General features: G+C 33.8%; 17 protein-coding genes, 1 non-coding gene and 1 pseudogene across 25 annotated transcripts; 12 read left to right on the top strand and 7 right to left on the bottom strand.

Annotated features, from left to right (window-relative positions):
- Nucleotides 1–1,158: 1,158 nt before the first annotated feature.
- Nucleotides 1,159–5,658, bottom strand: LOC7483999 (protein cornichon homolog 1). Of its 3 annotated transcripts, none has more exons than XM_024587577.2 (4): nt 5,482–5,658; nt 4,857–5,038; nt 3,322–3,444; nt 1,159–1,534 (listed from the first exon to the last, which is right to left on the bottom strand). In XM_024587577.2, the coding sequence occupies exons 1-4, from the start codon at nt 5,551–5,553 to the stop codon at nt 1,474–1,476; spliced, it is 438 nt and encodes a 145-aa protein (XP_024443345.1). In that variant the 5' UTR covers nt 5,554–5,658; the 3' UTR covers nt 1,159–1,473. The 3 variants fall into 3 exon arrangements, with proteins under 3 accessions (XP_024443345.1, XP_024443346.1, XP_002322689.2); XM_024587578.2 differs by lacking the exon at nt 1,159–1,534 and adding an exon at nt 1,541–2,022; XM_002322653.4 differs by lacking the exon at nt 1,159–1,534 and adding an exon at nt 2,829–3,219.
- A 2,675-nt stretch (nt 5,659–8,333) lies between these two features.
- On the top strand, nt 8,334–12,230 carry LOC7483998 (OVARIAN TUMOR DOMAIN-containing deubiquitinating enzyme 4). 2 transcript variants are annotated; one of them, XM_002323266.4, is made up of 6 exons: nt 8,334–8,627; nt 9,877–10,482; nt 10,638–10,759; nt 11,106–11,146; nt 11,586–11,684; nt 11,935–12,230. In XM_002323266.4, the coding sequence occupies exons 2-6, from the start codon at nt 9,888–9,890 to the stop codon at nt 12,104–12,106; spliced, it is 1,029 nt and encodes a 342-aa protein (XP_002323302.2). In that variant the 5' UTR covers nt 8,334–8,627; nt 9,877–9,887; the 3' UTR covers nt 12,107–12,230. The 2 variants fall into 2 exon arrangements, with proteins under 2 accessions (XP_002323302.2, XP_024443067.1); XM_024587299.2 differs by lacking the exon at nt 8,334–8,627 and adding an exon at nt 8,642–8,908.
- A 2,955-nt stretch (nt 12,231–15,185) lies between these two features.
- Nucleotides 15,186–19,278, top strand: LOC7483997 (receptor protein kinase-like protein ZAR1). Its single transcript, XM_002323265.3, has 2 exons — nt 15,186–16,721; nt 18,363–19,278. The coding sequence occupies exons 1-2, from the start codon at nt 15,401–15,403 to the stop codon at nt 18,998–19,000; spliced, it is 1,959 nt and encodes a 652-aa protein (XP_002323301.1). The 5' UTR covers nt 15,186–15,400; the 3' UTR covers nt 19,001–19,278.
- Nucleotides 19,279–24,857: 5,579 nt separating this feature from the next.
- LOC7483995 (transcription factor bHLH130) lies at nt 24,858–27,787 on the top strand. Its single transcript, XM_002323263.4, has 6 exons — nt 24,858–25,907; nt 26,483–26,760; nt 26,843–27,013; nt 27,167–27,232; nt 27,305–27,373; nt 27,458–27,787. The coding sequence occupies exons 1-6, from the start codon at nt 25,502–25,504 to the stop codon at nt 27,527–27,529; spliced, it is 1,062 nt and encodes a 353-aa protein (XP_002323299.2). The 5' UTR covers nt 24,858–25,501; the 3' UTR covers nt 27,530–27,787.
- Nucleotides 27,788–32,681: 4,894 nt separating this feature from the next.
- On the top strand, nt 32,682–38,415 carry LOC7483994 (ras-related protein RABA4d). Its single transcript, XM_002323262.3, has 2 exons — nt 32,682–33,229; nt 37,694–38,415. Exons 1-2 carry the CDS (start codon nt 33,006–33,008, stop codon nt 38,124–38,126), a joined length of 657 nt encoding a protein of 218 aa, XP_002323298.1. The 5' UTR covers nt 32,682–33,005; the 3' UTR covers nt 38,127–38,415.
- Nucleotides 38,416–41,084: 2,669 nt separating this feature from the next.
- LOC7483993 (protein POLYCHOME) lies at nt 41,085–44,113 on the top strand. Its single transcript, XM_002323261.4, has 3 exons — nt 41,085–41,355; nt 41,850–42,215; nt 43,292–44,113. Exons 2-3 carry the CDS (start codon nt 41,856–41,858, stop codon nt 43,673–43,675), a joined length of 744 nt encoding a protein of 247 aa, XP_002323297.1. The 5' UTR covers nt 41,085–41,355; nt 41,850–41,855; the 3' UTR covers nt 43,676–44,113.
- A 1,905-nt stretch (nt 44,114–46,018) lies between these two features.
- LOC7483992 (cytochrome P450 93A3) lies at nt 46,019–48,509 on the top strand. The gene is made up of 2 exons (XM_002323260.3): nt 46,019–47,034; nt 47,713–48,509. The coding sequence occupies exons 1-2, from the start codon at nt 46,099–46,101 to the stop codon at nt 48,358–48,360; spliced, it is 1,584 nt and encodes a 527-aa protein (XP_002323296.1). The 5' UTR covers nt 46,019–46,098; the 3' UTR covers nt 48,361–48,509.
- Nucleotides 48,510–52,539: 4,030 nt separating this feature from the next.
- Nucleotides 52,540–54,348, top strand: LOC18106152 (3,9-dihydroxypterocarpan 6A-monooxygenase-like; annotated as a pseudogene).
- A 1,404-nt stretch (nt 54,349–55,752) lies between these two features.
- Nucleotides 55,753–57,959, top strand: LOC7483990 (cytochrome P450 93A3). The gene is made up of 2 exons (XM_002323258.3): nt 55,753–56,834; nt 57,188–57,959. The coding sequence occupies exons 1-2, from the start codon at nt 55,926–55,928 to the stop codon at nt 57,812–57,814; spliced, it is 1,536 nt and encodes a 511-aa protein (XP_002323294.1). The 5' UTR covers nt 55,753–55,925; the 3' UTR covers nt 57,815–57,959.
- A 1,186-nt stretch (nt 57,960–59,145) lies between these two features.
- On the top strand, nt 59,146–62,141 carry LOC7468951 (uncharacterized). The gene is made up of 5 exons (XM_002323257.4): nt 59,146–60,111; nt 60,463–60,547; nt 60,653–60,822; nt 61,007–61,281; nt 61,698–62,141. The coding sequence occupies exons 1-5, from the start codon at nt 59,736–59,738 to the stop codon at nt 61,872–61,874; spliced, it is 1,083 nt and encodes a 360-aa protein (XP_002323293.2). The 5' UTR covers nt 59,146–59,735; the 3' UTR covers nt 61,875–62,141.
- A 364-nt stretch (nt 62,142–62,505) lies between these two features.
- LOC7468950 (polygalacturonase inhibitor) lies at nt 62,506–64,184 on the bottom strand. The gene has a single exon (XM_002322650.4). The coding sequence runs from the start codon at nt 63,875–63,877 to the stop codon at nt 62,897–62,899; it is 981 nt and encodes a 326-aa protein (XP_002322686.1). The 5' UTR covers nt 63,878–64,184; the 3' UTR covers nt 62,506–62,896.
- A 4,597-nt stretch (nt 64,185–68,781) lies between these two features.
- On the bottom strand, nt 68,782–70,792 carry LOC7468949 (serine/threonine-protein kinase BLUS1). Its single transcript, XM_024587115.2, has one exon. The coding sequence runs from the start codon at nt 70,567–70,569 to the stop codon at nt 68,944–68,946; it is 1,626 nt and encodes a 541-aa protein (XP_024442883.1). The 5' UTR covers nt 70,570–70,792; the 3' UTR covers nt 68,782–68,943.
- A 4,209-nt stretch (nt 70,793–75,001) lies between these two features.
- LOC7483989 (polygalacturonase inhibitor) lies at nt 75,002–76,211 on the bottom strand. The gene has a single exon (XM_002322648.4). The coding sequence runs from the start codon at nt 76,107–76,109 to the stop codon at nt 75,126–75,128; it is 984 nt and encodes a 327-aa protein (XP_002322684.1). The 5' UTR covers nt 76,110–76,211; the 3' UTR covers nt 75,002–75,125.
- Nucleotides 76,212–80,791: 4,580 nt separating this feature from the next.
- LOC7468948 (FT-interacting protein 1) lies at nt 80,792–83,850 on the top strand. Its single transcript, XM_002323256.4, has one exon. The coding sequence runs from the start codon at nt 81,273–81,275 to the stop codon at nt 83,661–83,663; it is 2,391 nt and encodes a 796-aa protein (XP_002323292.2). The 5' UTR covers nt 80,792–81,272; the 3' UTR covers nt 83,664–83,850.
- A 1,005-nt stretch (nt 83,851–84,855) lies between these two features.
- TRNAC-GCA (transfer RNA cysteine (anticodon GCA)) lies at nt 84,856–84,927 on the top strand. The gene has a single exon. It is a non-coding gene; the product is annotated as a tRNA-Cys (tRNA).
- A 3,523-nt stretch (nt 84,928–88,450) lies between these two features.
- Nucleotides 88,451–94,286, bottom strand: LOC7468947 (bZIP transcription factor TGA10). 2 transcript variants are annotated; one of them, XM_052447785.1, is made up of 11 exons: nt 93,631–94,286; nt 93,359–93,456; nt 92,629–92,708; nt 92,352–92,489; nt 92,140–92,211; nt 91,951–92,010; nt 91,752–91,829; nt 91,587–91,662; nt 91,133–91,404; nt 90,211–90,450; nt 88,451–88,826 (listed from the first exon to the last, which is right to left on the bottom strand). In XM_052447785.1, the coding sequence occupies exons 1-11, from the start codon at nt 93,852–93,854 to the stop codon at nt 88,677–88,679; spliced, it is 1,488 nt and encodes a 495-aa protein (XP_052303745.1). In that variant the 5' UTR covers nt 93,855–94,286; the 3' UTR covers nt 88,451–88,676. The 2 variants fall into 2 exon arrangements, with proteins under 2 accessions (XP_052303745.1, XP_052303744.1); XM_052447784.1 differs by having other exon boundaries at nt 93,359–93,459; nt 93,631–94,285.
- A 22,463-nt stretch (nt 94,287–116,749) lies between these two features.
- Nucleotides 116,750–120,555, bottom strand: LOC7483988 (FT-interacting protein 3). Of its 3 annotated transcripts, none has more exons than XM_024587768.2 (3): nt 120,333–120,555; nt 119,825–119,856; nt 116,750–119,550 (listed from the first exon to the last, which is right to left on the bottom strand). In XM_024587768.2, exon 3 carries the CDS (start codon nt 119,434–119,436, stop codon nt 117,112–117,114), a length of 2,325 nt encoding a protein of 774 aa, XP_024443536.1. In that variant the 5' UTR covers nt 119,437–119,550; nt 119,825–119,856; nt 120,333–120,555; the 3' UTR covers nt 116,750–117,111. The 3 variants fall into 3 exon arrangements, with proteins under 3 accessions (XP_024443536.1, XP_024443537.1, XP_006373766.1); XM_024587769.2 differs by lacking the exon at nt 120,333–120,555 and adding an exon at nt 119,978–120,311; XM_006373704.3 differs by lacking the exon at nt 119,825–119,856.
- An 8,310-nt stretch (nt 120,556–128,865) lies between these two features.
- On the top strand, nt 128,866–135,275 carry LOC7468946 (uncharacterized). 2 transcript variants are annotated; one of them, XM_024587262.2, is made up of 10 exons: nt 128,866–129,444; nt 130,186–130,326; nt 130,599–130,982; nt 131,534–131,638; nt 132,235–132,375; nt 132,832–133,035; nt 133,343–133,435; nt 133,654–133,765; nt 134,316–134,401; nt 134,957–135,105. In XM_024587262.2, exons 1-9 carry the CDS (start codon nt 128,953–128,955, stop codon nt 134,375–134,377), a joined length of 1,734 nt encoding a protein of 577 aa, XP_024443030.1. In that variant the 5' UTR covers nt 128,866–128,952; the 3' UTR covers nt 134,378–134,401; nt 134,957–135,105. The 2 variants fall into 2 exon arrangements, with proteins under 2 accessions (XP_024443030.1, XP_002323291.1); XM_002323255.4 differs by lacking the exon at nt 134,316–134,401 and having other exon boundaries at nt 128,869–129,444; nt 134,957–135,275.
- Nucleotides 135,276–138,618: 3,343 nt separating this feature from the next.
- On the bottom strand, nt 138,619–140,713 carry LOC7468945 (11-beta-hydroxysteroid dehydrogenase-like 4A). The gene is made up of 6 exons (XM_024587265.2): nt 140,400–140,713; nt 139,997–140,189; nt 139,807–139,889; nt 139,343–139,474; nt 139,125–139,253; nt 138,619–139,046 (listed from the first exon to the last, which is right to left on the bottom strand). Exons 1-6 carry the CDS (start codon nt 140,586–140,588, stop codon nt 138,843–138,845), a joined length of 930 nt encoding a protein of 309 aa, XP_024443033.1. The 5' UTR covers nt 140,589–140,713; the 3' UTR covers nt 138,619–138,842.
- Between the last annotated feature and the right edge of the window lie 131 nt (nt 140,714–140,844).

Genomic DNA, 140,844 nt, shown 5'->3' with positions numbered 1-140,844 from the left:
TCTCCAAATTCTTCGAATTTAATCTAGAGGTTAGAAAGGAGCTTCAGTTACAAAATCTAGACTCTACTAGTCCTCGAGGCGAGCTCCATACAACCTGAGCAAAATTCACATTGAATCCACATAAACCTTGAAGCTCCACTTCCACTTTGGTTCCACTTATTCGATAGTTCGAGCTTTTAAGTTCAAATTAGAGTTATAATTGTAGGCTCGTCACATGGCTATTGAACCCAGTTCAGCAAAGTTTGTACTGGCCGAAAGATGACTGTTTCTAAGAACTGAGGTCTATTTCTAGTCGGACTCCAGGGAGGAATACAGCCCTGTTTTTCACGTTACTTGATAGGCATTGTGATCTCAAATCAATGAATGTCCCGCTTAAACCAGTGTTGTTCAAGCCAGCCAAGTAAATAAACCCAGTACCGAGCCTGAGCTGGGTTTTAAAAAACCCAATGAGAATTGACCCAATCAAACCCAAACAACCCAACAAATCAATTTATGATCTAATCAACCCAATTTGACTTTTTTAAAAATACAGATCAACATTGTTTAAACATTCTTTAAAAAATATTGAAATAGTATCATTTTAATTAACCCGGTTAACTTGTTATATTTATAACCTGAGTATAACATGTCAAATCCATAATCTAAATCTAAAACCAGACCAAGTTTAATAACTTAAATAAACCAAAAATAAAATCAAACATAAACAATGTCTTCCTGAATTCTAACCTAGCTGATGCACTAGGTGAATTTAATCTCTTAAATACACTTAGATCACACAAAAAAAGTATTGGTTGACAGGTAAGAGAATTAAAATTCTAATTACCGTTTGAGTAAAAAAAACACGATGACTTGAGACGAGAGTAAAAGTTAAAGAAGGTTGTATATCAAAATCACGATTTTCTTTAGACCAAGGCTTAGCCCCAACAACATATTTCAACATACCATATTACAGGCAGGTTGACAAGATAGAGGCAAATATAATTCCAAACTTCCGCCCCCGTCCTAATTCATACACATTTAACTCCTACAAAGGCAGCAAAGAGACTGCCCGCTACCTGTATGACTGTGCAGGTAGCTGTAAGAACACACGACATTTGAAGAAGCCATTCGATCAAGAAAAACAGAGGACTAAAATGCAGGTCATTATATACTTGAAAGTTTGAAACAGATTAATGTATCCATCAACGTTAGCTGATGCATGTGCCATGTAGCATTCCAAATTTTTCAGTGATATGTTAACATCCTCGTGGGAACCACCTAACTGTGAGACCCAGCTTACAAGCAACTCTATGAATCAGAAAGCATATTACGTGTTAAAACTAACGACATTGAAAATAATTAGATGGCGCTCCTTTAAACATGAACGTTAGAAGATATAATTTGCTAGGCTAGAATTCATTTCCTTGTCCTTTTGTTTGGATCAGAGATGTAAAACCCACTTACAATGTGCAGCTAAAACCATTCGAATAGTGATCAATGTAAATCAATGTCGTCGTCGTCATTTAGTATAAGGTTGACAGCAAACACCACAACCCTGCAAGAAGAATTTCTTATAAGCATTGAGGAGAGAGAGAGTTCAAGGTCCTTTAGAAAGTTAGAGAACTGGTGTCTTATGGGTAATGGACACAAAATGGTACTCCCGCTCCTTCACAAAGAAAAGCCCTCCCACAGAATCCATGTGAAATTCACAAATAATCAACAAATATCTTGGAACCTAAAAGCAATGTAAAGAGAACTTGGAAACATATTCGTTAAAAAAAAATTGGAAACTGTGGTGAAGAGAGAACACTCATTCAAACATAAAGCAGCGGCCTAGATACATAACACACAGCAGCCTAGATACATAATACAACCCAAGATGGGCCCTGGATGCCATATCCTAATTGACCCTGTTGCACTCATCTTTAAATCCTTCACCTCACAAATACTCCGTCCCTCCTTAGTCTCACCATCGTAACATGAGGCTTGTGCTCTTTCTCCACAAGATAAGCCAATATCATACACACATGCTAGTTTGAGTTCCTGCATGTTGAATATCTGAATCTGAATGTTTTCATTATTCTACGAATTCTAAACAGTTTGGTAATTGGCAAACCTTCAATGCATAAAACCTTTGAACCTGGTCAGATCTGCAACACTCATTGCATTTCACAATGATTATCAGATTAACTCACAATAGATACTCTTGTCAAACAAAGACTTGTACTTGAATTCAATCTTCAGTACAGTTCGGTGTCAGCTTCATTCTTGGATAAAAATGGAAACCCATGGCATGGTCAGTGAATGCCACTTGTAATGGTTTATTAAATACTCTGATGTGAGGTTAAAATACTCCTTTTCAATAATGAAATTTATTAATATACAATCACGGTTGTCTAGTGAGAAAGCAAAGTCAAAAACAGATTAACATCACATGCATATTGCATACCCTTACATGATGTTTGTCAATGTACTAAGATAGTATTTGTGATTGTGGTAGCCGTTGCTTTTCAAAGAGCTTTTCATTTGGAAATGCATTAAAATAATATTTTTTTATTTTTTAAAATTCATTTTTGACATAAGCATATCAAAATGATCCAAAATCATAAAAAAAAAAATTTGAAGCCAAAAAAAATAAAATTTAAAAGCGCTTTGTAACGCAAAAACAAACACAGCTTTATGAACCCGTGGATTTACATTCTTGGCCTTTTACCAAAGTGCAGTAAGCAATGAGAACTTAAGGGAAAAAAGTCAAAATAGCAGCATCAGGTTCCTGAACTATCATGTCAATGGTTTAACAATGATAGTAAGTGATTTGGCCAAAGTAGGAACTTAAGATTCTCTACACATGTAAGTGCCAGATTCATTATATACAATTAGTTACATAAATATATGTAAATGTTCAACTGTACAAGAGAAAAGCAATGAAATTCAATGCCATGACTGGAGTTTTATTTTCAATTTTATGCACAGTTTTATGTAGAGTGTAGATAAAGAATTGGTGCAATAATAGAAAAATAGGTCAAATACTTTATGCCAGCATTACTTTTTTCTGAAAAATGCAAAACTACAAAACCATTAACCCGGTAGCCCCTCATATGATCAAATGCTTTCCTATTTAAAAGCACTAAAAAGTATCAAGCTTCCAGGCTAATAATGGTAAGTTTCTAGAACTCAAAAAAAGATGAGTGGATATCTAATTCTTCAGAGTTGAATAGTGATAAGATGCCTGCACCAATTCTATAGCCAAACGGAATGGAAAACATATATCAGACCAAGAGATAGTTGGAACATGTACTTAATGAGAAACCAGGATAATTATATACAGAGTTCAGAACAAACCTAAATACGCAAATTGTGAAGAAGATCATGTAGACACCAAGCTTGATCATCCTACACTTCTTGTCAGTGTTGAGGTTTCTGAAAACTTCAGTGACATCAATAAGATGTTGCCGTCTAATAAACCTGTAATATTGTGGGATGACATATACATTTTAAACACAGCACAGAAAGCTTAAACCAAACACATTCATGATTAATATGGATCAGGAACCTCACTGAGGACCTTTCAATTTCCATTTCTTTTTGCCAATAATTGTCATTTTCACAACACAAATCATCATATTATAACTTTTGATGTGACTTGACAATATAATTGGCCCCACCAAGGATTATTTATCAATTTTTTTCAAATGCTTGAGAAGTAACACGTATCTTTTTTTATATGAATACTATTCCCATTGGTTTCCTTTTGAGCAGTACCATATATCTTGTTGTGAAATATCTCATGTGGGATCAGAACACAAGATAATTAAAGTTTTTCAAAGCTGCTAATTACTCTCAGGAAGTAGAATGAAAAGAAAACAACTCTTCTTCTTTTTCGCACTTAATTGGATAAAAATAGGTTATTACAATTTTGAGGGAATCACTATGATGAAATTGGTAGACACACTACTCTTAGAAAGCAGTGCTATGGCATTTCAGTGGGAGGCATTAGAAAAAAAAGTTGCCAGTTCTTCTGAGAGGTTGATGTTTCTCTGATGGCAAATGGAGCTTTGCTGTTTTCTCTTAATATTTAATTGTGTTAAATATAAACAGGCACTGTGATGATATGCAAACAGAAAAGGATTAACAGTAAACCAAAAACTCTGATCCATAGCACTAGATTTGAGATAAGGACATTTATGAGGCAGAATTAGAAATGGTGAGGGGTGCAGGGTGGGTACAGGCTGCGGGAGGATCATCGTTTAATCATCATTGCCAAGTAGACAACGAACCCCATGTGAAACAGTAAGAGAAATATCATTGAGCTAATGGTTGTTATATAATGCATCCGGCGATCCAACACCATGATTCTCTCCAACTCGAACAGAACAAAGCGATCATGAAAATCTGATAGTTACAAAACACATATTAAAACTTACAGAAACAGGGATGGCCTAGCCTTCATTTCACAAGGTTTACTAATTACTACTAGGAGTCAAGAAAAGAAGTTCAAATGTGTTATTAAGGGCAAGATTCTAAGCCATAGTTCAAATACATTTTCAATTTATATCCTGGATATAAAAAAAAAGTATAAACTGTTCGCTTTTTCGGTAATATTTTTTGTTAAATGCAAGAGTATATGCCTATTCCACTTTTAAAACTCACCTGCATCTCACAAGGAAGCTGCTTCTATAACCTATCTCCCAAGTAAAGCATGCGCACATACCAAATTCTTAGTTAAAACCACAACGATGCCGTTTGTTGCAGTTAAACAATGCAGACAACTTGGCAATATAAAAGCGATAGCAAGGAATGTAGATTGCAACATGGAACCCTGAAGAACAATAATATCAGTTTGTTAGAGAAAATGAACGTGTATTCAGTACACTTACAGCATTGCATGATAACAGGTAAGAGGAACTGCCACCAAAAACAAGATCCAGTGACCTGTGAAGAGTAAAAGAATGCTGAGTGCAGCTTGCAAAGCAAACTCAAGCAGAATCCACCTGTTGATGTTAGCCGTCGCCACAAACGGATCCATCTGGTCTACCTCCAAGTCCGTTAAGCATAGAAGCTACAAATAAATAAATAAATAAAAAGCAAGCAAGTACAACAATAAGAAAATACCAATCCTAACATCCACAATAACTGTCATCGAATCTATATTTTTTTTCTCAGTGATCCAAATCTAGCCAAACACACTAGTATAACAGTATCGCTAACATCTTAAACGAAATAATAAATAAAGTTATAGTATACAAGAGTGGATAATAATAGTAATAGTTCAAAATTCAAATTGCGCGCAAACTCTAGTATCAATAATTAAGTTTAGCATGAATATTTAGCTAAATTAATTTTAGAAACCAAATAAACTGAAAGAATTAGCAAAAAAAGAAAAAAGAAAGCATCGGAGATTAAGAAACTTGGAAACTCTATAATGCTGAGTATTCGGCAAACAGGGAATGAAAGTAGAGTTACGGTTTATTTGGAAGGAGAGGAGAGGAAGATAATAAATACAGCGTAAAAGACGATAGCGAGGAGGCCAAAGTTGATGAGTAAACAGATGATCCAGAAAATCAAATTCCACATCGTTTCTGCTTGCTTCTTCTTCGGGGCAGAGAATCCGTGAGGGACTGAGTACAGAGGGAGTGGGGTTTTCTTTTCTGTTTGATTTTTTTTTTTTGTGCAAAAAAAAAAAAACAGAGAGTAATGGAGGGAAGGGGGAGTAGAAAGAGAGGGAACTGGGGAGTGTTTTGGTTTTGTTTTCGGGTACAATGTGGGTCCCACTAATGATTGCGTTGTGGGCCCAGTTGAATTATTTTCCCCGCGGTTCCTGTTAATAAATATGTTTTTTTTATTTTATTTTTATGTTGAGAGCCGGAACTTTTTTTTTTTCAAAACAAATAAAGATATTTAGGGAATAATAAAATTAATATAGGTTAATTTAATAACCATGTGATTCAGATAATAACTATAAAAATATTTTAAAAAATCACAAATTTAAGATCCAATAATGTAATATTAAAAAATAAAAATAAAAAATTAATTGAAAAAAAACTCAAGCCAAACCCGGGTTAATTTTACAAACTAACAAGCACAATATAAGATTGTGATTAAAAACTTAAATTAAAAAATACTAGAGAAAAAAACTGAAGTTAAATCAATAAAAAAAAACTAAGCCAATACAAGTTATCTTGACTAGCTTACTTCCAAAATAACCTCGCATAGAGGAAATTAGAAAAAATCACAAAGTTTAAGAACCAATAATTTAATACAAGTAATAAAATTAAAAAAAAACAATTATAAAAAAAATTTCGAGTCAACCTGAATTAACTTCACTAACTTGGGACACGAGATACAAGGTAGATATAACCCTACAAGAAGAAAAGCATAACAAATCACAAGCTCAAGCCCAATGATTCAGCCTTAAATAATGAAATTAATAAAAAAAAATCTTTAAAGGAACTTGAAAAAAAAACAAAGCAAAACCAGGCTAATCTTCAAAATCATTGTCCCCTCTTATAAGATTGAGATTACTCCATGGAAGACATGCATGAAAAAAATAGACCTTATTTTCACGGGCACCACAATGGCTAGAATTTAGGGAAAACCAGATGATACATGATTTTTTACCTTTTATTTTCTATCAAGTTATCCTGATTTCATGATCCGAGTTACAAGTTTGGTAGGTTAATACGGGTTGAATCACCTATTATTCTCTAGATTACAGATTTGTCATGCTAATCTAAATTGTTTCAAGATAATTTTTTTTGTTATTTTTTTGACCCAATTTTGTTATTTTGTATTAATATGTTGAGAATTGAGCTACATCGTTTGTTTTTTAAAAAATTAGTTTATTTATTGTTATTTTTTTTATCCAATTTTATTATTTTGTATTAATATATTGAGAATTGTGCTATATCGTTTGTTTTTTTAAAAATTAGTCAATTTATTGTTATTTTTTTATTACTTGATTAGAATAAAACTAGCTTACATAACCTAATTTAGTCTTTAATTTGAGTCATAATTTATTTATTTTTAATATATCCGCACCACTTAAATATTATTTTTAACACCATAAAAAATAATGTCTCGCAAGATATTGGATAACACGAGACTCTATTATAAAAATAGTACACTAGATAACAGAAAATTATTTTTAAAGTTCATTATCTTATTATTCACAATACAGCCAAATATAAAGTAATTTAATTTTAAAAAATTATTTAAAAAAAAAATTTTTTCTGACAGATAAACGAGGCCATATGAAATTAATTCTTGCCGTGCAAACATAAAATTGAACTTGAAAAAGAAAAAAAAGAAAAGGAAAAAAGTGTTGCCTACATCTTCTCAGAGTTTTTAAACCCGGTTCGGTCTAAAATTTGAGTTTTAAGTTTTGACCAGATCATCGGGTCAATTTTAATTTTTTTAAAAAATCAAAACGATGTTATTTTAGTAAAAAAAACAAAAGTCAACAAGTTACAACCGGGTTTTTAACCGGATTTTACCAGGTCAGCCTGAGTTTTGATTTTTTCTATTTTTTTTAACCCGGCCCGGTTCCAGCCCCGGGTCAACCCATCGGGCCGGGTTTCAAAACTATCTTGGGGCCCGTTTGTTTGCTGGAAAGGAGCTTCATTTTGGAAAATGAATTCCGAGAAAACGAATTATTTTTCGATATTTAGTAGTGTAATGAAAAATAAGTTGGAAAACACTTTCTAGTGTTTGGTTATGTTATGGAAAATAAGCTGGAAAATAACTTATTAATGTTTTATTTTTTTAAGTTTATTAAAATAACGAGGAATAAATCTTACAAATTAAAAAGTTGAATGAGAATGAAATTGAAAAAAAAATAATTTTATAAATTATCTCAAATAAAATAAATAATAATCAAAATAATAGAAGTCAAATCTAAAAAATAAAAGAAATAAAAGATGAAGAAATTAAAATAATAATAATTAAAAGTTTATAAATTATTTAAAATAAAATAAGTAACAATAAAAAGAATGAGGACCAAATTTAATAGATAAAAAATTTCAATTAAAAAATAATAAGAAAAAAACAAATATAAATTATAAAAATGAGGACTAGAGTTGATATAAAAATTAAATTCAAAGGGATGAAATTAAAAAACAAATATTCAAAACAAAATATATATAGCAATTAAAAGTTTGAGGATCAAATTTAATATAATTAATAAATAATATAACATTTCTAATTTTTTCACAATTTTTAAAAATTGTTTTTCATTGATCGAAAAATATTTTTTTTGATCAATTTTTTTAATAACAAATAAAAATAAAAAAATTTAAAAAATAAATTTCTAGAAATCATTTTTTAAAAATAAACGAGAATCCTTCACCAACCGGCGAAAGGAGAGAGTCAGCCAACCTCGAACGACTACACGACACGTCGTATCTAAAACCACTATACAGCAAGAAAACGGTAACAAATATTCCAAGTCTGAAAACTGAAAGAAACGACTTGTCGTTTCCTATCCGAACCAGAACGAAAGCAAAGCTGTGGCCTGTGGGACAGACGAGACAAGCTTCTAGTTCACCGAACCGAAGAAGCATTAACAAAAAATGGGCAGCTTATTCAACAAAACAAACATTCATCGCTAAGCTTCTCCTTTTTATAGCTTGTTGTTTTCCTGGTTAAAGCAGGTATGATGTATAATTCTTTGCTTCAAAAACCCATCTTCGCTTGCATGTTCCCTTATTTCTTCTACAATATACCCTGAAAATCGTTGATTTTCTTTCTGGCTTTTGTTTATTGTTAGACACTGAGTGATTTTGAAACCCAAATACATTCACAGTTGTTGCTCACTTCTAGAGGTTTCATTTCTTGCTTTTGTCTTCTACATTTCTGTATAAGTGTTTCTGGATCCTCATATGTGACAAAAGGAGCTGCTTATTGTCTTGCAACCTATTTTTGAGATTGCATGGTGAGATTTCTTAGAATTACATACTGCAAAAGAAATGATTTATTTTTTAATTTGTTGATCAGGTATACTTAGAATGGTGATCCTTTGAGGTTTGTTGACTAGACCTCAGAGTAGTTTATCATATTGATAGAAAAGAAGGATTATTGGGAAGATAGATTTTGGGTTTGATTCAGAAGAGAGTTGAGGAAATTGAGGATTTGTTAATATTTGAGCCTGTTTAGTTAGATAGACTTCGAGGGAATTTTGGAAAATGATCTTGCTTTTGGCCTCGATTAGCTAGTTGTTTTATGATGTTAAGTTGTTTGTTGAGATTGAAAATGATCTTACTTTTGGCCTCGATTAGCTAGTTGTTTTATGATGTTAAATTGTTTGTCGAGATTGAAGTGACCCTAAGAAAGTGAGAGTGAGGCCAAATGTTGTGCTAGTCAGACATTTGAATGGGTTTTTTGTGCTATGAACTTGGTATTTCTGCTTCTATATCCTCTACTGCAGTGTTATTGTTGATTTGTTTAACTGAAGTGATTAGTTATATTGCAATGGAATAGAACAAGGAAGAAAACCAGGGCTGTATAAAATGTTACATAATAATTCAAATTGTCTTGTGATTTCTTACTTTCATCAGTGAAGTAAGGATTTAGTTTTTAGGGGAATGTCAAATCTTAAGCAAATGAGATTGTCGTAGAAAAAATCAAGAACTCTACAATGGGTTTAGGACATCAAGTTGAGAATTTGTTGAATCCAAAGTGCTGGTCCAATTCATGATTTCTGATAATTGACAACTTTTGAGTATGCAGAAATATATAGGATAGTATTGTGTTATGTATATTATATGTATTTTGTGTGGGAAGGGAAGGACTTTATGCATGAAAGCTGTGAATTATGGCTGATAGCCCTCTACATAGGCCTCATCTAGGAAATGCCTGTTATTAGTTGGCCACTTAATTGTTGTCCTTTGTGCGCGTGTCCAGGCTATGCCAGCATGATTGTTTGCTCTCCCATTAGTACATGTGTGAAGAATGTTGTCCACCTGAGTAGCCGTGTTCAACAAATGGGCAGCACTATCTTGAATGTGGTATCTGGAGGACAAACCACTTCTTGCTGTTTTTCTTCGTACCCTGGTCTTTCCAGGTCAAGTTATTCTCGTTTGTCTGTCTCAAAGACATTCTCTTGTCCATCAATTAGCTATCAAACGATACAGAGCAACTGTTTTGGATCTGTTTTGACCAAGCAAAGGGCTGATTTGCAATCATTTTCTGTAAAAGGTGTAGTTAGATCTAGAGGTCCTCTGAAGAGACAATTCAATATTTCATTGCCATGCCAAATCATGAATCTGAGGTTTTCAGTTTCAAAACAAGGAGTTCTATCCAAAATCAATGATAATACAGGATCTATTTCTTGGTCACAAGGATATCCCACCACTGGCATAATTTTTGGACTTCTGGTTTGTTATTCAAGTTCTGAGCCAACACACGCTGAAGCAGCTACACACAAGAATGAAGAGGAGGACAATTGCAATTTATCAGATATTAAATTCTCACACGGGAAGGAAGTTTACAGAGACTACTCCATTATTGGTGAGCACCAATTCTTTGTCCATCCATACACAATTTGTTAGTGGTATATGCACATATCATTTTCATCACCAAGATGTACATTTTAAAATTGATGGTGCAACAGACCTTTATACTTGTTATTCCTATCTTGAAGTGTCAATGTCCACTCTGTGCAGGAATACCAGGAGATGGTAGATGTTTGTTCCGCTCTGTGGCTCACGGGGCTTGTATACGGTCTGGGAAACCAGCTCCAAGTGAAAACCTTCAGAGAGAATTAGCAGATGACTTGCGTTCTAAAGTATCTTTTTTACACCCTTTCATTTTAATAATGAGAAGTCTGAAATTTTGTTTCTGCAAAAAGCATGAATGCCTATTGCCTGATTACCATCTTTCATTTTGCGAATTTGTCTTCTTTTTCTTATTGATTTTTGGGTTGTCGTTACATTTATTGAGCTTTTAAGAGAAAAAATAATATTATCTCTTAAAACAAGATTAAATGATAACAATTTGGTCGACAAAAGCCAAACTCAGCGATATAAGTTATTACCTCATCATATTCTCAAGCTTTCCATCCAAGGGCATCTTGTTTGCAATATTCATATCCATAGGACTCCTGATTTGTGATGTTTTGTTAAATTGGCCAGGTTGCTGACGAGTTTATCAAGAGAAGGGAGGAGACAGAATGGTGAGAGTTTTGGGTTTACACCTTTTCCATTTTATTCACTATATTACCAGTGTATTTTGTACACCTTTTCCATTTTATTCACTACATTACCTGTGTATGTTTAGCAATAAAGAATGCTATATAAATGGGACCGGCAATACCCTTTTTTTGTAGAAACTGAAAATGGAAAGAACCTTGATTTATGTTGGTAAATCATTAATTCTGGTTTCAGAAGTACTGATGCACCTTGCAGTCAATGTTTTCAATAGATTCAATCATGCCCATCGATTTTGCTCACGGTTTCTTCAAGCAGTATATGCCTTTGTAAAGAAATCAAGTTTACATGAAATCTGAACTCCTTGTACTAGTTGGCAGGCATATGATATCACATTGAAGAAATAAACCACCACTGGTGAAGTTTTATGTATAAATTTGTTTGACATCTTGATAATCCCTCCAGGTTTATAGAAGGCAATTTTGACACCTATGTGTCAAGAATCAGGAAGCCACATGTGTGGGGCGGTGAGCCTGAGTTGTTGATGGCTTCTCATGTTCTCAAGTAAGCATCTCTCCCGTTGTTTTCGTTGCTTACCAGGAAAAAAAGAATATGTGCCTAGGGAAGAAAAGCATGCTCGTACAGTCCTTCAAGATATGTTACCTGTTATATTTGTTACAATTGTATGCTAAAAAGAGTAGGTGCACTCCAGTTTAGCATATGGATTTTAATTTATTTGTCTTCAGTCTTTTTGGGGAAAAAAGGAAGATTCATTGAGGGATTAATATTGATGGAAGCCATAAAATAACTGCAGGATGCCAATCACTGTGTACATGGATGACAAAAATTCTGGGGGCTTGATATCCATTGCAGAGTATGGTCAGGAGTACGGGAAGGAAGATCCAATTAGGATTATATATCATGGTTTTGGCCATTATGATGCCTTACAGTTTCCAAGAACCAGAGGTGGTAAATCAAAACTTTAATATTCCTATAACACCGAAACTGAAAAGAAAATCATGATATAGGCATGTAATTGTGTCCTTTTCTCTTATGTTGCATACTATGATGATTTTCACATAACCGATAGCCTTCCTACATTTCATACAAGTCCATTATGTTCTGATGCTAAGATAATTACAGTGATAAATAACAGGACCATAAGAAAAGTAGGATTCCAAATTTTCAGGTAGTGATTCATTTTATACACTTTTGTTTGTCCAACCAGGCTTGGCTTGTTGGGATCTCTAAAAGCAGGCTAGTTGACACCCAAAGAGTGTACCAAGTCCAAAAGGATGGACTTTCTAGGGTCTCTGTACATTTCTTCTTTATTAAAGTCTGGACTTTTGTTCTAGTTCTCCCTTTTCTAGCAGAATTCATCTTAGCTTTTTGGCCTTTTCCCTTCTCCTTTCATCTCCTTACCATCAAAGGGTTGGAGGCAGCTGACATCGTTTTAAATTTCGGTTCAGTGGTCAACCCAGGATTTGGATCAGTCTAAGTTAAAAAAAATAGAAAAAAAAACCTTGCTGACCTGGTTATTAACTTTTTTTTTAAATGGTTAAAACGATTTTTTTTTTAAAAAAAATTAAATTCTTCTAGGTTGATTTTCGCACCCAGTAACCCAAACTAATCATAACCATATCTCGTTTGTTTATCTTCATAAATTCAAATTCAAGTGCCATGAAAAGAAAAAGGCGAAAAGATTTTATTCAATACTCGTGAAGATGTCTCTCTCAAGCGTGTGAGTTAATGAAGAATTACAAATGGGTGTTACATGTAATTAGGGATATTTGGTCTTAAAGGTAATAGAGATTAGCTAGGCAACTATCGTTTCATAACTTAATTGCTTTCTCCAGGTTCACTGCTTTTTCATAATTTTTTTTTTAAATCAGTCTTCGATTTAATCAAAGAGGGTTTTAATCCCGATTTTTTTTTATAAAAAAAAAACAGTAAAATCACACAAAATGTTGGTTAATAACTTTGCATCTCGTTCCTGGCATGATGTGATCATAAATTTTATAGACAATATTTGTTTTTGCAATCAAAAAAATATTTTTTAAATTGATTTTTTTATGTTTTCTAATTTTTTTAATATATTAATATCAAAAATATTTTTTTAATATATTTCCTAATAAAAATCATTTTAAAAAAAATCTTTCCCTTATTATCGAACACTGCCTCGAACAATGCCTTGTGTTAATTGTCATCGAGCTAACGACAGGGAGAGATCGGAAGATTATGGCTTCTTTTGTAATTGTCGTATCTTATGGGTTCTTTTCGACCTTACAACTACTACCAAATTTACGAGACTGGTCCCGATTGCTAGTGGAAACTGCAAAAAGCAGCTCCCGAGCATGTCTGCAACTACAGTGTTTGACATTGTATTTTAAAATTATTTTTTAAAAAAATTTAAAAAATTTTATTTTTTATTTTTATTTTAAATTAATATATTTTTGATGTTTTAAAATTATTTTAATATACTGATATTAAAAATAATTTTTTTTAAATAAAAAAATATTATTTTAATATATTTTAAAATAAAAAACAATAATCTCAAATATCCATTATTTTCTGACCCAATAGCATGTAAACGACACAATTACAATCCCGTCCCTACTTTCAACTTCCAATCTATGCCCAACTTTTCCGGGTTTTTTATTTGCCTCTACAAAGAAATCACCGAACTGTACAGAGGAAAAGGAAAAAAAATTGGACGACCGTATAATTATTTTGTTTGCAGAAAGGAGTTCGAATACAGATAATAAGCCCCAGACACCCCCCCATCAGCGGGTCAAACTTTTTTCAATGCCAAAAAAAAATTATTGATGATTAAAAAGTTATTGAATATGAAATAATCATCTCTTTGTGGAGTTAAGAAATCATGATTGCTTGGAATTTGTCAAATTAATCGCCACGGCCTTTCTTTAATTTCAGTCACAGTTTTTCCCATGTGTTTACAAAGAACAATCAATTTCCATTCACCAAACACATGCCACACCACTCATCACGACTTGGATGCCTAGCCAAAATTGGACACTCAAACTTTGGTCCCCTCGTCGTGATCCCTTCAACCTTTTATCCAGCTCGAGAAAACAACAAAACAATGTTATTCATCCTAATTGACTTGTTTTATAGTTTTAAAATCCAGTCTTGATGCATCCAGGTTCATGGTCTAGCGGTCCTAACATAGAATTTCCTGTCTCTACACCTTAGATTCGAGCCTTTGTGTGCATGTCTATCACCTCCACGGTGTCTTACTTGTCTACTGGGCTTGCAGGGTGTTTAGTGGGTTCGGGGATTAGTCGTAATGCGCGTAAGCTGGTCCGGATACCTCGAGGTATAAAAAAAAAATCCAATCTTGATTGTTTCATAGTAAACTCAGGCCACATATGGATCGATCAAAGAAAAAAAGTATAACTATATTATTTTGATGAAAAAAATTAAAAATAAAGTTAACAAGTTAAGATCTGGGTTTAGACTAAATCAAGCTTAGGCTAACCATGTCAAACTTAAATCGATCAAATTAGCAAGTCAACTCGAGCTTTTTACTAGGTTAACTGAGTTTTTTCTCCTACAACTCAAACTAATATATATTTTAGGTTAGCTAAGTTCAGGATCAACCTGCCATTCTACATTTTACAGCTAACACTTTCAAAACATTTCTTGATATTTCAAATTAAAGTGGCGATGAACAAAAGGTTTTGTTCCCCATTGTCAATACATAAGCTAGAGCTTTATTATATGCAAAGTTATTTTTTAAATTATGCTACGGTTTTCTAAACTTTAGCCTCTAACATAAATGCTATTGAAAATTTACAATAGTTTCACGTACAATTAGAGGCTCGGGTACTCTTATTAACAGAACCTATATGGTGCAGAAATTTTTTTAATATAAACTCATTTTCAACCTTGTGTATTAATCATGGTAACGCTATAATTACAATTAATCCCTAAAACCAAACACAAGTCAAAAAGAGCATTTTAAGCTTTTAAATAATAAATACATTAATGTGGGTAATTAATTAAATAAAATAGCTACACGAGTAATAAGAATTCAAATTAGCCCACGTTCCCATGTGGCTCTGTGCTCTATCGCCAACCTCGATTTTCCCAACTCCAAACAAGTTCAAAACTTTGAAATCCCAAGACCTCCACTTCTCCGCACTTCTTCTTCTTCCTCGCACTGAACCACTCGCTCTCTTCGGCAACTCTTCGTTGCAAAATCTCCTCTTCAATCTCTCTCTCAAAAGATTAGAATTCAAAACTAAAACAGAACAAACATGGCCGTAATCCCTTTCAAAGTCACAGCCTGTCTCATTCTATTTACCTTCACTAACCTTCCACTCCTGTCCTCTCTAAACACTGATGGCCTAGCTCTCCTAGCCCTCAAAGCCGCAATCACTGCTGACCCGACGGACACTTTAGCGTCTTGGTCGGAAACTGACCCAACCCCATGTCACTGGCATGGTATCACTTGCATTAACGACAGAGTCACTTCTCTTTCACTCCCTGACAAAAACTTCACTGGTTACATACCCTTTGAACTCGGCCTTCTTGGCTCGCTAACTCGACTCACTCTCTCTCGCAACAACTTCTCTAAATCCATACCTTCACATCTCTTCAACGCAACAACTCTCCGCTTTCTTGATTTGTCTCATAATTCTCTCTCAGGTCCAATTCCTGCCAATGTTGTATCTTTAGAAGCCTTAACCCACTTGGATTTATCTTCTAATTGTCTAAATGGGTCTCTCCCTGCATCTTTGAATAAGCTAAAAAGCTTAACAGGAGCTTTAAATTTGTCATACAATTCATTTTCTGGTGAGATTCCAGGGTCTTATGGGTTCTTTCCAGTAATGGTGAGTTTAGATTTAAGACACAATAATCTTAGTGGCAAAGTGCCTTTATTTGGGTCGTTAGTGAACCAAGGGCCTACTGCATTTGCAGGAAACCCAAGTCTTTGTGGGTTTCCTTTACAAACTGCATGTCCTGAAGCTGTTAATATCACAGTTAGTGATAATCCCGAGAACCCGAAAGACCCAAATCCTGTTCTTTTTCCTGGGAGTGTTGGGAAAGTGAAAGTCAAAACAGGGTCAGTTGCAGTTCCCTTAATTTCGGGCTTCTCGGTGGTGATCGGTGTTGTTACAGTATCCGTGTGGCTGTATCGGAAAAAACGGAGGGCAGATGAGGGTAAAATGGGAAAAGAGGAAAAGATCGAGAAGGGTGACAATAATGAGGTGACTTTTAACGAGGAGGAGCAAAAGGGTAAATTTGTGGTGATGGATGAAGGGTTTAATATGGAATTAGAGGATTTGTTGAGGGCATCTGCGTATGTGGTGGGGAAGAGTAGGAGTGGCATAGTGTACAAGGTGGTCGTGGGTGGGGGTGGGTCTGGTACGGCGATGCCTACGGTTGTTGCTGTGAGGAGGCTTAGTGAAGGTGATGCCACATGGAAGTTGAAGGAGTTTGAGTCTGAGGTTGAAGCAATTGAGAGGGTCCATCATCCTAATATTGCAAGGCTGAGAGCTTATTACTTTGCTCATGATGAGAAGTTGCTGGTCTCTGATTTTATCCGCAATGGAAGCCTGTACTCTGCTCTGCATGGTAACATTTCCCTAATTCTCTTAGTTATAATTATGTTATATTGGACACTGACACTTAATTTTAACAATGGTCCCCTTCACATGTTGCAAGTCAACACATTGATGTTTTTGGTCACACAATATTCTATGAGCATTTATTTGTTTTGCTACCTGTTTAAACTTCGCAGCAAGTAAGTTTGTACTCGTATGTTCCATGATAACTTATGTCTTGACAATTCATTTTAAAAGAATGTCTTGCTTGTCTTACAGTGAAGTTGTGGTGTAAAAAGATGAGACATTTCTATCCAAAACAAAGAATGCGAGTCTTGAATTTCATGTGATGTTAATGATCGGCCTTGTTGTCCAATGCTTATCTCCCAAATGAACCCATAAGTCTGTTATGATTGCTTTGGCATATTGATGTTAGTGTTCCCTTTGAAGTGAATTCAGGTCATGTATGATTAGTGCTTTGTTGATTAATCATAGACAATCAAGAACTTTCAAATGCTGTAGTTTCTAAATTTCAATTACATTTCAGAAATGTTTTTGACTTTTTTCTTTTGTAACTTCTCGTGATATTGTTATAGTATTCCATTTTAAATCTACTATTCGGATATCATTACTTTGTGTGAACTCTTTAGAGTCGTAGATCGACATGAACAAAATTTGTCAAATGTTGTTGTTGTCGGTTTTAAGAGAAGATCGATTTTTATTTTATTTTCTTTTTTGAGAATTGGTTAATGATTGTTCATTGTTCATGAGTGCTTTAAGTAAAGCACAGGTTCAAATTTGGACACTTTTGTTAGCAACAGAGAAGGACCTACAGCAATGCTTGACCCTAAACATTTGAAATTCAATTACGTTGTTTTTCTTTTCTGGGAAATTTGATGTTAAATTCCATTTGCGGACTGTGTTGATGTCACATTCCAAGTTCTGCAGATGTTTCAGCCACAAGAATATACTCAGGTATACATGTTGGAATTATATTAGCAGTTAGCACTGGGAAGTTTGGAATGTTTCAAGTTTGAAATGCCTTACTCTTCTTTGAGACAGTGATAACTCCTGCCCTGATGCACCTGGGGCATCTTTGTCTTTGTCTTTGTCTTCTTCCCTACAAATATTAAAGTATCTGTCTCACATGATTTCTGGAACAAAAATGGTTATAAGCTCCAGGACTTATATTCAATGCTGTGGTCCTCTCGATCTATCACTGTTTGCTTATACCCAATAATGTTTGGTCCTACCATGCTTGTTTATGTAAATACACGATACAAAATTTTTTAAATAGCCTTTGCGGGTGAATGGTGAGTTCATTATCTTTCACTCTGTTGATATTTCCCAGTGAGATGCATCCAAAACATGGACCACTGGGCAGACTTCTTGTTTGTACTACTACGCATCGTTGGTGTTATTTGGAACTCCAAAACGTGGAAATTTGTTACTTTATATTTAAGTGTTTGGAGTATATGGTATCAGATATTTCTCAGTCCACCAAGTAATCTTCTCATGTTAAGTGATAATTTTAACACATGCCTGGTATTATCATGCATGCAACAATTGTTTGTTTCTATTATTCCCCTCGGAACCTTTATGATAGCCTCTGAAGTAGCAGTTTCAATTAGCAATGTTAATGAATCTCCATATGGTGTTGAAATTGTTGCAGGAGGACCCTCTAACACTTTGCCAGTGCTATCATGGACGGCAAGGTTGAAAATTGCTCAAGGAACTGCTAGGGGTTTAATGTACATACATGAGCATAGCCCTCGAAAGTACGTTCATGGCAACTTAAAATCAACAAAAATTCTGCTTGACGATGAACTCCAGCCTTACATCTCTAGTTTTGGGCTCACTCGTCTTGTTTGGAATAGCTCAAAATTCGCAACTTCAGCATCGAAAAAGCAGTATCTAAACCAAACCATTTCCTCTGCAATGGGCTTGAAAATCTCAGCGCCGTCCAACATTTACTTGGCACCAGAAGCTCGAGTCTCTGGCAGCAAGTTCTCTCAGAAATGCGATGTGTACTCATTTGGAATTGTACTGATGGAACTTTTAACTGGTCGGCTACCTGGTGCAGGATCAGAAAATGATGGTGAAGGACTAGAGAGTCTGGTGAGGAAGGTCTTTCAAGAGGAACGACCCTTGTCTGAGATTATAGACCCGGCACTCTTAAGTGAGGTTCATGCAAAGAAACAGGTCATCGCAGTGTTTCATATTTCACTCAATTGCACTGAACTAGACCCCGAGTTGCGTCCTAGGATGAGAACTGTGTCTGAGAGTCTTGACCGCATCAAATTGCATTGAAGAAGGAGACGTAAGACCCTTGTAAAGATTTTTTTCCAGCTGTGACTGATGCTGACGCTGGTTTGATTTGATGGTCCCCTCCATGCTCTAGAGGGGACTGGATGTCTTATTAGACAGATTATTCGAAGCTAATGTTCTCATGTGATGACTTCTGTCCATCTGGACCTGTTTCTGGTTTCTGGTTTCTGCATGACTGTTATCAGGTATCTTATCTGTGGTAAAATATCTTAGCAAATCTTGATGAAGTACAAGGAGTTACGAACTTCCAAAACGAAAAAGCATCTCTGCATTCAAGTTTTTATTTATATATTGCAAGAACCTGCGGTGGAACCTCCGTTTCTAGAGAAACCGAGGTTGCACCTGTTTTCTCGTAAACAAACAGGATCTTTAATATCTGAAGACAAGTTGAAAGCACCCATTTGCGCAAAGTTTTATGGTGAAGCTGGCATTATTGTTATTGAATCGGTTAAGGTTAAGCAAAGGAAGATGACATGAAAAACATAATAATTATTGTGTGTGTGTGTGTGTGTGTGTGTATCACCATAAATTTAATTTTTATAAAAATAGTTAATATTTTAATATATTATTTTATTTTGGTAAAAAATCCGTCTTTATTTTCAACAAATAAACATTTTCAATTTGAAAAATAAAAACTATAAATTAAAAAAAGTTTTCTTTAGTAACGAGCCTTAACATTCTTATGTGATAATAACTTATTATAAGAAATTCCAGGATGACTGGCCCAGTTGAACTCGAGACAGGCTCTCCCTCCATTCTTTAGCCCCGCTGGCCTCAATTGTGTGAGCTTCATGTTACGATCCCATCAACAAGTGGACTTCTGTTTCTTCCATGAGAATATTCGAGTTCATTACATAAACTTAAGGAAAATGCTTCTCCTTCAGTAATTCGGATTCGATAAAAGAACAGGAAAATTAAATAAATCAGGAAAAGGATCAGTATCCTTGAGTGATCTGGACTAGATCACCACTATATATACCTGAAGCGTTTTTCCTCACAGAGTCTTTCAAGCAAACCTAGCTAGCAATTGCATTCTCTTCCAGTGATCTCTCATTCCGTATTCATCGTCTTCAAATCATGGCTTTGCAGAAAACTATAGCGATTTCTTTCTTGATGATGTCCCTTTGCGGAGTCTCCATGGCTCCCGTCTACCAAGCCGGTGACTCCGCTGGTTGGACAAGAATGGGTCAGGTAGATTCCAAAGATTGGGCTGCCAACAAGAGCTTTCACGTTGGTGATACTGTCGTTTTCAATTACAACAGTCAATTCCACAACGTGAAGCAAGTTACACAACAAGGTTTCGAGCCGTGCAATGCTACTTTTCTAATAGCTACTTACACCAGCGGCTCCGATGGAGTCACATTTTCAATAAAATTCGTCCATGTCACTCTCTCATTAATTGATCTAAATGGAGAAGCATCCCTATTCCCTTGTTCTCAAGTTGTAATCAGAAGTAATACGTGAAGTCCCTTAAGAGAAAGCCACATCCGGCAGCCAGAAGGGAACTTCAAGATAACATTCAGCGGACAATATTGACATTATCAAGAGTCAAGACGAAGAGATAACCGTAAATAATGATTGGGGTTTGGTCTTTAAGATTCAATGCATGGATTGAGAACTCATTGGAATTTTCTTTCTAATAACCTTAAATTATTTTCTTATGAATTATTTTCTCATTGAAATTCTTATGAATGCTTATTGTAATTATCTTTAGTTTTTATTCAATAAATTATGTTACAAATAAAAAAGACATGTTTTGCCTAAAAAAATTACTGGAGTAAAGAAAAAAAGAATTTCGACTAAAAAAAATATATTCGATCTAAGAGAATTATTTTGCTGTATCCAGACTAATATCAATCCAACCCATTTCATGAATAAAATATAACCAATAAAACTACTTGTTACAAATACCATCTTGTTGTTGCATCGAAACATATAAATGTCGACTAATCTGACTAACATTGAACTTGATAAAATAAAATGGTTGAATAATTGAAAAATAAGATTATTCAGGAATACACATTGAATGCTAAGATTACGCATTGAATTTCTGGTAGTAGATCCATAATCAAAAAAGTGTTTGTGATTGTTCCAGAAAAAATGAAACAAAAGATACGGTAGAGTTAAGATAGTTATACGAGGTCTACCCAATGCTAGATGCAGAGGCGCTTAATAAATCGATATGATCACGAATCTAAACAAAAAGTCAACTTTCATATGGTTGACATTGACATTATTAGTTATTAATTTGATTTATTTGAGAGGGAATAATGGGAAGGTGATCGCTTTCTTCACGAAACTTAACTTATTAAGTTGCACAATCAACCAAGCGTGTTTGAATATTCCTTTGACAAAAAAGAAAGAAAGATGATTGATGAACAACAAAATATAACTAACTTTGCTAATATAAAATCAATTGGTATTAGAAAAAAAAACAAAAAAAAAAAAACAAAGAAAAGAGTATGATACTTTTTTTCTCTTGGATAATTCCATGGTCAAGTCTTCATCATCTGCTTTTTACCTTATCTTTTTTTTATAAAAAAAGTATAGTACTTTAGTTTTAATATACAAAAACTAATATAATAACAGTCCACCATTCATAGAAGTAGAAAACAATTGTTTTTATGATTAAAAAATATTTTTTTATAATATTAAATGTGTTAATATCAAAAATAAAATTTGAAAAATAATAAAAAATATTTTAAAAAACAAACATTATCACCAAATAAATCTCTATTCAACATTTATCTATTTTTTTTTATGCTGCAGTGATGATTGACCTGGACCTACCATATAAGAGGCCCATCCTCATTCAAAAGGGGCAACTAAAATCCCAGACGCCGGCTAAGAAATGTCCTGGCCCAACCAAGTTTGTCAAAACCATGCACTTCACTTGGACACGATCCCATAGCAAGAATGACAGCCAGCAAAATTAGTCCAGGTTTAATTGGTTATTAACTTTAGAATTTATGAGAATTAATCGAGATATGTGAAAGTTAGTCTGAACATCCTATATAAATAAAAAGAAAAGAGAAAGATAGCCAGGAAATTCTAAGGGGTGTAACCTAATTGATCAAGTTTTAGATTTGCTCTTTTAAAATTATTAGTTCGAGTCTTACAAATTTTAGAATCATTGAAAGCTTACATGGTTGATAATTTTATGACCTATAAAATTAGTCGAAGTACACTCAAATTAACCCAAACATTCATTTGAATAAAAAAACAAAGACAACAAAGGGAAACTTCGACCGAGTCCCTGCTGTATTATCCCAATTTCAATTGAATTCTAAATGTTTAGCAGATCTTTCCTTCAAGCAAAGATTGTAGCAGTGAATTTGTAGATGCGTTTAAAAACGTGATAACATTTTTATTTTAAAATGTTTTTTCTTTAAAATATAGTAAGATAATATTTTTTTTATTTTTAAAATTTACAATAATAGAAGATCAAAACAATTTAAAAAGTATAAAAAAAATTAATTTTAAATAAAAAATTAAAAATTAAAAAAAAAACACCCTTTTAAACGGTTCCCGACAGCCCTAAAAATGCTCTCTCACGTGTCCTTGTCACCCGCCGCACAAACACCACCTTACTTTAATATGGTGGCAGCTTTGAACGTGAAGCCACTGTCTTGCATCCCCCCCCCCCCCCCCCCCCTATTATTTTATTTTGACTTTATTTCATTACCTGTTTTTTTTGTCCTTTATTATTATTATTATTATTATTTTATCACAGGCGCCATGAAAGGGAGAGGACCACAGGGTACATGTGAGACTATGTGAAGATCATTGAATTAATTAAGGTTTTCAAGGCATAGATTAGATTCAATCATGATTAAAAAAACATTAATGAGAAAACAACAGCAGTGCTTAAAGGGGGATCTTCTCTTGTCTCTGGCAATTAACAATAAACTAATAGCAATGGCTGTAATAAGTTAAGGCTATGCATTCACCCAAGCCAGATTCTCTTGTACTTCGTTTTTCCTCCTTTTATTTTAAAAACAACTGTACGAAGGTGTAACCTCATGCTTACATCGGTCCATGGCGAGAAGGGACTAGACATTGATTTCATGATATTAAATTTCTAAACAGTCCAATTAGTTAAACTTATACCTTGCTAGACATATTATTTCAATAATTATCCATGCAAGTTACTCTTAGGACGCCCTTTTATCTTCGTAAGATCATATATATGTTATATAAAAAATCTACTTTATCTCCGTTAACCTAAGAGAAGCATACTTGTTCTTCAATCAATCAAAGATAATAGATTGTCGTCTCAATTTTAATATTATTAAAATAATCTAGATTAATTTTAAAATAATATTATTTAAATAAAAAATAAAAAAATCTTGAAACTATCCTAGATCTCATTCTTTTAAAACAAACCTAACACAACCATTTAGTAGGTGGTCTAATGGTAAGAACTTGAAATCAATGAGTTTACTCTCATGTAGTCTCAAGTTCAAGTCCTGTGGTTGCTAATATAATGATCACTGAAGGCTTACATGGTCGTTAACTTCAGGTCCTGTGGAATTAGTCGAGGTACACGCAAGCTGATCCAGACACTCACATTAATAATAATAAAAAAATCTAACCTAGTTGAATTTCTAAATCCATTTATTGTCATACAACAAAATGATTTCTAACTTGGAAGTAGCATAATGTTTTTTTTTTTAAAAAAAATAACTCGTCATTGATGGTAATAGGAAATAATAAACACAGTCGAATCTATGTAGAGTAAAGCACCGCCAAAGTTTGTTCAAGGTCTTATACATATATATAATAAAAATATGAAAATAAATTGATTCCTCCTTTTTCTCTTTTTAAGACGTGGATTTTATTCATTTTGAAGAACCAAGAATTATTCCTATTAATTTCACCCCCACATAAAAATTCCCTAATTTTGATACCAACGCAAAAAAGAAAAAAAAAGAAAAGGTGAAAGCATGCGGGCTACTATGTGCTTTGGAATGGCCAATTCTGTAAATATGAGAAGAAGCAGTGGTACTTGTGAAGTGGAAATGCGGCGCCTGCGATAGATATGATCATAGGAAGGCACGGAGGGAAAGTGAAAAGACTGCAAGGGACGAATCAGATGCGGCATGAATCTTGTTCTCAAAGGATCTAACGGTGACGTCAACCTTTAACTGGTCAACAGTTTTTTTAGTTTCCCCTTCCTGTATTTATAAATGTATATGCCTTATCCACGGTATCGGTTCCACTATTCTCGAGGATTAACGGCGTCATCGTCACTTGATCCACCCTCTCTCCCCTGAATGATTGTTCTTTCCACTACCAATCTCAAATTGAGTAGTTTTAGTTTTTCCTTTTTAACCAACTCTACAAAATGAAATTGAAAATATGTAGGAGAAATTGAGCATAGTAATTTAGATAAAAAAATGTTTTTTTTTTAATTTTGTGATATATTTTTCACTCAATAACCTCAAAAAAATAATTATTATTAATGATATTTATAAAAATTTCATCAATGTATTTTAGCCACCGAATCAATATTTTTATTATCAATATTTTGAATTAATTGAAGAATATAACCAAACCATTTCTTTTTTTTTTACTTTGTTTTTTTAATTAAATATTATTTTAGATTGTTGTGTATTGAAATTAATTTTTTTATTTGAATTTAAATAAAGAGTAAGTTTTTATAAAATAATTAAAGAAATTACCAATTATATGAATTAATAACAATTCAAAATTAATAATTATTTAAATAATATTAGAAAATAATTTGTGCAGGGGCATTTTGGTAAGCAGGAAAAGACACAAAGTTGAGGTGGAAGATGAGATTGATTGCTTTCTGTACTTTAAACCATTGGCTTCATAACCTTTTCTCACAAACAAAGAGGAAAGATAAACATTTGCCTCTCCCCTTCTATTTTTGTCTCCCTCTCTCTAAAACTCCCATCACCACCACCTCCACGGTCCACCTCCTCCTCCTCGTCCTCCTCTTCCTTCTCTCACTCTCTCTCTCTATCTCCCTTTAAGCTCAAGATCTTCCTCGCTTTCGGTGCTTTGAAGAGAAAATCTGATGCTCCTATTTGACCTCTTCTCTTCTTTCTCAAAAACTCACCTTCCATTCTCTCGCTCTCTCTCTCTCTCTCTCTCTCTCTCACTTTCAATCTTTTCGTTTGACAATACATATATACTATACCATCAATAAAACCCTTTTCTTGAGGTTTTTCGTTCTACTCATTAAGCTTTGTATGCTTCTCTTAAAAGGGTTTAAACTTTTTCTTTTCTTGGTTGCTTCCTCTTCAAGATCTTATCTCTACTCTGCTTAAAAAATAAGCTGACAATTTTTTTCTTTCAAGAAAGTGATACTAAAATATTCCCAGAATTTTCTTTGAGCTATAATAAATTGGTTCCTCTTGGGGTATGTGTAAATGGTTCTTCAGCATCAAATCTGTTAACTTGAGCCCACAATAGTTTAGAAGAAACAGAGAGAAAGAGAGTAAAACAGAGCATATGCCAATGGATTCAAGTAGTAATAACAACTATCATCAACAAAATCAACCCAGTTCAGGGTTATTGAGATTTCGCTCAGCTCCAAGTTCCCTTCTTGCAAGTTTTAATGACAGCGGAGTTGACAATGATTCTGTTTTGAATTACCAAGAGTTTGAGGATAAATCTGCAGCAAGAGTGAGAGAGGAAGCTGTTAACTATTCAAACTTTCCGCGGAGTTATTCAGGTTTGCCTCCTCATTATCCAAGACAGGGCTCGGCCACAAATTCTTCAGCTATGGATAGTTCATATGGTTTGATTGGTTCAATCTCAATGGGTCATCATGAGCAACTTAAAAGGGTTGATCCAAGTCTAGCTAGGCAGAATAGCTCTCCTGCTGGACTTTTTGGGAACGTTTCTGTTCAAAATGGTATTTTTCTTATTCTCATTTCCAAATGGCGTGCTTTTCAGTGATTTGTTAATCATATGATTGTTTAGATTTGTATTGTTGGGAGTTTCTTTTACTTTGGAGGTTCATTTTTTGAAAATAATATACATGTTAGCTTCAGATACTTATGTTAGACGTATTGTTTTTAGAAGCTCATTTGCTTTGAAGATAGAGGAGACAAGTCATTGTACTTGATGCATGTATTAGGGCAAGTCATACAAGGTGTGCGTACAAATTCCATTGAGTTTTGAATACTGAAGAAAAATCTCAACTTTTAAGATGTTTGATCGGATTAGTAGAAAGAATGAACTATAGAAAACATTTTATTGATGCAATTAAAAGGGGTGTTTTTTTTTTCTCTGTTGAACGAGTTGTTTAGACACTAAGAATTGACATGACTAGAAAATAATCGAAGAATCGTCAGGAATGCAAATTTCCTCTGATACCATGATCATCAAGAATCAGAAGAGCATTACAAAGAAGAAACTTTTAAGTGTTCATATATTGTTGTGGTAGAGGGTAGAAGGAATAATTGAAAATATCTCAGTAAATTGCAGGCTATCCTGGGTGGAATGGTACTAATGGAGAAGCAAATTCAAGATTGAAGAGTCAACTTAGCCTCTCATCAAGAGCACCTTCTTCCTTAGGCTTTCGGTCACAGATTTCTGAAATTGGGAGCGAAAGCATTGAGGCAGGCAGCCCTAGTGCTGACAGTCGATTTCATAGCAGTCACGGGTTTCCATATGGTTCTTGGAACAATTCGCATTTGTCAGAGAATTTTAGCAGCATGAAAAGAGATCAAGAAAATGGAAACCTGTTTTCTAATAATGCTCAGGTATACATTTGTGTACTAGGTGTTTAGTTATCCATTACTGCTCATTGCTCAAGTTCTAATCCAACTGGTTGTGTAAATTTAGAACGGAGAGCTTGGAAATCGCACTCATGTATTCGCCCATCACTTGAGTTTACCAAAGACTTCAGTTGAAATGGTTGCCATGGAAAAGTTCCTTCATTTGCAAGATTCTGTTCCTTGCAAAATTAGAGCAAAGCGTGGTTGTGCCACTCACCCTCGAAGTATTGCAGAAAGAGTATGATTAATTATCCCCATGCCATTCACATTTCATTTTTTAGTATTCATGTATCAGATATCGAACCTCCCTCCATTCTTATAGTTTTGGTCATCTGCTCAATCAGTTGTCGTAGTTATTACAATTAGATTATATGGAATAAACTATTTTCAGGTAAGAAGAACTCGGATCAGCGAAAGAATGAGGAAACTACAAGAGCTTGTCCCAAACATGGACAAGGTAGGATATCGCCATATACAATTCAGCTTCAAAGTTATCTCGGGAAACTGACAGTGTTTTTCTTCTTTGCAGCAAACAAACACAGCAGACATGCTAGATTTGGCTGTAGATTACATCAAAGACCTTCAGAAGCAGTACAAGGTATGAAGGAGAAAGACGAAAAACGTAGGAGTTTTTTCCAAATATACCATCTTCTTTCATTCACAAATCCGTTTTCTTTTGCAGACACTCAGCGACAACAGAGCCAACTGCAAGTGTTTAAGCAAGCAGAAACCAGTGCAAAACAAAATTGTTTGAGGTGCTTCTGTACAGAAATCCAAGGGGCTTTAGGACCTGTTCTTATTGATCTTCAGTATCAAAAGCAAAATATTTTTGTTTCAGTGGGCAAGATGTAGTAAGTTCGGTAGAAATCTCCACCCATTCTGATCCTGAAGCAAACAAAGCTTCCAATCACACGACCTGATATAAAGAGAGAAATGTATAGAACATGTTGTAATGCATCAATTCCTTGTCATGAAAATATAAATGCATGAATTTCCTTGTGCTGTCTTGTTATATCTTTCTAGATACATATTTAATTAAAGAAGTGTCAATCATTGTAATCTTGATCCTTGGCACATCACAGAGTGAGAGAAGGAGTGGAATATATACAGTTGACTGTACAAATTCATCCAATTTTTCAATCCTTGACAAGAAGAGTGGATTAACAAGGCAAGTTGAGTCTTTCTACTTTGATGTATAGCCTGAACTGGACTGATTCAATGACCTTAATTAGTTGTTGTGTTCCTTTTCCAATCCAAATCAACCGGCGCTGGTGAGTGGTAAATGACTGTATCTGTATGTATTCTAAAGTGGTTTGATGCATGCATTTCGAGAGCCTTGCACGCCGTTATCGAAAAGTAAGATCACGAGCATGTTTGGAATTTTGGAATATTTTAAAATGCAAAAAATTATTATGTTAATTGTATAGGAAAATCTCAAATACCCCCAAGTACATAGGGTTCTTGATCGAGTCCCTGCATTTTTTTTTTAATAGTTTGGGCAAAAACCTTAGAAAATTCGAAATACATGAAGGACACAATTGAGAAAAAAAAATTCATTGAAACCTCAATTGAGATGGAGGTTATAATTTGCAACCTCATTCAAGGTTATCCCTATCTGTCAATTGATCATGCAAAATTCGGCCAATAAAAACTTGTAAAAAAAATATGCATTATTCGTGTCATTGACTTATAAATATTGCATTTTTTAGGATTCTCCCTTTTTTATTTGTTAATTTTCTGGTCAATTTATTGATTACAGCCTCTCTCTCTCTCTCTCTCTCTCTCTCTCTCTCTCTCTCTCTCTCTCTCTCTCTCTTTTACCTTGCCTTGGTAATTTCATAGTGATGTTGCTGAACATGATTCTTCAGACATGAAAAAAAAGGCTACGAGGTACCCATTTTTCTTGTTTATAAAAAAGAAGTGCTCTCACACTCAAATTAATCATGTAATAAATTATTTCAGTGAGAATTAATCCCATAAGAAATTGATTTCATCATTCTTAAGAGGTAAAAAACAACGTGAGTTCATCCTAAAAACTTTCTCAGCTGTTTATGTTTGAGAGTGTGGTTACGGTTGTTTTTCAAAGTGCTTTTCATATCGAAATGTATTAAAATGATGTTTTTTTATTTTTTAAAAAATATTTTTGAGATCAGCGCATCAAAAAGATCCAAAACACACAAAAAAAATTAATTTTTAACAAAAAATATTTTTAAAATTTTTAGGGAACGTGATTTGCACCCAGTTTCTAAACGCTCTCGTATTATTATTTCATACACCCAAACCGATTGTCTAACACCCAAACCGATTGTCTAAAGAGATAGTATTTAGCTTCCTAAATATTAGAATGATGCAAAAACAATATTTCATTTTAAGAATTTCTAACAATAATATTTGTTCATCTTGACATGAAATTAAAAACTTCAAATTTAAATTTAATTATCCAAGGACTTTGATTTTATAGTTATAGTATTTTTGGACTGATTTGCGAGTCCACTACGTTTAGTTTCCTCTCTAAAAAAATCTTAATGATGCACCCACGAACACATAACCAGTACTTGAGATTAGAGGGGAGGGATAATAGCATAGTAAATGTATGTACTTCTCAAATTTTTACGTTCGAGTAATCAGTAAAAATATTAAAAATACATAATTAACCAATTTGGAGAGAGAATTTTTTCCCAAATTCGTTAATTTATTATTTTTTATAATATTAAAAAGGCATTAAAACCTAACTTAGGAATCAGTAAGTTTATAAAATGAATTGTTAATTAGGATTTTAACGTTCTTTTTATATTTATAAAAAAATAAGAAATTAATAATTAATAAGTTAATAAAATGAATTTTAAGCCGGATTTCAATACCCTTTTTATATTCATGTGAAGATTTAAAAATAATGAAATAGAGGGAAATTTCTTGTCATAACGGAGTTTTACATGTCATCACTGCCACATCGTGTTAGCTCCACGTTCATATATCCAAAATTTTACTTGATTGCAACAATTTTTAAAGTCAACATATCAATTTGAAAAAGAATTGTAAGAATTTACAAATTAAATACAACATTTCAATTTTAGAGGGCCATGAACTCAAAGTTTTTGTAAAGTTGCAGCAAACCCTTATATATTTATTTAATACAGGAAAAACCACCGTATATATGTCATGAATCACTATAGTTTGGACAGAGGATTCCTTGTTTTACCCTTAAAAAAAACCACAAAGATTTGGCTTTTGGAGGTAAAATGATGTTTTCACGAGATTTATTGTTATTTTAGAATTGTTTAGGGGTATTTTGATTTTTTTTATATAATTTTTTTGCATAGTTAAATTACTTGATTGTCCTTAAAAAATTACTATAATTTAGGGATCTTTTTGATATTTATTTTTTCAATCACAGTGTAATGATTCTATTGCCATTAAAATTAAAATTCTCAAAACTTGACTATAGGGGCTTCTTCATGATTTCACAATGGTTTTTTTCGTAATAATTATTTGATCATAGAGACAATGTGGTGTTTTGATAAATAATAAAAATAAAAAAGTTAGTGACACGTGTCAGCGTGTCCGTCACCCTCTAGCGGCTCACGCGACCAACTCCAGTGGTAGAAACCATTGTTCCGTAGTGTAATTCGATTTGTCTCAGCGTCCTCTTCCTTCACAGGCGACGCTTCAAATTCACATATTAGCCCTTCAAGTTTTGTTTTCTTTGGATTCGGTCCCTCCTTTTTTTATTCTTATTTGTTTTATTTTTATTAATTTCTAAAACAAGATTTTTTATATTTCATCATCCTTTAATTTTTTTTAGTCTATCAAATTTGTTTCTTATTTTTTTAATTGTTACTTTTTTATTTAAGATAATTTTTGAATTTGTTTTTTTTTTTTAGTATCACTCTCCTTCATTTTTCTTTTTTTGAGACTTGATAATCATTCTTTTTATTGCTATCTTTTTTTTTTATTTTGATAAATTTTTTAAATTGATATTTTTTATCAATTTCATCCTTCAATATTAAATTGTTTGAGAATTGAGTTTTTTTTATTGAACCAGGTCTATGATTTCACAAGTTGAAAATTTGAAAAATTAACTAAAGTTCAGAAGATTCACCTCAATTAATTACTATGGATTGAAATAGTAAATTTATCATTTTAAAAAGATTTCACACTCACCCTCTTCAATTACCGTGGATTAGATATTTTTGAATTGATCGAGGTTACTATTGTCGTTTTATAATTTTTTTGCATAGTTAAATTACTAAAATAAAATTAAAAGCAAAACAACACTTAAGTTTGATCTAGGTCTTGTATTTTTTTTTGAAACTTCACTTTTCAAAGCACAATGTAAATACTCTATTACTCTTAAAATCAAAACCTTAAAGCTTGATTTTAGGGGTTTATTCATAATCTTATATTGTTTTTTTTTTGGGTACAATCCTTTGGTCTTAGGGGTAGTTTGGAATTTTGATTATTATCAATAATAATTTTAAAAAATTATTGGAGCGTGTAAACCATCTCACCGTCATCAGGCGGCGCATGTGATAGCTTACAATGATAAAAAAATAGTTTTCCTTAGTATTTTTTGATTCATCCAGGCAGGGCCAACCTCCCTAAACGATGTGTGCACGGTAATTCCATCCGGTTTGGCTCTGGTTTGTTTTTTTTTCTTTTTATTTTCTCTCTCCTCCATATTAATTTGCATGTTATCCCAAAGAAATTCACAACAACCGTTCAAAATTTAAATTACAAAAAATTACCTAAAAATCATGCATTAAAAAAATTAATATTTTTTTCTTAAAAAAATTGATACTAAAATTCGAACCCAAATGAAATGATAAAACTTGTTCATCGGACCAAACCCACCTCTCGGATTTATTATCCAAGGACTAAGAGTGATGAGGCTAGACTAAGGAGCAAGTGGATCGACGTTAATGGAGGTGACACAGAGATGAAGGATAAAAAGTGTCAGCGAACCAAGTCCTGAAGGCTGATATGTCTCGAGCTCGCATTTGTGCATGAAACGTGGGATGTACGTCCCATGGAGTAGAAGGATAAAAAACTTGAATTCGTGAAGTCAGTTTATCAAGCACTTAAAGTAGAGGTGATAATTTTTGATTCGGTTCGGTTTTTATAAAAAAAAGTAATCAAACCGAATTTTTTTTTTTAAAAAAACCGAAACCGAACTGAAATCGGGTCAAACTGACCGGTTTCGGTTCTGTTCGGTTTTTAGGATAAAAACCAGTTCAAACCGGTTTGGCTCGGTTTTCTCGGTTTTGGCTCGGTTTTTTCCTGTTTTGGCTCGGTTTTTTTGGTTTTTTTCGGTTTGGGTTCGGTTCGGTTTTTTGCTTATAAAACCAAAATCAAACCGAACCGGCCAATTTTTTTAAATTTTAATCGGTTTAATCGGTTTTTTTACAGTTCGGTTTTTTTAGTTTTTTTTTTAGTTTTTTCGATTTAATTAATTTTTCAATTTTTTTTCTCATTCCTATCTTCGAGAACGTGAAGATGATGGGCTCGTATCATAAATATCGAGTGATTAATCATGATGGATTTTTTAATCCATCTCTTAATCATATCCCTCTTAATTATATCCTTGATCGATTTTATATACTATTTAATTTTAAAAAAATTACGACATCATTTAATCAACAAGAATCAAGGCATGAAAAAAAATAGAAAACCTCTAAAAGTCTGTCTTAATTAGCCGATAATTATTTTTGGGTACTGGTGGTTAATTGATAAAATACCCTAAAAAGGAAAGTGGCATGATTCTATCAACTTCATCACAGTCAACGACCCAGATCTACCCATTTGATTTACTTGTGTATCCTGCAAAGCACCAAAACCTTTACCGTAAAAACCGTTAATGGGTCCCGCAATTGCCGTTGGTCTTTCCCTCCATCTCTCCTTCTTCCTTCCTCACACCCTTGTCTTTCTCTGCAACCCGTTTCACAGACAAAACCAATCATTTCTATTTTTTTTTTCATTCCCTTTCAAACCCTAACCCTAACCCTCATTTCTAATTCCCATTTTATCCTCCATCATCCCCATTTTACCCTTTTTCTCGCCTTGACCAGTAATTAATTCTTTTCGATCCTTTTTCTTAAGCTTTTTATTGATTTTAATGCTGGAACGAATAATGATGTTTTGACACCAGATCACTACAATCTCTCTCTTTTTTTGCATGGTTTTATATGTTTTTGAGGAGAGAATCTTGTGGGATTTAATTTGTGGATGCGAAAATGTCGAATTATGTTGATTACAATCAAAAGATTGATTATGTTTTCAAGATTGTGCTAATTGGAGATTCAGCAGTTGGAAAATCACAGCTTCTTGCGAGGTTTGCAAGGAATGAATTCACTGTGGATTCTAAAGCCACCATTGGGGTTGAATTCCAGACAAAAACGCTTGCTATGCATAACAAGACGGTAAAAGCACAGATTTGGGACACTGCTGGCCAAGAAAGGTGTGTGTTTTAGACACTTTCTCTTGATATTTTGTCATTGTATTTAGATTAGATCACTTACAATGAGCTTGAGTATATATTAGATTTTTGAAGATTAAAAACCAGATTGGAAAATTTGTGCTTGAGAATGTGCAAGTCTAAAATAGATAATAGTGGCCTTGAGTTAATGGGCTTATAATTGAAGAAATGGAATGACAGTTTGTGACAAGGTGTAACATTTACTTGTGGTATGGCTTCATAGAATCCTAGTTAACATGAATAATTTAGAGGAGTCTCAGATAGATTAATGCACTGGTGAAAAATTATTTCGTCAGGAAAAATCTGCTTTCAATTATCTCATGATTTGGTGGTGGATGCAACATATATGCATCTACATATATATAGATTCAACAGGCTTCCTTGTTAGAGGATCAGGCTCAGTGCCTAGATCATGCCATTTGTTCCTAAGGTAAATATTATAGTTGCTGCTCAATTTTAATAACTTACGAGGACTATTCTGTAGGTTGCATCTTTGCTACTTAATCCTCTAGTTGGACAGATCTTGTCTTGTTTCCACTCAGGGAAACAAGCGTAGGACAAGGGATCATAAGGAAGAAAACATTAGGGGATTTCATGAATTCCCGTTCTGGTAGAATGAAAATGAAGAGCATGGATTTCAGGAATTCCCAGTTCGGTTGGAGACCTAGAGCTGAGAGTTATAGACAGAGATACCAAGATTCAAATGACAGCTTTAGAAGCTGAGAATCTCAATTTCTTGTCCTATCATATGATCTAGTAGAGAAATTTCTATCCGGTATAAGAATTCCATCTCCACATCCTTTTCGCATTCTCAAATTTTAATGTTCGTTCTTTTGGGATTGGTTCCTACTATTGTTTTCACTATAAGTCTATACCACTCGAGCAAATTCCCTTTCTTTCTCGCACAGATTCCTTATGATTTCATACGTAAATAGAAGCTTATGTGCGGATGCTGCTAATTGTGGGAAGTTTATCAAAGGATGACCATTGCACCGGTCCTTTTTCTTAGGCCCTGTTGCTGTTTTATATGCCATCTTTCTCGTTGCCGTGTCGTGTATGACTGTGTCTAGTTAGTTTGCCCCTGCTTAAAGGTTGGTTTGGCATCAATTGCAATGCCATGCTTCTGTTTTTCTTTTCTTATTGTAATCCAAACTCAGTAGCCATTGGTCTACAACATCAAAATGTAGAGAAATTAAGTGCTATAGAGGAGCATGCGGCTAGTGCCGTCCATTCTTGACCATTAACGGTGTCGACCTCAAAGCTTTGTCAATGCACCGTGCCATCCATTCTTGGCTGCTGCACATATGGGCTGCCATTTCACATGAATGGAAACAACCCGACAATCACCCCTTTTCCGTTCATGTGGCATAATCATCTTCTTTGATAGTTGTCAAACCTTTCAATCATCAGTCTGATCAAAACACATCTTTTTCTCAAATCAAAGCATCATTACAACTAAATGACCTAACATGCCACATCTAAAAAGTGTTGACACTTGTCCCTAGGACATACCACATTCCCCCATCAAGCTTTGCAACCATTTTCGGTTCAAAATGATTAACTAAGTCTTTTACCGAGGCTTACAACACTTCCTTAAAAAAATATTTATTTTCGAATGCGACATTCACTAACTAAATATTATAGTGCGATTACGAGCTCATCATTTTCTTAAAAGTCTACTCATTCAGGAGTCATATTTGTCTTCTGTTTCACCTTAGAAATTACGTTTTATTTCTCCATTAGTCATTTGCTCTTCATACAAGAGTCCAACTAGCTCTCCTCTTTCACGACAGGGGAAGTTTATGAAAAGTTGATCTACACTTATCTTTATACTCGTCTTAGACACTCCATTCTATTGACTATCCACACACCTACCGTATCCACTAATATCCAGTTGTAACATCAGCTCAAGGGTGATCTAAAATTGAGTTCACACCATGACCCTCACACCTTCTCACGAAGGTGCCTTTATTGTTTTTCATAAGATGATTGCATCCTTCTTCCTCTAAGATGCCTTCAAGTGGCTCTAACATTCTCTATCACCATATGTACTATAAAAGAGATCACTGCCACTGATTGCATGGAGTTTCTGTGCATTCCATTGAAGCGCTTACACCATTTCACTCAAGATTCCGACTCTATCCACACCTTCAAACCAAGATGTCTTTGTCTTTCTTCATAGGTGATCACACCCATTCAATTAGATGAAATAACTTATCTTTCCATTCTTTGTATGCATCGAAAAGGTCTAATTCGCTATTGTCTTCCATGATCTTAATATCATTAACTTAATAGAGGCGAAGACAAGGGGTTTGGCAGGGCCCCGACCCTTGCCTGAATATTTTTTCCAGCCTTTGCCTTGGACAATTCATAGTTTTGGCTCTAAAACTAGTAAAATTTAAATTTTCCTCACTTAACTAAATTTCATAGCTCTACCCCTAAGTGCGTCTTCTTTTTCATCATCATCATCTCCCCACAAAAAATGACAATCACACACTCTTTCCACGAGCAATCTATATCATAACATCAGAATCACCATTTTCATTTTGAATCTCAACAATCATACTATACAGTTGCATCTGAAATGATTAATTAGCTAAAAACTAGGATGAAATAATTCAAATTGCATTTTAGATGGCTTAGATATGAAATCATTGAAACAAGTATGACCTCATGAATGACTTAAATTCAACAAACCGATTGCACGATCAACTATACTAAATCAATTCGTTTAGTCTGCGGCTCGGCTTGACTCCCTTTAGCTTGGCTCAACTCGTGGCACTACTTTGCTGACATGGCTGCTGAATGGGCTTTGATGATATGGTACTGGTTTCAGGTCAGCCAATATGGTCTGGGTCAACTGGTCTCGGGTTGGGTTAGGCCATTTAGGGGAAGAAGGCTCGTGCAGCGCGTCGGCAACTCCATCGTCGGCGTGTGTGGGCACATGCAGCCATGCTGGAAGTTAGTTTTTCGCTCATTTTTCACCAGCGTGTTCTTCTCGACCTCGTCGTCATGATGGCATGTTAAAAACACATTTGTGACCACTTTCATTTCTAGGCAAAAATCAAAACACCTAGTGTTTATCTTCAACCATGCTCTGAAGCCACTGGTGGTGGGAGTGGGATTAATGAGGATGCTGGTGGTGCTTCTTAGGGAGTAATATCACACACACAAAGATGGCAGCCATTGTTGAACCCTTGATTTCAGCTTCCATGCTCGAACTCTTAGCTAGGTCGGTGGAGAAGAAAGGGCTATTGATTAGACGGTGGAGAAGAGAGATTATTTCACAACACTTTCATCTTAGATTTCTTGAACACTTAGGACTATTATGGCCAATGAGACTCCCCCTGGCATGACTTCTGTGATGTGTTAGTTTAACTGATGGAATTTTTCTACATCTCTATCATTATTTTTCAGGACCTATTTTTGTTAATCCTTCTGCTTCGTGCCTTGTTTAAGAGAATTTAACTTATACACACACATAGCATTGTATGAGGTTTTTCCAAATACCTTGACCAACACAACCTTGATAATCATCTTATATCTTTTTTTTTCTGTCCTTTTTACTTGAAGATCTTCAAGAAACTATTGCTGCTTTAGAAGCTACTAATCCTGAAACAAAGGCTTCAGACCCAAATAGAAGTATTATCTGCAAACTTGACACCGGCTCTGAAAATCCTTTCTGATATTATTATGAAAGCAATATTTCTTAAGGCATAGACCTTGTTTCTCACATATTGAGGAGCCTTCTCTCATTTAATTTGAAGCAATCCTGAATCCCACTATCAGTATTATCAGTAATGTCACCCACTGAAAGGCCTGCCAACAATGACATCATGTTCCCTCTCCTTAAAACACAACAGAAGATGGAGAACTGATTCTCGAAATGCATGTCCCATTTTCATTCAGCTTAGGCAATCATTGGTTTTTCTCATTGAAATGAGGACAAATATGATCTTCACAGGGAAATATTTAGTTATATTTTTAGTATTTGTTACAATTCTCATTTAAACATTATTAAGGAATCTCAGTTTAACTTTCATTTCCTTTGAAGTCATACTGGCCTATAGTTCATTAGCAACCTAAATACATCTATAGCTAAACAATGTGCTTGCTTGCTTGCAGAAGGTTTTAGGTACATCCAAATTTGACATCATATATGGTGCTAATTTAGTGTGAAAAATTTCTGGCTGCAATATTTCAGATGAACAACTATACCTATGTGAAAAGCTAACTCCCTCCTTTTCCTGCCTGTTTGCTTTTGATTGGTACCTTAGTCTCTATCGGCCTGACCTTAATCCTGATTTGGTCCTAAACACAGGCAATCTGATATTTGCAAGCTCTTCCATTATGTTTGTTGAAAATGAACATGTACACTTAAATCTGAATCTTTTTTAGTACATTTTGTGTTTGTTCTTTCTTGGGGTGTTTCTTCTCTTCTCTCAGATACAGGGCAGTGACGAGTGCATACTACCGGGGAGCAGTTGGTGCTATGTTAGTTTATGACATGACCAAGCGCCAGTCATTCGATCACATGGCTAGATGGCTTGAGGAATTGAGGGGGCATGCTGATAAGAGCATTATTATCATGCTCATTGGCAACAAGTGTGACCTGGGGAGTCTCCGAGCAGTTCCGGCAGAAGATGCTAAGGAGTTTGCTCAAAGAGAGAATCTCTTCTTTATGGAGACATCAGCACTTGAGGCTACCAATGTTGAGACTGCTTTTTTAACAATGCTGACAGAAATATATAGGATAATCAGCAAGAGAACTCTTGCTGGCAATGATGAATCGAATGAAAATTCAGGTGCCTTCAAGGGAACTAGAATTTTAGTTCCTTCACAGGAGCAGAATTCTGAAAAGAAAGGTTGCTGCATGTAATTCTAGCCTCCAATTTTAACATTTGTTTGAGTTTTTGGGAATCCTGTTTAATTAGGCTCCTTTTTCTGAACAATGTCACATATACTCCTTATTGTTGACTAACAGAGCCTTGAAAGGTGGGTATCCTTATTGTTGACTAACAGAGTGAGGCATTTATCAGTTGAACTGGTATCTTTCTATCCATTATGATGATGATGATGATGCTGCTTGAGTATAATTCCGTGGAGGGTGATGATATCCCAAGATTGTCAATGTAATAATCCCATTTTTTGGGTGAATTTTGCTTTAACTCCACTCTTTGCAGCGAAGAGAAGAACCATAATATCTTATAATTTTTTCCATCCTGACAAACAATCTAAGAATCATTACATGTTATTTTTTAAAGTATTTTTTATTTAAAAATATATTAAAATAATATTTTTTTATTTTTAAAAAATTATTTTTGATATTAGGGCATCAAAATAATTTAAAAATATTAATTTTTAGTAAAGAAAAATAAATAAAATTTAATTTTTTTAAAAACACTTTTAAAATGCAAAAACCAATAGAGACGGAAAGTTTTTGGGAGTGTAGTAACAATTGTTTTTCAAAGTGCTTTTCATTTCAAAACACATTAAAATAATTTTTTAAAAAATATTTTTGACATCCGTATATCAAAATAATATGAAAACATCAAAAACATATTAATTTTAAAAAAAATTAAAATTTTTTCAAAAAATACTACCTAAGGAAAGTTTGGCATTGCATTTACTTATGTTCCATTGTTTTTTCAAAAAATGTTTTTTGGCTTAAAAACATGTTAAATTAATATTTTTTCATGAATTGCTTGAGATCTGTAATAATTAAGAAAGGGAATATGCATATCAGATGAATTGCTTGATTTTTTATCAGGATTTGTTCAATCAGTAAATAATCATTATATTATAAGTCATTCTGTGGTCTTGGATTAGATGTATAAAATCAAAACACCTAAAAAACCAAAAAACAAAAAATTGATTATTTGATCATTAGTTTTTAGTGTATTTGAAATTATAGTAGTTTTTGCAATTGTGATTTTTAAAAAATAAATTTGATTAAAACTCTTATGAGATATATTTTTACATATAACTAGTTGAGTTTCATAGTTTTATTTAATTCATTTTCACTAATAAATTATTTTTTACTATTTATTGGCACTGATAATTATTTAATTAAATAAAAAATTATTCTAAGAAACAAATTATTAAACATAATATAGTGTATGATCTATATTGCAAGATCAAATATTTTTATCTTAATTATCTCTTGATTAAATATCAATTTATTTAATTATATACATGTATAAAAATTTTGATTTATGATTGAAAATTTCTTCTATATCCAAAAACTTATATATTTATATTTTTATCTGATCTGTAATGAAACGCGGGTCAAATAGCTAGAAAAAATAAAATAAAAGATAGTGTACATTGAAATACATTGTTGATTGTAAAGGGACACCTTCTCGTATATCGGTTCACTAAGATTCAATGCTACTGTTTATAATGATATTCTTATAGTTTTGTCAAATTTTAAGAGTCATTATAAGTTCGGTATTGACCAACTTTGCATTTAGGTCCCTTTACTTTGTAACAGTGGTGTATTTGATCACGTTTCAGTCTTTCTATGTAGAAAGAAGGGAGAAGTGATAGAAAAGAAGGGGAAGAGAGAATACTTTGTCTGACCTTATTTACATCATCGACATTGATATCAATCTATTCGTCATGGAGAGAGTAGTGTATTGACGGTAGTTAGTGGTTCTGAAATGGTAGGTAAAGGGAGATTGGATTCTAAAAATATAAAAGGTCTTTTGAGTTTAATTTAGTTTTTTTAAGTAATTTTAGTTTATTAAAATGAGTTTTGAGGTTGAAAATCAGTGTTCAGATGATCGTGGAACAATTTTATGGTGAAAAATGGTATAAAAAAAGGGTTTTTGAGGAGCAAACACCTACAAACCCTTGATTTTCTATCAACCATTTAGTTATTGAAGTTATTGTAATGGGTAACATCCATTTGAAAGTTGGTGTTTGAAAGTAATTGTAATGGGTTCGAAAACCATGTGCGTTGAAAAATGGGCTTGAAACCCACATATTTGGGCCTTTTCTTTCAAAGCCTATGTAGCCCGTGCACATCAGCTTTATTTTTATTTTTATTTTTATTTTTTCAAATCTTTTTTATATTTGGGTTAAATATAATTTTTTAAAAAATTATTGAATTTGGATGAGTTCATGACCCGGATCACTTGTTTAATAGGTTAAGCCATAACGTTTAGACTATTATTTTTTTTTAATGCATTTTCTGTCCCTCTTTTTTTTTTTTTTTTAAAAATAAATTTACCATTTGTTATTTATGATTAATTTTTTTATTTAACTTCATTATTTGTTTTCAATGATTTACTTTTGCTATCTTAGTCACACATTACTGTCTTGTTTTTTTTTAAAGAAATATTTCTTACAAGAAAAATCTAATTTGTTTTATTGTTGTATAATTAAATGAAAAATAATCTCTAGAATGAAAAAATTATTGAATATAATAATGTGTATGACTTGCGTCGTGAGTTTGACTTGTTAACTCAAGTTCAGTTATGTGTTTTTTTAATTGAGTATTGTTTTTTATTGATTTTATCCTTGAATATTATCAAGTTAATTAACAATTGAGCTTTTTCTAATTTATTTTTTTAATCTTTGTGAATTTTGTAAATTAACTTCTATTAATCCTGATAAACCTAATATGTTTCTGTTTATAGTCAAATATACAAATGATATTGAATTCACGCTTAAAAAAAAAAAACATGTTAGAGATGCCCAATTGTGTGGGCAAAAGCGTAACGTCAAGTATCCCGCCTCTGAACGCATGTTTTTTTTTTTTCGGCGTTTCAAAAATTTTCTAACTTTATAGCGCGGGCCAATGCACTGCTAGATTCTATTTCCTAAAAGATGATCGAATTTGATGCCTCTGCTCAGAAGGAAAAAAAGAAAGCTACGTGCAGCCCAATTGTGAGGGCAAAAGCGTAACGTCAAGTATCCCGCCTCTGAACGCATTTCAAAATTTGAGCACCCTGCTTCCCTAATCAATGAAGCAAAACACTAAGCCCTAATCTTTCTTAGCCTTTCCAAGGCAACAAACACCAAACCCTTTCTCATTTCTCTCTCCAGAATCTGTCATCTGGGTTTTATTGAAGTGTCATTTTTTCAGAAGGAAGCTCATCTGGGTCTAACTTTGTTCTTTTATTTGTTAATTGCTTATTATTGTTGTTTCTTTATAATCCTGTTGTTTCTTTAAAATCAGTGATTGGGGTAATAAGAAAATGTTATTTTCTCCATTGGGTAGAGGATATTTTATGTTTCGTAAAAGAAATTGAATCTGGGTCTGGATGATGAGAAAATGAGGAGTTTTCCCTGAAAATGTGATGAGATCTCTGTTTTTGTTTTTAATTTTAGCTTCATTTGGGGTGCGAGAAACCCTAGTTTTCCTGGAAGTTTTGTTTTTTTGAAATGATTAAAGTTACAATATCTTGTTTCATTATTCTCTAGTTGTATTCTGACAAAACCCTCATTTCGCGGAAAATTTTACTTTTTTTTTTCCCGGGGTTCTCTTTATATAATTCGAGATCTCTGTTTTCTTCAGTTTCTCTATTGTGAATTAGACTTGTTTAATCTTCTAATTATTAAATTAATGTAACAGAATCTTGGTTAATTCTCTCAGATAAAAATGACGGAATCAAGAGATAGACTGTCAAGGGCAGTAGACATAGCAGCAATCTTTGCTGCGAGAAGACAATCAATGAATCTTGGTATCTATCAAGACCGGCCAGAGCTTGACATGGCGCTGTTTGGTTCTCCTAGAACAAACACAGCAATAAGAAATCAAACAGTGGGCGTGGGTACCATTACTGGGCGCGGAAGAGGTAGATTGGGCACTCCAAGGGGTCGAGGAGGCTGGACTCCATTGGACAGAGAAAATATGCCTCCCCCTGGGAGTGCCCGGAGAAGAAGGGGTCGTGGATCAAATAGCTTGTTACCTTCCTGGTACCCCAGAACCCCTCTTCGTGATATCACCGCTGTTGTGAGGGTAATGATTGTTTTCTTCTTTTTACATTTTGTTGTAGAACATTTATTGTTTGATATATTAGGATTAACGTCATTTGATAATCCTTGGCGCTTTGATTAGTGTTCTGCTTTGTTGATTATAAATTGATTGCTTGGTTATGTGTAATTATAAGATTCTTCCTGACTGTGTTTTTTTTTGGGGATTATTATAGGGTTCTAATGATGGGTTAATCGGGTTCTCAGTAGATAATTGGATTTTACTTGTTTAATGTATGGGGTTATTGTATTTTGTGATAAAGTAACTTGAGAATAATTTTCTGGCTACCTGCCTAGTGTTTGATTCTATGTAATATTATTATATGGCTTTCATGAAGTTGAAATTTGATGAAACCATGTTCTATGCAAGAAATGCTAATTAACTTGAGATAATTGGAAGATATTTTTTGTTGGTTTTCCATGAAAATAGCTAATGGTACGATGTTTCATCTATTAAATCTAAAGTCATTGCCTATCTCTAAGACTCAAGCATATTTTTTTTTTGTTATAGTAGTCTAATTTCCCTTTCATCTGCATTCTGCGACCAACATATTCAGTAAAAATTGATTTATTTATTGCGTGTTGAGTGGAACAGACTGCTTTGATGAACTTCTGCAATTTCTATATTTTTTCATTTCAATCCTTGCATAGTGGAGTGTGAAAGGTTTGATGATGAGTTTGTGGGTGTGGTTGTGCTTCATTCTCTAAATTGCCCCATCAATGAGGGGGTGTGAGCTGATTTCAAGTCCGTGTCCTAAGTTTATAGATCAATCCCCATGAGTGTCCTGTCAAATTGGTCAGAGCGGAATTTTATTGGTATTGGCTAGACATCCCTGGTGTCCAACTCGATCACCCACGTCATATGGGTTGTCAAATAACCTTTGCTACACTGCCTTGTTGGCAAAAGCCAACACATTATCCATTCTCTCAGCTTTCAACCTTGTGAAAACCTTCATTGCCCCATAATTGTTCTAGTAAGGTGGAAATGTTACTTAAATGGACATGGTTTTCAGTTTTGCGTACTTTCCCGTTCAACTTATTTTGGAGAAATTCTTTGTTTAGGCAATTGAAAGAAGGGGACGCTTGGGAGGAAGTGATGGTCGAGAAATCGGGAGCCCAATGCCACAAGGCCGAATGGATCCTGAATTTTCTGAGGCAACACCAGTTGCTCATCCGGAGCCCAGTAACAGGATTATGTCCCCCAAACCAACTCCTGCATTCAAGGGCTGTCCTTCCACCATTGGTAAAGTGCCAAAAATTTTACAGCATATCACAAACCAAGCCTCTGGAGATCCAGAATGTCTAACACCTCAGAAGAAACTCCTGAACTCAATTGACACGGTTGAGAAGGTAGTGATGGAGGAGTTGCAAAAACTGAAGAGGACTCCAAGTGCTAAGAAGGCCGAGAGAGAGAAAAGAGTGCGAACTCTTATGTCAATGCGGTAATTGATCATCTTCTGGTGATAGTTCCACAATATTCTACGGTAAACCAACAGCAGGAAGACAGTCACTCTCTTTAGTGACATCCTGTGCAGTAAGATTGATCATCCTCTGGTGATATCCCTGTGCTTTGAGATTGATCATCTTCTGGTGATATCTTTTCAGAGTCTTGGAACTTTTAGTGGCAGGGGGCTCTTAGATTTCAATTTGCCAGTGAAACATTGCTGCTGGGCAATCTTGTACCCTTGTTCCCTTCATTCTCATGAAGATTTTATTGATCCTTCATTCTTTTGAAGGTGTGTAGGATAGACAAGTGCTACGTATTGTTTTGACTGATGTACATAGGATACAAAATCAGGTACAGTACTTCTGTCTTTTGCGTATGATCTATTACTTCCTAGTGTGATAATGAAATAATAGATCTGAACCAGTTGAATTTGATCTGATTATGGTAATATGTAGATGGATAAAGTACACTTCCTTTGATCTGCCTCGTGCTAGTTTCATGTTGTGTGATGCTCATCAATGTGCTACTTCTTGGGCCATTCTTAATTAACCCTAATGGGAATCATATTTGTTGAATCCATCTGATTTGAAAAACCCGAAATTCAAAACTTCGGTAGAGTTTCAGCTGAACCAATCAAGATATTTACTTGATAAAATTAGATTGATTTGTCCCAGTAAGTAAATAGAGATTTAGTTGATCTGATTTAAACTTCGCTAGATAAATTTTTTTTTCCACTTTTATTCTTTTTAAATTATTATTGAAAAGAAAATTAGGTATTGTTATCAGAGTTTTAATGTACTTATAGAATTTTTTTTCATTTTTTTTTTCATTTATCTTTTTTTATTAATTCTTGTATCTAGTAATTTTGCAATTTAAAAGAGTTTTAAATGATACTTGTAACCTCCAAATTTTAAATGTTATTTATGACTTTTTAAATTATATTAATTTTTTAAATATTTTTTTACCGTGTTATTTTATCATTTTTACTATGTTAGAGTCCTAAAAAACTCGAATAACTTGAATCCACATCCTCTTTTTAATCGAGATTATTTTTCAATTTATCTTTATGATTTGATTTGATTTTTTTTGAGTAAAATTTAGTTCTATTTCTTTTCAAATCTATATTTATCTTTTTTTTTATTCATTTTTTTTCAAGTTCATCCCTAATTATTTTGGTTGGTTATGAATTTTACATTTATTATTTTTTTTGAATTTGTTTTTTATGTTATGATTCAACGTACCTCATGATTAGTTCAATTATTTTTTATTTTTTAGTTTCATTCATTATCTTCAGGTTCATTGAAACTTGATATTTTTTGTTTTTTACTTTTTTTTCTTTTAATAAAGTTATTTTAATATTATATTTAAAGTCAGGAATTCAATATATTTATCAGGTTTAACTTGATTTTTTTTTCATTGCTTTTTATTTTTTTTTATCTCGAGTGAATAACTAAAATCTTAGGTTTTTATTTTAAAAATATTTATATCTTTTCTACCATTAAAAAAAAAAATAGTTTGCGCATCCTGGCTATATAGGATATACTTATATAAGGAATGCTCATTTGGGCCTTATAAAGCTTTCAGCATGACTATTGTTCCGGGGGCTCCTCTATTTCATCAACTGCTTGCACAATCATCCTAGAAGGTTCACAAATGACCCAAGTTAGGTTTTTTTTTACTTTCGAATATATATATATATATATATATATATATATATATAATGGATTGATTTCCGTGTTTTAATTTGAGCATGTGGCAATGTCTCAGGCCATTATTAGTTTCTTTTGAAGAGTGCAAAATTAAGGGTTAATAAAACAAGGTCAGAGGGACAGGAACATATATAGAAGGTCTCAAATAATTGAAAATATAATAGATGGATTGAATCTGCTTCTCTTCATCAATAAATAATTGAAAAGTACATATAAGACAAAAAAAAAAAAAAGAGACTACATAATTGATAATTTCTGAAGAATCACGTTAACCTGATCTCATTGGTATAAATATTATATTAAGAACCAAGCAATATTATTGGTACTTTATCTGCTGTTTAATTAACCGATATTCCAATATGGCCTTGGCATATTAATCTGGTTGAGGAAATCCATGATGCTAGTACTGAGTTCACTAAACACTGTTAGTCAATGGCTTTGATGAAGTGTGTTTAATGCACGTGAACATGTGCTAGCTGCTCCTGCATCTAAGCATTCTTACAATTAATTTAAGTTTATCTTTTTAATAATAAAAGTTTAACAGTTTGAATTGGGGTTCGTGTGGAATTACTTGCTAATTTTATCAATCTAAATGAAAGATTAGCTAGTTACCTAGCAGTCGCACAGAACTCTGCAAGATATATATATTTTCCCTCGCCTGCACTCTTAAGCACTACTCTTCCTTTTGTGTTGTGCTGTAAAACTTGCTGATCATGGCCCCTAGTGATCATAGTTTTGCATATTATTGCTGCCTCTGCATCACTTGGAGCACCATTATTATCATTGTGGTGCACCTCTTCATCAAAACATGCACCAGCTTTTGCAACAAGACTCGCCACCCACCAAGTCCTCTAGGCTTACCCATTATTGGTCACCTTCACCTGTTAAGTTCGGATTTACCAAACTCCCTCAAAACACTTGCTAGCAGATATGGCCCTCTCATGAAAATACGTTTTGGATCAACACCAATTTATGTTGTATCCGATGCCAAAACAGCCAAGGAGATCTTGAAAATCCATGATGTTGATTTCGCCTCTAAGTATACACTCGGTTTCGGTCTCTCAAAATTTGACATTTATGATGGATATACTTTCTTCAATGCCCCGTACGGCACATATTGGCGATTTATGAAGAAGCTATGCATGACCAAACTATTCCGTGGCCCTCAGCTTGATCGATTCGTTCACATCCGGGAGCAAGAGACATTGAAGCTTTTGAAATCACTGGTGGATAAATCAAGAGAAGGGAAGCCATGTGATTTAGGTGAGGAGCTATCGGTCTTCTCGAGTAATATAATTTGTAGGATGGTAATTGGCAATATATGCGTGGAAGACCCTAATTTACCTATAGAAATAAGGAAGCTGGTAGGAGATATAATGGAAAATGCAGCAAAGTTTAGTTTCAATGAGGTTTTTGGTCCCTTGAACAGATTTGACCTTTTAGGTAAAGGGAAAAGGCTTGTATCAGCGACTAGGAAGTATGACAAGCTACTGGAGCAACTGATGAAGAAATATGAAGACAATTTTGATAAGTTGATCAACAGTGGTGACGAAGAACAGAAAGATGTGATGATCATCTTAATGGAGGCATATAAGGACACAAATGCTGAGTTGAAGTTAACACGGACGCATATAAAAAAGTTCTTCCTAGTGAGTTCTTAATTTACTTTTAGTATACACACACATATATAATGGTTTTATTGCACTCTGCTAAATGCCTAAATCTATTTTTTTTCCTGAAATTTTAAATTTTTTTAAGATTTTTTTTTATGATAATTGTGATTTTATTAAAGATGATAGTGCCATTGAAATAATGACAAAACTAGCATATAATAAAAATAAGATTTATAAGAACAAAATTCCATATAAGATCTATGCGGCTAGAAATTTTTTCAAATGTTAATTAGAAATAATCTCTCGTGCAACGAAAAGTATTTCAGATATGAACTAAATTCATGATTTTTCTGAGAAAATATGATTTTATAATACTGATCATTAAATTTTAATTAAATAACAATTAATATTAAAGTGTAGATTTAAATATGTACGTAATAGTTTAATTTGATTCCAAAAATGCGTCTCTCACTCAATAATTTAAATAAATAATAAAATTCTTTATCAAGATTTTGGATTACAATCAATAAATTTTTTCTCTAAAGTTTAGATCGAAATTCTAAAATAATTAGAGATAAATACTTAACCAATCAAAGATGTATTCCACTTCATGACTAATTAATCAAAGCTGCTTGTGTGTATGTGTGTGCCTATGTATTGCAATAAGTTACCATTATATTGCTGTCATGAACATAATTATTTCTAGCTGTACAGGAAATATTTTTTGCGGGCGTGGAAACTACTGCAACGGCCATGCAATCTGCCATTACAGAGTTAATAAACAATCCCAAAGCATTCATGAAGCTGAGGGAGGAGATTCACTCGGTTTTTGGCTCTAACTATAGGCTACTCAAAGAATCAGACGTCCCAAAGCTTCCTTTCTTACAGGCAGTTGTGAAGGAAACCCTCAGGTTAAACCCTATAGCAACCTTGCGGGCAAGGCAATGCGACGTCGATACTAGGATCAATGGCTATGACATTAAAGCTGGCACTAGAATCCTCATCAACGCCTATGCCATAATGCGAGACTCAGATTCTTGGGAGAAGCCAGATGACTTCTTTCCAGAGAGGTTCTTGGCCGATTCGATGGACACCAATTTTGATCATCATCCAACAATGGACTTTAAGGGAGATCATGATTTTCATTTCCTTCCATTCGGCAGTGGAAGGAGAGCATGCATTGCTGCTTCTCATGGCTTGATTGTCACGCACGCAACGATAGGAGCCCTAGTACAATGCTTTGATTGGGAAGTGAAAGATGATGCTAAGATTGATAACGAAATGGCGACAGGTTATTCAGGATCAAGGGTGTTGCCTCTTGCGTGCTATCCCATCACACGTTTTGATCCCACGAATGCTTAATGCTAGGTATTGAAACTTTGTGATTTTGCTTATTTGTCTTTCGCATGTTCGTTTGATTTATGGAAAATCCTTAAAATTATTCCTCTATTTATATCAATTCGGTATGTAAACTTTCTAAGAAAATGTGGTCAACATTTGCTGGTTTGCTTTATGTGTGCAAAATTTAGACAATGTAATCAAATGGGACTAAATTGCATTAAATTGTAAGAAGACTATTAATTAAAAATACTTAAGAAATAAAAAACAAGATTTTTCGAACAGAATGACAAAAAGAAGAATTCCTGAATTGTTTTTCTTGAGAAGTATTTAGAATTTTAATGGCAAAGGATTCTAGAAATATTTTAAATTTTTTAAAAAAGATTTATTATTTTCTATTTCATAATTTTTTTTTCGCGAGTTATTATTTTTGAAATATTTTTATTATTTTCATTTTTTTTTTTTGCGTCCTGTATTAGCCAGTTACATCACATTGAACTGGTCCAAATTATTACAAACAAGCACCTCTTTAATCTCCATCTTAATTACACTAGTCCACAATCTATTAATCCAACATTGATCAACTATGGCTGATATGCAACATTTTGCAATACCATTCGTTATCTTCCAAGCATCCATCTTTCTGGTGCAAACCATCTCGGCCAAAATCGGCGGCAAGGCTGGCCTCCCGCCAAGCCCTAGAGCCCTCCCAATCATTGGACATATGTACCTCCTTGGTCCAATCCCCCACCAAGCTTTCCACAAGCTCTCAACCCGCTATGGACCTTTAGTTTACTTCTTCATTGGCTCAAAACCTTGTCTTCTTGCTTCTACCCGAGAAGTTGCAAAAGAATTTCTCAAAATCAATGAAGCTAATTTCTTGAACCGTCCTAAAGTATCTGTTGTGTGTGGTCCCGCACCATGTGATGGGGAGACCACCACATTAATCAAGAAGAGAGGCAGCTGGCTGCCTCTTTAATTTAAATGTGTCTGCCACTGTAGAAGGCAGACGAGAGAGAGGGAGAATAGAATTAAAAGAGAGCAAAAACAGAGGAGAAAACGTGAGAAAGAAAGAATAGGAGGCAGCAGAGGAGTCTGTCTTCTTTCTTTGATTTCCAGCTCGTTCACCGTTGGATCGGGACGGTTGGATCAAAGATTGGTGGTGTGGAAGCTGGTCGTTTTGATAGAAAACGGGGCTGTCAGTGTTGTGAGTTTTTCTCTAACATTTCTCTCTTTAATCTTATTATATTCCGAGAATAGGTAGTTCTTGATGATATATATGTTGTAGCCCTTAGTTGAATCTGAGGAAGAACTATTGTGAACCTCTTATTTGTGATAGTGGAAGTTTTTAGGTGGACTACGGTTCCGTGGTTTTTCCCGTATTGGGTTTTCCACGTAAAAATCTTGGCGTTGATTTGTGTGATTGTTGCATTATATTTGTTCATTGTTTGATTCTGTTTTTACTGCACAAAGAGGGAAAAGGATTGGGACTTGTGAATTGTGAATTGTATTCCGCTGAATTGATCCGGTTAGTTGTCCCTAGTTTTCCCAACAAAGTGGTATCAGAGCATTTGGTTGTGTAGATTGAATTCTTGTGCAGTTAAAATGAAAAAGGAAGATTCAGGCATGATAAAGCTCACTTCCTCAAATTATTTTCTATGGAAAACAATGATAGAGGATGATTTATATTGCAATGATTTGGCTTTGCCGATTGAATGTAAAGGAATAAAGCCTGATGATATGGATGATGCAAAATGGAATGGACTTAATAGAAAGGCTACCGCTAATGTTAGAAAATGGGTATCTTCTAAGTCCATTAATCATATTTCTCAAGAACATGACTGCTATACAGTTTGGAAGATGTTGGAAGAAACATTTGCCAATGAGAGTGCACAAAACAAGGTTTTTGTAACTAGAGACCTTATGAATTTGAAGTATAAAGATGGTGAAGATGCTTCAGTGTATATAAATGTATTCCAAGGGTTCTTGAATCAGCTGTCATTGATGAACCTTGAGTTAGCCGATGAAATGCAAGCATTAATCCTATTGAGTTCATTGTCGGATAGTTGGGAGACTTTGGTGGTGTCACTTTGCAATTATACTCCGAATGGAAAGATCACTTTGAAAACAGTGAAGGATTGTATCCTCAATGAAGAGAATAGGAGGAAAGGGACAAGCATTTCCGAGTCTCATGCACTTGTTACAGAACGTCGAGGGAGAAGTCAAAGTAGGTTCTCTCACAATAAACAAGATACAGAATCCGGCAATAAAAAAGGAAAATGGAAGCCAAGAGGAAGATCTCAGTCAAGGAAGGGTTTTAAATGTTATTATTATGACAAGCCTGGGCATATGCAAAAGGATTGCAAAAAGTATAAAAGAGATAAAAAGGGTAGAGATGAAGACAAGAATGAAGATAATGGTACAGCTGCAGTTGTTTTTTATGGTGATGTTGCCATTGTTTGTGATGATGGTTGTGTTAATCTTGCATGTCAAGATACCACCTGGGTTGCAGATTCAACAGCTTCTTATCATGTTACACCCCGACATGATAAGAAGCTTCTTATCATGATAAGTCCATTAATCACGTCGGGGTGTAACATGATAAGAAGCTGCTGAATCTGCAACCCAGGTGGTATCTTGACATGCAAGATTAACACAACCATCATCACAAACAATGGCAACATCACCATCAAAAACAACTGCAGCTGTACCATTATCTTCATTCTTGTCTTCATCTCTACCCTTTTTATCTCTTTTATACTTTTTGCAATCCTTTTGCATATGCCCAGGCTTGTCACAATAATAACATTTAAAACCCTTCCTTGACTGAGATCTTCCTCTTGGCTTCCATTTTCCTTTTTTATTGCCGGATTCTATATCTTGTTTATTGTGAGAGAACCTACTTTGACTTCTCCCTCGACTTTCTGTAACAAGTGCATGAGACTCGGAAATGCTTGTCCCTTTCCTCCTATTCTCTTCATTGAGGATACAATCCTTCACTGTTTTCAAAGTGATCTTTCCATTCGGAGTAGAATTGCAAAGTGACACCACCAAAGTCTCCCAACTATCCGGCAATGAACTCAATAGGATTAATGCTTGCATTTCATCGGCTAACTCAAGGTTCATCAATGACAGCTGATTCAAGAACCCTTGGAATACATTTATATACACTGAAGCATCTTCACCATCTTTATACTTCAAATTCATAAGGTCTCTAGTTACAAAAACCTTGTTTTGTGCACTCTCATTGGCAAATGTTTCTTCCAACATCTTCCAAACTGTATAGCAGTCATGTTCTTGAGAAATATGATTAATGGACTTAGAAGATACCCATTTTCTAACATTAGCGGTAGCCTTTCTATTAAGTCCATTCCATTTTGCATCATCCATATCATCAGGCTTTATTCCTTTACATTCAATCGGCAAAGCCAAATCATTGCAATATAAATCATCCTCTATCATTGTTTTTCATAGAAAATAATTTGAGGAAGTGAGCTTTATCATGCCTGAATCTTCCTTTTTCATTTTAACTGCACAAGAATTCAATCTACACAACCAAATGCTCTGATACCACTTTGTTGGGAAAACTAGGGACAACTAACCGGATCAATTCAGCAGAATACAATTCACAATTCACAAGTCCCAATCCTTTTCCCTCTTTGTGCAGTAAAAACAGAATCAAACAATGAACAAATATAATGCAACAATCACACAAATCAACGCCAAGATTTTTACGTGGAAAACCCAATACGGGAAAAACCACGGAACCGTAGTCCACCTAAAAACTTCCACTATCACAAATAAGAGGTTCACAATAGTTCTTCCTCAGATTCAACTAAGGGCTACAACATATATATCATCAAGAACTACTTATTCTCGGAATACAATAAGATTAAAGAGAGAAATGTTAGAGAAAAGCTCACAACACTGACAGCCCTGGTTTCTGTCAAAACAACCAGCTTCCACACTACCAATCTTCGATCCAACCGTTCAGAATGAAGAGTAACGTGTCTGAAAGCTGCTGTCCAAATCTCAGCCCGATCCAACAGTGAACGAGCTGGAAATCGAAGAAAGAAGACAGACTGCTCTGCTGCCTCTTCTTCTTTCTTTCTCACGGTTTTCTTCTCCTCTCTTCTGTTTCTCTCTACTGCCTCTACAGTGGCAGCTTAATTTAAATCAAAGAGGCTGCCAGCTGCCTCTTCTTAATTAATGTGGTGGTCCCCCCATCACATGGTGCGGGACCACACACAACAGTATGGAAGTTAGTGAAAGAGTTAAATACGCTAGGTGCCAAGTTTAATCTTTCAGATTCAATTTGGTTCTGGCTTAAGGATGCTCGGGACCGGTACGATGCCATGATGGAAAGGATCATGAAGGAGCATGAAGAAGCAAGGAAAAAGATGAAGGAGACACGTGATGAAGATGTTACTGTGAAGGATTTGCTTGATATTTTTACTGGACATATATGAAGATAAGAATGCAGAGAAGAGATTAACCAGAGAAAAAATTAAGGCGTTCATCATGGTAAGTGGCCTGATCGATGCAAACCTCTGCAAACACAATATTAAATCAAAATAATTTATTTGATCCTAAAAATGAATAGAAGAAATCGTTTCACTAATATTTCTTAAACTTTCCTGATTACTGTTTAGAAATCAAACATTAAAACGAATACGAAGGAGTATATATAGTCTCATACACCAGGTAGAGGAGATTCCTTTCAAAAGATTCAATTCTGTTTAAAATTAATAAACTTGAACTCATTCTGTCCTTTACATGAAATCATTGATTTTCCTTCAGATTGTTTATGCTTAAATCTTAAGAGAAACCGCGTATCTTTCAGAATTTTGTTGGGGACTTATCTGGAAAACAAACAGGGTTAGAGTTCAAAGTGTGTAAAATTTCTTTGTGACAGAAAAAAATGATTGTGATGCGATTAACATACTGATGAACGGTGAACTACATTGTGGCATGAAGTTTTGTATTGTTCAGAACATATTTGGTGCTGGGACAGACACATCTTCCATTACAGTAGAATGGGGACTAGCAGAGCTCATTAACCACCCATTATGATGGAGAAAGCTAGACAGAAAATTGACTCTGTTGTGGGAAGGAGCAGGCTAGTACAAGAATCAGATATAGCAAATCCTCCATACCTGCAGGCTATAGTAAAAGAAACACTAAGGCTCCACCCTACTGGTCCATTGATAGTCAGAGAATCATTAGAAGACTGTACCATTGCTGGATACAAAATTCCAGCGAACACCAGACTGTTTGTTAATATTTGGTCACTTGGAAGGGATCCAAATCACTGGGAAAACCCACTTGATTTTAGGCCACAGAGATTTACTGGTGAAGACTGGAGTGGAAATAGTAACATGATGGATGTGAGAGGGCAGCATTTTCATCTATTACCATTTGGGACTGGAAGAAGAAGCTGTCCTGGAGCTTCATTTGCACTACAGTTTGTTCCAACAACTCTTGCTGCTTTGATCCAGTGCTTTGAGTGGAAGGTGGGCGATGGGGAGTGTGGTACTGTTGACATGGATGAGGGACCTGGACTAACCCTTCCTAGGGCTCATTCCCTGGTTTGCATCCCAGTGTCCAGGCCCTGTCCATTTTTAGCAGCGTGATTATAGATGTTGAAACAACTATGATCTTTGTTCATGAATTGTAAAGTCCTTCAGGCCACCAGGAAATGATGATGCACGCCATATACAAGGACTGATTGTTTTCATGCGTGAAGGTAAGTGTTCTTTCGGTAGTACTCGTCTCACTTAGAGTTGCATCAATATTTATGAATCTAGTCCAAGCTGCAGGAAATTTGTGGAGGCCAAATTGAGGGCTCGTTTACAGCTAATCTGGTTGTCTTTTATGCTAAATTGATTCCTGTTGAAGTCATCAAGGTGGCAGACAAAAGTGGTTGTCTAGTCACAAACAACTGAAGATTGCCAAGCTGCTGATTTATCGTGATAATGAATTTAAAGAAGAAAAGATCCATTAATTTTCAAACCACCTTCTTGTCAGTTATCATCACTAGCTTCGAAAGGTTAAGAAACGTTAATCCAACATTATTTCACTGGGCAGATAATTTCCCTTTAAAAATGAAAGCTTTTCCAGATCCATGTTTGAAGAATTATGACAAGCAAGAACCAATTGGGGGAAGTATTCAAATTCATATAATATGCGGATATTTTAGTTGTAACTGTAAAATTCCCCTAAGTTGTTGCTCGAATTAAAAAATTTTTGAACGAAAATAAAGAGAGTCCCCAACATACCTAAGAAATTAATTAATATTGTTATAAAACTTGATTTAGTGGATCAACGTAACTTGAAACTTCTTGACTTAACCCGAGTTTAAAATTAATCTATATAATTGTTGTTTTGATATAATCTAATTAATTTGATAGGTTTCAAGATAGCCTGAAGGATCGATAAAAAATATGATTTAACTTAAAAAAATCAAAATAATTTTTTTTAATATTAAAAGGACTATATATTGGATTCACTAGAGTTTCGCGGTGTAATCTGCTAAATCTGTGATTCGAGTTGTGAACTCTATCGAGTTTAAGAATTTTTAAATATTTTTATTTAATTATACAATAACAAAAATAGATGCTTGTAAAATCAAGTACAAATTAAATATTGAGATGTTTATTTGACACTGTAATGATTTTTTAAAAAGCAAACCTAAACAATTTATGAACACAAATTTAAAATCAAATAAATTTTAAAAGATGAAATTAAGAAAAGAATGATGAAAATGAAAAAAAAAATAAAAGAGAAAAAAAAGAGGGAAATGAAAAAGAAGAAGAAGCCACCTTCTTTGCTATTCATAAATGAATAAATGAGAGAAGTATTGTATGTTCACATGGCAACCATAGAAGGATGATAGTTGCTCACAAGGGGAGTGGAGTAAAAAAGTCCCACTTTGAAAATGTAATGCTTGTTTGATGTATTGTATACTTCACGCTCAAGACAGTGATGTAATGCTTATTCGCTTTCAAATTTATTGAACTTGGCCTGCAATGGAAACCTGGGTGTGGGTCATATTTGAACATGTCTCAAATATGTTTGGATCTTACGTTAAGGTAACGGGTCAGGTTCAGTTTTGACCTGGCCAACCGCTAGCTTGCAGGAAAGACCAAAAGTACAAAACTTTGAAAAAACATCTTACAACTGAAATAAATCATAAACATTAATAGTAGACGAACAGGTTGGAACAAAGGCTAAAATTAAAATATTATGCGGCAGTCATTATCTTATTCTCCAGGCTTGTCGTTCTGCGCGCCTGTCTCATTCTGGAATACAACTTTTGAAAATTAAGAATAATCGATGAGCTTGTTCTAGAGTAGCAATGTTGGCCTAAACTGGTTAATATTAATATTAATTGGTGTTTGCTGTGTTAATTATAGGAAAAAAAATCTGGTTTTCTTGATGTTGTGCCGTCCTGGCAGTCCCCATCTCCCTTCTCCTGGAACCAAATGAAATTTGTTGTTCAAAACACAGAAAAAGAAAAGACAAAGTTTTCCTTGCATAAATAACTCTCTGAAACTTGTTAATCTCAGTTACTGTCCTAGGTTTCAAGCATGGCTGATATCCAAGGCTATATCATACTTTTCCTATTATGGCTACTCTCCACCATTTTGGTCAGAGCAATACTAAACAAGACTCGAGCCAAACCTCGCCTTCCACCGAGCCCATTGGCCTTACCAATCATTGGACACCTCCATCTCCTTGCCCCAATACCCCACCAAGCTCTTCATAAGCTCTCAACCCGGTATGGACCATTGATTCATTTATTCCTTGGTTCTGTCCCTTGTGTTGTTGCTTCTACACCTGAGACTGCAAAGGAGTTCCTCAAAACTCATGAAAATTCTTTCTGCGATCGTCCTAAGTCAACCGCAGTCGATTTTCTAACATATGGATCAGCTGATTTCTCATTTGCCCCTTATGGACCTTACTGGAAATTCATGAAGAAAATTTGTATGACTGAACTTCTTGGAGGTCGAATGTTAGACCAGCTTCTTCCAGTTAAGCATGAAGAGATTAGGCAGTTTTTACAGTTCTTGCTAAAGAAAGCAAATGCAAGAGAGTCAATTGATGTTGGAAGTCAACTTATAAGGCTAACTAATAATGTTATATCGAGAATGGCAATGAGCCAAAGGTGTTCAGATAATGATGATGAAGCAGATGAGGTCAGGAATTTGGTGCATGAGGTAGCTGATCTTACAGGGAAGTTTAATTTGTCAGATTTTATTTGGTTTTGCAAGAACTTGGATTTGCAGGGATTTGGAAAAAGGCTGAAGGAAGTCCGCAAAAGGTTCGACACGATGACGGAAAGGATCATAATGGAGCATGAAGAGGCGAGGAAGAAAAAGAAAGAAACTGGTGAAGGTGACCCCGTGAAGGATCTACTTGATATTTTACTTGATATATCAGAAGATGATAGCTCAGAAATGAAATTGACCAGAGAAAATATCAAGGCGTTCATACTGGTAAAGTCTATCAGCCACAAAACCTTTACTCAATACCAGTCCCTAGTTCCCATAAAGTTAAATTCTATGAAAGAAATCAATTTTAAGAATTTATGGATTTGATAATGATGAAGTAAACTAAAATTCCCCAACCATTAATGTTTAGATAAAAAAAATTTACAATTTCCCTGTCCCAAAATAGAGTTCTGGGCAAGATCATGCCTAAAATAATGTTGTTTTGAAAGGAAAAAAAAAAGGTTTTTTGACCTGCCAAGACGTTCTTATAACTAGGTTTTTATCAAATCTGTTCTTATGCAATATCATGACATAAAATCAGAAATAGATATAAAAACGCAAATTTCTGCATTGCACAGGACATATTCGCGGCGGGGACAGACACCTCTGCTGTTACCATGGAATGGGCACTAGCAGAGCTCATCAATAACCCAAACATCTTGGAGAGAGCAAGAGAAGAGATAGATTCTGTTGTAGGACAAAGCAGACTAGTACAAGAATCAGACATCGCTAACCTGCCCTACGTTCAAGCTATACTAAAGGAAACACTGAGGCTTCACCCCACTGGTCCAATAATTCTGAGGGAATCAAGTGAAAGCTGCACCATCAATGGCTATGAAATTCCAGCAAGAACCAGGCTATTCGTTAACGTGTGGGCTATTAATAGAGATCCAAACTACTGGGAGAACCCACTTGAGTTCGAACCGGAAAGGTTTCTTTGCGCAGGAGAAAATGGAAAGAGTCAGCTGGATGTGAGGGGTCAGCATTTTCACTTTCTTCCATTTGGGAGTGGAAGAAGAGGGTGCCCTGGAACTACACTGGCACTTCAAATGGTTCAAACAGGCCTTGCTGCTATGATTCAATGCTTTGATTGGAAAGTTAATGGCACTGTTGACATGCAAGAAGGAACTGGTATAACACTTCCAAGGGCCCATCCCTTAATTTGTGTCCCAGTGGCAAGGCTCAATCCATTTCCATCGTTCTGATCATTTGCCATGGATAACAGGGGTTTGAATACATGGCTTAAAAGGAGAACTATAAAGTCAGTCGAGCCACCAACATTCAGACTTGTGAAGCGGATTCTCAATTCTAATGTAATTGCAGCGATCGGATACACACTGAAAATCAAAATTTGGACCAAAAAATATGATAAATTGCCTTAGTACTTTTTTTTTAAAAAACTGTATGTGTGAACTACGTTGTTCACATATAAGGGTTATATGGTCTGATTATTAGTTCTTCTACTCTAGTATTATCTTTGCACACAAATAAAAAAATCATAGTTTTAATAACCTCATCCCCAACATTCAGGATTTCGGTTACTAGTTGAAAGAATTAACTCTAGTTAATTTAATTTTTTTAAATGATATTTCATTATTTGAATTGCGGATCAATCTAAATTTCTAATCAAATTAGACTAAGGGTTTTTTTTTTTTTTTTTAACTTGGATTGGTTTACATTCAAATTAACTGTGTTTATTAGGTCAATTTAAATTTTATAATTATGATAAAAATTTCCATATATGAGTATATTTCTCATATAATTAACCCATTACATAACAAAAATATTCCTTCTTTAAAAAAAATAGCAAATAATAAAATATTTTATCATTTGTTGAGAATCTTTTAAAGTCAAACCTTAAAAATTACCTGGACTTAATTTTATTCTCAATTTGTTTTTATTAATTTTGTTCTTTAAATTTTAAAAATTTCCAAACAAAGCTTTTTACTCATGTGAAATCGTGAATTCCATCGCAATTTTTTTTTTTATGCAATAAAAGAGTTATTTTGTAGGAAATTTAAAGTTTTTCTATTAACAGATTCTAATAATAGGGCATCAATAAAATAATAAAAAATCAATTAAAAACTAAATTGATATAAAAGTTAAAATAATCTATTGGAAGTTGTAACGTTATCCTTACAAGCATAGTTTTTAGAATTGATCGGTGGCCGGTTTGGTTTAAGGTTTGGGTTTTGAATTTTAATCGGTTATCCGGTTACTTGAATTAAATTTTTTTAAAATAATTAAAATTAATTTGTTTTAATAAAAAAATCAACGAGTTGTAACCGGTTTTTACTGAATCAATCTGATCGTCAGATCAGCCAGGTCAATCTACTAGGTTTTTTTCTCCTATTTTTTTTAATATGGCCTAGTTTCAATTCCTGAACGATCAGATTTCAGATTAACATGTTAAACCGGGTTGAATTTCAAAACCACGTTGGTAAGCATCATCAGTCATCATCACAAGCAACACCAACAAAACAAAAACAAATCCGAAAGTAGATGGAAAGGAGGTGGCGTGTCTAACACATGGGACCCATGAAACCCAGCTTTCATTCTCAGCCCACAGTTTCTCTCTCTCCCTCCTGTTTTTCAGCAATTTTGAACCATCCTATTCGAATGGCTCCCTCGATTCTCTGAAGATACTAAACTCTCAATCAGGCAAATCAGTCTTTCTATTTGTGCTTGACCCCATTCTATCCTCTCGGTCTCTCTCCCTCTCTAACTTCTCTTTCTTTCTCTTAACTTCCTTGCAACGTCTTTGGTTTTTTGAATCTGATAATATTTTATTAATCTTTTCCCGTGTTTTTATCAGATCTAAATTCTGTCTTTGTTCCACAATTTTGGTTTTTTATGATAAGTTTTCGATAAAAATCCAATCTTATCTCTCATGCTTGTTCATTGAAATTTGGCGAATACTTGAGAGAGTGCTAGGAATATAAACTCCTGTGATTATTTTAAATCAATCTAATTCTAATCACATTGTAATCTCAATTTTTCTCTTCAAAATTATTGTTTACTCGGAAAAATAACTTCTGGGTTTCTTTTAAATTAATCAAATTTGGATTAAATTCTCATAAAGTTCATTCCTTTAGAGTGATTGCAATTCTGGGTTTCTCTCAAAACATGGTAACAGTCAATATAGGAATGCTTCATTATGTAATAGACCACATTTATGGAGCGTTTATGCACAGAACCAAAATAAGCCCACCATTCTTTTCTAGAGGGTGGGGTGGTTCAAAGCTTGAGCTTTTAGAGAGAATGATTAAGGACTTATTCCCTGAAGTTGAAGGCCAAAATTGGCCTCCAAGTTTAATACAACCTATTTGGAGAACAGTTTGGGAGACCAGAAGTGCTTGTTTAAGAGAAGGTGTTTTTAGGACTACTTGTGATGAGCAGTTGATTAGTGCATTGCCTCCTGAGAGTCACACTGCAAGGGTTGCTTTTCTTGCACCCAAACATGTCCCACCACAGAAGATGGCCTGTGTGGTTCATCTCGCAGGTAAAACGGTGTATCTTTGAATCTGCTTGAATTTGAATATAATAGCCAAGTCTTAGATCAAATCCCCAGTTCTTAGTTGTGAGTATATGTCGGTAAATTTAGATATTATTTTTATTTGGATTGGCGAAATTGTGAATTGGTGGTTTCTATGTGGTTCAGGGATTGTCCTTAAAGTTGGTTAAATGGTTGTTTTATAGTTTCAAGTCCAGTTTAATGCTTGTGTAAAAAATGTCTGGTTGATTGTAAATTGAGTGGGTTTGCCTTTGTTGGCAGTGTGAAGAATGCACATGACCTCATTTCTGCTTAATTTGATGGTTATTAGGGAGTAGATGCTAAACCTTCATTCTGCAGGCACTGGGGACCATTCATTTGATCGGAGATTGCATCTTGGTGGACCATTATTGAAGGAAAATATTGCAACCATGGTGCTAGAGAGGTTAGAGTTAATCTTGTATTGTTAGTCAATCCAGTAAGGTAAATCTTTTTTATTGTATTGTGTAAGCTACAGATGCTGTATTTGATCTGAACATGGAATTTACAGCCCTTTCTATGGACGGAGACGACCCATGCTGCAGCATGGCGCAAAGCTCTTGTGTGTTAGTGACTTGCTTTTATTAGGTAGGACAACCATTGACGAGACACGCAGTCTTTTACATTGGTTAGACTCTGAGGCAGGGTTTGGAAAGATGGGTGTTTGTGGACTGAGCATGGGTAAGAACAATTTGGTTTTACAATTATTGGTTGAACTTAACCCTTCTTGGGGACCGTTGAGAAGTAGACTGATTAAGTTGTTTAAAATCAACATATTAGTTTAGAATTCTGAAGGACATCAAACAATGTCCAGGGTTTTGGTCCATTTTTATCTTCAAAATCTTGATGCTCTTATTGAATCTAGGAGGAGTACATGCTGCAATGGTTGGATCACTGCACCCCACACCTGTTGCAACCCTTCCTTTTCTTTCTCCACACTCTGCTGTTGTGGCATTCTGTGAGGGGATATTGAGGTATGGCACTGCATGGGAGGCACTGAGAGAGGATCTTGCAGTGCAAAAGCCTGCAATGACTCTCGAGGATGTGAGAGAACGGATGCGAAATGTGCTGTCTCTCACAGATGTCACGCGCTTTCCAATTCCCAAAAATCCCAATGCTGTAATATTTGTTGCTGCAACCGTAAGTATTGTATGATGATACTTTTTTAAGAAAACTGGTGGAATTGGTGATTATCTCCTTGAGTCAACCATTATTATATTTCTAGTTGGCATTGGTATCGATTTCTTCACTTAGTATCGTATCATGTTTTATCATGTCTATGTTCTTGCCAGTAAAACTACAAGTTACCATGCCAATTTATGCTAGTTTGGACAGCCAAACCTGTCATGCCAACATTGAACCAACAGATAAGAACTTCTCAGACTATTTAGCTAATTTTTCGACTTGGATTTGAGGAAGTGTTGCTACCTTAGATATTCATGCATCATTCCATTTTTTGTTTTAGGCTGCTTCTTCTACTTTGTACAGTTTTCAAAAACCTTCCTACTAAATCTAATATTAGTTGCTATCTTAATCAACTGCAATTATGTTTTTAGGATGATGGATACATACCAAAACACTCTGTTTTGGAGCTTCAAAAAGCTTGGCCAGGTTCAGAGGTGAGATGGGTTACTGGTGGACATGTCTCATCCTTTCTTCTGCACAATGATGAGTTTCGGAGAGCGATTATTGATGGGCTTAACAGATTAGAGTGGAAGGAGCCTCCATTTTGAAACGAGTCACATATGAAGAAGACCAAAATAATTCTTTTTGGTAATCTTCTTCACCCGTAGTTCTTGCTAAACTTGTACAATGTATTACCGCTGATATCTTGGAGCATCTCCTGAAGAGAAGGAGAAATGGCGGGGTGGGGGCTTTTTAATTATTTGTTTCCTCTTGAATGTGAAAGGAACCTCACGGATTTAGGGAATAATATAAGTGATGTCATTGGAACTAACAACAATAAAAATTCTGGAATAGTCACGGAAGATCGTTTTTTAGTTTGGTTATGGGTTCTGATTATGTTTTAACTACAAAATTGGTGGTTACTTCAATCGATGCTTTGGAAACTTGCAAGTGTGTGCATTTTCAATTCCAGCGTTTGCAAATTTAGGAAAGCGTTGCATGTTAAATTATTTTAATACAGTCTTTGGACTTGGTGAAAAAACCCGGGCATTAAAATATGTAGTTTTTGAGTCAATATGCACTCCAGGTTCCAGGATTTTGTGTAGTTCATCTGGGACGTGCTCTGGAAGGCTGATATGAGATAGTACTCGTCCCACCAGGTCATAGGAGCTCTTCGCATAAAACCTGTTGAGCTCTAGTATACATTCTGACTAAACTAGGGTTATGAAAAGACGGTGCGAAAATAGAATTTGCAATCGTTGGCATTATTTAGAGACCCAGAGTAAAGAAGTGGAGGAAGACGGAACTCCTAGCATTTAGAAGCTCGTCTGATATTCTTTATTAGTACATGGTAGCTTCAGCTGCCTGTAAACTTTGGCATTTTGGACCTTTTGTTGAGGAGCTGGAAAAGCAGCTTATGAGAATGTTTGGCAGTCTCCCCCATCTCCATAGAATCATAAAAAGGAAATGTCAGGATACAGACATTGCCTTGCCTCATGTCTCCCAGGCCTGTATTGGTTTATTTAACTGATAATTGTTTGGAGAAACGAAAGAAAAAGATACTTTAAAAAAAAAAACTCATACCACTTCAAGGTACATCTAAGTGGCAAATCCATACTCAGGCCACTGCCTATTTGCAGCTTGCCAGTGGAGCGCCGCACAAGCACCTGTTATGGAAATATGCGGTGTAATCTAAGGTCTGTAATTTACCACCTTGGGGAATCTGACCGCAAAGCCTGTTGTAACTCACGTTCAAGGACAGGTAATTTAACTGAGTCATCTGAGTAGGAATGCTCCCGAAAATCTTGTTGTGATTAACATCCAAATATGTCAAAGTGTTGGGAAACACCACCTTTGAAAGATTAAACTCCAGCAAATTCCTGGAGAGATCCACACTTCCACTAGTTTTGTTTGGCCCAAAAAGCATGGAAGCATCACCTTCAAGTTTGTTGCGTGAGAAATCAATCAAACGAAAGTCTGTGTTGTCTAATGAAGCAGGGATTTTACCAGAAAGTTGGTTATGAGACAGGGAAATACCCGGTACTCTGCCTGCAAAGTTGCCAAATGATTCTGGGATTGGACCAGTAAGATTATTCCTATCCAATTCAAGAATATCAATTTCCGGCATTAAAGCGAGTGAACTTGGTATTGATCCTGAGAGGCTGTTGAAAGACAGGACCAATACTCTCAGATTCTTGAGTTTGCTAAGAGAGTCAGGTACTGGGCCAGTGAGGTTGAGTCGGCTAAGTCTGAGTGAAATGAGATGTATGAGATTGGAAATGGAGGGCGGTATCGGGCCTGTAATATTTGTCAGCTTGTGGAACTCAAGGGTCTCGAGATAGGGCAAGTCCCCAACTTCAGCAGGGATTTCACCAGAAAGGTCGCCAGAAAAGATTCTTAGGGAAACAATGCGGTTGGTGGTAGGGTCACACTCCACCGCGTTCCAAGATGTGCAGCAGTCCGTGTCCGATAGCCATGAGGCTAGGAGGTAAGGATCACCAAAATGGTTTTTAATTTGGAGGAGAACTTTTTTATCGTGGGGATTGCAAAGTTCTGAAAAGGAGAGTGAAAGGAGATTGAGAACAAGTAAGGAGATGAAGAGGGCTTTCATGTTTGGGAAATCTGACAACTATTTTCTGTTTTGTGAGAAATGATATGCTCCAGGGTTGCTATATATAAGGAAGGATAGGGGCAGCATGTGAGGCCTTATTGTCTTGGCTGGTCATCAAGTTCATTGTTGAACGTGAGAGCTCAAATTAATGGATGCATCCTTTGACTTGGATTTTCTGGCAACAGATCGAGCGAGAGTGCAGCAGCCATCGAGCTGCTAAGGAAATGAATTTTTTATTTTTTTTGACAGTGTATAGTGATTAAGGATAGGACAGGGAAGACCCTTAATAGCACTGCATTCATACACTATTCCCTCCAACTCTGGAGTTTTGGCATCCGACTTCTTCTTTGATGCTTATCTTTATGTTTAGCAATGAAATATTATATTATATAAAAAAAGAAAAACTAAAAGAGGGTGGAAAAACACTCTGCACACAGACACGGACGGTCCTTTTCTTTTCTTAACAAATCTTGAATGGATATTACCGTGTCAGTTTGCCACTAGACAGGTTGACTGGTCAAATGCGATGGCATTGTTTCTTATCTCACATGAGCTGGATCTCAAATTCACAGACTGTAATCTAATTAATCATGATATCTTTCCCTCCTACGTTTACAGTAGCAACTTTCTCCATGCAAGCAAAGGAAGCAAGATAAGCATAAGGATTCTAAAATAATATATATTTTTTATTTTTTTAAAATTATTTCTTGCATCAAAATAATCTAAAATATAAAAAAATAATTTTATTTTTTTAAAAAAAATACTATTTAAAATGCAATCCCAAACATTCTTTCAAAGAGGCTGCGATCCAGCAACATTTGAATTATTAATTTGGAAGTGTCTATTAACCTGTTTTTTATATTCAGCAGCAGCAGCAGCAATAATAATAATAATAATAATATAGTCTTCACAAAAGTTAATATCCTTTAAGACCTTTTATAATCAAAGTGGCAGCAATTTAAACATTAGAATTTTTATTCTGTAAATGTGAGTTAACGGGTACTTTTTTCTATTCAGTTTTTCTCCAAACCAAGAAATGTTAATTATTAGGGCTTTGCTAAGCTCTCTCTCTCTCTTTTTTTACTTTGATTTATTATTATTTTTCTTCTGGTTTTAGGGTTTCTAGAAGGCTCTGAGATTTTCACTGCGGAAATTATATTTAGGTTTATGGATTTTACTATATAATATTAATCAGTTTAATTTGATTCTTTGCCCCTTTTTTTTTATATAGTGAAAACAAATTGAATGTTAAGTTGGGGGATTCAGACTCATCATAATGCAATTGGACTCTTCCTCTCTAGAGGCAGATGGCCAATATGATGTCTAATATATTGGAATTTTAAAATTAACAAAAAAAAAGTATATTAACAAAAATAATAAAAAAGACTTGGAATACAATGGATGTTGATTCCTATTGGCTAATTTTAGGCTTAGAACCTCTCCACCACTGAGTAATCAAGTAAGCTGACTAACATCATCATTAATACAACTTTTCATGGTATAAAAAAATTAATTATTCATGTTATAATTGATTCTCATATTGCCCAGTGTTCTAGAGTTTTTATTTTAATCTAGCTTTTCATTTAGCCTAAAAGGTTCCTAAGTAAAGCAGGGAACATTTTTCAAATAGATAATGATCTTGAACACAATTTAGTTTTTGGTGGATTTAACAGGTTTTAACTTCACTTAGGACCTGCAATTTTTCAATATTTTCTATGAGACTGTACTGGGAAACTTTAAGTTACAGATTAGGCACTGTCTAGCTTCCAAGAATTTTTTTTTTAAAGAATTACACAGTTTGAAAAAGTTTTGGAAAAATAACATAATTTTAAAAAAAACCGTTATTTTAAATTATGTTCTTTATATAACTGCTATTTTAAATCATGATTTTAATATAATCACGTTTCAGAATTGCGTGATTTTAATATAAACACCGTGGATTTGTTCTTCTTTCGACATAGATGGTGCTTTCTGTTCACAGTTATTTGCAGCCATGGAATTATGATTCTACTGCATATGGTCCGTGGGAGGCCAAGACATGTCCCTTGTAGTAGCCTTCCCTGTCCTTTTTTTTCATGGGCTAACAAACAACAGTATGCTTGACAGAAAGAAACAGCAATCCCAAGAAATAAAGAAAAGAAAAGAAAGGAAACGCAGGGCCATTTTAAAGGAGATGAACAAAATAAAAGTGAATGCACACACTATATCGAAACCGAAATCCAGTAGATTAGAGACAGATAAGAGCTACATGCATATGGGTGTTAACCTGTGCCGTAAATTAGAGATAAATTATGACAGAAATGTTGATAAATTAGAGATAAATACCTGCAGCCAATCCAGTCGTCAACTCTTCAAGTAAAGCTGCTGAGCAAGTTAGAGCAAGAGATTGATCATCTACAACACCGCGCACCCATGCCGATCGTAGTATTTTTAACCTTTCTTTAAACCCCTGGTGCGCTCTCAATAATTGCAGGCTTGACGGTTTAGATTCAAATGGTTTGTATGTTACTCCATTTCCAAAGCAGGATAAAATATGCAATGCACGAGAAGGTGATTCTTGATTATTTCCAGATCAACTATTGGCGAGTTCTGTCTCGGCATACCAGAGATATAAAAGCGGCGCACTAGATCGTAAATCCTGCACCCAAAAACAGAAGAAACTTAGTACTGTTTTATTTTTCCAATACTTTTCTATCTTAAGCTATATCCTGATTTTCTGATAGTCTGCCGTGAACTCAGATGGAAGAAAAGCTGAAATCAGAAGTCACCGATTCATGTCGCCGCATTCTATGCTATGTTGCCATTACGTCCAATATTCAAATAATGACTGGAAGTGAAAACCAATTTATTTTGGATCATATTGCCACCTATCAAATTCTGTCTTGGTTGATATTATTCTTACACAAGAATCCAGTTTTGCACCAAACAAAGGATGGAAAACATAATTTACTTAGCTAAAATTGTCGGAACCAGAGGGATATTAATGGAATGGATTATCATGGGCATAGTTGTTAGAACAGCTCAGTTTTGGCAAACTGATTTGAGAAATCCGTGACTCGAGGTTGATTTAAATGAGGTTATTTAAGTTGAAAAAAAAATAAGATTTTAATTCGATGAAATCTAATTAACTCTCCTAGATTGAATCGTGAACTCATTGATTCAGTTAAATCTAACCAGTGAATTTTAAGAATTTTTCTTATAACTTGCGAGTTGACTCGATGTCATAGTAATCCATTTTCTTTTCTAGATATGTTCCCAAACCTGTTTAAATCTGCCAAAAACTTATTTATGTTCGGAAGACCTTTACTTTTGAAATTATGTTTAGGAATTTCCATTGGGTTTCTCAGAGTTTGGGCCCATAACACGACATGAAAACCATCGCATAGCTTATTTTAACACTGTTGGCCCAACCTATTATTAAATATATTCAAATTAATCAGCTGGAACGCCGATGGAAATTTTTTTAAAAGGGTGTTTCTTACGGTTAAAAAATATTTTGATTTTTTTTATTTTAATTTTTTTTTTATTGTTGAATAGTTTTAAAAAGAAACCCTTTGTAAACGATTTCTTCCAGCAGAGGAGCGACATGGCAGCAAACCAAGACGCAGGAAAACCTTGACGTCGAAATTTATTTACTTTGAAATTTAAAAAATAATTTTACTTTATAAATTGGTGTAAGATATAATCTGTGAAACTTAAAAAGATATTTACTTTTAAAATAATTTCTTGACATAATATTTAGAGAAAACACTACACCTCGTCTTTTGACATTAAAAAAAAAAAGAGAGAGAAAGAAAATAAGTGAACTGTATGTGCTTCAGTACTGATTTATTACAGAAATAAGAATTATTAGATGACATCAATATTAACAGACTCATTATGCCATTTTCCAATCTATAAAAACAATATCAAGTAGTATATAATTCATAAATGATAGCAACGGCCTGAACTTTCTAAATGGTATTGAAAAGAAAATCAAAAAAATAAGAATTATTAGTATTTAACCAACCTAATTTGGAAAGAAAAGGAAACTCTAAAATAGCTAGGAAAATAAAGAAAAAAAATAAAAAATTATCAAGGAAAATACTAATAATTAAAAATCAATATTTTTAGGTCTAATTTGAGCACCTTCCCAACCTTAGGTTACATTTTTGTTTCGAGTACCTTCACTTCATGATTTTTTCTATTAAGTACCTGCATTGATATATATATATATATATATATATATATATATATATATATATATATATATATATATATATATATTCTATTTGTTTACTTATACTCATAAAATTGGATCAATAAGTACGATTACTCAAATAGAAAGAATCATGCATAAAGTACAAAAACACCATATATCATTATCTATAATTTTAATAATAAATTAAAAACAATATATATATACAGACACGATATGGGTTTTTGATTGATTAACATAAAACTATATCCATAAATATATTTTTTTTCAATTTTATTCAAATATTCCACACCAAAACCTTTTTTTTTTTTTAATTTAAAATAACCTAACCATTCAGGTCATATCGGACAAATATCCATCCGATTTGGATATCATTGACATGATACTCCACATGAATCCGCTAAGTATTAATCTTGGCCAAATTCAAGTCTGAGAAATCCATGGTGTCTGCAACATTTATTAATAATTAAATTGTGGGAGTGAAGGGTATGGAGATAAGGCAAGTCCCTAAATATATGTGTGTGAAAGTTTCTTATATTATGCTGAATTCTACATCAACTTCTACCAAAAGCACAGAATAAATGCATCTGCTCAAAGATAATACTAACTCAAAACGCTATTTTTTTCACATCCTGATGTGAATTTAGCTCCTCTCGTAGGCTGAACCCAACATCAGGATGCAACTCATGAAAGCACTGCATCAGACTTTAAAAACAAAAGATCATATTGTATAAGAAAGTGGCAGAAGAGGCAATTTGTTTTTTACGTTTGCTAAAACAGAACAAACAAAACCAAAGAGATGTTGAAAAAATCTCTCTCATAGCACAGGAAACCAGAAGCTTGACATACCAAAATACCCATCTTCTAATCAGTCAATATCATCAATTGCTGCATCATCATCATCAGCAGCAGCAGCAGCAGAAGCGTCATTATATGCACCAGAAATCACAATGTTGATATTTTCCAATTCCATCTCCAACTTCAGGTTCTTTTCCTTCTCAAGGTCCAACTCCCTCATCAGATTCTCAATCCTTTGCACCAATTGTTCCTCTCCATCAGCCTCCCCGCCCAACAGAGCAATCATTCTTGCTACTTGCCTTCTCTGCTCATCCAAACTCCTCATTAATGCCATTATACCCTCTAACACTGTCACTTGATTAAATTCCTCAACGATTCCTTCTATTCCGCTCATGTTTTCACCAGTATGATCCTCCACTGAACCCTCCAAGTCACTTGACCCGATAGACGACACACTGAACCCAATGTTCGTGTCCGGAATGATTGTTTCACCCCCAAAACGAACCAATTTCACAACTGAATCATCTTCTGAATCACTACTGAATTCCGGGACAAGATTGAATTCATACTCATTTAGTTTCCAACCACTGATCCATCTAGTCTTCTCACTTGGACCAACTGATTCAGGACGCTCTTCTTCTTCTTCAACATCAGTGCCAGCAGTAATCTGGCTTGGTGTCCCTTGTAAAGCCTTGAGTTCTTTGAATGTTTCTTCAACATTAGGTAACCCATCGAAAACCTTCTTGAACAAAAATTCTAATCCTCTACAGTTCTTGAAGAAAGAATACTCTAAAAGCTGATCAGCAGAAGGTCTCTTTGAAGGGTCTTGATCAAGACAAGAAGCAACCATATCTTTAAATTCTTTAGAGAACTTCTTGTTCTTGAAATCTTTCTTGTGCTTCTCGTCATGATAATTAGAGAACCCAAGCCTCTTCTTTATCTTCATGATCAAAGACTTCGATGGAGGAAGGTCAGAGAAAGGAGGTCCACCATAGGCTATTTCCAATGCAGTAATACCAAAAGACCATATATCAGCCTTGAGACTATAACCTGCATCTAAGTCATGTATAACCTCTGGTGCCATCCAATATGGGGTCCCTGCAACATCAGTCAACCTCATTCTTGATGAGGGGGACAATGGGGATGATCCCACAACGCTTCTTAAGTCGTAAATCGAGACCGATTTGCCACGATCTGCAAGTTTTATGCTGCCATTTTCTGTGTCTATAAGAATGTTGCCTGCCTTGATATCTGTGTGTAAACGGCCTTGATCATGAATATAACACAATCCCTGGAGGGTTTCTTTGAGAATTATTGCGATGCTTGGCTCTGGTAGTCCTTCGGGGAAGTAAGTAGAGATTATAGGCTGGAGAGAGCCAGCAGCCATGTAAGGCATAACCACCCAAAGATAGCTATCAACAGCAAAAGAAAGATGGGATGCAAGAACGTTAGGGTGTGAATGAAGTGACATGGTTTTGGTTTCACGTCTGAGACCATCAAAATCGGCTGGATATTGCTCAAGATCAAAGATTCTGATTGCAACGAAAGTTGACTTCCAGATGTTGTGGATACATATTGCTTTGTGAACTTTGGCTCTAGCACCAGTACCGCCAATCTCATCCACGAGTCTGTATGCATTTGGGTCTGTTGGGTACTGAAGTTGAGCTTCGGATTCTTGGTCTAGTTCATCTGCCATGGATGATGCTTATTATGGTTTGATCTTGATCTTCAATGGGTTTAATTCGAGAGAATTTGTTGGTTTCTTGAATAGGGTTATGGAGTGTTAGGGAAGTTTTCTTGATAAGGAGGATAGTTTGTTTTGGAAAAAGAAAGAAAGTAGGTAATTTGCAGGGTGGTTTTCTGGCGAAGTCTCAGGTTCGAAAGGGAGAGAGATAGCGGGGTGATCAATCTTTGAGAAATGAGAGTGCGAGGATGCATGGGATGAGAAATGCAAGACTGCTTTTATACCTTTTGAGGAATTCGAGCCTCTGCTGGGCTTCTTGTGCCTCATGGTTTGGGCTTTTTTTTCTCTTTCAGAATAACAAATAGGTCTCGAGGGGAAAAAAGATCCATTCATAAAAATATCGGTTTATGAGATTTTCTTTTTTTATTGGATAATTTATAAAAAAAATACTATTTTTTTCAATATATATATATATATATATATATATATATATATATATATATATAAAAAGCTTTTAACAAATGATGCATTTTTTAAAGTTTGTTTAAGTGTTTGTGTTAGATATAAATCATTCCATCTGTGTTAATCATGACCATCTTTCATCCAGGTTATGCCAATGGATCCAATAACCTGGCCTCATCACACAGTCTTGGCAGAGCACGCCAAGAACAAACTACTCCTAAGCCATGCTGCCGGGGCTAAATTTGTTTTTTCTAATATAAAAAGACGATGTTCAAATGGTACTTAGGGAAGTTCTAAGATTTCACAACTTGGACAAGGACCCAAGGCTAAAGTAGTCATTTATATTTTTTTAACAGTAAAATTACTCATTTAATCTTATGATAAAAAAGATTACCTTTCAATCAAAAGCATTTTGATTTTTTTCATTTTTTAAAATATAATCAAATTATTTTATTACTCTCGAAACAAAATCAACTAATCTCTCCTATAAGGGCTTTTTGATCCTTTTACCATAATGTTTTTTTTTGTCAATATCAAGATTACCTAGAGGTATTATTATTCATATATTAAATATTATTAAAAAAACTTGGTTGCACATTCATAACATGCTCTCGCAAGTGGTTAGTTCCCGCACCATTCGGGTGGCACGTGCGGAGTTGTCCGATCACCAAACATCACATTTTGTGACAATGTTGGAAAGGTTTTGACATCTTTATAGTGGTGCAACGCGTGCGCCACACACGCCTTCGATTTTGGCATCGTCTACCATTTTTTTTTTGTTTTTTTTTCTCTTTCTCCATCTCGATTTTCATGCCAACCCCTTTAAAACTTCATAATAGCCCCTTCAATATTTTCCCCTTGACATTTGGTACCTATCCTTTTAATTAATATTTTTTTTATTTTGAATAATCTATAAAATATAAAAAAAAAAATTAATTCCACCTCCTTCAATTTTTTTTCTTTCAAATTTGATCTCTATTATTTCGACTGCTATTTGTTTTGTTTGGGATTATTTTTTAATTTTTATTTTTACAATTTCATTCTTTTTAGTTTTTCTCCTATTAAAATTGATTCTCGTTCTTTGTATTGTATTTTTTTTTTATTTTGGTAAGTTTTTTAAGTTGATATTTTTTCATGATTTCATTTTTCATCGTTAAATTAGTTGAGAATTAAGTTTCTTAATTGAACCAAGATCTAGGATTTCATAGGTTGTGTGTTTTAGAGATTAGATTAGGTTTTAGAGGTTCGCGTGTAGGTTTACTTGGTTTTTATTTTCCTTTGTTTAAGATATTTTTTAAAATTTTCATCCTTCAACGTTTGTTCATTTAGAGATTGGTTCTGTTCTTTTTATTTATTTGCTTTCTATAGAATTTTTTATTGGTTTTAAAAATGACCCTGGTTATCTCGGGTCTTTTTATTTTCCATTCTATATTAGTTATTTTTTTTGTAATTCTTTAATTAAATTTTTTTATTCCATCCTTCAATATTTGAAATAATGTTTTTAAAAATTTTATAGAATTAATTTTTTTTTCAATTGAACCCAACTTTAAGTTTTTAATCTTTCAAATTTAGTTCTTATTATTTTTATTATTGTTTGTTTTATTTGAGATAAATATTTTTTACAATTTCATCCTCATTGAGTCTTTTTTCCTGATAAATTTGATTCTCATTCTTTTTATTACTATTTCTTTTCTTTGAAAATTTTTTTAAATTGATATTTTTTTATAATTTAATATTAGATTGATTGGAGATTGAGTTTCTTGAGTTAGCTCTAGTCTATAATTTCACGAGCTTTGGGTTTTAGAGATTAAACTAGGTTTGGAAAGTTTGTCCAAGTTTGCTTGATTTTATCGCTTGTATTTAAGCTCATGTTTTTTAAGTTTCATCATTCAATATTTATTAAGTAGAATATTTGGCTTTGTTTTTTTTCTTTTTGTGGGATTTTTCACTAATTTAAAAATGAACCTTGTTTTCTTGAGTCTTTTTATTTGTTGTTCTTTGTTATATTTACTTTGTCTTATCAACATTAATTTTTTTTTTAAATAAAGCTTCTTGATTCATCAAGAATCTAGGATTTAATTGGTTGTAAGTTTGAAACCTTAGCCCAGATTTAAAAGGTTCATTAGGGTTTGCCTGATTTTTGTTAAAGCTGATTTCTTTTTTAATTTTATCATTCAACATTTATATTATTAGTGATTAGGCTCTGTTTTTACATATATATTTTTTTAATTTTATTATTCAATATTTATATCATTAACAATTAAACTATGTCTTTTCTTTATCTTATCTGTTTTTTATATGATTTTTTTTTGTGATTTTTAAAAATGATATGGTTACCTTGAATTTTTTATTTATTGTTTTTTGTTGGATTTATTTTGGAAAATTTATTAAATAAATTGAATCAGATATTGTGAGCAGATCCCTAGCAACAAGTGGACTCGTTAGCTAGTCAGTGCTATCCAAATATTTCTTAACGAAAGGATAATTTATTATAGTTGGTTTTAAGATAATTTAAGTAGACATAATTTTTTTATATATAATGGTATAGAAACTATAAATAACCTGACAACTGTTTTTTTAATTCTATACTTTCATTATTTTTACAAACAAATCATTATATTGATTTTTATTAACGAATTCTATTTACTTTTAAAATAAATTTCTTACATAATATATAAAATAATTTTTAAAAAAAAAACCGTCTTCTTGTGAGCTTTTATTTTTCGGCCACGTGTCCCACGTCATGTTGTGTCAGTGTGATTGGGTGACGCTTACGAGCTTTCATAGGTAGATTTATAATTCCATATCCTAGTCAAAGCTCGATAGCCTTAAAAAATTTGCTTGCTAAATTCTAGATGTCTTTGAAAGAGAATATAAGCCTTGACTTCTGGAAATCTTTTCATACCTCCCCACCAAGAACAACATCACCAAGTAATAATTAGAGAGCAAAATCTTGGTGCTTTGACAAGTTTTGTGTTACAAGAAATATTTTTGTCCCTCTTATCAATTAAATACAACAAAAATATTAATATTAATGATGCCAAAATTATAAATTATAATTGTTGATATTCTAAAAAATTCAAGTAGCATAAGAATATGACTTGCAGGTTGGATAATCAGTTAATCAATTGGTCCTAACAATCTCATTCATTCTTTTTAGTAAAGGTGATTGATAACTTATATTTGGTGTTTGGTAGGTCAAGGTGACTTGTTACTACTACTTGCAAAAAATCTTCTTTGATAGAGATATGAATTTTTCGATATATATATATATACACAGTAAAGAATGAAGATTGTGAACCTTTGTTATAAAGATCTCGTGGTGTATTTATAACCCATGAGTTTTGTTCTTTGGTGTATTTATATCTGTATTAATGTTTGATGAAAATATGATGAGTTCTTGAAGGATTTTTATACACTTAAAAAGTGTAGGGAGATTATGGTTTAATACGTCAAATATAGCTGAGTCTATAAAGACTGAGCTCTTTCCCTAGGATAGACCCAAGGGAGGTGGATCTTTCCATTAGTGAACCTAAAAAAGGCTGAGTCTGTTCTTTAGATGAGTCCAAAGAAGCTTAGGTCTGTTTCTTAGAAATGCCTAGAGCTTGACACATTACCGAGCTCAATTATGGTTGGGTTTGGCACTACGCCTCTTTACTGGGGTGTACTTGTGTTCCAGAAAATTTAAACTCATAAATCTTTTTTAATCCAATATTTTTTTGGTAAAAATATATTGATAAAAACTTATTCATGAATAATCTTTTTCTATGAGACACTTGAGAGTCTGTCTTGCAGTTCTTTACAGAAGCGCTAAGTTGAGAACTGCTATAAGCTAGTCTTGGGGTCTTGTTGGAATCCAAAACTTGGCACTTAGTCTCTAAAAATTTTGTTAGCATTGTCAATTATTGGTTTTTGTAAGATAGCGTAATGCAAGATTCAAAGTTCTGTGGATTCAATGTACTTAAATTAAAACGAAGAGAAATTGAAAACAGAGATAATAATAGATATTGCTTATTCTTGATTGATCTTATCTTCTCAATACATGTTGCTTTCAGAAATATTGCAAATCCTTATTCACAGTGGAAAATGCTTCCTTTTCCACTGGCCTATTTGCAGTTTTCAAGGGGAACCCCGCACAAGCACCTATTATGGAAATATGTGAAGTTATCAAAGCTCTGCAGCTTACCACCTACAGGAATCTGGCCACACAGCCTGTTGTAACTCATGTTCAGGGACTGCAAAGGTATCTGAGTCATTTGTGGAGGTATGCTTCCGAAAATCTTGTTGTGACTAATGTCCAGATTTTCCAAGCCACTTGGAAACGTCACATTTGACAAATTGAAGTTCAATATATTCCTAGAGAGATACACATTTCGAGTAGTTTTGTTCAGCCCAAATAGCATGGAAGCATCACCAACAAGCTTGTTGCGTGATAAATCAATGACGCTGAAGTCCATGTTCCCTAATGATGCAGGGATTTCACCAGTAAGTTGGTTGTGAGACAGGTAAAGATCCGGTACGCTGCCTTTAAATGTCCCAAATGATTCTGGGATTGAACCTGTCAGCCTGTTCCTGTCCAAGTGAAGAGCACCAAGATTTGGCAGCAAAGCTAGTGAGCTCGGTATTGATCCAGAGAGGCCGTTAAAAGACAAGTCCAAGAATGTGAGCTTCTTGAGTTTGCTAAGAAAGCCAGGTACTGTCCCAGTGAGATTTAGCCGGTCAAGTCTGAGAAAATTTAAGTGTACGAGCTTGGCAATGGCAGGTTGTATGGGGCCTGTAACATCTGTCAGCTTGCGGAATACAAGGGTCTGGAGATAGGGCAAGTCCCCAACTGCAGCGGGGATTTGGCCAGAAAGGTTGCCAGCAAAAATTGTGAGAGAAATGATGCGGTTGGAGGTGGAATCACACTCAACTTGGTACCAAGCCTTGCAGCAATCAGTGTCCGATTTCCATGAAGCTAAGAGGTATGGATCGCCAAAATGTTTTTTGATTTGTAGGAGAACCTTTTTGTCATGGGAATTGCAAAGTTCTTTTGAGAGGGAGAGTGAAAGAAGAGTGGAAATGACAAGGGAAAGGAAAAGGGTTTTCATGCTAATGCTTTTTGCTCTACGTTTTTTGATAGATGGAATGCAAATGTTCTATTTAAAGAGTTCTTCTGTCTTTGATATGTTTGTATGGTTATGAGTTATGATCTGAGGAAAGGCTATATAGACAGCTCAGAGCTGGTTTGAAGAGGGAAAGTCCAAGTAAATATCGGCCAAAATATTTGACTAACCTAAGCCAGATTTAAGGTGAGACACAATACTGTCAGATCTCCATGTTCTTGTATCTCTTTACCACCGGCTTTCCTGCTGGTTTATATATTAACTAGACACATTACATGAGTGTGAGTAGTTCGTGTTTGTCCTGTTAGTTGTTTATATTAAATGATAGCTGCCTTAATTATTGACTAGGTTGCTTAGGAATTTATTGAGAAATTAAGTATTCAAGATTCAATTCTTAGCTATTAATTATATTTATTTTGGATACCTTCCAACATTGACTTATCCCTTCCCCCTTACCCCGCCTAATTATCTGTTTGATGATAAATTTAAATAGGGTTAGAAAACGCTATTGAAACTATGCTTTTAAAAATTTTAATTTTTTTTTAAATTAATGTTATTTTTATTTTTAATCGTTTTGATATGCTGATATCAAAAATAATTTATTTTTTAAAAATATTATTTTAATATATTTTCGAATGAAAAATATTTTGAATTACAATCGTTACCATATTTCTAAATAATAGCTTCTTAATCTTGTATTTCAAGTTCGGATGATTTTGTTGCGGGGAATAGCAAACCTAATAATAATATCATTTTGCATCTTTATAAAGCTACATAAAACCAAACTAATAAGCTTGACCAGTCAAAATACATACATATATATATAAGGCAGTGTTTTTGGGTAGTGTTTTATAAGTTGGACTTTGTAAGTTTACGAGACCATTCTCTCACTTTTTTTATTTTTTTTTCTTGGACTTTTTTTTTATATTTTCCCCTTACTTTTCTCTCTTTCTCTCTCACCTTTTCTTTTCTTTCTTTTTCTATTCTGAGTCAACAACATATAAAAATAAGGAAGAATTGATTTGTTTTATTTTTAATGACAAATAACCATTTAACTCTTAATGAGTCGTTTTGCTTTTATTTGACGGTTCTTTTTTTTTAGCACTACCAAACTCTGTTCATCCTAAAATTTTAACCATATTTTATTCAATATATTTTAATATCCCTCGTAAAAATTTAGCTCAATCTGATGGCCGGATTGAAAATTACATTCAATAACGTAAAACTGGTCAAATTATGATTTTTTTATCAAATTTCTGAATTTCTCCAAAAATTCTGAAATTTTAAACCAATCTAAAACATCATATTAGAAGGCTTCACATAAATTTTCAGAATTTTTTGATAACTCAATCAAAGATTACAAATTATTTTTACATAAAATTAATCAAAAAATATTGATAAAATCTTGACCTGCGCTAGAGGCCACCCAAGCCTTTACATCGCCTCGTCCCTTGTGCCCTTGTGTGTGTGTGTGTGTGTGTACACACACACTTGACGCTACATACGGGTAAATAGTTATTTTCAAGAACTAAACTAAGAGAAAGAACTCGTAAACTTGAAATATTACCAGGGATCGCAAATTTGAGTCAACTACGAGCCATGTTCGTTATCTGCAACTCTTACGTATAAAAGAGCTGGGTCTCAGTTTCTAGATCATATAAAGGCACACACTCCAAGACACCTCCACCAAAAACACCTCCACCAAGTAATGTCAAATGAAAATGTTATTATCAAAATGAGATAAAGGGTGCTTCGATTGGTTTCGTATCAAAAGTAACGTAAAATGTCGTCTCTTTTTCTGTATTAATTAATCATACATAACCGTTCATTGGAACATTCAGGCCACCGGACAGAAAAAAAAATATATAAATTTGAAAAAAAAACAGAAAAAAAAAACAATAATGAAAAAGAAAGAAAATTAAAATGGATTAGGCTCGGATAACTAGTTTTCTTGGGCCAAGCCCAGGGTGACCGGTCCCCAGGCCTGCCCCAGGTGAGCAGCGCTGTTCAAGCCCTGGCGAAACAACCCAAATATTTACTCTTTTTTCTAGGTAAGAATTCTGCCCCGTCAGTGGTGTAACATTGCCCATACAACCCAAATATTTACTTGAGTGTATTGTACTTTTTTTTTTTTTTTTCCAAAATGATGCCTTTATTTTATTTGAGTGCTAGTACCTTCGTTTTTTTTTTTTAAGTGTTTCTTAGAATATATTATGTTTTTATGATGTGTCTGTTAAATAGACACCTATCAACCTTATTGTGGGATCCATTATACATAAAAAAAAATAAAAAAGCAAAATTTTGAAGATTAAAAATAAAATAAAATAAATAAATAATAAATATGTAAGTTTTATTTCTGGAAGAAAATGTCCTACCCATTATTTCTAATGTAGGTTATAAAAACACCGAAATCCTGAATTCAAATAAGAAAAGAACAAAGAAAATTAAAAATATATATATAACATTGTGTTGTGGAGACATTTATCGTTTTTATTATTATATTTTATTTATCGCTTTAATGTTTCTAAATGATCCATAAAAGGAGTGAAAATTTTTCATTATAAAGCATGGCCTCCATCTTCATTATTTCATTTTTCAAATTTTAATTTTTAATTTTGATTTTTTTTCCATTTACAAATAGAGGGTTTATTCAATGGACATTTCACTAAGAATTTATCAACTTTCAGCTGGGAGTTTTAATTGAAAAATAAATAGAGAAGTAGAAGTTTTTTACAAATACAGATAACAAGTTTTTAATTATATTATATTATTATACTAGAAACCCTAATATTATACACATTGTGTCAAAAAATTCAAAAATAGAGTGCATATTAATAACTAATTCTTTCCGTCCTTGAAAGAAACAAGGGTGGATTCATAATCTTACTTTTCCCTAATTTATATCCAAAAATTCAAGAAAACGTCTATATTTCACTTTTACTCTCTTCCTTCTTCCACACCTTACCTTTACCTACCCTCTCCTCACTCAAACCAGCAGTGTTGGCTCTCTGCTTTGAATTGTAAAAAAAAGACGAGTGTTCTGCTTTAGGAAGAACTTGTCTGGAGAATGACAACAAATAATATTTTTCTCATGTTTTAATAATAAGCATCCACAGCCATACTCTCCTTTAATAGCTAGCAAATATGCTTTCTTTTCCATAGCACATCCATGCCGTCCAAACTACTTTTTACTCTGGCTTTATGAACAATGCTTACTATATACAGTTAGCTTTATGAACAATGCTTACTATATACAGTGAGTGTTGTTCAAATCATCAAATTGTTACTCTTGCTAGTGGAAAAAAACTCAGACATGCTTTATTTTAAAGAACAAAGATGTGATAATAATTTTTAAAAAATTAACTAAAATCATGAAAAAAAACAGGTTAGTAACTTCGTTTTTCTACTTACCTCGGAGACCCAACCTCATTCAAAAGAACGGCTCCTTAAACGGTAGACTAACACAAGCATCTGGTGGACACATTACAAGACAATTTATATTTAAGGAATTTGGGGTCATTAACTGGGTTTCCCTTCATGTTTTTCCTATCTGAAATGCTTCAAAAGTTTTAGCTTATTTGAGACTTTCAAGATAAACCCTATGATCTTCGTAAGAATTCCGATGCCATGTTGAATATGATTTTTTACCTTAAATCCTCGAGTTACCAGCCAGGTTATGGATCGAACCAGTCTTCTGCGTAACTTCTAAAATTTCTACGAAAATATTAATAATACTATTTAGGAGCATCATGAGAAGAATACAGCCAGCACAGGAGAAATTTGAAACATGTCTGAAATAGGGAAGTTGTTACACATAACGAGTAGATTAATCATTAATTTGTTTCTAAAGTATGGTACTTTGCATCAGCGTTTGCAAAGTAATTATCATACTAATGAATTACATTATCCAAAAAGTAGTGATCAAGAAGTCTTGATTTTCTGATCAGAAGAATCTAATTAAAAAAAAGACTGCAGCCCATACTTTTTCTCCTCGGAAAGGCACCAGGTGTCCCATTCTGCTCTCAATGCACATCAATACAAAATATTCCCTAGTGTAGCCATCGTTATTTAGAGTTGTCTAAAGCAAAAGATGCTCCATCTGTAAGTGGGATGTTTGTTCTTGCTCCGAAATTGTTAGCAAAATAGAATCCAACAAAGAGGGATAGCCTTGTCTGTCAATGCCTAGGAATTTTAAGCAGAACACGGGTGCTGTAGCCCCTAATGATATATCTTTTGACTTGTATAAAGGGACTCGAAGAAAACAGCATTTCACTTTAAATGAAGAAAGTCATACTGACAGCAAGAAATTAAATTAAAGATGGATAAAAATGGGAAAGAATATTGGATAAAGCATCTTTCTGTGCAACGTGATGCACCATTAAGCTTTCTATGCTGCTTTTCCTTTCTTTATTCTCACCATAGCATCTTTAACTCTGCAAAATTTCCAAAACGGTTTGTTTTTGCTTCCTTTCCTTCCCATTAGCTTTGCTGCAGAAACCAGAAGGAAGGGAGTAGCTGTCGTCACTAAGTGATGCAGCTCAAATAAAGTAACCTGGACTGCCATCCCTTGAAAGATAAAGGTCTCTGGACTGGAGACTGAAGGGTAATGTGGAATTGTGGATGGTTTAATTTTTCAGTTGGACAATTTTATAAAGCCAATAAAGCCTAAATAATCTAGGATAGTGAACATGCACTAAGTCACCTTGTTTTAAAATCTAAAAAGATTATCTGTCCTTTCAAGTGGGGTGGCAATCACCTTGCATTTATGCTTATAAGCGAAACACAAGCCTTCCCCATTACACTTCACGCAGTACAACTTGTAGCATTGCAGCTGTTATTAATAATTCTTTCTCTTTACCTTTCCCTCCAAAATCAAGATTCTTTTGCTGCTCAAAGCAAACCAGAAAGGTAATGGCTAAGCTGTTGGTGGAGTTGTAGATGCTCTGAAGTCAAGCCTCAGCAAGAGAAGGATCCATTTCAGGTACTGAATGTACACGAGCACCAAAGATATTTCAACTTCTGCAAGTCTTACAGACTAAGTTAATAGGAGACAGTCCTGTGCATCAATACGCCAACAGCAAGCTTTGCTGCTGTAAGGAATTTCTTTGGAAAAAAACATTGGGAAAGAGTGCCCTCGATTTTGCACCAATGAATCCAATAGCTGCTCCTGACCACAAAGATGACTTCAAATTGAAGAACACAAAGCCTCAGCTTGGGGAACGTTGGCCTCATGGAGGACCACGCGGTGGAGGCGGGTGGATTAGCAGTGAAAGAGCAACAAGCACGTATGATCTTGTTGAGCAGATGTTTTATCTGTATGTCCGAGTTGTGAAAGCCAAAGATCTTCCCACAAACCCAGTAACTGGAAGCTTCGACCCCTACATGGAAGTTAAAGTTGGGAATTATAAAGGAAAAACACAGCATTTTGAGAAGAAAACCAACCCTGAATGGAACCAGGTTTTCGCTTTCTCAAAGGAGAAAATTCAGTCTTCAGTGGTTGAAGTATTCCTCAGAGATAGAGAGATGGTGTTGAGAGATGATTACGTAGGAAAGGTGGTCTTTGACATGCATGAAGTGCCTACAAGGGTTCCACCAGACAGCCCTTTGGCACCTCAGTGGTATAGATTAGAGGGTCGCAGTGGAGATAGAAAGGTGAGAGGAGAGGTGATGCTTGCAGTTTGGATGGGTACACAGGCTGATGAAGCTTTTCCAGAGTCCTGGCACTCAGATGCTACTTCGGTTCATGGGGAGGGTGTTTTCAATATCCGATCAAAGGTTTATGTTTCGCCAAAACTGTGGTATCTCAGAGTTAATGTGATTGAAGCCCAGGATGTAGAATCGCTTGACAGAAGTCAATTACCACAGGTTTTCGTGAAAGCTCAAGTTGGAAACCAGATACTCAAAACCAAGCTATGTCCAACCAGAACAACAAACCCTATGTGGAATGAAGATCTGATCTTTGTCGCAGCAGAGCCATTTGAAGAGCAGTTGATACTTACTGTCGAAAATAAAGCAAGCCCTGCGAAAGATGAAGTCATGGGGAGAGCAAATTTGCCGCTCCATATCTTCGAGAGGCGCTTGGATCACCGGCCAGTTCACTCCAAGTGGTTCAACCTTGAAAAATTTGGGTTTGGTGCTCTAGAGGGAGACAAGAGGCACGAGCTCAAATTTTCAACCAGGATTCATCTCAGGGTTTGCCTCGAGGGTGCTTACCATGTACTTGACGAATCAACAATGTACATAAGTGACCAACGACCAACAGCTAGGCAGCTCTGGAAGCAGCCCATTGGAATCCTTGAAGTCGGCATCCTGAGTGCTCAAGGGCTTCTTCCAATGAAAAAAAAGGATGGCAGAGGAACTACTGATGCTTATTGTGTAGCCAAGTATGGGCTGAAGTGGGTACGGACCAGAACGATCATTGAAAACTTCAATCCTAAGTGGAATGAGCAGTATACATGGGAGGTGTATGACCCTTGCACGGTGATCACCTTGGGAGTTTTTGACAACTGCCACTTGGGAGGAACTGAAAACCCGGCAACTGTTGGTGGAGCACGAAATGACATGAGAATTGGAAAGGTAAGAATTCGACTATCTACCTTGGAAACAGATAGAATATACACACACTCCTATCCACTTCTAGTCCTACAACCATCTGGGCTGAAAAAGATGGGAGAACTCCAGTTAGCAGTTCGATTCACTTGCCTATCACTAGCAAATATGATTTACCTCTATGGGCAACCCTTGTTGCCAAAAATGCATTATTTGCATTCTTTTACTGTAAATCAGCTAGACAGTTTGAGATATCAGGCCATGAATATTGTAGCAGTAAGGCTTGGCAGAGCTGAGCCACCACTAAGGAAAGAGACTGTGGAGTATATGTTGGATGTGGATTCTCACATGTGGAGCATGAGAAGGAGCAAAGCTAACTTCTTCCGAATTGTCTCGCTGTTTTCTGGGGTGATCTCAATGAGCAAGTGGCTTGGTGAAGTGTGTAAATGGAAGAATCCGGTGACAACAGTCCTAGTTCACGTTTTATTTTTCATATTGATATGCTACCCAGAACTGATTCTACCAACTATTTTCCTATATATGTTTTTGATTGGATTATGGAATTACCGGTTCCGCGCAAGGCACCCTCCTCACATGGATACCAAACTTTCGTGGGCAGAAGCAGTTCACCCAGATGAGCTGGATGAAGAGTTTGACACATTTCCCACATCAAAGCAACAGGACGTGGCGCGAATGAGGTACGACAGACTTAGAAGTGTTGCAGGAAGGATCCAGACTGTGGTGGGAGACATGGCAACACAAGGGGAACGTTTTCAAGCTCTGCTCAGCTGGAGAGACCCAAGAGCAACCAGCCTCTACATAATTTTCTGCCTTATTGCAGCCGTCGTGCTCTACATAACACCTTTTAAAATAATTACCTTGGGTACAGGCTTATTCTGGCTGCGACATCCAAGGTTTCGAAGCAAGCAACCATCAGTTCCCAGCAATTTCTTCAGGAGATTGCCATCACGAGCTGATAGCATGCTTTGAACAAAAAGAAAGGGCTCGTCTCATGTTCTGTTTTCAAGTTTCAGTTATGTTTGTTGACAATGTTTCCTAATAGAAGTTTATGGGATTTTCTGGTATCTCTCATTTTTCTTCTTCCTGCTAGAATCCTAACCTATGTTTTGCTTTCAAGAAAATTATGTAATAAAGCAGTTTCGGTTTAAAGTTTAAACAGGTGACACAAACATAAAATTGATTAGATTTACCATTGCACAGGGCAGACATACCATAACGATGCTCTAGATGTAGAATGTTATTTCATAACTAATTGATTAGATTTTATTTCGCAAAATTGAGTTTTAATTCATTATCAAAATATTTCTTGGTATTTTGTATATCGAAAAAATGTAAATTAAAAAAAAATCTCAATATATAAAACTATATTAATATATAAAAGAAAAATAAAACTCAAAACAAAATAAATTTTATTACTAAAATAAAAAAATAATATAGAATAGTAAAATGAACCGTGCATATAGATCAAGAGGGAAAGTGTTGAGAGCACATTATTCCTTCTCTCCATTTTGTTTTTGTATATTTGGTAATAATTTGGTTAAAAATTCTTGAAACATCTACCTAGTATACAAGTCCATAAGAATCTTCATAGAGTGTTCAAGTTTTGTAATCAAACAACCAATATTTAAAAGGATTTATTTTTTAAAATATATTAAATTAATATAAAAAATGCATTTTTGATATCATATAAAAAAAAATTCGGTTAGCACAAAATCTTATACAAATATATTTTTTATCGTCCAAAAAAGAAAAGCTGCTGTGCAATTGTCCACCCTTTCCATAAGCAAAAGGGAGATTTTTCTTTAGCACACGAGAAATCCCAATCACCTTCTGCTTCATAAACTTCTAAAACCATTAATTTCAAGCATTCTAATCTAGTAATCTGTTGTTATTAGCAGTCTTTTCAACTACTAGCTAGCTGATCTCATGCTTTTGCAGGGAAGAAAGATGGTTCCATGGAAGTTTGTCCTAAAAGCTGCCCCCCTAGAAAGATGTCCCTTTTCATTTTGAACCTCCAAAGGAAGTGGAAGAGCTTCCGGCAATCGCCACCAGTTCAATCATGCCATTTCGACTACACTTGTCATCCAACATGCAAGTCCAACAAGAGGAAAACTCTATTCCGATGGTTTTGAGAAATAGTAAGAGACAATAAATCCAAAAAGGGTCCTTAGCTCAGTGGTAGAGCATTTGACTGCAGATCAAGAGGTCACCGGTTCGAACCCGGTAGGGCCCTTGCAATTGTTTTTTGTCTTTTTCAAGACAGCCAAGGCCCAATTGCAATTGTTTTTTGAATTTCTCAAGACAGCCAAGGCCCAATTGCAGGTTGAAGTGGTTACGTCCAAGTCCAACACTCGAAGCACAAATTGTGATAAAAATATATGCTTTCTCTCACCTATGAAAAATACGAGACATAAATTAAACATGATTGGTTTGGAGAGACGTTTTGTCTATGTTGTGAATTTTTTCATATATCTTTAATATAAAGGATGTAATGAAATTTTATCCCAAGATTTTCTTTATAAACTTTTTATAAAAATACAAGCCGAGTCCTTTCATTGTAACCACTAACTTTTTTATTAATATTATGATCGTATTTGATTAAAAAAATATATAAAATATAAAACTAAAAATTTATACTAAATAAGAAAAATAAAAGAGAGAGAAAGAAGAGAAAGAATTTTCATCAAAGAAATTCAACATTAACACAGACAACACAACTAAAACAATCAAATGAAAGCTCTCATTGTGCCAAATTCAAGAGATATATCTAATCTAAAAAATTAAATTCAAGTTTTTTAACGCCAACTCTGTTGCCACATTAAATGCCTATGGAACTGTTCGTCGTAAATTCCGTCAAAAATATCTAAACCTTATGTAATTTTTTGATAAAATCTGTGTGAACATTGCCGAAAAAATTCCCATATTCGTCGGCAATTCCATCGGCGTTTCACTAATTCTTTTCATTGCTTGGTTGATGTAATCCCAATTACATTTTTTCCATCCTAAAATCACAACAACAAAAATCATAATCATAACCAAAATGCATCTTCATAACAAAAATAAAATATAATACAAATTTCACTAGTCATCTAAATATTTCATACATAAATACTTTTTAAACAAAGCATAAATTTCTACGAATGTGAAGGTGGATGGGGTGGAAAAGATCCTGAACCAAAAGATCCAGAAGGTGAAGTGGGAGGAAAAGATATTAAACCAAAGGTCCAAGAAAGGGAGGCAAATGAATATATATATAATTTCTTCTAATACATCATATTTTCTTGTTCGAATCATGCTTTTATTTTTTTTTTTCCTTCAAATTTGGGCAACTTAGTAGATAGTTGTTTCCTAAAATTTTTTTTACCAATTCATCAGTGTCCAATGATGTTTGGCTTGGGATGAAATGAGATGTGCCTACGATGTTTGGCTTAGGATGCAATGAGGTGTGCCTACAGTTGAAACAGAATGGCACAACCTCGTTTCTCGAGCTAATACCATAGTTATACCATAAACTTAATTCATATCAGGTCCATCTGTTGCACCAGCCTCCAACTATAATTAAGGATCGTGGGGAGGATTGATAGAAATGTCTTCATCGAATTTTGCGCAGCCATGTGAGCGCTATATGTATCCTACAAAAACCAAACAAGTAAAAATCCTAAATTTATATTACTGATGCAAATAAAATTAGTAAGGCAATGATATATATATATACATATATATATATATATATATATATATCATTGCCTTACAACAAAGCCTTACAACAAACACTTTTGCTTTTCTATCAACAAACTTTTTCTCTCATTTTCCCTATCCTATTTCTTTATACGAGTTTCCTTATATAAATCTATTAAAGTCGATTTGCGTCTAAGCTACTTTTTCTGCAAATTAAATAGTTTGTTTTAAAAGTCTCACAAATAAACACTTAATTAAAATTTTAAGAAAACTAATAAAATATACAGCATGTCTCAGTCTATAATTTTTTCACATAACTACGTTATTAGATCCAACTCTATTAATTGCTTTTTTGTGGGCATCATACCATAAATCATGCAACTTGATACAAAAGTATGTTAAAAGAATAAGATAAGAAAATAAAAGAATATAAATTTACAATAATATAACATTTTTATATTGATACTTACCTAGATACACTATAATTTTTCCCACTTTTCTAACCAACACCTCAATGCTATAGTCCCAACAAAATTTCTCCTATCGGTAAACATACATTAATTAGTTTTCAAAATAATAATAAAATATTAATTCAAATTAAATATTATTTATCTAACCTGAAATTTTCCTCACTAAGCTTATATCATATTCATCCATTCAAGATGCCCATAAAGCTGACTCCATTAAAATAATGATTCTTCAAATGATGATTTCATCGTAGATGTGATCAAATAGGCAATTTCAATATTGGTAAACATGAAAATCAATTCATCAAAGTCATTTTAGTTTAATGTAAAACTTAAAATAACCCAATACAAATATATTACTTCAATATTTAGAGAAAAAAACATTAATTACATAATGATGTTGCCCTTCCATTCTACAATAATTTTACCTATTACAACGTCTCTTGTAAAAGGGATTCCAGCTCTGCTTTCCATATTAGTTTAGCCTTAGTTGGTAACTTCTATGGTAGGTGTCTCTTTATGATTGTCACCTAAATTAACAACATAATCATTGATACTAGTACTTGATGAAGCAATAACGCTCTTATTGAATTTGGATCAATTTCTTCTTAATTTGATATATGATATTTAAAAGGAAATTATTAACATAATTTTAAAAAAAAATTCCTTAAATTATTTTTGGAACAATCTACCAATTTGGTTGGCTCTACACATATTCAATCACCTTTAAGCTCAAAAATTTTAGGCAAAGCAAATATATACATATCATTCAAAATTTTACAATTAAGAACCTATTATAATAGTATAGCTTTGGATACATCAAACCTAATAGATTTGTGCAAACGCCTAGCCCGCTAAAAAAAAAGCCCTCATGCGGGCCCTTTTTTGAAGTTAATGGGGCAAACAACATGTTATCCATCTTATTTTTTGACAAAAAAGATGAATTGTTATCTTTATTCCTCAAATCCCAGCCACTATGGTGGTCGGAAAAACATGGTTCTTATTTTTTCATCTTAAAACTTATTTTTAATTAAAAATACCAAAAAAAAAATTAATGCCGCCACATAGTTTACTCACCCTTTTAATCTCAGCTATTTGTCTTTCAATTTAATCCTCTCTCCCAACAAAATATGCAACTAGATACTAATTTAGGTTCAAAATAACTTAATTGTGTAAACTAAAATTTCTAGGATCAAATTGAATTTTTTTTAAAAAAATTCACTATTAAAATCCATAATAATATATAAAAGCTATAATGAAACCTCTATCTCTTTTCATTGGTGTCCGTTGAGGAAGTAGCGGTGAGTAAGGCCAATTAATACAAGGTGAAAATTGCCGAAACACGATGTAAAAGTTAGCTTGTCAGTTTCATGAATTCATGCGTCTGGTCAAAAGACGTGCATGCAGCGACACCTAGGCCAAATGGACGTTCAACTTTCAACACTTCTTTCTTTCCCTCTAGAACCAAATACTCGTCTCTTTACTCTCCCTAATACAAACAAAAAGCATCAGCCCAAACGTTATTGATCATTTTCTAATTCAAGTCCGCAATATTTTCTTTTCCATCTTCGTTAATTCTCGATCATGATCATCTATTTTTCTAGTCAAAGATGGCTGCCAAATCATTGCTTCGCTGAATCTCTCACGAAGAATTGATCAAGTGAGAAAGTGCGAGAGTTCTACCACTTAAGATGTTTAATCTAATATTTTGTCTATCTATACATCTTTCTGTAGAAAATAAGGAAAAGAAATATGGAAGACCTACTTTAATAATTAAGAGAGAGTGGCCCTTAAAGTTATAAAAGTGGTACTAAAAGTCTAGGGTTTCTACAATTCTTCATTCCTGCCGAGGACGAGCCACCCAGAGAGAGCTGAGAGCTCGAAGACGATGGAAGTACTCGGCAACGGCGAGCAAACACCTTGCAGCTTGGCGGGTTGTGAGTAATTGATGCAGCCGGTGAATGGTTTGGTGCCTCAGATTATCTGCCTGTAAGTTATATCCGTAAGTACTATATATATCTCAAACACATATAACATACCTAAAAAAAAACTGTTCATAAAAAAAAAAACAGATAAAAAAAAATTATTAAACTGGGAAAAAGTCATGCATGTCGACAAGTTAAGAATATGGAGTGATTAAGCTTGACCTTAATCAATGACAACATTTCAAATAATTCTTGTTCCTAGATTTTTTTATACAGCCATTCTATCTACTCAAGACTTTGTGATGCGTGGGGTTCTTACTTTTCAAATGGGTTATATAAAGAAAATTTAGGAAAATGTGGGTTGTGTTAGTCTTGGTAAAGAAGGTCCAGAAGTTTGACAGTGGACAAAAACAAAGTCACAAAAGAGAGTTTAACCTGGAAATTACTGATGAATCAATTTCAACAAGTTAATCTTTCCATGCCACCAATTAGTGTCCTGCCGACTAAACATAATGTGTTTAGACTAGAATAGGAAATTCAAAATACTACAAGTCAACTGATAGCGATTAATAAAAAGGTGAATATCTGTGATGATCACCATGACTTTCTATACCTTGATTGGTATATAACTTGATTAAAATCCCAATTGAAAACGTTCTTGACTAAATCCATCGTTTATCGAAGTGTTCCAAGGGCTCTACTATCGAAGGGGGCCTAGCATTCAAACACTGGACCCACCTAGCCCTATATCTCCAAAGCATCGACTAGACAAAAATCTTGTTTGCTGCTTGATATTTATCGCCATGCGAGGAAATACCAAGAGACTTTGTAACCAGGAGGGAAGAAAGGGTGTAGGTCTAGGAATCGAGTTCATGCTAGCTAGCTGATGAGTGACTCAATGGAATGGCAAATCTCATTGAAAATTTACTGAGTCAACTCAAGAAACCCACCGAGGACGAAGTTATCAGATCATCAGGCTGGGTTTTGAACAGTCAAAAAAGAGAGCTACGAAGAATGGACTTGTGTTGTCTTCAAGTCAAACGGTTACGACCGTGACATCATACAAAACATGGGCTCATCGGATCTCTTAGAAGCTGATATTTATCCGTGGGGACCACTTTTTGTCTGCATGCCACGTGTACAACCTAGTTGCCGGTAATTAATATCATGTAACCCTAATCGTACTGGATGCCTCACGATAGCTAGAAATATGCTCGTAGACCATGCATATAAATACAGAGAAAACATGCATATAACACCACCCACCTCATGTGGCGAGGCATGGAGCAGTTTCGTATGTTGGGGTAGGTTTCCCGACCCAAACAGGACCAGATTCCTGTTACTTGACCCACTACATGAGGGCCCACAAACAACTGTATCCCTACTCACTAAAATATAGACCAGCTTAGAGAGAGAGAGAGAGAGATGATCATAAATCATGCGTACCTGTCTAACAAATCCTTCAAGAGTGGAGAGCTTGTTCATTGCTACAGTCATTTGGCCCATGTAGTTAGCCATATTAGGAGGGCAGATCAGTGATTCAGAGGCTATGGTATTTGAAAGAGATTGATTGAGAGCTTCGAGCCCTTGAGAGAGTGCATCCTCATTTTCTTGTGTTGATTGCTGCAAGCCATATATTCCCAAGATTTGTTGCTCCGTTAATGGCTCAATTTGACCCACTATTATCTGCATCATAATTAGCACACAATAACTACATAAATAAACAAGAATGTGGTTAACTAATAATGACATGTTACCATTCATTTTCAGGGCTTTGATAATTAATTCACTACTGGCCAAAGCAAAGGATGAACACGAAAACAAGGCCTGTTGTATCTATCAATGGAAAACGAAGAGAGAGTAGATAGCCGTGCAATTCTTTCTCATTCTCTTTCGTGTCAATGAAACCAGAAGTTGTAGTAACAAACATGGGCTTTATTAGGTTGACACCTAACTCTACCCATTAGTAGAAACCTTCACGATCTGTTTCGTCACTCATTGATATTCATAATTTCTGTGTGTTTTGGGATTTAGGCTATCTTCTTTGCCGTTTCCACCGACAGGTTGTGCACCATGCATTAATTATAACGTCCTATATTCCTCGTGCAAAATCTAATAATAACTCACATCATTCACTGATCTTATTATATATTTTCAAATATTTTGAGACAACGAAATTGATCTAAAAATCTTAAAATAGATATGTATCTTAGGTTATTTACCTTTTTTGGCCATGTATTTTTGTCAGTTTCTTGTCACATGTGATGTTATATGATTTTCTAATGTCTAAGCACCCAGGGAAAAGAAAAAAGAAAAAGAAAAAGAACCAAATATATACTTGGGACTGAAAAGGGTAGGTTTTTAGTACCTTTATGAGCTCAGATGGCCGGAAATCTCCCATCCACATGAAGCATCGCTCGGCCGGAGTCTTCCACATGCCAGAAACTAGATGGAAGACATCGGTCTTGGCAACCACGCTTTTGAGATTCATCATCTCATCATAATGTGCCAAGCAGTTGCCAACAAAGAGCCTAAGCTCATTTTCGGGTATATGCTCTTGTACTGCTGCCCGAAGCTCGCACATTAGGCGATGGTTCTCCTCAAGCCATCTTGCATACTCCATATCAAAAAATGCTGCATCTAGAAATTAAGCATAGAACGGGAAAAAAAAGGTCATTATTTTTCTATATATGAGTACCATATATAGAGATGCGTTTAATTACCATGGAGAGAGATTAATTAGAGTATATAATAAAAAAAAATTCTGGAAAATAGAATAACTAAAAGTAGCATTTTTATTTTGAATTTATAAATTTAAATACCCGCGCTAATATTGGTGACACCAACAGGAATGCCTTGTTCTCCTCCTAAAAGACCTCCTCCGCCAAGGAATATTCCCTAGCAGGAACAGAAAAAAAATAATCTTGAAACGTGCTATGATGATATTATGAATGAACAATAGAAGCGGGTTACGATTTTTAACTCACTTGAGTTCGGGCTCTTTGTAGCTCTTGTTCCAACTGTGTAAGTTTAATCCTACTTGACTCTAGCTGCTGAACATAAGCCTGTAATAATGGAAAATGAAAAGGAGGCAAACCTCATGATTTTAGGAGCTGAACATTATTACCTGGAAGGAATAATTATTGCAATCAAATCAAAGAGAGCATTAATTTTGAACGGACTGACCTTTTTTCTTAGTCTGCTTTTCCTTGCTGCTTCTCTATTCTGAGCAAGTCTCCTCAATGTCTGCATAAAAATTGGTCGTGACAAACATTCGATGTTGTAAACTTACAAGAAATTAAACAAATGTAAACATATATATATATATATATATATATATATATATGCCATAAAAAGTGAACCAAAAGAAGTTACCTTAGGGTCTGGCGTCTTGGGTCCTTCCAGCTCCGAACTTGATCTTGCTGGTCCTTTACGGTTCCCTTGGCGCTGCCATAAACAACAAGAAACAAACTTTTTAAATACCAATTCGAATCTCAGTTATGAATAAGCTATATATAGACTAATTATTTTTTTTTATTTAATATCATAGTTGCTCTATTTTATAAGCACTAGAAGTCCGAATCTACCTTGATAGCTTTAGCTGGTTCAGGGCCAGGAGCAGAATTATTTCTTGTGTTGGCAAGTTCCATGGACGGTTCTGATGGTCCCTTCGAACCACCAGTTGCAGAAGAAACTAATCCAGTACTAGCACCAGTAATATTAGCCTACCAAATCCAAAACAAACCCATTAGAAAATATTGGGTAATATTAATATATGTAGTAAGGTACAACTGAACCATTAAGTGAAGAATTGTATATATACCACTAAACTAATTAAGTTATCAACGGTTTTGATTTTATTACCTTTGTTGATGATGGCTCTACGTGCATAGGCTGAGATGGGAAAATATTCAAAGTTGGAGGTCTCATTCCTGCACCACTCTCTGCACACAAACCCAAATCAACATCAAATCTCTTTATAGCTATAATTTAGTGTGGGAGAGAAAAAGAATAATGAAAGAATAAGGACCCGAGTGAGAGGGAAGTGAGCTAGACAAGGCAAGAGAGGTATGAGACATGAGTTTGAAGTACAGGGATCGTCATGCAATTGTAGCTCTATACGGTATCAAAACAGAAAAAGGAGGAATCAAAGAGAAGAAAAGGCAGATATAACCCATACCCTATTCGTACCATTCTTAATACATGGAGAAATGAGTGAGGGATTGATCATGATATGTGTGTAGGGTTGTTATACATGTCATGGTCTAATGCTCCTAGCAACAAGAAACGAAGATGAATTCAAAAAGGAACGGGAAAATAAGTAGAGAAAACGACGATTTTCTTGAGATTTGAAAAAGTCTTTCTTGCAGCTGCAAGGAACATTATTAGCATCTCGTCAAAGAAAGCACGATTGGCAGAGAGGTAGATTTGTGATCTGCAGTTGAACATGCTTTCCTTGTGACCCTCAAATAACCCTTTCCAAAGAGAATCTCCCAACAGAAACAGAAGAGGTGGAAAGGAAAAGGAATAGTGTAAAGAAAATGAGAAAGATGAAATTTTTTTTAATTTAGAGAGAGAGAGAGAGAGAGCTCACGTCTTTGGTCTTGATTAACAGTGGAGGGGTCTTGTCCATCAAGATAGAGAAAAAGGGCTTGATCCAATTCTCCCATGTCATAAGCTCCAGCATCTTTGCTTCTGACACAAAAAGTGCACATGTAAAAACAAAAGAAAATCACAGAGAAACAAATGATTTAATTTGCAGGGTCAAACCTTCTTGTTAATTAATAATTAAACTTCTAAAAACGATTACAGAAAAGAGACTCTAGAAATAGGTTCTTGGTGATTTCTATAGTTTGTAAAGATTACATGAAGTTCCCAGGGATTGAGGATGATGATGATGATGACTGCATGATTCCATATGGAATCTGATGATGATTATGCTGCTCTTGCATTTGATGAAGATGATATTGTTGCTGATGTTGCTGATGATGCTGGTTTTGCTGTTGTTGATGATGATTTTGTTGTTGCTGCTGTTCAAATTGATGAGCTGAGTGATTGATCACTTTATTGTTTGTAGCAGTAGTAGCCATGAGAACCCTCAAAAAGCTTGGTTTATAATCGTTCCTCTTACTATTCCTCCACCAACTCCCAACTCCAAAGAGCTGTTGAAAACCCCATAAATGGCATGAAACTACCTTCTTTTTGTTCCTTTAATGATCATAATCATCATCATATCCTTTAGATATTTCACACGCATACAAACAAGGAAAAGGAGAGAGTTTTCATAAAGAAGAAACTGGAAAAGAGAGATTGAATGAATGAGGAGGAAAAAAGAAGAAGGGATATTGAATGCAAGGAAATAAGACAAACCTAATTTTCAGCTTTCTTTATCTACAAGATGAGACTGACTTTGTGTACAACAAATAAATATATATTATAAAATGGTCTCAAGCTACCCTGTTCAGTTTCTGTCTCTCCTCAGACACAAGAGACAGAGAGAGTTAAAAACCAGAGAAGACCTGAAGAAAAACCACTTTAGTTTAGAGAGTCCGATGAAACCGCTTAAGGCATTTCATTGTCTAAGTTTCTTACCATTCTTAGGTCTGTAATGACGAGAAAGCCCGTAGGATTTACTATTGACATTTTCATGCAAACTTACACGTATGGATAGTGGGTGAGGCGGCTGTTTTCTTCCATGTCCCTTGCCCCTTGGCCGTTTTCTTTCTTTTAGAGTAGGTTTCTTTGGGGAAAATATTAAAATATTTTTTTTGAAAAAACAAACATTAAATATAAGTCATTTTTTATTATTTAACTACACTCATAATAATATATTTTTTTCAATTATAATTTTTGTATGTGAGTAATATTATAAGTCAAATTATATGATAAAATAATCAGAACAATGATAATTAATATGGTAGCATTAATGATTGCTATTTCATAATAATTGTATATTAATAATATTGATGATAATGATTATATTTTTGTGGTCTAAACTCTGTTATTTGAAGGTTTATTGGATCTCAACTAATCTGGTCAAGTATAATCGGTCTACTAAGAGATGAAGCTCTTTCAAAAATAATATATTTTATTCATAAGACTCAAATTCAAGATTTTATTTAAATAAAATAAACATCGAATTACTTGAAACAACCATCGTTGTTATGTTAATGATTATATATGGTAATAATAGTGATGAAATTATAATTATTTTAATAAATAGGCGGTGGTGACTACGGTGGCAACAGCCATGAAAGATGCTGATGCGGTGGTAATTGATACTTGTAATAAGATGGTTACCGGTGATGGCAGAGCAATAATAGTGATAGGGTGGTTGTATAGATGGCGGTAGAGCCGGAGAATTATAATGTGATAATGATATGTCGATGGTTGAAATAGCGAAAGCTCTTATAAGATGGGTGGTAATATAAAGAAAAGGTATAATTTGCATTAGTAAAAATAAATATCTATTTTCTTGGATCATGTGTGCTCTTCTTGTTCTTATTATATTGGCGAACCCAAAGACATTATTTCACAATGAAAAAAAAAATATTTCTCTCCTATCGAGTCTGATGTGGACCCAATTGCACAGATTGAAAATACGTACCTAATAATATTGAGTAAGTAGTCTTCCAAAATATATATATATATAGCGATAAATGTCTCAAGTTCAAATCTTTATTTGTTCTTGTCCCCAGAATTAAAATCCAAAGACTGCTACACAGCTTGAATGCTCAGATATTTGATTTATCGAAGATTTTCAGTGATGGTGTAGCTGAACGAAAGCACAAAATCTTTTTCTTGAGGTCTCCAGAACAGTACCATTAATTCATGATCAATGAGGAATGATTATAGTTAAAAACAATCTTTTTCTTGCAATATTGGATACAGAAAGATGGACACGAGTGTTTGTACAGATTTTCTTTTTACAAAAACACAGAGAGAGAGGTTTACGATTGTTGAATCAATTAGGGTATCAGTACTGTCTATGATATAAGGCAGGTTAAAATTGCTACAAAATGCAGGAACTGTATATAGATTAGGTCATTGTTAAGAGAAGTGGTTCCAGTTCAAGAGATGTCAATTAATGGCTTAATAATCTAATATTTATCTTTAATTAAGAAGCGTTTATTTTGTTTTCCATCAATAATAAAGAAGAATTAATTAAACATATTAATTAGTATGAAATTATAATGAAAGCTATTTACTCGTTAAATAAATTTATTTTTTTATAAAATTAATCAAGGTACATACAAGTTAATAATAATAAAAAAGGTTTATTTGCCTTCTAAAAAATACAATTTAAGTCATGTAAATAATGTATAAATATAATATAAAAAAAATTGAGTATGAAGGGTATAAATAGATTTTTTCAAGTTATGCCTTTTTTCTTTTCTTTTTTAGTAAAAGTAAAAGAAAATAGGGATGTCATTTTAATTCTTTAGTGAAGGTTTTCGAAAATATATAAAACAACCCACTCCAAGTTATTTTTCAGGCAACTGTCAACTAGAGAATACAGGCAGGACCGTTGAATATGAAACCCATGTCAAGTTAGCGTTCCCCGTTTCTAATTTAAAGGGCAGGACGGGGGACCCTTCAGATCATCTAGTGTAAACTGGTAATATAATCAGACGCTGCAAATTTCAGTGTAAGAAAACAGAAGTCGTTGTCAGAGAGATGGATGGGACCCACCGGAGCCGGGCCCCCCTTTCCCGCGATTGTTGCACTTTTGGAGCTGCGTGAAACTGTGTTTCTAACCTTTATTTTTAATATTATCACATTAAAATAATATAAAAATAATAATAAATGTTCAAAATAAAAAAATATATATATTATTTTTAATATATTTTCAATTAAAAAAAACATTATATTTTTCTACCCCTCTAAACAAGAGCTTTGTTTAATTCCACCCACTCCAGACCCGTAACTACAAAAGAAGAGAATATCAAAAAACTCCCTGGAGATTTTGTTAAGTGTGGGCACCCACTTTTTTTTTTTATATAGAGGCCCACCAACTATTTTTTCTTTTCTGTTTTTTCTAGTTGTCAATTTGTTTTTTTTTTTTTTTTTTTGAGGGAAAGAATATATCCCACAGCCACAAATTGTACCCATTGCAAATGCTACTAATTTCTCGAGGTACACCTAATCCTAGTCTTTGATCTTGATTAATATCACTATAGAAGACCTTCACGTATCACATCTCTCTAATTTTCACAGGATGCTTCAATTTAAGGGAATTATATTGAATTAAAATAAAATTATAGATTATTCACAAAATATCTTAGAACCTGTTTAAGCATGTCAAATCATGTGATTAGCCACGCTACTAAATGGAGCCTTAATATCTACTAAATAGAGTCTTAATAGACATGATCAGTGATATTGCTAAGCTAAGTCCTGAGCCTTGTATTTAAGGTTTGGATGCAGTTGGGAGATTTCTTTAATGATAGCAGAAGCATTTTCGAAACTTTTATTGTCACGCCCATGGATTTTAAGTGTGGTTTAAGATGACTGCTGTGATTGTTTTTTAAAGTATTTTTTATTTAAAAATATATTAAAATAATATTTTTATATTTTTTAAAAAATTATTTTTAACATCAGCCTATCAAAATAATCTGAAAATATTAAAAAATATTAATTTAAAATAAAAAAATTTAATTTTTTAAAAATACAAGAACAAATGGGTATATATCCTTGAACCAAAAGGGTTAAAGGTTCTAAATTCCAACATTTGAAAGTCATGGAAGTTGCCATTGGAGCAAGTCATTGTACAAGGCGTAAAAAGCTTGTCAATTGAAAAGACATTTGGCGTTTGACTCATGATGAAAATTACTGGCGACCATAGAGAATAATCCATTCAACCTTGCACACTGATCATAAGAAATCGGAACTTAAAGCATGACGTGGGCTCTTAATTTCTCAAGTATCATAACACATTTACACCAAGACATTTTTTTATGAATTTCCTCTCAATTATTACTTTAGTAAAGAGCTAGATAGGTTGACTATGCTTCCCGGTATGCCGAACTATTTTTTTTTTTTAATGTAAAAAAGTGATAGGCGAACCGCCTAAATCATATCCTAAATCATATTAAATCTTTAAAATTTATAACTGTTGAAATCTTCAATTTGAATTCAATTATATTCAATAAATGACAATGCACTTGTGTACCTTTGAAATTTACAACAAAAACAAAGTAGAATGATAAAAAACCCTGAGAGTTTAAGTGGTTTTGTATTTAAAGGTATAAAAGTAATTATATTATTCTATAAAAAAAATAAAAATACAAAAATGCCTTTAAGTAAAAGACATTGAATTATTTTATTCGAAGATTAAATGAGTAATCTAATTGTGCATTTAAAAACAAATTACCAACATAACCTTATACATTCAGCAAAAAAAGCATTTTATGTTATGGGGAAAAGATTACATTAGCTCTAATACCACGGTAAAAAATTTAATAGACAAGGGGAAAATAGTAAGTACACTATTGTAATGAATAGTGGACATAGTAACTTCACTAGTAGACTTGATGTTTTTTAATTAGACTATTGAACAACGATATGTTGTGATTTCGATCAATTTTTTAACATTAAAAAAATATATATAAGGGGCTGATTTAATGTAATCTGATCGACTTTGTGAATCCAAAAACAAATTTAAATAACTGAAAAAAATATAGTTTGACTAAAAAATATTTAAGTTGACAACTTTTTCTAACTACTGAAACGACAATATATTAGGTTGATCCCGATCAACCAGGTTAATTTATCAAATTCACGAGCCGTATCATGAGACCATGATAGCCTTATAAAAAGAAAATTATAAACTTTGAATAATTGATCAAACTTGTAACCTGAGTCATTAGATCAAAATAGTCTCATAAAAAATAAATTGAAACAAATTATAAAACTTAATTTTTAATAAACTAAATGTTGATGGATGAAATTAAAAAAAAAAAAAATTTACTTGAGTCAACCAAGTTAATTCACCAAATTCATGACTCGGGTCATGAGATCGAAATAATCACATAAAAAAATAAATTATGAAGCTCAATTCTAATTAATCAAACGTTAAAATATAAAATATATAAAAATATCAATTTAAAAAAACTTGAGTTAACTAGTTTAACCTAATAAACTCGTAATCTGAATCGTAATGTTAAAATAATTCAATAAAAAATTAAATAAATTATAAATTTCAATATATTAAACCAAGTATTAAAAATTAAAATTAAAAAATATTAAAAAATAAACTTAAAAAAATCATTATTCTTGTGAGGATGGGATTCCCCTTCTCAATTGGCTTTTGTTAATATATATATATATATATATATATATATATATAGAGAGAGAGAGAGAGAGAGAGAGAGAGAGAGAGAGAGAGAGAGAGAGAGAGAGATGGCTGTTTTCTTCATGGTGTGAGAGAGGGAGAGAGAGAGGTGGCTGTTTGTTTTCCCGATGTGAGAGAGAAGCTGAAAAAATTGTTGTTGCTGATGATATAGTATTTATGCGAAAATCATTTGAATTATTTTTTTTTAATCGAAATCATGTAATTATCTAATTATATATTTATACTCGTAATAAAATCAATGATCAATCCTAATATAGCCATTAATTCATATAATCATGTATGAAATGAGCTTAGACTTTTTCTTAAGTTTCACTAAAGGTGCCATTAATTCAATTTTGGCATACTTAAGTTTCACTAGAGCTAGACCAATTCAATTTAAATTATTCAATAAAATTTACAGCCCATAATATCCAAAGAGTTAATTTGGACCAATTCAATTTAATTTAAATTATTCAATATCTCTTTAGGACTGTGTTCTAAAATGGACCTAGTCCTTTTCTTCTTCTTTCTTTATCGAACACCCAAGGACTGTTTTATATTTCTGGATGCCAAGCGACCGATTTGGGCTCCAACTTCTTCGGTCTCTCTTTTTCTAAAAGTTCTTAATCATTCATTATAACACCAAATTAATTAATTTTTTTTTGCTAAACTTGCTAATGCTCATAATAATAATATGAAACAATCGACAAAGACTTCAGATAATGTTTATTTTTATAGTCGTACCTGTTTTTCAAAATATTTATCAAATTATTATTATTTTTTTTGTTGAAAAACATTAAATTCATTGATTTTTATATATTTTTCAATTATTTTAATGTATTGATATTAAAAATAAAAAAAAATTAATATGTTTTTTGAATTCAACAGTAATTTTGAAAAGCATTATTCATTACATTACTATACATACCTTTTAAGCGTGTAGTGCCTATTTGGAAATGTAGCAGGTTTCGTTTTAAAATATTTTTGGTTTAGAAATAGATTAAAATAATATTTTTTTATTTTTTTAAATTTATTTTTTACTTATAAAAACATTCTAAAAATATCAAAAATTAAAAAAAAAAACAAATTTTAAACAAACATTATTTTAGCCACGATGCCCAACACACCCGTAAGGAAGTACCATGGCCCTCAACATTTCTATAGTTTAAACACACTAATTTTTCAAAAAAGTTCAAATGAAGTGACCCCATTTTGGTGAGGTGTGCATTCTAGTTAAGGTGTGAAGAACGTACACTTTTTATTATTATGATTGGACATATTCTCAAGTAAAAATATATTAATTTTTTGGGATTGTGATTCAGGTAAGTTTTTAAAATATTTTTCACTTAAAAATATATTAAAATAATATTTTTTTTATTTTTTAAAAATTATTTTTTAAATTAGCGCATCAAAATGATCTAAAAACACTAAAAAAATATTAATTTGAAGCAAAGAAAAAAAATAAAAAAAATTAATTTTTTTCAAAAATATTTTTAAAACACAAAAACAAACAAGATTTGAAGTTTTCAATTTTATACTCCTATGTTGAAATTTAATATCTCGAGAGTGGTTTTTTTTTTTTCTTGCCATATTCAATCCATAGTTTGAAATTTGGACAATTAAATGAGATATGTCAAAGAATATTGTAAAGTGACATTTGATATGAGATTAAAAAATTATAAGAGAACTCATTATAAAATAATTTTTAAAAATATATAAGTTTGTTCCAAAAAATATTTGGTGCATTAAAAAATTGAATAAATTGTTGTTAGATGAAATGAGAAAATGAGAAAATGAGAAAAATACTAATAATGACCGGAGAGGAAGAAATTAAAATTGTTTGATTATGTATTTTGATGTAAAAAATAAGTGAAATCAAAATAGGTAATAATTACTCCTAAAATTTAACCGCTATCTAAAAATAAAACAAAACTAATTTGTATAGGGATAATTTTTAACTTCCATTACCCTCGTACCAAAAATAAGTGAAAGTATAAAGGATAGAACTCTTAAAAAGTTGATTAATCACGATTTAATATCAAATTAAAGAGTAATGTAGATGGAAGCAACATAAAAAAAAAATATCAAGCATAAGAACATATAATTATGTCTAATAGGGATTACACAGAAACTCAAATTTAAAATTTTATTACTAGATATATTGTCTTCAAGTAGCCTACCTTTCTAGGAGGTTTAAAATTCCATAAATAAACCTAAAAACTTGTCTAAACCAGTGAAGAAACTCAAAAATAAAAGAAAATAATAAAAGTTCTAAACAAAATGAGAATAAAGCTGGAAAAAAATAATAAAATAGTTATAATCCATAAAGAAAAAAGAATATTAAAACAATTAGAAAAATATAGCAAATCTTGAACAATAACTTATGGGTATTATCGTAAAGCCTTTCCAATCTCCGATTGCTATGAAATTTTAATCCTAAAGAAAACAAGACATAGGTAATCTTCCAACAAAAATCCAGTATGGCCTAATGGTTGGATTGAAATATATATTTGTTAATATAAAACTATGTGTTAGGAAACAATTTCCTACATCAGTCTCTTCGGGTTAGAAGAAACTTGTGCTTGAGTTCTGGCCATCCATCCACCTAGATTGTTGTTATTGTAGTTGATCATTGAAAGTGATGCCCTTGCACTCTAGTGACCTTTGGTGTGATGTCACTGTAAAATTAGTTGACTTGGATAAAATAGGTCGAGAATCAATGTTCAAAATACTCTGAATCTTTACAGAATCATTATTAGTCGTTAATGGTTTTCCACCTCATGCCAAAGGGATTTTTTAATATCTAAAAGGAACAATAAGTCTTTCCTTATGCTATCATGGTGACAATCTCAGATTCATTGGATACAGTGATGGCGATAAATCTACTAATAAAGATGAAATGAAATCCATCTCACGATATGTTTTTATTGTAGGAGGTGGGGCATTTCAAGATGTATTAAAAATCATTTTTGTGTCTCCTTACCTATGATGGAGTCAGAATACATTACTTGCACAACTATTGTCCAAGAGGCAATCTAGTTTAGACGATTCTTACAGAGCTTGAATGTTACGGTACATTCAAATGATATTGTCATTATTTATCGTGGCAAACACTTCTGCAATAACTTATACAAAGCACTCCAAGTATCATGGCAAATCAAAGTATATTGATACCAAATACTATTTTATTTGAGACATTATTGTGCAGGTTCAAATTGTCATTAAACATATCTCCACTCATGAGATTGTTGTTGATCCATTTACCAAACCTCTCCCAAGAGTATTTTTCTGGTGTAAATATTGTTAATTTAAATTAGTGCACACTATCATATTAAGTGTAAATGTCATTAAGCAATGATTGCTCTTTTCATACGAGAAATTTCCCTAACGCTGAGAAAGCGAGCGGGATGAGACATATTCCTATCATAAAGTGTATTTTTATAATGTTCATGATATACTAGCACTTAGCTAGTTAGCAAGAAAATACTTTTTGATTTTATGTCTCCTTCGTTAGAGCTAAGAGGAGACTTATAAGTTATAAATGGAAAGGTTTGTGTCTCTATAAATCTAGTTACATTATCAAATATGAGAATTTCAAAAAGGCACTAAAAGAGAGATTGTTTTGAGACAGTCGGGTTAGGAGCTTTAATAACTTTTAAGCCAAGGTTCGTATCGTGTATAAGCGTGACATTTTTTGTAGTGGGAGCTCTACCATAGCATACAAAATCATGTTGTCTATGCTAAGTCAACTGTAAAATGAAGTGATATAATTGATCCATTTTTCATCATTGTGTGAGTCATATGGTTCTTTTTTGAATCTATAATTATAACCTTTAGGACTTAAAACTATGTTATGATTTGGAAATTTAATGTTGCTAATTTAGCATTTTATCTGAGGATTATGAATTATACAGTTCAATGAAGCATGTCTAGGAAAGCAATGAAGTCAAAATTAATTGATATTAGGGGCTAAGAAATACCTATTTGAATCACACTAATGATTTATGACTTATTGCCCGAGCGATTATGTTAGATAAATATATTTGACATGATCATGAGTACAAAGGCATATAATGAGAGATTATGCATAGCTCTTTAGATTATCTAAGAGGGATCAAAGATGTTTGATCTAGTATGATTATTTATTTTGTGGTATAAACGAGATATCGAGTTGTGATATTGTTTAGTTTTCATAGTAGTTTAATATAACATTACTTTCATATGCTTTTCTTTTTTTGTTGAACGTTCCGTTTCTCGCATGGAAAGAAGAGTATAAGAGTTATCTCATTATAAGGATGAGGTTACGGTTTAAAATGCCTGATATGTACAAGTGAGAAATGTAGATAATTGTTCATATAGTTATTTTGTTTAGGGAATAGAGTCTAGTTTTATCATGATTGAGTTTGGAGAGCCAACTAAACCTAGGATTTTTATTTGAAAAAGTCTTAATAAGCTTATGACACTCTATTTATATAAGGATACAAATGGTTACTAGAAAAAAAAAATACTCTCTGATATTCAGTCTATCAGTCAAGAAAAGAAAACTCTCTCTTATAATATTTATGTTTGTTCTCTCTAAAACACCATCAAGTTTTAGGGATTTGTAATGTGTTATTTATTTAGGTGACTTAGGTAGCTATATATCTAAGAAACGAGATTGGTTTAATCCTTTTGGTTCATACAGACATTGAAGAAGTTCGTAATTCAAGTGGAAATCTTGGTTCGGAAATCTGTTATGTTTCATCAATCTTTTTATTTATAATATACCAACATATACAAAGATTTGGTTGTGTGTTTTTTCAACATATCACATATCAATCTTAAAGTAGATTTATTCTTGAACTTGAAAAAATAATAATGATGATGAAATTTAACGGAAATTTATGTTAACAACTTAGTGTGTGTTTATATATATAAATAAACATGTTAAGATTCAGATACCAACCTGAAACTATGACAAATCGATCACAAAATTTTTACATAACATTTCGGTAATGATGTTTTGTCAAATTTCAAACCTTTTTTTTGTGTTAATTGATAAATTTCAAATGGTAAATATGGTTATAAATTATTTATGATACATTGTTTTTTGTAAAAAAAAAATAAACAAATAATTTCCGGTTATATTATGTATTATATGTATGGATGTAGTACATTATCTAGTTAAAAATAACTATTTCTAAAATGCTGTCATTATCGAAGCAGTTTTTTTGTTTAACAATATTGATAAAGAAAGAGAACGAGAGAAACAAATAACTCTTACAACGTACAGAAGTAAGATTTGAAATTTATTTGTTTATAGTTTTTGGTTCGTCCTGAACCCCACTTCAATTCCCTCTCCTGAGAAAGACAATCCAATAAACATAAATTAATGGGAGAAAAATACAGAATATTTGGATTAGGTACACATAAAGTAAAATAAATTTGTTATAATCATATGATATGTGTCTTATTAAGACCATTCAAGTGGGTATGATCTTCACCAACTCCTATCCTTGGCAAAGTCAACATTTCCAACCTGAAAATGACAATGTATGCAAAAGGAAACCCTAATTCCAGTTCGAAAAGAACACATGATCAGCTAGCTTGTAGATATGCTATTTTGATTTAAGAAAGTTGCTTACCAGAACTTTAAACATTTTTGACAGGACACGTATGGCATTGACTCGCATTTGTTTTTATCAATCCTTGTTTCAATAAAAATATATTGATTATAAAAAACAAATCATGATCCTCAAACCTACCATTGATACGATAATATATCTCACATTCACACAAGATAATTAATTTACTTGTATTGTCGGTTATAGTGAAAAACTTAATTATATCCCTAAGTGCAGTACTTGTATATATATATCCAAACCCTCTGCTATGCTGATCTTCTTCTTTGGTTGTCTGGCTAGCATAGTGTTTCCTATATCTACATTTCTAGCATTTCTCGTTGGCTATATTGGTTCTGATAATTACTGCAAATTATCCCCCTTGGTGCTCTCTCTTTCTCTACATAATCGCTCTTGGCTTGCCATGAAAAAAAATATTTACTGCAGATTAGGCCCCCGATGAAGTCAATGTATTCTATATATTGTTAATTATAACACAAAGAAAAATGAATTTACTGTTTTTGCTCGATCCATTTCGAGTTGCAGAAGAAAACACTGGTGTGCCGCAGCTTCATGGTCGATACGTACAGACGTAAGAAGACTGGACGATTGTATATAGGCTTGGTAGTACTGTTGTCTGGCCCCAGCTTACATGTATTCAATCACGTATACCCCCTTCTTTCCTTTTCGCCTTTTATCAATCTAATTTAATATCTAATACATATAGTAAATATTATCTACTTGCAATAATTATTAATATACCAATTTTCAAGTTAATAGATCCATATGCATTTTGAATGAAGTATAATTTAATTTTCTTATGCAAGCTCGGAGTACTTGCCATGTATTTATTGGAAAATCTCAGGTTGTGCAAGCGAGACAACTCAAAATGTTGTTTTAATTAAAAATAATATTTTTTTTATTTTTGATTTATGAATTGTTAGAGAATAATATAAATTATACCTTGGGACCTTACCTAAAAGTTTAAGCTATTGGGTTGAGATAGTTATTTTACTTGGTATCAGAACTTTGATGACCAAGTAGTCAGGAGTTCGAATCTCATCATCCTTATTTATTTGATAAAAATTAAGCACAAGGTAATGTGAACTTGTGCAAGTTTCAAACCGAAAGAGTTTTTACTTGAAGGGGTGTATTAGAGAATTATATAAATAATATCATGGAACCTTACCTAAAAGTTTAGACTATTAGGTTGAGATGATTTTTTAACATGAATTATATTATATATTTTATTCAAAAAGTTTATTTGATTTTTTTTTATCAAACATGCTTTTACGGCATTTTAACTTATTTTATGGTAAATTATTTATGAGAATAACTTTTAAATTATCACTCAAAATTAAAAGTTGACTCATAAGGCGTACGAAATGGAGTCTATATATTCATCTTTTTGGCTTTTGCTTGACTTTTGGCGGAGAAGGTGTGGAAAATGCAGTTTTATGGAAATGTTTTGAATGTGTTATATATTTAAATTAGGCTTAATTATCATTTAACAAATATTTTAGAGAAAGGATGGGGAGAGAGCTGATTTTGATATATATATATATATATATATATATATATATATATATATATATATAATGATAATGATGGGCACCAACAACATCAGATTCATTGAATCTTCCCTTCATCGAAAAGTTTTTTACTCATTATTTAGAACCACCCAATATATTTAAATGCAACACATTACCATTGTTTTTTTGGTTGACTTTTGAAATTAAGCCTTTGGTCAACTAACCTTATAAGTTTATAAGCTAAAAAATGAAGTATTTGCTAAGATAATATATACTAGCTGCAGGCTTCGAAGTTGTTGTAGTCGTGGTTAAAAAAGATCACAAGTTAGCAGCAGAATATTGACATAATCAAAGCTGGGATCTTCGAGCTAGTGAAGATTGCCACTTCCTCGTCCTTCTGTAAGGGAACTCCCTATTGATTGTGCTTTAATTACTACTTAATTAATTTATGGTTTGACTCTCCTCAATGATTTAGGTTGTTTAACAACACCATACCCAATGCTATACGGTATGCCTAATCTTGCTTCCCATAAATGGGCTATTTTTTTTATATATATTATCGGGGATGTGTAGCCCTATTAATTTATGATCAATTTAATTTTAATAATAACACAAGTCATATGGCAATAAAATTCAGATGTCTAAACCCACTTTCATAAGTTCACCTAATTTTCCCATGTGACCTCTCTGTTGTGTTCCTTCTATCGTACAATTATTGCGTCCATCTTTTATTATATTCGGCAAGTCATAAATTTAGATTGCGTGCGTACGTAACAGTGCTTCTTACACTTTGATGTTTGTCGTAAAAATATGTCGTGTTTTTTTTTGGTAAATTTATCCAATCATTATTTTCGGCGCATCACCTATAAACGCAATCATTGTCTGAAAAAGTATGTGTTATTTCTCTGAAGAATTGATAACTCAACAAGTATCAATTATGGATTTATAGGACGCGGGAAACGGCCATGGCCCTCTAAAGATTGAGAAATTTCTGAAGTCACCCTCATTTTGGTAATTTTTTTTAAGAAAGTTGAATAAATTGGCTGCTCATAAGCATGGTTGCTAGACTTGGTTCATGGAATTACATGGAAAAAAAAAAACTAGATATTTGAGCTATCAAGTTAACTCACATGTCACCAAGTTAATTTAGATAAATTGTCTTTATAAAAAAGAAACATTGTTTTATTTTTTAAATAGAAATTTCTTAGATTTAACCATTCAGGTCATGGATTAATCCTGTTTAATTAACTATATTTTATTATATTAATTTTTTTAATTTAACTAAAAACCTGGCTTAAATCAAATTTTGAGTTATAGATTTTCACGTAAATTTATCTGATCAGATCTAATTTAATAAATGTATGCTTAGAAGTAAGATTACCCCATTTGCTGCCTCCCTCAATCACTTCATAAAATTTGGATCCATTATTGGCCGGCATCCACGTCCCTCTTCTTCCAATGTTCAGACAGAGGCAGTGGCGGAGGCGGGGGGAGGCTAGCAAGGGCCCGGGCCCTGTAAGGAAATTTTTCTCAGCCTCTCCCTTTATAAAATAATTAAAATTTTAATTTTTTTAAAATATTTCTTTTAATTTAACCCCTTTACTTTTTTCTTCTTACTCCGCCTCTGGATAGAGGATAAATATAGAAACATTCGACAATTATATTGGAATTCTACTCCAGGGGGTCATTACTTACATCCGTGCTCACCAAATTATATGTGAAGAAATGCTAATTATGCTCATTATTACCTTTAAATAATGTTCAATAAAATCTTAATAGCTCAGTAGTGTGCGTGATGAAAAATTATTATTATTGTTTCTTTTTCATGATCAACTCTTATGCTGCCTGAAGGTTTGTGAGGTACCTAGAGTACTACCTGTTCAAAGCGACGATTGCCAAGTCTTCATGTTAGGAGAGCATCTATTTTAACATAAAAGGGAAATTTTATCAATTTGAAACTTCCAAGCAACAGAAAAAAAAATTAAAGGGTCGCCCTTTTCTTGAAGGGATGGGTAACCCTTAGGCGGACACATCCAAACCCATTTATGTCTTGTACGGAATACAGAAATTCGTCAGCCGAAAATGGGGTTAAAGGTTTTTGGTTGGGAATCTCATGAAGCAACTTTTTAGTTAAAAGATCAGAGTTCATTAAATTCTTGGGATAAAGGGGATGGTGGAGATAGAGATCTTGCGATATATAGAATGGTTTTTAGCGATCTTGCTTCGTTCTCGTAGAATGGAACCCTAGTTTGAGGGAGGGGGGCCAATATGGACTTGGAGATTTTCATGTGGGGGTCCAAGAGTCCCTTTCCCAGTTTCTAATTATTTTACAGATTCAACAGGTGGGGGAGAAATCCTTTCTAGGGTTTGCTGTTTCAGCTGTCAACCACATTCTTTATGTTTTGGCCTCCCCTAAATTTACACGTTTATATTTAACCAGGATAATGCCCACTTCCTTCCTGCCTCTTGGCCATGGCAGCAGCAGCAGCTGCTATCATCCATACCCGCCGTATTAATAGATGCACGTCCTTTGCCACATTATTGATCCCACGCACATTTATAGGTGGGAAGTTGTGTATTGTGAGGTAGTTTTAAATGAGAGGTGGGCGAAGCTGCAAGAGAACGTGAGAAATTGAGAGTAATATTGGTCTTCAATGAAATTCTGAAGTTTATTGGTTGGGGATTGAATTACAAAAGAAAATGACCTAATTGAACTAAAAGGAAAATCTGCTTAGCAGATTCAAGGTAGATTGAAACAACAAATCTAAAGCATTTCTTGAATATATGGTTTTCCCAGTCCATCAAAATCAAGATAGAAAACTTGCTAGGGTTTATTTTTCCCAGTCCATCAAAATAATTTACTCCCTGTGATTTTCGTCTACCTTTTCTTCTCTTTTTTATTGTGAATTGACATCCCATTTGAAAAAGAAAAAAAATTCCAATTAGTGTGAGTAATTTATTTTAGCTACCTAACCGAATATTATCCCTTGCAAGGTCTTCCTTGACTTGGCTTCACTTGACAATTAAACTAGAAAAACATGAATATATTTTTATTGGAACCAAATCCAGTAATGGAATCTGTGCTTGCACCTCCTATATACTCTTTCCTTCATTCTACGACTGTCTGAATTCTTACCCACAGGAGCATTTTCTGAGGTTTAATTGATCTCCTTCTCAAATTAACCTAATGTTGTGCATGCATTTTCATATATATATATATATATATATATATATATATTGGAGAAATTTAGGATGGAAATAAATATAAAATTGGTTTAGAAATATTAAAATACTATTTTTAATATGTTTATTTGTCTCATATAGAGATAATACTTTTAGAATACAACTAAGTTCCCTAAATCTTTTTTTAAGAAGATAAGATAAAAAAAATATGTTTTATTTTTTATTTTTTGTGTAGCAACAAGTTTTTATAGACTTGAAATATAATAATGAAATAATATGATAGATGATGAAATTATATATATGTGAATGAATGGCCATGTAAAATAAATAAATGGTGGGTCAAAGTCGATTGAGTAAGCTTACCTGTACGTATTTTAGATTGACAGTGATTTGGAGCACGACTCCACATTGTTCAGGGAAAGCGCACAGATTCATAATTGCCATGACCTTGTCCTCTGAGTTTATTGGAAACAATATATATTGGGTATAGCATAATGCCAGAAAAGCGGCCTTCATAACATGGAACAACGTAATAAATTAGAAATCTTTACTCGGCTTAATTTAATGCAGCATTCAAAAAATCAATCATTAAGTATGGAGAGATGACATTTGAGGAATAAAATAACTTTATTCCTGCAATATTAACTCCCATTATTATATACTTCATTCTTTTAAATTAAACCTGAATAATTTGATTGTTATTGACGATAAAAATAGAAGAGATTATGTTTTCTATTTTAAAAATAGAAATTTACTTCAAGTTATTTTATATTTTTTCTCTTTTTAATCATATATGTTTATGTATGTTATGTATTTTGATTTACATAATTTGAACACTAATCAAATACAATTTAACAGACAATCACATTAAATTTAACCTCATTTAGAGGCATCAAAAGTAGGGGTGAGCAAAAAAACTAAAAAACTGATTAAACCGAGAAAACCGGAAAAAAATAACTGAAAAACCGAACCATAAAAAAAAACCGATTAAAATTTTGAAAAAACCGACCGGTTCGGTTCAGTTTCAGTTTTATAAACCTGAAACAAAAAAAATCAAACCGAACAAAAAAAAACAAAGCCAGACTAAGCTAAAACCGAACCAAACCAAAAAACCGAGCCAAATTCATTAAGAAGGCTTTCCATGTCAGTTTTGAATTTGCATATTGCATTATTAGGCCCACCAATAGTACTATTGGGTTTTATTTTGCAGTCTATAATTTTATAAATGGGCTCATACCTTTAAGTATCCAAACCCCAGTCATAGTAAAATGAGCCAGACCATTAATATCTTCACTTTCTACTCTCTAGACCTCGGCTCGGCTGATCTGAGTCGTTCCTGTATTCTGTATGATAGTTCATGTGTTTTAAGAGTATATTTTACTAAAGAAATTATTAAATTGATTTTTTATGTTTTTTATATCATTTTAACTTCATGAAATAAAATAAAATTTAAAAAAATATTTTAATATATTTTTAAATAAAAATACTTTTAAAAAACAAAACAAAAATTACATCATAAAAAAAAAAAAACATGAGAAACGTTAGCCACTAATCATGATGGGCACAAAGGGATTTTCTATTTACACAAATTTTCAGTGTAAGAATAACCAAAATATGCTCATCTTTTATATCACATCGATAAATAAGTAATCTCTTATAAAAAGATAGTTGGTGAAATTATAATCTATGTTTAACAACTTTAAAATATCTTTAAAACTTATTTTATAGAATAAAACAATTCTGAAAATACTGATTTTAATTTTTTTAAATGTAAAAGAAGTTGACAAATTAGTTTTTACAACAAAAAAATAATATTTTTAAAAATTATTAAGAAATAGAAAATAAAACGATCAAAAAAATTCAGGCGATATGTTTTTCGAAAATTTATAAGAAATTAAAAAATCATAAAAAAATTGTAATTTCAAAAAAAAAAAGAGGAAATTTTCAGCTATTATGTGAGATCCATCAAAAACAATTATATATTATGACAATTCCCACATAATCATGTAAATGAGGCTATGATAAATCCAACTCGTAATGATTTTTCCGTATGACAAATTTGTAAAAATCAATGGTGGGCCGACGTCGCATGAATATTAGTAGAGATGGGCCTGAAACCCAAGTTTTCTGAAACAAGATCAAAACAGGTCCAACGTGGGATCCAACTACTTTCAAGCCAGGATTGCACGTGGACATTTTATAGCGTACTTGCTCTCTCAAAGGCCTAACTCTGGTTGGTAAATAAATAAAATAATTGAAACAATTAATATTACTTGTTTATCTTACCCTCAAAATTAATTAATTGCGAAAACACAGGATTACTTGACCGTAGACGCACCAGTTTTTAACTGTTAGGACTGGTGCGCTAGAAAAATTTTCTTGGTGTGCATTGATTATTTCATTCACGTGGATAAGATTGTTTTTTGGAATTTTTTATAGATATATATTAAAATAATATTTTTTTATTTTTTAAATTTATTTTTAATATCTATATACAAAAATAATTTAATATATATATATATATATATAATTTAAAACTAAAAAATTCAAAAATACGAACAAACAGCGATGTTAAAAATTTTCGTGATGTACATTCATCATATTGTCGGAATTCTACGGCAGTGGAATTTTTATTCTTCTTTGCCGCACGTAATCAAGTCTTCTTCTTTGCTTTGTCTTCGTCAGCTTCTCTCGTCCTCTCTCTCCACGTCTGTTTCAGATGAGATATTGTTTGGTACGGGGAGTTTTTATTTAGAAATATATTAAATTTTTTTATTTTTTAAAATTAATATATCAAAATAATAATAAAATAAATTTAATTTGTTTGTGTGTATTCCAGTCATCAAAAGTGATGTGAAAGAGTTAAATTGTATTTTGATATATTTAATACACATCTAATTTAATAATATAATATGATTTCATTAATTTGATGGGTCTAAAAATAATCTAGATAATTCTCAATTAATCTCATATTAAATGATAAAATTAAAAATAAAATCAATTAAAAAAATAAAAAATAACTCGAGTCAACTCAGGTAAACTCGTCAAAATTATAATATGAGTTATGAGACAAGAATGTCATAAAAAACAAATAAAAAAAATCAAAGAAAAAAAAACTAGTGAAAAAAATAATACTATTACAATGAATAATTTAGTATTTTTACTATACATGAAGAAATAATTTTTTTATAAATAAAAATTGTGAAATAACATTTAGCTTAGCAATCACTTGAAACATGTAAAACAATCATTCAAAAACAAAAATAATATTTTTTTTAAAAAAAGTAGCATCATCTAATGGAGATGCTGTTAGATGGGTACAATATCATTGTCTTGGTGGCTTGACTTCTTTTTTGGCATGTTAATTGTCTTTTTCTAGCCTAGTCTCTCTGTCATCTGTCTAAGTATACATAAAATATTTCCAAATAATTTATTGGAGAGCAAGAGCAATATAAAATTTGGGTTTTTTTTTTAAATGGATGGATGAAACGAGACATTGGATATGTTTCAATTCATGAACATAAGTTGAAGTATATAACAGCCGACAACGATATTCATGAAAAAAATAGTTTAGAGATTTTTTGTTTGCGAAGATGTAATTTTCATTGGTATGAAAATAAAAACAAAATAACTTCTTACATCATAATCAGAAAACCAATCTAAAGTAAAATTCTATTAAAAGAAAAAAAAAAGCAGAAAAAAATAGGTTAATTGCTGTGTAGGTGACTTACAATGTAAAGTCACTTAGTGAGCTACCTGTGAGCCTGGTCACCCTTGTTTAGGCGACCAAGTTGGTCGCCCAAAACTAAGGGTAACCATGGTGGTCGTTCAGAAATGACCCGCAAGGCTAGTCACTTAGGCTAGTCCGGGTAATTAGTAGAGCCTTGATAATTTTTTTTATATAAAAAATGTTATATCAACATCCAAAAGCATTCAAATAAATTTTATAAATAAAATGGAAATAGAATATCACTTTTTTTATATAAAAAAAAAAGTTTCTCTTCAAAAAACTAAACTACAAGAAGAGGAGATCGTTGAGACATGCAATTTTACCTTAGTAATCAATCAATAATTCTGCTATCTTCAAATCTTCTAATTGTTCATCTTTTTTTTATTATTAGATTTGGACATCAGTCAGCAAGATTATTATAAAAAGTTGTTTGAAAAAAATTATTTTATAAAAAGTATTTTTAGTTGAGGTTAGTTTAAAAAAATAGATGTTTGGTTAAAACTGTGATTGAAATTGAGGTTCAAGAAAAAGTAGTTTAATGTGTTTGGTTAAGAATGCTTTTGAAATTGAGGTTATAAAATAATTTTAAAAAATATATATTAATATTGATGGTTTTTAATTTAAATATTGTAGATTTAACTATTACTATTATATCATGAAATAAATAATACTTTATATAAAATATTTTTTATTGTTCTATTAAATTTTTTAAGAACGCAACAATATAGGTAAAATATAATCAGGAATAAAATTGGAATTGCGATCAAATTCTGAAAATATTACATCATCAAGCGATCTCCGTCTAATTTATGTAGTGTCATTGAATAATGTTTAACACTAATTTTTCAAATAAAACACAATTAAAAATAAAAAATAATTTTTTTATTTTGTTAGATCGGATCCAGTTCAATGCATTTTTAACGTTGAACCGGACCGGTCCGGCCGGAACAGTGAAGCATGCTTCACTGTTCATGGAAGAAAATCCATGAACAGTGGAGCATGAGTTTTCCAGCTCAAGAAGCAGTAAATAGCTGCTTCTTGCAAACCTGTGGTTGTGTCACAATTAATAATAAGCTCTATCAGTATAAATATATTGTTGGAGCATTACTAAACAGCTGAGTTGCTGGGATTACTTCAAACACAGAAATATCCACGCAACCACACACACTTGCTCAAACCCACGTAGAAGCACACAAACCTCACATGAAGGAAAGTAAATTAACTTCACCAAGGAATTAAAAAAATAAAAAAAATCGTAAAATAAAACTAAAACTCGTCAGATCTTTTGTACTAGATTTGAGATTATTAAAAAACCTCATATGGCTCATAGCTAATCACTAATGTCTAAGCTATAAGGCAAAGGGTTTCAATTTCTCAACTTGTACTCTCTTTTCGTCTTCAACCTCTTATCATCTTCTCTTTTCTTTCACTCGGAGCTTATTCTGACTTCAAAACTCTGTTTTTTTTCTAACTCACAGAAGAGGATTCGTTTTACAAGTTCTCAACCCTATCATGATCATCTCCCTGACAAAATATCAGTCACCCTATCTTTCTGTCATTGAGGATTTAGGTAAAACTTCCCTTTAGCAATGGCGGTTCGATTTCGCTATCCTTCCAAGCAAATTTATTTGATAAGACAAATTATTAAGTTATTATATCATCATTTTGTCGAATACGACAATGTTCAGAAAACGTTGCTCACCAGCTACCATTAAAGACTCCATGAGCTAGGAGCTTATTTTTCTCATTTCTAGAATCTGAATTCTGGGGTCTTGAAGTGGGTTGATAAGCTACGATCATGGAGCCTCAAGATACTACAGATGTCCCTTTCCTTTCCATTGTTAAAACATCTTCAGTAATCTGCTACCCAAGCCATTTCAGAGTCCACACAGACCGACATGTCCATTGCAAACATGGTCTCTTGAAGCATTGCTTTCTCTCAAAAACCTAATAATAACACTGTACAGCTTTTCCTATTCAAGGCCAATGCATATACTTTGTACATTTATTATCAAAGCAATAAATTGAAGCGTTCTTAAATCTCAAAGCTTTCATTTTCGTGTATATCATCCATGTCAGCTGTCATTTATTGCGTCTTTTTTTGCTGAATTGAATCCCGCGTGTTGTTTTACTTGGAAATGTTTTAGGTAGACATGGACAGACTAGACATTGAAGTTGCCTGCTAAGGAAATGCGCAGTAGACTTGTCACCATGGCCTAACCAGCTAACCATCTCTTACTATCTACACAATCGTAAGGTTTTTTGTGCAGGTGGGGTGGGACATCGAATTAGCCCTTTTTTTTCTTTTTTAAGTTACAATAAATAGGTGGTGGGACAGCTTACACATCTCGATTAATTTCTTGAAATTTTAAAATTAATAATCATATAAATTTAATACTGATAATCTTCATGAAACAAACTCAATATCTCATCAGTTAAATTTAATCCTAATTGAATTAAAGCAGCCCGTTTTTACATTACAGGCAATGGAAGAGTAGAGCATGTGGCGGCAACGAATTAACAACAGGACTTCCTAAAATCCAAAGGAACAAGAACACACCACGATATTAATGCCCCCCACCCCCACCCCCCATGCACAGTCACATCATGGCCTAAAATAAACACTACTTCTCGCCCCCACAAGCAGAGAGGAGAAGCTGACAGAGACAGACCACTAGAGGAAGAGGCTTGATTACAGACTGTAAAGAAAAAAAGAAAAAGGCAGAGATAAGGTCCCCACCTACCTAGAATACATACACTGCCATAGAATTACAAGAATCAATGAACATGGGCAAGAATTTTTTTTTATCTCGCTGACCCTTTTGATATTTCCTAGCAGTCAAAAACTGCTGTTGAAAATCAGACAACACTCCGCTATAGAAGGCACTTCAATCGACGATCCACTTTGAACTGCAAAAGCAGCTACCCCTAGTAACTATTGCTTCTTTACCTTATCCTCTACCATCCTTTCACCTCAGATGATTCTTGATGCACCATTTTTATGCACAGCCAAAAGGTTAAAGAAAAATAAAATATAAAACATAATGCACATGTAGATCTAATCTTTTCTCAGTAATAGCATTTATTATATGCTCTTGTTCAATAAAAATACCCCAATAATTACGAAGGCAATCTTTGTCTGCCTCCGTATCTTAGAATAATTTATCAAGTAAAATAAACTCGTATGAATAATTGATCAAAATAAACATAGCTTCACATAAACAAAGCATGTTGTAAGTTAGACAAGAGTGCAGAATATATATATATATATATATATATATATATATATATATATATATATATATATATATATATATATATATATATTTCTCTCACTGATAAGACAGGATGTCCTGGAATGATAGAGATACCAAACAAGCAAGACAGAACATTTCACATTTCAGTATAGAAAAGAACAAGTTGAGACATCAATCTAATCAGGTTTTCATTTAAAGTAATCAACCAGGTAGGGCAGGTACTCTCGAGATCCCCTTTTTACTCCCTCATTCAGTCCGTCAGACATGCAAGTGAGATCCAAAACTTCGGATGGTAAGAATGAGACCAGAACAGCTTAAAGAGGCAATGTTTTAGTAGGAATAAGCGCAAGTGAGGGAAAAAAAGTCATTCCATTGCATGAATTTAACAAGGTTGAGATCAGAAATCCCCAACGGGTAATATCTACTAGATGTAGTCAAGCATAGAGAAGGTTCTCACCAAAGGTAAAATTCCAATCACATCCTACAAAATTACAAATGAACATGGATTGATTACCATAAAGCTCAGAAGTTTGAAACAGGAATCCTATTAAAACAACTTAAAATAACCCGCAAATCCACAAAATCTACTACCTTCGGAGGAAAATGGCAAATCTACTACCTTCATTATACCAGAACCGCCAATCTTCTTCACTGACTTGAAAAGGAGGGCAAGACAAATGCTAAATGCAATTGCGGATAAAACTGGCTTTGCTCACAGCATGCAATCGGTTCTTGCTGGCAACCGCCGGAAGAAATTGAGTGGAACTGATGGAAGTTTGTGGCGGAACCTAGGATGTCTCAGCACATAAAACCCAGTGAGAAGTGCCACAACTTGGAAAGGAGTAACATAGAGAACAATGGCAGCAATCAGACAAAAAAGCACAAACAGGGCTGTGGCCCTTGGGTCTCGCCAGCTCAGCAGAGATTGCAGCCTCTCCCCTTGAGTAGCTAAATCACCAACAACAGTCTGAATCCTCCCCGCAATACTTCTCAAGCGATCATATCTCATCCTTACAATATCAGGTGGCCGCGAAGTAGGGAACGTGTCAAATTCCTCATCCAATTCATCAGGATGTGCAGACTCTGCATGAGAGAGACGAGTGTCCATGTGAGGAGGATGCCTTGGCCTCCATCTATAATACCAAACACCGATCAGGAAGAGATACAGGAAGATTGTGGGCAAGATAAGTTCTGGAAAAAGAACCAGGATTATAAACAATATGTGGATCAGCACAGTCGTGATTGGGTTTTTCCAATTGCATATCTGATCAAACCATTTTCCTACAGCAATTAGCCCACCAAAAACGTTCATGATTCTAAAAAAGTTGGCTTTACTTCTTCTCATGCTCCACATGTGAGACCCCACATCCAGCATATATTCAACAATCTCCTTCCTTAATGGTGGCTCTGCCCTGCTCAGCCTCATTGACACAATCTGAGTGGCCTGATGCCTTAAGCTATCTAGCTGGCTGACAGTCAGTGGATGGATATAATGCATCTTTGGCAGCAAAGGTTGTGAATACATGTGCATCATATTAAGCAAGGATGAGCATGTAAAACGGACTGCCAAATGAATTTCTCCCATCTTCTTGACACCATTAGGATGCAGGACCAACAGTGGGTAGGAGTGTGTGTAAACCCTATCAGTTTCAAGTGTGGAAAGACGGATTCGTACCTTTCCGATCCTTGAATCCCTTGCCCCTCCAGGCTTGTCCCCTCCATGCAAATGACAATTATCAAAGACCCCGATTGTTATGACAGTACAGGGATCGAAAACCTCCCAAGTATATTGCTCATTCCACTTGGGTGTGAAACTGTCGATAATGGTCCTTGTACGAACCCACTTCTGCCCATATTTTGCCACACAGTATGCATCAGTTGTTCCCCGACTATCCTTTGTCTTCATGGGCATCAATCCCTGAGCATTGAGAATACCCACTTCCAGTACCCCTATGCTGTTCTTCCACAGCTGTTTAGCTGTCGGACGAAGATCACTACTATAGTGTGTTGATTCATCCAAAACATGATAACCACCCTCCAAGCAGATCCTCGTGTGAATCCTGCTGGAAAACTTTGTTTCTTTCTTCTTTTCCCCTTCTACAATAACATGTCTCTCCAGATTAAACCACCTAGTGTTCACAGGCTTATGGTCCAACCTTCTGTCCACATAATGCATTGGAATCGCACATTTCCCCAATACTTCATCCTTGTTGGGCGCAATCCTATCTTCCACACTCAAAATCAAGGGCTCCTCAAAAGGTTCTGCTGCCACAAACATAAGGTCCTCGTTCCACATAGGATTAATACTCCTGCTAGGAGAAACTCTTGTTCTCAAGACTTGATTTCCCAGGGTAGCTTTAACATATACTTCTGGATACCTGCCTTTGTCACTTGGTTGCAGGTCCTGAGCTTCAATCACATTGACCCTTAAATACCATAATTTTGGGGAGAGATATACCTTGGAACGAATATTAGCAAGACCATCCGTCCCAGTAACAGTAGCTGCATCTGAATGCCATGCTTCTGGAAAAGCTTCATCTGCCTGTGTCCCCATCCACACCGCTAACATCAACTCCCCCTTAAATTTATCTCCCTTCCTATCCTCCAATCGATACCACTGTGGTGCCAAAGGACTATCAGGAGGAACCCGTTTTGGTACCTCATTCAAATCAAACAAAACCCGACCCATGAAATCATCCTTCACAAAATCCTTATCCTTAACAGTAACCTCAAGCATCGAGGCCTGCATACGATCCTTCGAGAATGCAAACACCTGGTTCCACTCCGGATTCGACTTCTTCTCAAAATGCCGAGTCGTACCCTTATAGTTTCCAAGTTTAACTTCCACATAAGGATCACAACTACCTGTAACATCCTTCGCAGGCAATTCCTTGGCCTTAACGACCCGGACATAAAGATATTGCATCTGCTCCACAAGATCATAGGTGCTTGTAAGCTTGTCACCGGTGATCTTCCCCCCTCCCAGATGGGGATTGGTCTCTTTCAATAGAAAATCCTCATGTAGAGGCCTCTGCATCTTGTCGGCTCAAAGGAGAGACACTCAATCTTCAAGTTGAAGTTGAAGAGTTTGTCTTCTATTGCACCAAAATAAAAAAAAGCGTTGAATTCAGAGTCTTTCAATTCAAAAACCCTGAAATATAGGAACAAAAGATTCAATTAGCCGTTAATAATACCAAACTTCAGTAATTTAAATAGTAAAGGAGACTTGATAATAGGAAACTAACAAAATCCAAATATTGAAAGAACCAAACCTTGACAAAACAAATATGAAAGGGAATATTTAAAAATAAAAAATTAAACAAACCTCCATGAACTCAAAACGACATTAACATAAAACAAAACTACACAGAATTATCTCTAATATTTCATCAGATCCTTCAAATGACTGTTACGTGCAAACAAACCTTCAAATCTTCAGATCTGAAACGCTTCAACGCTGTAAAGAAAAAACACAGACAAACCAAAAATCGGAAGTCATAAAAAACCAAAACCATAAATTATTAAATCAAGACTTTTACACCAAAAAAGAAAAACGAAACAAAATGCTCGAAATGTACCATAGACTTTATTTTCCCGTTTGGTTGCTCAGAAAATGTAGGAATGTCCGAGAATAAACCGTATACTATCACAGATTTTCCATTTCCTTCTCATCAACTCATAAAAAAGCACATTCAACAACTCTTTGTTTGGTTTATCAGAAAGGTCGCATATAGTTGAGATTTTTCATTTTATTTTCCTTCACTTTTACTCATTTTCAAGGAAAATAAAAGCACCAAACAAACAAACAAACAAAGAAAACAAAACCAAAACAGCAACATTACAACCTTGAAAAACCAGAGCAAAAGGTAACGTCCAACATGGAACAAAAATGCTCAAAACTAAAAAGAAAGAAAAGGATTATCAACAATATACCTTAGAGAACATGAGGAAGAAGATCCAAAGAAAGAACCCCAGCGCTCCTACAACTACATAGACAGGTAGAATCAAGACGGGGGGAGTAGCGGTGCTTTTGCTTTTCGCTTTTTTTTTTTTTAGTGTTTATTTCTAATATTTGTGTTTATTAGTGTTTGTGTTTTTCACTTTAATGAATCTGGGGGAGAGAATACACACAGAACATACTCTTTCTCCCACTTTTGCTTTATTTATTTTTTTGGGTTCTCTGCTGTTTTGTCTCTGTTTGTGTACAGACTACAGAGGGGAGGGGAGGTACGTGGGGGCCCACAATCAAGCGTGTAAACGACTGTGGTCGGGGCTCGCACGTTTAGTGACCGTTTATTTTTCAAGGAGCTTTGCGTTTGTGGGGGCGTTTGGGTGTTTTTTTTTGGGTGGGTGAATTGGATATATTAGGAAGCCTCGTAGCAAGTTAAGCAGAGAGTCTTTTCATGTTCTGTGATTGGATTGGTGATGAAAATGATATTGTACGATTTTATTATTTTTGTATTTTGTGTGTTAGTTAAGGCATTGGAGATGGATTATAGTTATATATTGCCTGGAGTTAGAATATCCTTGTCAATTGATTTTAAAATATATTTTTATTTAAAAATATATTAAAATAATATTTTTTATTTATAAAAATTATTTTTAATAGCACATTAAAACAATCTGAAAATAAAAAAATCAAATTCTTTTCAAGAATATTTTTAAAATGCAAGAATAAATTGAAAATAAACTTTTTAGCATATTTCTTTTTTATTTTATATGAACTTTTTAGCTTTAGCCTTAACAATAAAAAATAATAATAACTTTATTTGTTAGGTGTGTTTGTTAATTTAGTGTTATTTTTTAAAAATATATTATTAATTAAAAATATAATGAAATAATTTAATATTTTTTCGATTGAAAAACATTTTAAAAATCATAAACTATAATGTTGCCAAACAGACACCAGGTAATTGAAATGACAATAAATTTAATTATTTTTAAACTCCAACAAACTTTAAATTAAATGAAGTTAGAATCAAATTGTATATTTAAATATCCATAAATATATTGATGTGGATTGAAAGGTTCTATGATACCACTATAAAATACGTATTTATTATAAATATTGATTAGATATTTGTTTTTTATGCCATGATATTAATATTTTGCATCAAATCTAGTTTAAAATAAGACAATTACTTTGATTAATAGAGTAATAATGCTTCTTGAGGAAAAAAGCTGGAAAAGAGGAGCAAAGGGACCCATATTTAAGTCCCATTATTAAAAGAGTTAATACATCTAGGTACGGGACTAATGTTGTTTTTTATTTGTGCATGTACGATAGTTATTTTTTTTAATATATTTTTTATTTTTTAAAAAAATTATTTTTAACATCAGAATATCAAAACATTCAAAAAATCTAAAAAATTAAATTTTAAATAAAAAAATAAAATTTTATGAAATATTATTTGAAACATAATTTCAAATTACGCGAATACAAAAGTATTTTATTAATGTTTTGGTGGTAGATTGCATTTGGACTCGCACACTGGGAATAAAAAAGACATTTAGAATTATTAATTATAGCTTTGGCAAGTTAATTATGCTCTATCTAAAGCCATTTTTCCAAGTGAATTTGGGAATATGATATAGGCTGTATTTTATTTGAAAAAGAAAGAAAGAAAAAAAAAAGAAAAAGGGTAGCCTAGAGTTAAACAGTGTTTGCCTTGCATGTGAATTGCATATTTACCAAACAGTTCATAGTGACAAAAGCTTTGCTGTCCTCTGATGGAATTCCAACGTCGGAAAGCGTGCACCTTTGTCGAGTACGCAGATACTTACACCCCTGACGTCTGTTTTAAGGTCGAAGTATCAAAGCATGCTTAAGGATTACGTGTCCTTCATTGAGGTAGGCTTCATGGTAAGTGTTTGCGGCTGACGGTAATGGTGGTAATATAAATGCCGTACACGGACAAAAGGGTTGTTTTGTAAATTGCAATGTTTGGCTTGGGTTTTTTTTTTTTTTTTCAACAGTGTCTTTGGCTCTTTTATCAAACTGGACAGTTTGGTAAAAGATTTAAGGTTATATCACGTGATTAAAAAAAAAGAAGGAAAAATAGCTTATTTTAATTTAATTGTTAATGAAAATCTTGGTTTTATCAATAAATTATTAGTAAGAATAGTGGTTATATTAAACAATTGTTAACAATTATTCAATATACTGATACTAATGTGAATAAATATTGTGTTATCCCGCAATAATTTCAATCTAACTGTGTCAGGTTTTGTTTTAAAAGAAAAACGGTGTCGTTCGACATGCTCTCTACCAGAGATATTGCATTGCTTTCGTTGGACACCCGCTAGCTTGTAACACCGCCGCAGCCCGCATTGCAGGCACGAGCATATCTAAAGAGGGGAGTTAGCTAGCTGCTCCGTCTTTGCAAGAAAGCAAGACAAATTAAAACTTCCCTACAATTGAGCCGTGGTTTTGGAGGTTTGCCTAGCCTGTTTCTTTCGTTTGTTAGCTAGGTATAATGGTTTTTTTTCTTTTATTAAGGTATAATATTGCTTTGAGAAAACATTTTTTCAATGTTTTGAGAGAATATCAGTTTGGTGGGTTTTTTTCTTAAAAAAAGAAGAAGAAGACAGGTGCAAATTGGCTCGTAGTTTTAAGAACAAGATTGTGAGTCAGATGGGTAAATTTATGGGATGGTGGGTTTACCTGATTCTAATGAGATTTTTAAATAAAATAATGTAGTTTTAGATATATATTTTAAAAAAATCCTATTTTAAATTAAAAATATTGAATCTCACTTAATTTTTAACTAAATCACCTTAATTTAACAAAGTTAACTTTTTATATAATTTAAAAACAAACCCAATTTAAATTAAACCTGACTTAACAAGTCAAAAATTACCTAAGTTTTTACCTAATAAATAATAAAAAAAAAAATTTAGAATTGCGTTTGAGATCATCTTGTCAAATACACCATTAACAATTGAAAATGGGTTTATGGAAAAAAATAAACTCAACCTTAAAATGGAATAGATGTACCGCATGCTTTTTAAAGAGCATGTTCGAACCTGCATAGGGTGGGTGTGAATTGGGTGTTGTAGTCACTAGGCTAATAAATGGTGAAAAAGAAAACGTTGAAAATAAAATAAAAATAATTTTTTTTTTAAAAAAAGATGAGAGGTATTTAAATCCACCAAACGATAAACAAAAGTCTGAAAATTGACCCAAAATACCAAATGTGTAAAAAAAAGCCATGCTTTGACTCTACAGGAGTACAGTTTTGTATTCGAGAGAGAAAATTACAAGTCCATTATTCGGCTTATTCTCCTGCACATCGTTAGCAACAACTTACTTCATCAGAATGCAGAGATAGATGGAGACATGCATGCAAAGTGTCGTCAAGAACTTATACGGTGATATTGCTCATTCAACCTTTGATGATTTATCCACGGAAAGTTCGATATTTTTTGTCGACATAATTGACGGGATCTGCAATCAAAGGTAGACACTTGGCGTGGTGGGTTCTACACGCAATCAACTGCATCATTTTCTCTAAATTATTCCATCGATCCCTCACTGTCAATAATAACCGAATATCTCACCAGTCTCAATGTGGCATGGAAGGGTTACTTTTGCAAGTAATTGACCTGTCTGTCTTAGTTTATCAGTTATCACTCACTTGTCTGAGATTTTAGGTTGCCGTCGCTATTAGCCGTGTTCATTTTATTATTTTAAAAGTGTTAATCAAAGTCTCACGCATGCATCATCATGCAAGACACAACTGGGATAGATTTTGTTATTTCCTTCCAACTTTTTCAGCACGATCTTGTAAATGGCGGAGAAAGACATGGTTGATTTTCCCATCACCTGATCAATGGTTTTAATTTGAGCAAAATCAAAGGAGAGTTCAGTATGCTTGATGTTTCTGAACAGCATGGAGCAGTTTTCGTGCTCCATAGCTCACCCTTTCTGCCTTTCATGTTGACGTCATGGTCCTTCTCTATCTAAATAGCGTAAAAAAATTCCAAGCTATCACTTTAAGCTTTGAGAAAGAAAATGAACTGAAGCTTTTCTGATTCAAGGAAGAGTATGTTCTCACTGGCGACTGCCTACTGGCTAGCATAGTTGGGGCGTAGAAGTGACAAGCCTATCAAAGTTACAAACATATTTGTACTTGAGACAGAGCTACTCAAAAAAAGCCCATGCTGTGCAGAGGGGGTTTGGAGCCTTGTGTCATGTCTAGGAGTTCGGTTTGACTTTATTTTTATTTTAGTTTTTGAAATTTTTTATAAAATTTTAAATTAATATTTTTTATTATTTTGATGTAATAATGTTACAAATAAAATAAAAATTATTTTAATTTTAATTTTTTTTTTAAAAAAGACAACTATTGCCACGAATCATGGCCAGCGAGGGATCCTTACTGTTGTCGGGCTGCCTCGATTTCAAGAGATTTGAGGGTTTAGTTTGAGGCCCATCGGCATAGGACTGGCCTAGATCGAGGTCCAAATAATTTTTGGGAAGTGATAGAGAAAGTTGCCTCTAGCAAATCTCTCCTTTGTTAAAAGATGGCCTGGAAATTAAAGGTAGTTATGAAAAAGAGCCACTAATGAAAACACCTTTCCATTACAGTAGGAAAAGGCGCAGTAAAATTCAAAGAACACTTCAAACTCTTAATTTAAATCAACATTTCCAAACTAGATTTGCAAAACCAACGGCCTGTGTTCATTGCCACAAGACGAGTTGGAAAAGGCTTAGAATTTTACACTTTAGGTCACCCATTAAACCAAACCGTTTATTTTTGTGTTTGTAAGATGCATTTTAAAAATATATTTGACTTGAAAAAATCATTAAATTGATATGATTTTTTTTAATATTTTTTAATAATTTTGATGTGTTGATATTAAAATAAAAAAAATATTAAAAAAAAAAACACCACACACCATAATATTAAACACGCAATAAGTTGCGATTGATATTTAGATGAGGATGAGTAGAGTCATTTTTCTTTGAAATAAAAACTAAAAAGATCCAACAGTATTTCTAAAAGTTATAGTTAAGGAGGATGCTTGCATAAACGAAAAGAACACAATTTTTTCTAGCATGCCACTAGTATATTAGCTCGCGCTTCATAGTAGGTTAATATTAATTTTTAAAAATATAAAAAAACTATCAAGTGTATAGAGAATGTTTTAAGCGCCTTGGGTCTGGTAGATATGCATGGTTGCTAGACCGCACCTGGGTTTGGCACCAAACACGGTTGCCAGACTAAGGCTCTTGGACTTGGCGTAGTAGTCAAACCCAAACAAACAACAAACAAACAATGGAAAAATGATAATTGTGCACTTTAGTTGTCAAGAAAGAGAGAAAAAAAAGAAAAAAAACATAAACAATCGATTGTCAACGACAATCCAACCATGATATGTCTACACGCATCGCACCATGTGAAAGAGAGCACATCTACCATCTAGTTATATGGTGGATAACCAGATTTGACCACCGGGAAGTATCTCATGCACCTTCTTGATAATACGGGCGCTGCCCACTCGTTGGGGCGTGTGAAACACGAACCAACAACTTTTCGATTAAAAAATATAACATGAAAATACCAAAACACCAATCATGGTTGGGTCAAGCAGTCATGCATAGTTGCGAGATCGCGCCTAAGTCTAACACCAAACATGGGTACCAGACCCAAGGACCTTAGGTCTTGCGTGGTAACCAGACCCAAGTAGCTTGGGTCTAGCGTGTTTGTCAAACCTAAGCAAACAACAAACAAACATATGATAATTATGTACTTTAGTTATCAAGAGAGAAAAAAGAAAGAAAAAACACAAACAATCGATCACCGACGGCAATCCAACCATGATATGTCTACACGCGTCGCACCATGTAGAAGAGAGCATGTCTGCACATCTAGTTATATGATTGATGACTAGATTTGACCACCAGGAAGTCTCACGCGCCTCCAAAAAGGCATAATAGGAAACCTAATTAATTATATTATATTATTTATTATTACTAGTTTATATATATATATATATATATATATATATATATTATTTTTCTAAACATGTGAAATGTTTTAATTACCCCTGAGATAATCACCTATTATCCTTTCCTATTCAACTTTCAAGATATTACATGTTATTTGTCTCATAAAAAAAAACTAATTAAAACTTGTGATATTATGTCATTATAGGATTAACATGGCATTAATCAAGTTGATTGATAATTAACAATCTTCAATGAGTAAAATAAATCCACTAATCTTAAAAATAGTCTGTCAACTCAAGAATTTGATTAATTTCTTTTTTATATAATATTATATCTTTAATGATTATGGGATTAATAATATATAAGTCTTAATTTTAAGTATTTTACAAGAAAATAAAGTTTTTTTTTATAGAGATATAAAAGGGTTGGTCTAGTAAACTTAAATGGTTTTAAACAAGTTACGATCAATATGTTACCTCCTCTATGCAACATAATACATGGTCCAAAGCCTTACTAAATATTCTTTAAAGGTGTTCTTTGAACATCCCTTAGCTTTGTCCTGTAAAGAAAATAAAATAAAAAACTAAATTTCTAATGCATGCATCTTTGGTGGCTGGCTAAAAGAGCTTAAACATCATGGTTGGGAAAATATTGAAACATTCTAAAGATTAAGGACTAATTTTTCCTTCATTACATAAATTGGGTACTGACATGTACTTATCCAAAATAATAATAATAATAATAATAATGAAATTAACATTAACATTAAGAAGGGTTTTTTTCTTCTTTGGTATTTTTTTCGATCAATGTTTTATTTTATTTTATTTTAATTTGATCATTTAATATTAGATTTTTTTTATTAAGTTATCCCATTCACATGACATGAATCGCGAGTTTAGCGGGTTAACCCGATTGACTCAGTTTTTTCTTCATAATTAACTTTTTTTTTCCCAATCTCATCATTTAATATTGGGTTGGTTGATAATTAGGCTCATGAGTTGTTTTGTTTGCTTTCTATAAGGTTATTCCGGTATAATGACTAGAGAATAATGCTTATTGGGTTAACCCGAGTTGACTCGGGTTGTTTTTGTCTTTTTTTTTTTAATTTTATCATTCAACATTAGATTGGTTGAGAATTGAACTTCATATTCTACTTTGATTTGCTTTTCTACGAGAATATATTGGTCTCATGATCAGGTTTAAGGGTTTTGACATTTTAATGCCGGTTAAATTGTGTTGTTTTTTTTCTTCTAAGAGGTTATCTCGATCTCACGACTCGGGTCATAGGCCGTTCAACATTGGATTAGATATTGGGTTGTCATTGTCTCGTCACCCGGGTCACAAGTTTGGCGAATTAAACCATTTGACTTAGTTTTTTTTAATTAACTTTCCCCTAATTTTATTAATTAATATTGTGTTTGATTGAGAATTAGATTTCATGATTTGTTTTAGTTTGTTTTTATTAGATTATTCCGGCTTCATAACCCTAAAATAATACTTAACGAGTTAACCCAACTCATTTTTATGCCACTTTTTTAATTTAAATTTTTATAAATATCATAGTTCAACATTGGGGTTCAAAAATGGTTGATTGAGAATTGATCTTCATAATTTATTTTGATTTGCTCTCTATATGATTATCTTAATCTTATAACTAAAGTCGTGGATTTGACATGACAATCCAAGTTAAATCATGTTATTTTTTTTTAATTTTATTTTTATAAAATTATCTTAATCTCATGACTTGGGTTATAAGTTTGACAGATTAACTCAGGTTGTTTTTATGTTATTTTTTAATTGATTTCTTCAACATTAGGCTAATTGAGAATTAAATTTTGTTATTTATTTTGATTTGTTTCTATGAGATTATCTCAGTCTTATGATTTAGGTCATGAGTTTAATAAGTTAACTCGGGTCATTTTTTTGTTTATTTTTTAATTGATTTCTTTTCAATTTTATCATTCAACATTGAGTTGATTGAGAATTAAATTTTATAATTTGTTTTGGTTTGCTTTCTATAATCATAGTCTCATAACCTAGGTTGCAGATTTAATATGTTAACCCAGGTTGACTAAAGTCAATTCAATATGTTGTTATCTTAATATTAAAAAATAATATTATATTAAATTTTTTTTAATCAAATTATGTTTTTATAGATCATTTTAGTTGTTTTTGAACTTGTAAGGTCAATCTAGTAATATTAAATTAACTCACATATAATTTATTTTTTTCATTAAAAAAATATTTAAATATTTATTTATATTAAAAAAACTTGAGCTGACTTGTTGTATAACATGGATTAATATTTTTCTTTTTTCGGTCAATGATTTAGTTAATCACAAAAATAGAAAGCGGATCCCATAGAAAACCTCATTCCACGTGCTCCCATAACAACCTCTAAACATGTCATAATCTGATTGCCTTCTGTGTCAAATCTTCTAATCACCTCACGGCACGTAATTATTCCCCATGTATACACCCACACTGAACCGTAACCCTCACTCTCCTTCTTTCTCTCACAAAACCACCGTTAATCATTTCTCCAAGATCTCTAAAACACAAAATAACTAATCTCTATCTCTCTCTCTCTGAAAAACCATGACAACAGAGACAACGTCGACAACCGACCCGAGTCCAGACCCGGCTCCAACTCCAAACCCAAACCCGAATTCAAGCTCCGTAATCCACCCACGACGGGAGCCATTCGAGCACGGACTCTTACCAATCCCCAAACTAATCTTCCCTGACACGACACAAATCCTAACACAACTCAAACAAAAACTCGCTTCTCACAACCGAGTCAACTCATCCTTACTCGCTGACTCTCTCCAGATCCCCGCCGACCACGCGAGGCTGATCCTCGACACGCTCGCGTCGGTCCTGAATTCCGAGTCCGACCCGCTCGTGAAAGCTCCGCCCGATGAGGTTGATTCAGCTGGTGCCGATTTGCGTGATCTGATTTTGTTTCTATACATCCAGTCTTACAAGAAGTTGTTGCCGAGAACGCATAAAGATGCTGCTGCTGTTGCTGATGTTTGGCCGTCGACCTCAGCTTTCGATGGCTACTTATCGGCTCTATCGCCGCTTCAGGTATTTCTTTCTTCGTAATTAGAGGGATTAACTTGGCCAATTGTATAAATGCTGGTGTTTTTTTTATGGTGATGATGTTAATTGGGATTGTAAATGTTTTGTCTGTGATTAATTTGTTGGAAATCTTTTATTTCATCGTTGATTAGGTTGATGATTATACAATGTGATAACATTTAGGAAAGAGTTAAATGCGTTTCATATCATAATGATCATCGCAATCAAGAAAATGCGCGTTCCTTTTCTTTGTTTTATGTTCTGGGTTATTTCAACGGGCTATGAATTCGCTTATGATTCCATTTCTGGATAATTTTTCTCGGGGTTTTAAGATAATGATTTTGTTTTCTGAATTTCTGGTTTGGGAGATTGGATGATAGGTTTTGGCACATTATCTGGTGCACAGCTTCATTCTGTAGAACTATAGTTCTGGCTAGCTGATGCTCCTGGTATTCGCTTTTTATGGTGAGCTAACTGGAGTTTACACAGCGTTGACACTAAACGCTTGTCTACAATCTTGGATTCATCAGCTTTTGCTAATGCCTTCAATGCTTAGAATGCTGCAAACAATACCAATTTAACAGATGTTATAGGGATTATGTTTTGTTTTGTTTGTTGTGTTTGCATGTACATAATGTAGTTTAAAACTCATTTTAACGTTTTGTGGCTTGTTGTAATTGCTATTTTTGGAAAATTTGTTTGTAATGTGTTCACGTTGATTTTTAGCTAGCGTTCCTTTGATTGCAGCTTGTGCGTAGCAACAGCCGCCGGTTTATGCCATCGCAGGCAGATGAAGAGGCTCATCAGTTGTCCTACCTACAAAAACACATGGCTAACATTCTCTCTCTTTTGGCAGAGTCTGTGGAAGGAGAAGGAGAAGAGTCTCTGGTTTGTCAATTCAGTTGTCTCTACATTTGGTTAGGTTAACACAGAAAAGTTTTCTTTTATGCACGCATGCTTTAGGAATTATAACTTTCTGCTCATGAGAGTATATTCCAGAATAAATATGATTTTAAAAATGTTCTAAGGCTTTTAACTTGTGGAGTTTTATTGACGCATATTAATGATTGGATCTTTTGGTGACTTCATAACTTATTTTCTGCTTGTTGGTTTCTTTTTCATCATGGTATTAATTTGCTAGTTTAACTACACTGTATTAGGTTTTATCCATGGAAGGATTTGACCACCTTGGATTTCTGATTCAATTTGGTGACAAGGGATCTGAAGTAGTCACCTTAAGCCAAGCTGCTCCATTTTTTGCCAATTCTGATCCTGACATGCCTGCCGTTCCTGTTCCTGCCACACAAGTCCTTGATTGGATTTCACAGAATATTGCATCTGCTTTGGAGCATATTACCGAAAGAATTTCTGCAAAAGAAAATGGACCAGCCAATTCATCTGATCCTGATGTTGCCATGGCTGATGCCTGTACAAGTTCAATCAAGACCTCGCCTAGTGCTAGGGGTTCATGTTTTATTGAGGGGATCTCTAAGTCATCATTTGTAAAGCAAGCATTGGATCTTAAAGGTTCTTCTTCTGTAAAGGTTAGCATCGAAACGAATATTCATCTTTCTGTGTCTGTGTTCCTTACAAATAACTAGGTAGCATTATGTGAATTTATGATTTCCTATTTTGAAATTATCGCTTCTAATAGTGATTATTTAATGATATCTGGCAGATTTTTGTGCTTAGTTCAATATCATTATGCTTGACTTAAAAGCGTGTTTTTTTCCTTCTTAAAATGCATGGCAGGCTTAATCCTTAATTTTGTTAAGGTGTAAATCACATTTAAACTTATATCTGCTTGCAATGCTGATGGGATCCGACTTTAGAAATTTGGTTATGAACTTTGGTCATGGGTACGCCTGGCTTTCTCTGACATTTATGTGTTGTCTGGACCAGTCTGCACCATGCCAATTTGTTATTATCTATCATGTGAGCTACCTCATGAAGAGAAAAGAGCCCTTGCCTTTTTTTGACCATTGTTTTGGTGAACATTTCTTTGCTTGCTTTGTCCATGCAGCATAGTTTTAAATTTTTCTGCTTCAAGTTTGTATTGTTTTTTGGCCATTTTGACACTGTTGTGTGGTTGCAGGTTCTGAATTGTCATGATTCCATCCTTTACATCTTAGCACCTTTGAGATATGCTACCATTTATGGATGCTCTGATTCCACTATAGTTCTTGGAGCTGTTGGCAAGGTAGTAACAAATGTTTGATTTTTGTTGAGTATTGACTGTTTCAGTACCTAGTGTTCGGACCAGCTGGAAACCTTTCTTGAGTTGTAGTTTTTTTAGTTACCAAGTGCACCTCCTTTAACTTACGAGAAATTGAATCGTTTAAATTTTTATAATTTGATTTTTCACCACATTGCTGTCTACAAGTGTATATGCAAGTGCATATGGCATTATCATATATTACATTAGCATCTGTAGTGCATCTATTAATTCTTCCTGTGTGGACATACCACTTGATATTTGTGTGAAGAACATCTACTGAGGAATCTATGGTTGCCAACTTTCTGTATGGAGAGGGTACCTTTCCACATTCCTTCATCTGCTATATTTTTTCATAGTAGTTGTTACTTTTGCTTAGTGATTAGTCCTGCAGCGTGTGCTTTTTCTGCTGGAAACATATATGCTTTGTCGTGAATTTTTGTTTTGCCCCCCATAAATTGATGCCCCTTTCTCTGTCAGCCTACTAATGATTTTCCTGTTATTTAATCATCAACTCATGTGTTATGGGTTTTTCTGGATGAAAAATGATGGTGTGCATGTCTTTTTGATGTCTTTTACAGGCTGTGAGGATTGAACATTGTGAGCGAGTTCATGTTATTACAGCAGCAAAACGAGTCTGCATTGCCAATTGTCGTGAGTGTGTGTTCTTTCTTGGGGTAAATCAACGACCATTAATGGTCGGTGATAACCATAAGTTACAGGTGAGCTTGACTGTTTTGTTCAGTAAACTGTAAGCTGTCATGGCCATTGTATTATTCTACATTATAAATTAAGGACTTGCAGAGCAGAGAATTCTCATGGTGATATAAGTGTCCACTTACCTTTCATGTATGGTTTTGAACATAAAGAAAACTTACTAATACTTGAACCTCAAATTTTTATTTTTTTTTAAAGTTTTGGAGCTTTTTGCTGATATTTCATAGTAGTGGTCATGGCTAGATGTGGGCCTTTGAAAGGCCTTGCTGAACTCTTTAACCTCACTCTCAAAAAACATGTATATCACAATGATGCGATTTGTTAATTAAGTAAAAAAATGAAACCTCTGTACCTTTGAATCCTCTAGGCAGTTCATTGGCTATAATTGAACATCCTTTCTCCCTTTTATTTTTCAAGTGCTAATGAAGATTAACTTTGGCTTTCTGTTAAATTTTAATCAGGTGGCACCATACAATACATTTTATTCAGAGTTGGAGGAGCACATGGCTGACGTAGGCATAGATGCAAATATCAACAGATGGGATGAAACTTTAGCCTTGGGAGTGGTTGATCCCCATGATTCATTGTCCCATCCTGCTGGTGTCTCTGATGTTCAAGCTGAATCAGCTGCACGACTGGACCCTGACCAATTTACCAATTTTCTGGTATGAATAATACATTCCCGTGTTAATTTATTGAAATGTTCCATTTGTTAGTTTGTTTTAATTTCCTTGTTGATATCATTATTTATTTTCAGTTGAATTTTGCAGTTTTAATTTGATCTTTTGCATGTATGTGAAGTTTCATGTCCAGATTATTTGAAATTATCATTTTGGGTTTTCTCTCCTTTTTCCTTTCTTTTTTGTCTCTTCCTCTTTGAGTACCCATCACATGGAATTTCATGGTTTTTTTTTTGAGTTAATTTTACTTGCAAAAAAGTTCATGTGCTTTTTTCCCTCACTTGATTGACAGATTCCAAACTGGTTTGGAGGTGAATCCCCAGGGTCAACAAAAGATAACCCGTTTCAATTACCCGAGGCTTATATGGCATCTCAGCAGAGAAATGTATGTGCTCTAGCGTTCAAACTGATTACAACAGGATGATCTTTCTTTTCTTTTATTCTTCTGGAGAAACATTTATAATAAGATGATAGGAATTGTATTTTGGCTGTGCTGCATATAGTTCATGAGCCTGGATTCTGCCTTTGTTGCCTCTTTCCAATGTACAATAATTGCTAGGTTTTGGTGTTTGATTTAGTGTAATGCCTCCTTTTCTTTTCCAGCAAAAGAATCTGGGAGAGATAAAGCAATTATTGAGGGAAGTTCCTCTTGAAGAAAATCAGAAGCGGGAATTGTCAAGTGCACTCCACCTATTATTTAAGGACTGGCTATATGGTAGTAATAATCACTTTAATTCTTTTTATTTCTTCATTAATATTGTAAAATGCTAGAAATGTATATGTTTATGTGATTGAATGTAGATGTTTGATTCAACCATTATAAACCTTCGGAATCAAAATTTGATATATAGGAATAGACTCACACACACTAATGTTGGGTGCATGGGTGTGCACAAGCATGTAAGCATCTTGTTTCCTGCATTTAACTTTATTTATGTACATGATTTTTACATATCTATGTTAAAAGTCTCTGTAATATCAATGCATGGATATTTTAATGATCTATGTATCTGTGTATATTGATACTGAATATAAAAAATAAATACACTAGTGCTTTATTTTTAGGATCCATGGTTATAGCTTGCATGGTTTATTTGTTTGAGGAAATATGTTTGCTGTGATCATGTATCCTCCTTTTGAATCATTTTTATTGGTTAAATTTCCCACTGATTACTTGAATTGCAATTCAGCTCGTTATAGCAATCTCAGCCCTTCAAGTCATAATTGCCATTCATTGAATCTCTATAACATTTGTTTCAACCCAGTGTGTGTTGCCGGCCTGCAAATTGGCGGAGGATATTTACACATGCTGGGAACATATTGGTAGGACAATTTGCGGGGCTGTAGATAGGTAAATTCTTCCTGTTAGAGGGAATAAGTGGTAGATAGTAATACCCTTTCTCCATCAATTCTTCATTCTAGAATATGGATGGGTTTTATTAGGTTAGATTATGTTATTTAGAAGGTGGGCTATAAAGGTATGCATCAAGTATTTGATTTTACAAAAGACTCACCGTTCTAGGAAAGAAGGTAGCATTAGAGAGTTTTTTTTTTTTTAAAAAAAGAAAGCATGTGCAATGAATGGAATATCTTGCTGTCTGAGGGTATAAGATAAGATTCTAACGTGACAAATTGAAGTTAGAACTCTCTTGTCATGGAGAGCTTGGCGGGGACGTGGTGATCCCCAATACTTATCTATACCTGCGTCATCTATTATAAGAGTATAAACCATATATCAATACCGTGTTAATGTTAACCACTTGCAACTCTGCATTTGTTACTGTCTGTTATCTAATGTGAAACTGTGCATCCAGAACTCGTAATGCATATACATTATCGTAGATTTTCTATGAGAAGCTCTAAAATATTAACTGAGTTGTCATTGGCCTTTCCTATGATGTTACAGCTTCAGGAAATATCAGACAACTTTACTGCCTACAAGGTGATTAATGATGGATGATTGTGTGGTGCAATCAAGGGTGTTTTCAGAAGGAAGCTTTCTGGTGTTCTTTCAGTCTTAATGATATATCAAATGGTAGTATATAGAGACAGCTGAGAATCAACCCTGTGTACTTTGATCCTTTGGAGTGGACATTTATCCGGTAAGGTTGGAGCAGAGAATGCACTGTCTATGCTCTAATCTCATTGTAATATTTTTTGAAAGGAAATTTTACTGTAATATTTGTTGATTTAGGTTCACAATCTTGTGAATTTTTCCGTTGCTACCCCCTACCTTTGCTCTCTCCATCTAGACTTTCTTTATTAAACTTTGAAGTTTCCCCTATTGCCCAGTTGGTTATAATATTCATTCATTTCCCGGCACAGAGCGTCTTATTTGATGAACAGGAGTATCAGTCCTCGGATTAAAAAGTGGAACTTTCTGAAAAAAAGCGAAGAAAGCACATCTTCAAATTTGTTCTGGGTCAGCTAGAATACCGTGGAATGTTTTTCGTAATGCACAAATGTGGAGTGTTTTTTATTAGGGATTTCATGATTGTCTTCAAAGTATGCATTTCACTCTTCTCCTTCCATTTTAAACATCAGTTATTAGCGTAGCTACAATTGAGAGATTGTTTGTTACTGTGATGACTTGTGTTTTTTTTTCTCGATCACATAAAAAATAAACTATTGTTGATACGCCAAGCGTTGTAATTTTCTTTCATGAATGGTAGTTAACAAATCCAGATGGAGTGAAAGTTAAAAGGAGATTCATTGTTGATTCTGAATTTCTGATGTTCTAAAACCCAAGGCTGCAATGTTGCTGGCATGCTAAAAAATGAGCTCGATTAGGGTTTCATGTAACTGACTATCGCTTTTAATTATAACATTCGATTTCACCAAAAAAAAAAGAAGGTATTTGCTAATTGTTAAAAATTACATGACCACCGACCTGAAATGGATGGCCATCAACTTGCCTCTCCTGTTCATCAGCATCTTATGTTGCGGGAGATTGAGGACCTACGATCATCTTGCAGTTTGCACATGCAAAACTTGGGATTATCACAACTCACAAGAAGTTGCTGGATGGGGCCATTTGAAACAGCTTTTCTGCTTGCTCTGGGAACCGGGAAGAAGGTGATACATAGATACGCACCTGATGAGGTCAAAAGAAAAAAAAAAGAAAAACTTAAATGGATTTGTTGGGCTTTTCCATGGCTACTGATGGATTGGGTTGTTCATGTTGTGTCACTAACCTGCAAAACAGAGTTCCCTGTGTGTTTAGGAAACCCTCCTATAGCTAAGTCAGTTTAGTGATGGAGTTTTTTGGTATAGAAAACTAGAAGTAAATATATGGTTTTTTATGCCATAAAGAGCTGGATCTCTTTTAACTGTATCTTTGGGTATAGGAATATTTCACCCTCTAACTTACTTGCGAAGAAGATGATCTCAGTCGGTTCGGCTGCGGATGACACTGCTAGTGTAGCTTGCCTTCATAATCATATATAACGGTCAGTTTTTGCTTTTTATACAAGTAATTCATGATGTAAGAAATCTCGTGTCCTCTTGACTGTAGCAAACAGTGTTTTGAATGGCCGTGAAATCAGCTAGTAAACAGAGATAGCGTGAGAATATTTTATGAATGATGGAATGCTATGTATGTGTTGTTTCGTGTACCCAATCAATCTTAGTGAGGGAAAAAGGCTCCACAGTTGAAAATTTACAGACAGACCAAGGCGAAAATTGACTGTGCACACTCAGCCGTCTGAGCCATGCCCAAATGGCTCGAAGCCCCCCCCCCCCCCCCCCCCCACTTTTCTTTCAAGGTAATATCAGCGCCTATCCGAATTTGATAGCTAGAATTGAGAAATTGCTGAAAGAGCTCAACCACATAATCATGTAAGCTCTACAAGGTGCTGGACAGTTCAAAGTACCGCTGAGATCTTGCCTTGAACTGTGATCAAACCGGCTTTGCCAGCTCTTGCAACTCGGTAGAACCTTCAGAATCAAATGTTCCTGCACAAAAAACCCCCCTCGTTTCCCTTTGCTTTGCATACCTGATAAATTGCTTGAAAAAGAAGGGTTGGAATCAGGAATTTAACCTGGTTTTGCCGATTAAAGTCCTGTTGTCACACGCTAGATTCTGGAAACCAGTTGCCTCTTAACTTGTTGGCAGCAGCGGTAGACCTTGACATTAAAAGGAAATCTAGTCGTGTCATATAGTTTCCAGGCAAGGTAAATTCGAAACGATGAAGTTGTGAAAAGAAGCGATATGAAAGAAGACATGGTGTTGCAAGTTACACCGGAAACAACTAAACCTCCTCCATAGAAAATAATAAAGGAAAGGAAGTAGAAGAGAGATCAAAATAACGAGTAAAATACTATGCCATTATAGATCTCCCAACCCCAAGTTAAGCAATCAGGAAACATCTTGTTATCTGCCACTCTTCCCCCTTTACTTAATTTCTTATCGAATGCCCTCTCCTCTAGCAATTGATCAAACACCTCCTCACTTGTGCTATCATTAACGATATTTCTGTGTTATCATTAACAAACAAACAATCTATTAAATCACATATTCTTGAGATATCAGCGAACTGCAATACTTGCTAGAATTTAAACACTGCTAATCTACACAGCTAAGTTCCACAAAAAGTTATATGCCATAAAAAGGGAAACCAAATAAGAGAAGTCCCAATGGAAAATAATCGCAGCTGCTCTGATTCAATTCACTGCCCCTCAAACTGGTATGGTAAATATGCAGCAAAAACTAACCTTAAACCTTCCTGACATACAACTAAGAGTTTACTATCAGGTGAAAGCTGGCTCTGCACCGAGTCCACAAATTTATCACTCAAAATAACGAAAATATCACAACATCAAAATAAACCATTCTGAATTACTTTTGCAATGCATAGTGACCTCTCTTGGTGTACAATATTCCAAGAGAAGAGTTAGATTTTTTGTAATGGTGAGATCCACTGATAAGATCGACACGTACACTGAAAATATCTCATAATTTCTCTAAAAACAATTTACTTTTGAGAAATTAATTTATGGATCTATAATTTTCTAACAACATCTAATATTGTAATGCCTTTAATTGCGAATTCACTTCATTGTGACTTCTTGTTCTTTAATAGGAAAATAGTAAAACGAAAAGAACATTCGTGGAACAACAACATCAAATTAAGAATCAAATCTAATATAGTGAAATATAATCTATTAAAACTTTAAGAAGTAAATTTCTGCATGCCCATTTAAAGTTCGAAAATTCTTCATTGAACTTCAATGGATAAAATCCCAAATAAAGTGGCTTAATTTAAGTAGGGTCTGTATCGTGTAAAAAAAATAATAATAATAACCGAGACAATGTTTTATGATTAAAAATCGAGGTAACTTCATGAATTTAAGTTTGATTTGCTGGCGTGGCCCAGATGCAAAGGGTTGCTGCCACGTGGTATTACAATTCAATTAATCAGCCATCATGGGCCATTAATTTACTCAACCCATTACAATTTAATTAATTAGCCAGCTGCCTCACTCGTTACTTGCCGGAGATTATCATCTACTCTCTTAATCATTATGATGGGATCCCCTTTTCCGTGGATGAGAGATCAACACTAATAATTTCTTGAAAAACACTTTAATTTTATAACTTTATTATATAATCTTGTAACAGCATCTAACATTGCCCACGAAAGCTGGGAAAATCTATTCAGAATTGAACATATTTCTGCATGCCCACGAAAGCTAGGAAAATCTTCTTTGAGCTTAAAAAGATAAGATACAAAACATGACAGTGCACTTGGCCCATCAATTTTCATAAGATAGTTGTTTCAGGTTTTCAATGTTTACAGCTGATCAATCTTAGGTCCACTCATAAAATTCCAACGATAAAACCAGTCAAATAATTCAGGACATAGCAGCTTGAGCATAAAAAGAGCATTCGACCAAGATGGCTCTGTCAAGTACATGTCGCCACGGCAAGCGCTGTGCACAATTGCTTCGGCACATTGTCTTGTTGACTCAATCGGTGGGACCAACTTGGCTTGAAACTATATATAGATCACAATCAGAAGTGAACTTCCTAAAAATGGTGAATATTCTTGTTATTTACTTGGCTAATGGCCTACCTTTGACAGTGAATCAGGCACAGTCATTTCTGACTCGATCAATCCTGGAAGCACTATTGTTATACCAATATGGGAATCGCATTCAACTCTGAGTGTCTCAAAAAAGCTTACCAAGGCTGCCTTGCTTGCCTGAAGTCATTGCAATTGATCCATCGTTAGTGATCGGAAATGAGAAACTGGTCATTAGAATTGCATAAACTAGCTAGGGATATGCATACATTGTAGAAGGTTGCCCTTGGAGCTGGTGACCAAGCTGCCACGGATGTAATCGCAACAATCTTCCCTTTGCTTTTCCTCAGGACTGGAATAGCAAAGCGAGCGCAATATGTTGCCCCCAAGAAATTGACATCCTAGAGAGAAGGATGGAAATTGAATGTTGTTATTTTTATGATAATAGTTTAAAAAAACTATCATTTGGACAGGCTTAGAACTAAATATTAATGCATTCTTACTCCCATACACACTCTCTGTAAACTTAAACAAATTCCCTGGGGGAATTTCATTATAGAAAAAAAAAAATTCACAAGAGATTTTTCTTGCTTCCCTCGTTGCCGTTTTCTCTGGAGAAGTCCCATTTGAATATTATATGATGTAGGGATCTATTGGATTTTGGGTACAGAAATACCCTAAGGTTGTGTTAATATTGAATCCGAGTAATAAAATTTATTCATGCTGAAGTTACCAAGATAGGAGCGAAATCAGACAGCTTGCAATTTTCGAACAACTCAGCCCGCAAAATCCCGGCGTTACTAACCAAATGATCCACTGTTAAAGAAGAAAAAAGGCCATGACATGTTACAGCTTAAAAGAATTATTAGGCATAATTGGCAGATAATTACAACCGAGAAACCATTCCTTGCTTGGATACTTACGTTGACCGAAGTGGTTCACTGCCTCATCTACAATACGTTTGCAATCTTCAACCTTGGCAACATCAGCGCGGATGACAAAAGCCTCCGGTGAACCCAGCTCATGGGCTTTATCGGCGACTTCTCTAAGACGGTCTTCTCTTCTTGCAACAAGGGCTAATCTAGCTCCTCGTCTAGCATACTCGTATGCAAGACCCTTTGTTTTTCGCCACATACAATACGATAGTAATATTATCAATATCAGATATAGCAGTAGATGCTGCTCATCGAGGAAAAAAAGAAGAAAAAAAGAAAGTTCGAGTCATATGAAAATTTATCTTAGAAAATCATGAGCCCAATGGGGGTTTTCAATTCAGTACACATGCGAATCTATCAAAAAGGGGAAAAAATTGAGACTGATACAGACCTCACCAATGCCAGAAGATGCTCCAGTGATGAGCACAACTTTTCCAGCCACATTTTCAGTGAACATAGATCTTTTTATGTAACTTAGCAACTTGAACACGAGGTATGGCGGTAAGATTACTAGGATTGAAATGATTATCGTAAGAGGAAACACTATATTCAACAATCTGTGAATCGAAGTCGTTGCCATGTTCCGTTGAGAATTGAAATGAGACAGGAAATCGAAGAGTTTTTATGCCTCTCTTGGTGAACTTGGAAACAATTAATTAGTTGAAGTTTTGGTTTATCTAGTTGGCTGAATTAATGTGATGGCCGGCTAGCACGATCTGGCTTCGGAATCATAACTCGATAAAAATAGCAGCCTTGGCAGCCTCATGTAGGTAGACATTTAGGCTATGTTTGTTTTCTGGAAAGTGGTTTTCGGGAATTATTTTTTAAACTTTTCT

Source organism: Populus trichocarpa, chromosome 16 (genome assembly GCF_000002775.5).
Source record: "Populus trichocarpa isolate Nisqually-1 chromosome 16, P.trichocarpa_v4.1, whole genome shotgun sequence".
Lineage (NCBI taxonomy): Eukaryota > Viridiplantae > Streptophyta > Magnoliopsida > Malpighiales > Salicaceae > Populus > Populus trichocarpa.
The sequence above is the reverse complement of the archived record's forward strand: the minus strand, read 5'-3'. Positions and strand labels throughout refer to the sequence as shown.

What these genes read in the sequence shown, in the direction of transcription:
- LOC7468949 (XM_024587115.2), bottom strand. Translation starts at nt 70,569, where the DNA reads ATGGCAGATGAACTAGACCAAGAATCCGAAGCTCAACTTCAGTACCCA.
- LOC7483995 (XM_002323263.4), top strand. Translation starts at nt 25,502, where the DNA reads ATGCCAATGGATTCAAGTAGTAATAACAACTATCATCAACAAAATCAA. An exon ending in GAACGTTTCTGTTCAAAATG is followed by an intron (nt 25,908 to 26,482) that starts GTATTTTTCTTA and finishes AGTAAATTGCAG; the next exon opens with GCTATCCTGGGTGGAATGGT. An exon ending in ACCTTCAGAAGCAGTACAAG is followed by an intron (nt 27,374 to 27,457) that starts GTATGAAGGAGA and finishes TTTCTTTTGCAG; the next exon opens with ACACTCAGCGACAACAGAGC.
- LOC7483998 (XM_002323266.4), top strand. Translation starts at nt 9,888, where the DNA reads ATGATTGTTTGCTCTCCCATTAGTACATGTGTGAAGAATGTTGTCCAC. An exon ending in CAGATGACTTGCGTTCTAAA is followed by an intron (nt 10,760 to 11,105) that starts GTATCTTTTTTA and finishes TAAATTGGCCAG; the next exon opens with GTTGCTGACGAGTTTATCAA. An exon ending in AGAAGGGAGGAGACAGAATG is followed by an intron (nt 11,147 to 11,585) that starts GTGAGAGTTTTG and finishes TAATCCCTCCAG; the next exon opens with GTTTATAGAAGGCAATTTTG.
- LOC7468946 (XM_024587262.2), top strand. Translation starts at nt 128,953, where the DNA reads ATGACAACAGAGACAACGTCGACAACCGACCCGAGTCCAGACCCGGCT. An exon ending in TTCTTGGAGCTGTTGGCAAG is followed by an intron (nt 131,639 to 132,234) that starts GTAGTAACAAAT and finishes TGTCTTTTACAG; the next exon opens with GCTGTGAGGATTGAACATTG. An exon ending in ACCAATTTACCAATTTTCTG is followed by an intron (nt 133,036 to 133,342) that starts GTATGAATAATA and finishes CTTGATTGACAG; the next exon opens with ATTCCAAACTGGTTTGGAGG.
- LOC7468950 (XM_002322650.4), bottom strand. Translation starts at nt 63,877, where the DNA reads ATGAAAGCCCTCTTCATCTCCTTACTTGTTCTCAATCTCCTTTCACTC.
- LOC7483999 (XM_002322653.4), bottom strand. Translation starts at nt 5,553, where the DNA reads ATGTGGAATTTGATTTTCTGGATCATCTGTTTACTCATCAACTTTGGC. An exon ending in ACCTGTTATCATGCAATGCT is followed by an intron (nt 3,445 to 4,856) that starts GTAAGTGTACTG and finishes ACAATATTACAG; the next exon opens with GTTTATTAGACGGCAACATC. An exon ending in TTCACAATTTGCGTATTTAG is followed by an intron (nt 3,220 to 3,321) that starts GTTTGTTCTGAA and finishes GTTTGGCTATAG; the next exon opens with AATTGGTGCAGGCATCTTAT.
- LOC7483990 (XM_002323258.3), top strand. Translation starts at nt 55,926, where the DNA reads ATGGCTGATATCCAAGGCTATATCATACTTTTCCTATTATGGCTACTC. An exon ending in ATATCAAGGCGTTCATACTG is followed by an intron (nt 56,835 to 57,187) that starts GTAAAGTCTATC and finishes TGCATTGCACAG; the next exon opens with GACATATTCGCGGCGGGGAC.
- LOC7483988 (XM_024587768.2), bottom strand. Translation starts at nt 119,436, where the DNA reads ATGCAGAGGCCTCTACATGAGGATTTTCTATTGAAAGAGACCAATCCC.
- LOC7468951 (XM_002323257.4), top strand. Translation starts at nt 59,736, where the DNA reads ATGGTAACAGTCAATATAGGAATGCTTCATTATGTAATAGACCACATT. An exon ending in CTGTGTGGTTCATCTCGCAG is followed by an intron (nt 60,112 to 60,462) that starts GTAAAACGGTGT and finishes TTCATTCTGCAG; the next exon opens with GCACTGGGGACCATTCATTT. An exon ending in GCAACCATGGTGCTAGAGAG is followed by an intron (nt 60,548 to 60,652) that starts GTTAGAGTTAAT and finishes TGGAATTTACAG; the next exon opens with CCCTTTCTATGGACGGAGAC.
- LOC7483993 (XM_002323261.4), top strand. Translation starts at nt 41,856, where the DNA reads ATGACGGAATCAAGAGATAGACTGTCAAGGGCAGTAGACATAGCAGCA. An exon ending in ATATCACCGCTGTTGTGAGG is followed by an intron (nt 42,216 to 43,291) that starts GTAATGATTGTT and finishes TTCTTTGTTTAG; the next exon opens with GCAATTGAAAGAAGGGGACG.
- LOC7483994 (XM_002323262.3), top strand. Translation starts at nt 33,006, where the DNA reads ATGTCGAATTATGTTGATTACAATCAAAAGATTGATTATGTTTTCAAG. An exon ending in GACACTGCTGGCCAAGAAAG is followed by an intron (nt 33,230 to 37,693) that starts GTGTGTGTTTTA and finishes CTCTTCTCTCAG; the next exon opens with ATACAGGGCAGTGACGAGTG.
- LOC7483989 (XM_002322648.4), bottom strand. Translation starts at nt 76,109, where the DNA reads ATGAAAACCCTTTTCCTTTCCCTTGTCATTTCCACTCTTCTTTCACTC.
- LOC7468945 (XM_024587265.2), bottom strand. Translation starts at nt 140,588, where the DNA reads ATGGCAACGACTTCGATTCACAGATTGTTGAATATAGTGTTTCCTCTT. An exon ending in CTGATTTCGCTCCTATCTTG is followed by an intron (nt 139,475 to 139,806) that starts GTAACTTCAGCA and finishes CCTTCTCTCTAG; the next exon opens with GATGTCAATTTCTTGGGGGC. An exon ending in TGCCTGATTCACTGTCAAAG is followed by an intron (nt 139,047 to 139,124) that starts GTAGGCCATTAG and finishes ATCTATATATAG; the next exon opens with TTTCAAGCCAAGTTGGTCCC.
- LOC7483997 (XM_002323265.3), top strand. Translation starts at nt 15,401, where the DNA reads ATGGCCGTAATCCCTTTCAAAGTCACAGCCTGTCTCATTCTATTTACC. An exon ending in CCTGTACTCTGCTCTGCATG is followed by an intron (nt 16,722 to 18,362) that starts GTAACATTTCCC and finishes AAATTGTTGCAG; the next exon opens with GAGGACCCTCTAACACTTTG.
- LOC7483992 (XM_002323260.3), top strand. Translation starts at nt 46,099, where the DNA reads ATGGCCCCTAGTGATCATAGTTTTGCATATTATTGCTGCCTCTGCATC. An exon ending in ATATAAAAAAGTTCTTCCTA is followed by an intron (nt 47,035 to 47,712) that starts GTGAGTTCTTAA and finishes CTAGCTGTACAG; the next exon opens with GAAATATTTTTTGCGGGCGT.
- LOC7468948 (XM_002323256.4), top strand. Translation starts at nt 81,273, where the DNA reads ATGAATCCAATAGCTGCTCCTGACCACAAAGATGACTTCAAATTGAAG.
- LOC7468947 (XM_052447784.1), bottom strand. Translation starts at nt 93,854, where the DNA reads ATGGCTACTACTGCTACAAACAATAAAGTGATCAATCACTCAGCTCAT. An exon ending in TGTTAATCAAGACCAAAGAC is followed by an intron (nt 92,709 to 93,358) that starts GTGAGCTCTCTC and finishes GTTTGTGTGCAG; the next exon opens with AGAGTGGTGCAGGAATGAGA. An exon ending in AAAGCAGACTAAGAAAAAAG is followed by an intron (nt 91,830 to 91,950) that starts GTCAGTCCGTTC and finishes CCATTATTACAG; the next exon opens with GCTTATGTTCAGCAGCTAGA.